This window comes from Neltuma alba, unplaced genomic scaffold (genome assembly GCF_004799145.2).
Source record: "Neltuma alba isolate B1F8T4 unplaced genomic scaffold, ASM479914v2 tig00011785_pilon, whole genome shotgun sequence".
Taxonomy (NCBI): Eukaryota; Viridiplantae; Streptophyta; class Magnoliopsida; order Fabales; family Fabaceae; genus Neltuma; species Neltuma alba.
In genome coordinates, this window is record NW_021636408.1 from 57,436 (window position 1) to 201,614 (window position 144,179).

Below are 144,179 nucleotides of genomic sequence, written 5' to 3' on the forward strand. Positions count from 1 at the left end.
AATTGCTGTATAGTATTACTTTTTCTTGATATTTTTCATGCATATATAATATATTGTTTATATGATCATCATGGATTAATTTCTCACAAATGATTTAAAAATGAACAAAAAATTACATGTAGTGAGCCTTTGCCATGGAGCCTTTAATATGTGTGCGTGTGCATGCAAAGGGTCAAAGTCAAAATGATAATACAGGCCACAGCAGCAATAATATTAATAGGCATTCAAAAAGCGCTAATAAAACGAGGGTGCATGGAGGAATAAGAAAATACTTGTTGGCAATGGTCTTATTCGTACAAATTCTCTTGTAAACAGAACATGGTTGGGTTTCACTTCTAATTTTATATTGTTAGCGTCTACTAGTATAATTTTTTTTCCAGAATAAACTTGTTGGCCGCTTCAAAATGAACTACTGATGTAGTGTTAAGAGGTGTTTAGTAATCCATAAAAACACTTAAAAAATTGTTTTTACACAAATCAGAAAAAAACTCTTCTCATATTTTTATCTGTATCATAAAATCACTTCTAAAAAACTAATCCAAACACTTTTTAAGCAGGATAGAGCGGTTCATATTGAAAAGAGATTTATTTTCAAAAAAAAAAAAACAGGCGGAAAATAAGTAATTGCCAGCAAGACCAATTTCTGACAATGGAATCTCATTTACGTTAAGACTTGTTTAGCATCAACCATACGAAACAATAATATATAATCATCATTTTATATTAAAATTGAGAGATATATAATTTAATATATGCTATTTTTTTTAATTATGTTTGTATCTAAGAGTATAAACACCATGTGCAGAATATTTTATATTTAGAAAAAAATTTTTTTAATTCCATACTCATTTTTATTTTATTTTTCGTAACATGACAAGCGTTAATTGGATCGTGCAAAAGGGAAATTCCTCTCTGCCTAAAAAGATAAGATTTTGAATTTTGAGGTGCACAGGAAGAAAATGGGATGAGAGAAAATTAGGAAAAAAAAATGTTATCACCGACTCTGTTGTGATGAACTAGAAATACAGAGGAAAGAAAAAGACTAAATATCTGAATAACTGAAATGTCCTTATATCTAAAAATATATCATACTTAAAATTAAAGTAAATACCAAATGAAAAATATTAGTATCAAAATAATTTAAAATAGAATTATTTAATAAAGGTATGTCACTATATTTTAAAAGAAAAATGTTATTTTCGAAGATCAAAAATAAAAAATGAATCATTTTTGAAATTAGATATAATAAAAAATAAAAGAAGTAGTTAACATAAACGTTAAAACTAAAGTATGAAAAATGAAAGATGGAGGGTATGGAGGGAAATTGAATTTTTCCCTTATTTTCTCTTCACATATGGAGAGGAAAGTTAGAGAGAAAACAGCATGGGTTTTACATTCTATTTTCTCTCCAACTTTCTTTCCTCTCATGTTTTATCCCCTATGCAAATGAGAAAAAACTCACTTGTCTTCTGTTTCTCTTCATTATTTTCTTTCTTCTCTCATTTTCTCTCAATCCAAAGGTAGGTTTAACGTTTAAACATCCCTCATATTGAATCATCGCAAAAATTGTAAGACATAAATTATTGGTTTGTTTTGATGATGCTTAATAATTAAGATCAAAGGTAGTAATATTTACCAATTATTATTGTTATTCCATGATGCATTTGTATTCAGTAATTTATTCTGCCAAAAGTAATAGTTCATCACTTGACTTCACTCTCCTCTTTTTTTTTTTTTTGAAATAAAGGCAAAATGACACTACCTCTTATCCTAATTATAAACCTCGTTTGTAGTTTACTAACAAGATTTTGAATTAGGACCAAAGGTAGTATTAAGTAAATAATAAATGGGTATTAAGTTAAAGAGTACTATAGCAGTAGAAGGACAGAATACAGAATCAAAAATAGAGGGGGGAAAAAAAAGTATCTAATAGCTCTGGACTTCGCTCACTTTGAAATGTGAAATCAAAAGTGGGTTTCACCCCGAAGGAATTACTTTTTCCTTTGTTTACGTTTGGAGGGATTTGAAGAGCGATATTTGTCAAAACAAACGCCTTCGATGTCTGGGAATTCTTATCCTAATCCTTAATAACGAAGTCTAATTAGTCAAAGTGAAAGGATATGCATGTAAGAAAGTAAATTGAAAAGAGAAATAATAAACAAATGATTTGGGATTTGGTTTCACACTTTTAAGTATAAAGTCCAATTCAGGTCCAAAAAACAAAGTATAAAGTCCAAAATTATGGTCTAAGATGACAGTCGGCTTATCAATTAAGACATTAGACTCACAAAGGTGAACTTTTTATATGTATTAAATATTATGAATTTAAATTAAATTATACTGAGATAACGCCTGATTAACATATTTTGAATTAAATTATTGACACGAGTTCACACCTAAATTTGTCAATTGTTATTTTAATGGAAGATGCAGTTTATTTTAAATACATATAATATTAATTTAACATAATTCACTGTAATTTATCAAGAGGAAAGGTATATTATTTTCTTCTTCTTCTTCTTTTTTTTTTGTCTGTTCAAATTTTCCGAGTCCAAATCTCTCAAAAAGCATGAAGAACAATAATTATGAATAAAGTACAATATGGTCTATGCCGCTTTAGTGCTATTAATTAAGGTTGGAGTTTGGTGTGCTTGAGGGATTAGGATAGCCTTCAATCATTCTTATCCTTTTAATCTTCACATATTTGCCATATATTCCCTTCACTTTTAATAGTTTAATTAGTAAATTAAGAAAATTAGTCAAATTAATTTTTTATTTAAAAAAATATTGATTTTCTTAAAATACCGTGTTAAATCATTTGTATTTAAAACTATCTTTGATACAAACTCAATAATAGTTGGGGGAAAGATAAATGTAAAAAATATAATGAATTAAGATCTTATATTTAGGATCAAGTTCAATTTTCAAATCATATCAAGCCACGTTGAAACAATCATGCCAACATATACATGCACACACATCAAGATTTATCTGCCCCCTGGTTATGTCTCAATTTTGAAAGTTTGACTTTGCAGAAGTCTTTAGCTTTCATCTCTAGTAATCAGTAATCAGTAGTATGATTTTTAAAAGAAAGAAAAAAGAAAAAAGAGTTCATCTTCATGGCTTGAGAATCTTGAAAATGGTATAGTTGTCACCAAATGGCATGTTCTCGGCCGCGAGAAATCTTTTACGACACTGCTACTTTTGCTCAGCATGGGGTCGAAGATGACAATGATCCTTTTGTGACAAACGGTGCTGTTAAAGCTCAATCATGTTCTCCACTATTGGACCTAAAGATGGTTAACTTAGCCCATTTGGTATGTTTTTTAATCAATTCCCCGTTTTCTGCATTTCGAGTTTGAAAAATTAATTAGACTACTTGTCATATGATCTAGGGATGAAAGAAGGGCCTCAATCTTTGACTTTTTTCTTTTTTGCCAGCCTCTATCTTTCCTTAATTCCACAAACTCAACCAAATAGTAAATAAGGAGGAAAATAGAATGACCAGATAACCAATGACGACGGGACAATAAAGAGGAGAACAGCAATTTCAGTTATAACTTTGTGAGAGAACAAGGCATCAATTAAGTTATTTACACGCCCGTTACATAGAGGGCAGGTTAAAAAGAACGAAACAAGCAAGGAATTTAATGAATCAACGAGGCTGCTGTAATTTTAAATGTCAGCCTCTGTATGATCGGTTTGCAAACCCAAGAAAAAGACCGAACATTATGTGAAATAATCAGAAGAATAGAAGCCGAAAGCCCTCACCACAACGCTAGACCATTCAGAGCTCCTGGGACTTGCGAATATATTCCAATAATGAAGTGGCCTTCCGTTTAGCCCTCTCAGTGCCACTGAGAGCAAGTTCAGTCAATGGCTTGACACCACCAAGAGTGCGTAAACAAGCAAGATTATTAGCATCTCTCTTACACAAGGAAAATAAAATGGCGGCTGAATTCTCTCTGTGTCGAGGCAGACCTGTGCTCAAAAGATCAATCAAAACAGGCATAGTGCCAGCGTTTACAATAGCAACCTTTGCCCCTTGGTGGCTGGCAAGAACTGACATTATTGTTAGGGCTTCATCGACCATTGACTTTCTGGAATCCGCAAGCATCTTCAACAATGCAGGGATGATCCCTGATCTAACGGCCCTACCCTTGTTCCCTTCACTGATGCATAGGTAGAATAATGCTGATGCTGCATCCTTCTTCCCTCTAGGGCTGCCATTTTGGAGCAATTCTATCAAAGGGGGGAAAGCTCCTGAGGAACCAATTATTATTTTGTTCTCATCCGGAAATGATAAGTTAAAAAGGGTTGCTGCAGCATTCTCTCTTGCTTCCATGCTTCCAACTCTAAGAACGTGCACAATTGATGGGATGGCACCCGCAAGCATTACAAGTCCCTTGTTGTTTTCATATATCGAGAGGTTGAGAATTGAAGTAACTGCATTCTCTTGTGTCAATACATCTTCTGACGTTAACAGGTTGACCAGAACCGGAATCGCTCCAGCTTCAGCAATTAGTATTCTATTGTCTGTGTTCCGCTTGGAAAGTGATCGGATTTCAGTGACCGCTGCTCTACAGTCCTCAATGGAATGGCTGGATAGCTTCAAGACCAGAGCCTCAATGGTGGCCAAGTCACCCGTAACATCTCTAAATGATCCATCACTCTGTTTTAGCTTGCCATGGGCTAGTCCTCTCGGCTGCTCAAAGTTGTTATCTAAGCACCACTGATTGATAAGGCTCCTCAAAACATAATTTGGTGTTAGGTTTAAATTTTCCAACTTCTGGCGAGTTTTAGGACAAGTTACATTTCCACAAGCTATCCATCTCTGTATGTAAGACCGCTCATATGTCTGCAGAATAAAATAGCTTGAGAGTCCAAGAACAAGTGTAAATACTGGATTGTGTTCTACATAGAATCTAAAAGGAACAATACCTGGCCTGTGGCCACAATAACAGGATCCTTCATTAATTCCAATGATATTGGGCAAAGAAAATCTTCTGGAATAACAATAGCTTCAGGTGTTTTAACTCCGGTTGGACCCTTCTTCTTGGAAGTAGCTTGACTTTCAGGATGAATCACATTTGATAAGGAAGCCTCCGAAGAGGCAGGGATGCTCCTCGCCCTTTCCAATTGAAGACTTGCTTGACATGTGCTGCATCTCTTCCCTCCATTGCTTTTAGGAATGTTGTCCAGTTTTAGTAAATACTCAGGGCAGCTGTTTTGCTTATGCAACTGATTCCTAGGTTTGCCATTACGTTCACTAACGTTTTCAGCCAGTTGCTGGGATATGTCATAAGATGACATGTTTGAGATTATAGATCCATATCTTTCAGTGGCTCGACTCAACTGTGTTCTTACCAACTCCACCTAGAAAAACATGCAATACAAAAATAATATTCAGTCAAAAGGAAATTTAAATAGTAAAAATACCAAAGTTACTCAAATTCTACCTGTTCTCTAACTTCCTCTGATATGTCCAAATGGTCATACGGTAATCTGCTCAAAAGTTTCTCCAATTTCCATGTCACACACTGAAATTGGAAGACAATAGTCTTTGCAGCTTCATCCTTAAACAAGGTATTAAAAATTTCAGCGGTGGACCCAGACATACTTTAAAAGGTTAGGAAAGGCAAAATTCTCTTAGATAAGAACATGCTCATATTGAGGAATAATATTTTGTAGACACTCAAATAGAATTATATATGAAATGTAAAGCACAGGTACCAGCTCCCGGCCATAACAAGCCAACATGGTGCTTTTCGCTTTCCCTACAGATGAGAACAAATAACGGCTCGATTGCACATATAATGCCCTTCAGGCTGACTTCTTAGTTGCGATGACAAATAATTGGTTTGATTTGGCCACAAAATCCAACCCATTTCATGGTATGCATAAACATCATTTTTTTTTCTTTTTTTGGGGTCTGAACCTTGTGATCGTATTTGGAGTCAAAAAATTGAAGTATAAATTTCTTTAATCATAAGAAACTGGCAACAAAAGTCAAGAAGCACAATAATGGTAGGGGGGAAATAACTTTGATTGTTGCAAGCAATTTTTAACTCTCTGAACTTGAGAACTAAATTACTCAAACAGAGCAAAATCGCATCAAATTTTGGGGTTTTGCTTGCACATTGATGTAGAATTACAAAGGAACACAAGCAACTAGGAAGTACATTGTCAGCTTAGATGAATTTTACGTTTGTAATCCTCGGCATCACGCTCAATTCATTTATATCAACCACGCAGGCGCTGGAAAATGGCAGAAAAGTATGACAGAAAGTTAAAAATAAAACTCACAGAAATGCAATTGGAATGGAAGTTACTTGCGCCGCATAGAAGGCGCTTAGCAGATTGAAGAGCAAACACCAGATCAGAGGACCAGGAAGAGGCAGATGCATTGGAAGAAGTGGAAGCATCCAACTCAGCAGAATTAACAGCCTTTAAATCCCTAATCTCCTCGAACAAATGGGAGAGAAGTGAGATCCGACGAACCAGATCAATGCAGTCCTTCTTGAACACAGCATTGGCAGCAATGGCGGAGGAGGAGGAGGAAGAACCACAGGCTGCCCCGCCGTACATTGCAGCGATATCATGAACCAGGCCTAGGAGTTCCGGCGTACGGTCTCCGTCGCCGGCGTCTCCGCCGGCCATAGTCACGTTCTCTTCGCCCTTCTCTCCTCTGTCAGAGAATGGTCTAGAGATCTCTGTAACAAAATGGACTGAGCATGTCGATAGACGCGCTATGGGAGTTAGAGATTGCAGTTTCTTGAATTTTTTATTACTTAAAAATTAATTTATCAAATTAGATAGTGCCATAATATGTTCGTTGTCTGGATTATGGAATCAGTTCATAAACTTCGCGACGCCATTAAGAAAAGTGATTTGTAATTACATAGTACAATTACTATGCTAAAATCTAATACTCCTCCCCTTCTATATATAAGATCTAATTATTGAGTTAATTTTAGTTCTAAATATAAAACATATTTTTTATATTTATGAATTTTTTTTAAATTACTTCTATAGATATTCCTGCAATCATAATCAAATATAAGAGAGGGAGGATATTAACAAAAATAATTATAATATTTTAGGAAAAGTATGCTATATTTCTTATAATTAACTAACTTAACTAATTTTTTTAATCTAATCAAATTAATTAAATAGATTTTATATTAATAACATGGAGAGTAGTATTTTCATATTAACTAAAAAGTCTTAATATTACACATGAATTTGTAATATCACATGAGTGTTTAGTATGGTATAATACATAGATATACTTTCTTCGGATGAGTTAATTGAAAAAAAAATTTTAATTTTAAATATGACATATTTTTATCCCAAATTTATATTTTTTTACAAAATTATTCCCCGCTATTTTTATCCCAAACATTCATGTCCCTATCCAATTACTTAGATAAATTCCAACATTTTGCCAAAAAGCATTCACCCATTTCTTCTTCTTTTTTCCTCCTAAAATATAGTTATCTTTCTATTAGAAGCAATCCTATTCCAAACATTATCGGGTATTAAATATAGACACCTCTCTTAATAAAAATTCAAACTTTGGCTTGCTATGTTATAAGTAACTTTCTCTATCTGCTAAATCTAACCCTCTTATTAATAGTATTAACCGTTTGATTAAAAAGGAGCCACTTAACAACGTTGGAGCTGGGTGTTCTCTCTTATAAAGTGTAATCTCCAAATCGGTAATTTTGTTACAAGAACAATAAAAGTTGGTGAATACTTCTTTTAATTTGATGTAAGAAGGTCAACGAGACACTTACAAGTTAATACAACGTAGTCTTTAAAAAATCTTTCTGTTTTTTTTTTTTTGGAAATTTGTTTGTTTCACCCACCCACCACAACTTGTTCTATGTTTCTTTATCTCATTCATGTTCTTGGTTTTTGAATTTTTCTCCCAAGCGATGTCTTTTATAACCCACCATCAAATACATTTGGATCCTTTTTCTATTTTTATTGATCTGATGGGCTTTAATCATTAATAATGCGAGGAATCAAATCTACAAAAGTTTGGATATGGAGGAGATTTTTGTCTTATAAAACATAAAATTAGGTGAGTTTCCTGAGTTGGCTTAAAAGCTATGCCAAATATCTCATCAAAGTGCTTGAATTGGCATTTTAAGTCTTAGAAGTCAATTTGCAGCCTTTCACCCCATGATGCCAAACAAGCATTAAGAGGTATTGTTTACCTATTGATATCACTATATAATAGTGTTATTTCTAAAAAAAAATTATATTTTCCATATGCTTTGCCACTATATTATGTATAAGTTATGAATTATATCTTAAATAGTAGTTAGGGTTTTAATAAGGACATCACATATTTGAATCTTATAGATAAAAAGAATACATCAGGAGAGTTATTCTTATTTCCAATATAATTGAAACCTACACTGCTCAAATTTCAAATCTAACCTATTAGTGTTGAATATAAGATAATTGTAGGATAAATTGATTATCTCTTTTTTTTCAAAAAAAAAATTAAAGAGGCAAGTAATAGTGGTCCTAAGTTACAAGCGGAATCGAATCCATGATCTTCCACTTATAAGAAATGGCCAATGTTTTGGGTAACCCTAAAAGTGCTTTTTAAAAGCACTTTTTCATCAATCGAGGCAAACTCCTTTACACATTTACTCCGTATACTGTAAAAGCACTTTTAAAACTATAATTTTGTTTCTACTCAAATATCCTAAGATTATCTCTGATCAGTGAATTTTGTCATCCAATTGCTTTATCTTCTTTATCTGCAGTGAAGCGGTGAGATCAATTGGGCTTCATGGACCGGCCCAGAAATAATATTAGTAACACATATCGGAGCCCAATACCAGGGAGTTGTTAGGCCCAAACTGGCTTAAGCACACACATGACACAATTAGAACGCCAGTATTTAAAATTTATTCATTATTTTTTAATGTTAAACAGACAAGAGTTGAAAAATCTTATAGTTATACCGCTGAATTAGGCAGATCAAAAAGAATTTATGGGACAATGATTAATTAAATAGTAATTGAATAACAACAAAAAATCGGAATAATATGTAAGTTTAGGGCAATTGTTTCTTTCAGGCCAAAAAAAAACTCAATTGTTTCTGCTTTGTAATACTCTTCTTTCGTTTTATTAGTTCATTGCCTATTAGGAGAGTAGGGAAGACAAGAAAAATAATAGTGCCTTCTATTTTAAATATAAGAGTTAAATAAAAAATTTATTTTAATCATAAATATAGAACTTCAATTTATTTTGTATCTCAAATTTATAATTTTTTTCTCCAAACATTTTTATTGATTATATGTTGTAAGATGTTTTAATAGGGATAACCAAAATGTTTATTATAGAAAGAAATGTATATTTAGAGAAACTGATATACATTTATTATAAATAAATAACTTAATTATTTTAGTATCTGCACACTAATTATCTCACTTTTATACTACTTTTGGTTATTAATATAAGAGTTTGTTGATTAATTTGAGTAGATTAAAAAAATTAGTTAAATTAGTTATTTGTAATAAATTGATGTTATCTTTCCTAAAATGTCTTTACTAAATAAGTGTATTAACTAGAACTATCATTACTATAAGAATTATATTGGGAAAAAAATGAATAAATATGAGAAGCAAAGTGAATTGAGATTTTATATTTAAAATCAAAATAAAAGTCAAATAAACTCTTATAATATCAAAGGTAGTATTAGAAATTAGTAGAAGGAGTATAATTTTTACCTAATGGATCGATTGATTATGGCTAGTGCATGAATCTGGGTTCTGAAGTAGTGGAAAATCAAATGTTGGGATTTTGGGAGTCTCATTCTCGAGGATGTTTGGATAAAAACCAAACTATGGTTTCAAAAGTGCTTTTATAGTTTACGAAGTAAATATGTAGAGGATTTTGTCTCGTTTTGCGGAAAAGTATTTCTGAGAAGCACTTTTCAAGGTTGCCAGTAACTTTTTTTTTTTTTTGGGACAAGCCACTAATAGTTGACTTGTTTACAATCTTCTATTTTCAGTTCAAAAAAGGAAGGAAAAGAGGAAACAGAAAAAGACAAACGCTATAGGAATTTAACTAAGACAAATTTAAAAAATTAGAGAAGTTAATTATTTGAAAACATGTATACTGATTTTTTTAAAAGAAAATATCAAGTTGTTTATATCTACTATGTCAAGTTCTTTAATCACATATAATTATATGTCCTATTTTTGTCACATGAGTTTATAATTTACTGATAATATTTTATAGATAAGACACAGGGCAATGTGTTATTAAAGAACTTGAGTCAAGTATTATCGTTTTTAAATACCCCTCATTTTAATAATTGATATTAGAGTATTATCAACATAACTTACACACACGTGTGTCATACTACCTCCATTTCTTTATAGAAGACCTTGTTAACTAATTTGAGAAGATTAAGAAAATAAAAAAAATTTAAAGTATTTATATTTATCTTTATTTTTCAAGCTAATTTGTTTAATTTATAAATTGATATATAATTTAATGATATACATAAGTATCTTAAAAAGATTATATAACATATGTTATAATTATGTAATTTTTTTAAACTTAATTAATGTTATTATCAAATTATTCAATTAGATTTTATATTAAGAGTTAGAAGTAGGATTAACTTTTACATAAAACCAAGCTAACCCATCATGATCGATCAGATTCTCAAATATACATAGTGCAAGCAGTACCCATGATCATCTGAGAAGAGCATGTTATTGTTTATTTCTGCAAATATATTTTGTATTCTAACGCTTGTTTGGGCAGCTTCCTCGATCAGTTTCCAAATATGAAATCTCACTAGAAAACTGGGTTTTGCAAATAAAAACAAAAGATGCTTTAAAAAAAATCAGGTTTTACAAATCAAAACTGAGTTTATTGGGGAAAATTGGTAACAAAAACACACACCAAATAAGTGGGGAAAAATGCATGGCGTATCATTCCTCCATATGTCCTTCACTTGATACCCAGAATATAAAAAAAAAAAAAATTTATTGAAAGTGAAAAATGAATTAATATATAATGCTCTAAATATTTTATGTGTTGAAAAAATGCTACTTCTACTGAATATGGACTAACAAATGTAGGTTTGTCTTCTTTTTTTTTCTCCTTTTCACTATTATCTTATTAAAAGTAATTTTGTTCAAGAAACTATCAGGCACTAAATATAAACACTTTTTATAAGGGATATTTAAAATTTAATTCGTCACATTATGAGAAACTATTTTTATCCAATTTTGGAATATAGGTTTGCCTTTATTGCATTTGATTGATCTTTTTCCCCTACTAAAGCAGATGTATTTTCTTATTAGAGATAATCTTATTCGAGACACTATTGAATACTAAATATAAATACTCTATTCAGTAAAAATTTGAATATTGGTTCGCTATGTAAAATCCAACCCCCACTAGTTACTACATTTGATTGATCAATTGTGTGTCGGCCAAACAAAGTCTTTGGGTAGCACAGCCCCCCGCAGACCACACACTATATCTTGAAGCCGAAAAGGTGGACCGCCTCCTCATTAAAATGACTACTCTGTTGTTCGCTTTCTCTTTAAATGCTTTTATTAATTCTTGGTAGAAAATAGAAATCACCTTAAAAATAAGCAAAGCAATAAATATTTTTCTTTTTTAAATTTATCAGGGCACTCCTCTTATATTTATAAGGAGAGATAAGATTCTTTGTTCTATTTATAAATTACGTCATTAATTTTTTTGTATAATGCGTAATTTTAATCTTTATTTATTATATACATATAGTTTTCATGACGTATAGTATATATTAAATAGAGATAAAATTTGAAAGTTGTTAAATTTTAAACAAAGTTAATGAGGTTTAAGTTTTGTTTCATAAAATATATTCAAAATGACTCATAAATAAGATCATATGAATAAATCATAATATATAAATTCTTCACATTTTTCAATAATTTTTTTTCACTTTTTCTGAAAATGGCGGCTATTTTGTTAGAATTCTAATTACCACTAGTATATTAAACCGCTTTTTTCCCTAATTAATTAATCAATAATAAATGTAATCGGAGTAATGAAATGTGGGAATCTAGTTCAAGAATACATGTATTCTTGTTAAACTTTAGGAAAGATTATATACAGGTCATAAATTAAAAAATTAAATTACAGAGAGGCCCTTAAGGAATTTAATTTTTTATGACTTTAATTTGTAAATAATATAACTCGAATTATAAAATGAAAGTTTGACTTATAAATATGCAAGTTTTTAACTTGTAAATTTAAATTTTTGTTGAGACTTCTCTATATTTAATTTTTTTTTTTCACTTGAGACTTATGAGCAAATTTTTTTAAATTTTATGTTAATCAAATATAATACTGGAAAACACTATATTTTACTATTATATTGTCATTTCTCATGCATTCTCTGTTTTACCAGTAGAACGTGCCTAAGTAATTTTTAATTTTTGTAGTGTTTATATCATTTTATCGAGTTAGGAAAAATAAAACAAGTTGACTTTTTTAATTAAAAAAAAAAGCGCTGACTTTTATGATCCCTTCAACTTGTATATTTCTTCTTTCAGCCTAATTCTAGTTATGTGTTGACCTTAATATTTCTTTCTCCATCAACTCAAAGGCCTCACTTCCCAAAACTTGGACATGATCAAATTATTTAGAGAAGATTGATTAAAAATAAAAAAAATTAAACGAAAATGAAGAAAGGTGAGTGGAAATTCGAGCTTACAAATTAACATTAAATTTTGCGGATTTGTTTGTAAGGATATAAAGCAATGATTAGAGCTATGATGGTGATTTGTATGAGTTGTTGTTGCCTTGTATGAAACCCTAAGTTAGAATTTGGGGATTTTAAGTGTTATAAGGTTTATCCAACCTTAGGCATATTGCCTAGTGCGGCGACTTGTATGTTTGCATATGAAAATAAAAAATAAAAAAAGGACGTTGTTCATTTTCGTTTGTATTTTTGTGATCCATCTTATTAACAATAATATTAAAGGTAAATTAATTGTAATTGTTCCACGTGATGCGCTGTGTAGAACTATTTATATGCCAATTAAAGTTAATGGGACAAATGAATCAAAAGGTGGGGAGCAAACTGTATTAATGATTAGTTAACTTTGTTAATTCATTTGAAAAAAATGAAGCATGATGCATAAAGACGCGTGTTATATTAAACTATAATTAAGCAGACAAATTGCCATTAATCTAGTTGAACATTGTCTATATGTTTTTTTGCCTGCGAATATTTTCTATATTTAAATAGTATCATAAAAGATATGACGAGGAAGTGTTAATTGACTCCCTCCAATATTAAATATATAAGTTACCATTACGTAGCTCGTATATTAATTAATTAAAGGTAGTTTAACTAATCAAATATATTTTTTCAGGCAAAAAAAAAAAGCTAATCAAATAACATCATATGTGTGTTAAAGCACAATTATTTTTTCATATATTATGTTTAATTATAATAAATTGTTTATCTTTCTTCATATTAAATTGAAATATTTATATTCTTAATGCGATGATAACAAATTGTACTAACGCCCGGTTAATATTATGGACCCATTTAGAATAACTTATAAGTAACTTTTTAATCGTACTTTATAAAATATGAGGTAAACACGTTAGAGTAGTTTTATCTTGACTTGTGTAAAAAGTGCTTATAAGTGTTTTTTTAACGTTATTCCAAACATGTCCTATGTAGATTTAAGGTAAAAGAAAAGAGATTATCTGATTCATAAAAGTCGAGAAGATCAGATGAGAGCAATTAATAGTGTACGTTTGCCTTTATTGCAACTAATTGATTAATTCCCGTACCAAATTAAGATAATATGTAAATATATTCATATATTATCGTAAAAATAATAGTAAAATAATATTACTTCAAACCTAGTAAGGGAAGAAATATATATATATATATATATATATAATCCAAATCAGTCAGCCCGTCTAATATCGACTAGTTTGACAAATCGACTTGGATTAGCTTTTAATATTATGAATAATGGATGTTTTAAGCATTTTTCATTCACGAATCATCAATAGTGTAACTTATATTTTGAATTCCATAAACAATTCACCAGGTTTATAATAAATGTTATTTATACAAGCTCCATTCGAAACAGATCAGATCTAATCCTGGTGCGGCAAGAGCCAGCTGCTTTGTATCATTTATTTCTCTGTAATGATATATATATATATATATATATTCATTACAAGTAAATTAATTACACACATATATTTTGAGAGTATTTGAAATAGAAGAAAGAATATAATAAATTTCACATCTTGCAATAGATAATTTATCCCACACAGTATATTGTGAAAAAGTAAAAATTAGAGTGTCTAAATAATTACAATACGTAGGTAAAAAACATTAGATTCCTCTTGTTATATTTATAAGGTAAAGAGTATTTTTTTTAATATAATTCATTTTATTAAATTTATTACATTAATGTACAGTTTCACTCTTAATTTATTATTCTGTTAGTTGTTATTTTCTTAAAAAATATATTATATATATTTGCCAGCATATATATATATATATATATATTAAGGACAGTACTTAAATCCAGTTTATTATATCCATCATATTGAGTTTTTCAATTACACATACTATATCTCCTATTTTTGAAATAGTAACATTTAATTGTTAATCCACATTAAACAAAAGGACACACGATCATGTGTAATTGAAAAACTTGATATAATAAATATAATAAATTTGATATAAGTATTTTTCAGTATGGATAATAATAAAAAATATTAAATTTTAAGATAGAATTAATAATATTTAAAACAGAGTAAAATGAGATTGATCTATATTTTGTCAAGCTTTTATACGTTCGGGAAATAAAATAAAAATGAAATAAAACTAACGGAAATGAATATTTCTAAAAAAATCATATAAAATATAAAATATATTACTCACTGCTAGTCACTACCATGTACTAAATAGAACCTTGAAATTCTTGTACCGAAGAAAAAAGAACCTTGAAATTCTCAAAATTAATTGTTGATTGGCATGACTTGTAGGTGAGAATGGAAGAATCCAACTACCCCACAAATTTTTGGCCAAAAAAAAAAAAAAAAGAAACTACCCCACGAATTGGCAAACCTATCAATCACTGTATATTATCCAGACCCCATGCCCCACACACGCACCCATATCCATTTAGCTAGTCCAACTTTCCTTACAAAGTAATTTAATTAACAGGGAAGGTACGTGCGGAGTCACTTTGATAATTATTCTCATTATAGGGTAATTATATTTGTGATTATCTTATTTAAGAGATTTCACTTTTACGGTTGATCCACGATCAGTTGCAACATTTCTATGTCATCTAATTAAATTGGACTTGTTACCACAAATTTTTTTTAAGAAAATCAAGATTATTAACGTGGATAGCATTATTTTTTTATCATTAATTTATCAGTTAATTATGGTGTGTACGAGACTTTTTTTTTATGTATTTATTTACGTCCCAATTTTTTTCTCTCTTTCATGAAGCAGCTATATACATAGAAAATTATCTATTGCAAAAAGATCTACACAATAAATCTCGTACATTGCAGGAGATATATTCATAGACACAGTTTTATTGTTATTTTTCTGAAAAGTATGCATATTTATATATATTAAATAGGTGTGAAGCTGAAAATTTGTTAAATTTTAAAATGGAGTATAAATTTTAAAATTTTTCTTGACTAATTAAAAACAAACAATTAATTGGGTAATAAAAGGGTATTTTAGTAATCGTTTTGACACATTTGGATGGAGTGCCCCTTGGGGTGCGTGCATCTTTGCTTCGTTCTAAAATAACTATTGGTTATAGACATAATGTATTCGGAAAAAAATTAAGTAGCTAGATTATAGATAAATAATGTCACGTCTTGAACACCACAACTAAAAATCACGTTTATTATATTTATACTTTATTGATTTCGATATATAACAAATGGTCAAAAATCCGTACTCCCTAAATAGTGCTACGTCATTCCTTTTTTAATATAAGAACTAGTTTGATTTTCAATTTGGTCATAAATATAAGACCTCACACTATTTTATCTCTTATATTTATCATTTTTTCTAAAAAGGTCATTTTAGTAATTGCACATATTAAATGTCTTATCAAATAGTAGTTACAGTCAATACATATGATTAGTAAGAGTATTTTTTGGAAAACAACACATATTTATTACGAACAACTAACTTAACTAATTTTTTTAGTTTACTCGAATTAGTCAATTAGCTCTTATATTAAGAACCGGATATAGTATATTAATATAAAGATATCCGACTTGTTGGATAATTGTTGGATTAAAAGCAGGAAAAGAAGAAGAAGAAGAAAGGGATGAATTTTGAATTGCACGTGAATAAAATATGAAAAGATGTTTGCAAAAGACAATTAAAAAAGGTGAAATCAATGCAACTTTGGTGAAACGATCGAAGAAGCCATGTGACACTATAGGTGGCAATACATGAATGATATTAACGTGCACAGCTTTTACAAGTAATATCATAAAATCATGAAAAACTGAGGCCACAAGAATTGGCAAAGAAAAAACAGAAGATAAGGATATTTTCGAGGAAATTAAAAATATCCATAACAAAAGTACTGGTTCGTATAAATATATGGACGAATAATAATGGTAATACATATAGATAGATAGATATCTCTGTCAACAGTTTATTATTAGGTGCGTGTTTAAGAGAGCCATCGGTATCACATGTTCTTAAGTTCTTTGGCCAACATAAGACATATAGCTAGGTTGTCACCTACCACTTGTAATCGTGTGAAACTACAAATCAACAATAACAGCGACACACACCAATCATTCTTCTTCTTCTAGTCCCCTTTGAATGTTCGATCCACATACACAAACACATTCTTCCTTCATTCCCAATATTTCCACCTGGAAATTAGTTAAATATGTTGTAATACAATAATACATCACTTTTATTTAGTTATGACATAAGCATGATGATGATCTCGTATATCATTTCAATGAAAATATGAGGCTTTGATTATCTCATGTCAATATCGAAGGAATTTTCTTTCTTATTGAAATCTGTATGTATCGGTCGCATTTCCTGTCCAAATTCAACTCAAATAAATATATCCAACAGAATTATCATTTTTATTAACAAATGTGAATGTGTTATATAATTTTATATGATCATACTCTCTTTCCCAATTGTCAAATCATCATATCAACATATATACCAGAGTTTGATTAGAAAAGGATAGCACCAGTTTCAGATTATTGTTTTCATCCTAATTATTATATACTCTCTCTTGTCCTGAATATGAGAGCTAGTTATGTGATTTATTTTAATCTAAATATAAAACTTTAATCTATTTTATTTTCTAATTTTATAATTTTTTTTTATCTCAAACCATTTATATTGATTGCACACCTTAAAGAACTTATCGCTAAAATATAATTTTAAATATAAGAGACAAGGTGGATTATAATATCACTCACCAAGTGTTAAAATCTGGTTTTCTCGGTACTAATTAAGTATGCTATATAAGAGCTGTTTCAGATTTGTTAGGGAAATATATTATCACCTCTAATTAATCTTCCACCGGCTGGATTAAAATACGTGTACACGTGTCCTAAAATTAGCAGTAACAGATCCAAGGATTAATATATCTTAGTTAAAAGTTAACACAAAATAATATAGCAATCATTATAAGAAAAAGGTCGGGGGAAAAAGTTATGGATGATGTTCATGTAATCATTTTTACATGATTAGCCCTAAATAATTATAAAATGAAATCAATCTCAGGGTTTGTATGGCCCAGAAGATCTCAGAATTCACTTTTTACATTTTCATACGAAACTTGATTATAAAAATACATATAGGGGCAAATTCAAGTACCAATACAGTGTTTGGATCTTTTAAGAAATATGAAGAAAGATTTCCTTTCCTACTAGTAGGAATCATTGATCCTGTCTTTTGTTACGACTTCAGACTTCAGAAAGAGAGAAGAATCCGAAAATATTACTCAAATTCAAGCTATGAATATCATATTATTATGTAGTTTAATTTCTGCAGTAAACATGAACAAGCACTTTAATATAATATAATATATCTTCATGATAACACAGAGTAAAATAAAATGCAAGCACTAGGAAACAAAAAATTGAGTTATTCATTATGGTAATCACTTTTACATGAATAACAGTAAATAATTATAAGTACAAGTATGTTTAAGATTCGGTGGAAACAATCTCAGGTTTTACTCAGAACTAAAATTTCCAAGCATATCCAGCACTCCATAAGCAGCAATTCTGCCTCTTATTACCAGTCCATATGAAGAACTTCCAACTTCTTACAGGACAAGAAGAATTCATTATCATCAGTTTCTCCTGCAATGTTATAAAAGCCTACCCCACTTGTTATACTTTGATTAGAGAAACCCGATAGCAAACACGTAAAACCTATACCGGATCTACCCGAATTCCATCGGATTAGCGAAGTTTCTGTACTTGGTGATGATAAATTTATTGATCACTGAAACAGAAGTAGGGTTGGAGAGCAGGATGCTAATTGCGTAGGCCTTGGTGACTTCGATTCATGATGATGAATCGGCTTTTGGTCGTCTTCATAAGCAGAACTAGCGGGTATGGTTGAAGGAATGTTGATTGTGAGATCAAGGTTTAGATCAGGCAAGCTAGAGGACTCATCTTCCAAGCCACTTGCAGCATCTGAAACTTGTTCATAATTATTAATGTCGCCACCACTACCACCAGTTTTAGGCTTATTTGTTGGCTTAATGTTGTTCTTCTTCTTCTTCTTGGCATCTTTGGGTAATTTCAAGCCTGATGATTCTGAGCTACCAGACGTTGTTTGATTTTGAAGAGAAGGAAATTTGTGACTCAGTCTGTGATTATTTGGGTCGATTCCCATGTTGATGAGCTTCCTTCTCAGGTGAGAGTTCCAGTAATTTTTCACTTCATTGTCTGTCCTTCCGGGTAATCTTCCAGCTATCAGAGACCAACTATACAGAAAACAACAAAATCACAACGTTAATAACCATTAATCAAAGCTTTTGATGCTTAAAAATCCATGCTTTTTGCATATCTAATATACTTGTAAGAGTGATTTAATCTATCAAGTTCAAATCGTAGGTAAAAGTATCCTTCTGGATAGTACAGAGAGAGATACATACTCAAATGGGAATAAATGATAGAGGAATTCATTAACTTGTTGTACTCAAAGGGACAATATACTAGGAAATTAAAGCATAATTTAGATATTAAGGTGCAATTTAAGGAGATAACATGCACAGTTAAAATTAATGCTCTTCATTTATCTTTTCTTTGCATGCCAATATCAAATGAAAATTCATACAGAATTACCAAGGACGGATTCAAGAAATAAAGAGATCGAGGTCTGAAGATTCAGTCTCCTCATAAATTATTTCTGGATCCGTCCTTGTATATATGCAAAGGAGATATTTTAGATTGTTTGATTACCACTTAACTCTATATATTATTTGCTTTTAATTTTCATAGCTCTCTGTTTTTCTTTTAAAGTGTAGTAAGGGTTATGCTATGAATTCTCACCGGTTGCCAAGCAGGGCATGAAGCTTGATGATGAGATCTTCCTCATCTTCAGCAAAGTTGCCTCTTTTAAGGTCTGGCCTTAGATAATTTATCCACCTCAGCCTGCAACTTTTGCCGCAGCGAAGTAAGCCTGACAAAAAAAAAACCAAAATGTTATTAAGCGTATATATCAATTATATGAACCCTTAATTTTTCAATTAATCAAAATATAACAACTTAAAACACACGGGGAGTCTTTCTTAACATAAGAAATTGACATACACAAAACCCCTCAAAACATAAATAGGGATTTCCACGATACCTAATCCCCTACGAATTGCAATTCCCTATAATTAAAACCCAGAAAGAGAAAGGGCTAAAAAAGAAAACCATATATTAAAATTTAAATTTGTCCGCTCCCTACAGCTTTTTGTGAAAATGAATGTGACACAATGAATATGCATATACTTTGCAGCAGCAACAGAACCAAATTCATCAAGGACATAGTCAATTTTCGTATACACATTCACAATACACACACACGCACACAGAGGTATAGCGGGGGTTGAAAAGGGAAGAAAAAAACCTGCAGCTTGAGGAAGAGTGCGCCAGCAACCCTCGCCATGTTTCTTGATGTAATCAATAAGCTTCTGGTCTTCTTGTTTAGACCAAGCTCCTTTGTTCATGTCTTGCTTATCACAGCAAGGCTTCCTCATGTTCCTAATCCTTCTGGTCTCCTCCTCTTTCCTCTCTCTGCAACTAGTGCTTTCTTCAAAAGGCCAAATCAAACCCTAGTTAGCGAGAACAACTATGGGAACAAGAGAAAGAGAGAGCCGGGGGGGGGGGGAGAGATCTTGAGAGTACAACACAGAAACGGTGGTGGTGGCCTGGTGGGGAGGGGGCGATAAAGGTGAAGGAGAGGGAGTGAATATTATATATTAGGGTTGTAATTGGGAAGAGAAAGGGGTTGACTTGGACTGGTGGTTTTGGCCATCTGTTACTGCATGTGTTGTTGACTGAATCTGCCTTCTACTCACCAAGAAATGAAGAGATGTGTTGTTTTGGAAATAAAAGTTGGTGGGCGTCGTTGGTTGGCTCAAGTTTGCCGGTTAAGTATCAGTCAATATCTCTCCCTCAATACTCCTACAACGTAACGCAGGCTTTATGGGATTCTTTGTCTGGAACCTCTGTACATGACCTCGTATTGAGTTTGAGTTCGATAATGCATAGTACACAAAAGGCACATCTAATATACAGCTCATTCTTTTCTTTTCTTTTCTTTTTCCTTGGGGATATTTGAATTCGATCTACAATATCTATTCTACAAATTATTTTTTCCTCTTAATATTTGAAAATTCGCGACATTTATTTTTCTTGTATTAAAAGAATTACCAGACTCATTTTAACCAAAAAAATATTTATTATCTATATAATATAATTAGTATGAAACACATTATATTAGCTTTAAATATTTTTTTAGTTTAAAATAAACTGAAATTATTATTTTAAGGCTAAATTATATATAATCCCTGAGTTAGCGGATGACTTAAATTTTAGGAAATAATAATATTAACATATAATTCAAATTTTAATATTTTATTTGGGCATGAACACGTTATACTTTGTTATTCAAATAACGAAATAATATCAAGTACACAAACTCTCACTACTACAACAAAAAAAACATTTAAGGGAAGACCAACATCTATGCCATTGACGTAAAATGTAGAGGATTTCACAGTGGTTTAAGAACCGCTGTGGTATGTGACTTTTCACTGTGGTTATGTAAATAACCACCGTGAAATTTTTTTTAAATTTTAGTTTACGTTTCACCCTACTGATCAGAATGAAACGGGAGAACAAAATCTTGAAAGAAGTCTCTCACCAGTTAAAAGCATTATAATGGAACAAATATAGATTCTTTCCCGCCGTAATAGCATCACTTAGCTTCACCTTTAGCCACTAGATCGAAACCACTAAGATTTAATAAAGATAAAATCAAAGACTCAGATCTGATAAAATCAAAGACTCAAATCTGCTAAAAACCAGATTTCTTTAAACTCATATTAAACATCATATTTTTAACCAAAGAAAATAATCATATGAAACCACAAAAACTATGAAATCCACGGAAAGAATGGAGGTGAACAACTCACAAATAAGAATGAAGAGGATGAGGCAATGGCGACGGTAACAACGAAAGCAACGGTGATGGAAGAATATGGCGGAAATAATAGAAGCAATGGATAAACGCCGAGAAATGTAAGAGGAGGGAGAAAATCGAGTGAGGATGGTATGGGGGACTATGAGCTCTAACTCTGAAAAGTGAAAATTATCACGCGATGGATTTTGAAATTCTGATAGACTTTTTACGGCGGTTATTTAAAAAACCACTGTTAAAAGTATTTTTTACAGAGGTTATTTAAAAGTACACTTATAATTACAGAAATACCACTGTCATATTTTTTTACAATGTTTTTTCTAATAACCGCCATAAATTAGCATCGTGAAAACTCTTTTTTGTAGTAGTGTCTCAAGTTTAGAGGGTTAATTATTAAATTTTAGGGTTAAGAAAGTAATTTGCACATAAAGCAAAGTTTAAGAGCGTTGCACATAGTTTAGCCAAATTTTAAACACAAAATATAAACGCACCACCTCTTTAACTAATTTACACGAGCTACGATTAAATGTAAAAGGCTGACAGAAAAGATTGATTAAATGTTAAAGTACCCTTAATTAAATACAAATACACAATAAATTCTAAACCAATCTTACTCATCTCTTTTTTTGCCTAAGTATAGGTATTTTCTTATTATGAAAACAATCATGTTCAAAGTATTATTAGGTACTAAACGTGGGTATCTCTCCTAACAAAAATTTGAATATTGGTTCGTCATGTTGTAAGGAACTAACTCTTTTTGTTAAACCTAAAATTCACAATCTTACCCATCTACCACAACCTTCACCATGATCAATCAATATCCAGGGAACTATTTTTAAAAAATATTAATTGCTTTATAGATTTTGCAAAATGACTTATGAATAAAAATATAAAAAAATAATAAACATGACTTATTGATATGAACTAATCGACAGATTATAATTGAAATATATTTTGAACAGTTATTAGGATGGAGAGATTAAAAGCATAGCATAAGGTGAAAAAATAGCATCATATCATCAAGTGTGTATATATACTATATTAAATGCAAGCAAGCATGATACTCCTAAAATATATCCATCGATTTCAAAACTTTACTAGAGATCATGGATCAGAACAAACTAGTGATAAATCGCCTTCTTCCTCTTCTTAACTTATAGAAAAAGACTTGTAACTTTACCATTGCCCTTTGCCCCACTTCTCGGCCTCAACTTTATCCTCTTTGTGAATTATGCAATAATTTTTTTTTTCGGTATCATGTACGAACTTCTAAAATATATCCATGAATGATGACAACATAAATTTCAAAAGTTCAACCAAATGATTGTGTTGCGTAAAAAGATTTGCTATCTTTTGCAAAAGGTTGATAGTTCGAATAACGTAACCTTATAGAGAGGGGGGAAATGCTAGAGAACTGCCCCGGTTAGTATCGTTTATATTTCAAATTGTGATTACAAAAGAAATAACATTATTATATATAAATCTAGTAATAGAAAACTACATAATATAATCTTTGATACTTTAAGTTTGCTCTCATTTTGATTTCGATTTTAGTCTATTAAGTTTCAAACAATATAATAAGTTTTGGTCCCTCAAAGGATAAACTGATTAATATTTTTATTGAATTATAAAAACTAATATTTTAAATAAAAAAACTTAAGGGACTCAAATCTATAGTTTGAAATTTGAGAAACTAAAACCAAAATAAGAGTAAATTTGAAGGAACAAAAATTATATCAAACCTAAATATATATTCTAAAATAACATATGAAATCTTCACTCTTCATCAACGTCCTTTTCTAGTTTTCTGTACGCTAATGAAAATCGGGGGAAGATCTCTGATAGAAAATTACATTTGTCTCGCGACGTAGTTGACCTTATCTGCAGGTGTATAACGTGGAGAAAAGTACCTTTACCAAAGGTGATCAATACTCTTATCCCTAATTACAAATTCCCTTCAGAGATTATTAGGATTCAATGATTCTTGATAAAGCTTAGGGTTATGATGTTAAAAATAATACTCAGGTCTTTAATATAAGACATCATTAACTAATTTGAATAGATTAAGATGTTAGTTAAATTAGTTAATATGATATGTTTTTTTTTCTAAGATACCCTAAGCATTTGTCTTCATTTCCTCCATCCCCCTCCTACTTTGTTATTATTGAGAGAATATTAATAGGTTCATTTGAGAAAAAATTGATAAACATATAAAATAGGTATTATATATAGGACCAATATAAATTTTTCAATTAGGTCCTACATTAAAAACCGGAGAAGTATTAATTACATCATATACCATGATGATGTCGATCTCACTTGCGTATCAAAATTTTAATATCCAAAATTAGTATTAGAATCCTCGTTCTGTATAAGTTTCTCAAATTAATTATATTCATACACACACACTGAGGATACTATATATGCAGATTCGTTTTATTAATTAGTTAATTTCCAAGAGAAATTGCAGACAGTCTATATATTTTCTAATAATAAGATCATTAATAATTATATATGAAATATAATGTATCCACATTGTGCCTTTAATTTAGTCTCTCTGTCCATCTAAAGTAGCAGGGATTGCCGGTTGAAAAAGAGTTTAAACAGTTTAATTGGTGGGATAATCAGTCACATGGTTCTGTGTTGACTGGTAGTTTTCTTGGCCATCCTCTTTCTCATAACCTGTATTCAATATCTAATAATCCAACTTAATTACAGGTTTGACCCCATCGCAAATACTAGTATATATAACACAAAAGCCACTAATTAATTTGCATGGTCCTAATGAAATATATCTGGACTCAAATTTTCATAGCAAGCTATAAGCTTTGTTATGAAAAAAATTTACTTTTTTTTTTTTTTAATTTGCAAGTACTAACTTCCCAGAGGACACGATTGGACTACCACTACGTAATCAGTTAGGTCAAGTAAATACTTGATATGCTTTAAGCAATAAGTTTAAGGGTTTAAATTTTGCGGATGGAAAACAATCACGTCAGAAATGTTATTTTCATTTAGATTCAGCAATGTTTAAATCTGCTAATCCATTAATATTAAATATCAGATAATGGCATTGTATTTAACCCAAAAAAAAAAAATCAGGCAATGGCATACAAAAATTAAAACATGTACGTATAATAACATAAATGGTGAGATCAGTGCAGAAGTTTGGTTGTTGAAAATGTATATTCAATATTCATTCAGTAACAACAACCATATCCAATAGTTCTTCTTCTTTCTTTTTTTTAATACGTATCGAAAGATATAATTAATTTTCAGAACCTCTTTACCAAAAAAAAGATCGTGGCTATTATTATAGAAATAAATTGCTAAAAAAGATTATATTTTTATTATATACATATATATTCTTTTTGGACAGTACAAAAGTTAAATTAGCAATGGTAAATTTTATGAAGTAAAAGAGAGCTGTGGTTAATTATGATTGGAATACATGACAAATTAAATAAATTCAGTTTTCGGCGTTTATGTGCAATTAGGATTCAACGGTACATGTTAGGGTTAACGGTAGAAGATGTTACGCACATAACCACATTTTTTTGGGATAATGTTCTTTCTATGTTGTTTCCTTTCTCTTGGACTGTTTCAATGTAAGCTATTTTTGTAACTCAATTACCATACGGAAAGAATGAATTACACCAAAATGTGAAGTGGATAGCCATGACCAACTTAGCAATTAAAAAAACTCTCTTGTAAGTAAGAAATTGTAGGTTTAATCTTTTTTATAGTTTCAGACCATTAATCTTTATCCCTCAAAATTAAAAAAAATGTTACAGCAGACACTATTGAATATTAATTAAAAAAATGTCCGGTAGATCCATACTTTTTAATTTCGTCCTCTTTCTTTGCCCTTCACCTCCCGGGCTTCATGCGGGTTTTTGTTGTTGGACCACGTCAGCACAGTTGTGTACGGTAGCAAAGGGGTTACATGTGTACAGGTGACAAATTAATATGACCAAAAGCTACCATTAGGGTTGGGTCTCGGGAAAATGACTTTCTTTATAATATAATAAATTAATGTTTAAATTCTTGTTAGAAAAACTGTTTACAACATCTAAAATACTATTTTCTCCAATAAAAAATACTCATGTTTACCAAAAAAAAAAAAAAAAGCTAAGCGAATAACACTGTGAATTAGGGGCGAATACCACGTTTCAGCGTTGACTGTTAGTTTTCCGGCTTATTATTCCCTTTTCTCGTATTTTTTCTATCCTAAATATAAAATTTATTTGAGAATTTTTTTATCCTGAATATAAAATCTCATTTTTCTCTTCTTCTCATATTAAACTTTTCTCATAATATTCTTGTCTGTTGGGATATTTTATATCCTAAATGTAAGCCTTTGATACAATTTATTATTTCTCATATTTAACATTTTTTAAATTAATTTATCTAACTTATAAACTCATAAATAATATAGTGTCAGAATTAATTTATTTAATTTTTTAATCTACTCAAATTAATTTAATAATTTTGCTTTAAAAATCAGAGGAGTACATATTAATTACAAATAATTGTTGTGAATACGAAAGTAATTTATGTGGATATTCATCTCCCATATCTTTCATCATACTTCTTGAAGCTTACGAACCACTATTATAACTTAAACTAGTAAAAATTATATATGCCACTTTGGTCCTTATTATTTATTATTTGTATGAGTTTTTTACATACCAAAAAGAGCATTAAATATATAAAATTTTTCATTTTTGCTTTTATTAAGGAGAACATTATATACTATTATATTTTCTCTCACACATTTCCTCCATTTTCACTTTTACTGTAGTTAATAGGGGTATAATTGAAAATGAATCATTAAGAAGAATACAAGTGATAAATAAAAAAGACCAAAATTTCTCTCTATAAATGACAAATAATGAAAACTAGAATGTTACACCGTTGTGACTTTTGTGGTTCTTATTCTCATAACATAAAATGTAAATTATGATCCATTATCCTACGGTAAAGTATAACGCGAGTTATTGGTTGCGGCCGTGGGAATCAGTACAATAATGAATGTTAAGTTTATTGGTATTAGTAACGCCGGTTGGTTGGCAAAAAAAAAAAAAAGTGACGTGGTTAAATGAAGTAAAATGGACTCAATTTTATAGCATAAGAATTTAAAATTCAAACCTTGTGGAGGACAAAAAATAAAAACTACTTTGACTGGATAATATAAAATCCTATCTTCAATTTTTTTTTGGTGAATAGTACAAGGCATTTAGCCTATCTTCAATTTTTAATATAAGAGTTAGTTAATTAATTTGAGTAGATTGAAAAAATTTGTTAAGTTAATTATTTGTATTAGCTAAGTAGGCATTGTTTTTTTTAGAATACCTTTACTAATTATGTGTATTAACTAGAACTACTATATGATAGAATCATTAACATGCGCAACTACTACAATAATTATTTTAAAAAATAGATAAATATAAGAGATAAAATGAATTAAGATCCTATATTTATGATTAAATTAAAAGTTAAACTAACTCTTATATTAAAAATTGGAGGTAGTATAAAATAATTTTAACGTCTTTTAGTTTCTTAGAAAAAAGATATTTTAATTTTAGGAGAATTACAATAAAGTGTTAAAAAAATAATTATAAAATAAGTTTTAAAAATTATAATTTTTTATTATAAAATTTATCATTACAAGTTTTTAAAATTATTATTGAGACTTTTTAATAATTATTTTTTAGGGTTTTTTTTTGGTAATTTTTTTTTTAATTTTAGGACATGAAGAACATGTTCACGTGGTGATTCAGTACGAAAGTTTGGTTATTAAAATATTCAACACTAGTGGCCAAAAAATGTACTTTTAACTTCAAGAGCGTTTTCAACATACATCAATCTCATTGGATATTGAGTCAATGTGTATAGCTTATAAATAAGCCACTTACAATAATTTTAAAATTTATTAACTTTTATTTAAAATTTAACAATTTTTTAATTTTATTTCTATTTAATATATATTATACCTCATATAAATAAAATCAATACAATAATAAATTAGAGATAAAATTTATATCTATATAAACAATTTTTCTCGGTGTCTTATTTTAAAAATATCTTCTATCTGTCTTATAAATAGGATTAGAGGAGTATCTGTTTAAATGATGTTTCAGTGATATACTTTCTTTATTTGATTTAAAGATTTAATTATTGTTTAGAACATATTTTTCAAAATAATCGTGCCTATTATACAATTAATCAACTGAAAGAGCATTTGTACTTTTACATATCCATTCTCATTATGTGGTTATTAAATTTGCAGCATTTTGTCTCAACATAGTATATAATTTGTTAGAGAGAGCACACTTAAAATTTAATATTAGTATTAGTTTATTTAGATGTAAATTTTATTAATAGTCATTTAATGTTATATCAATGTTTTAATATAATTGGGTAAACTTTTAGTTTGCACGAAGCAAACTCAAGTTGAAGACGTGTACTGTCAAAGTGTGAATATAAAATAAAGAGTCAAGAATTTATAGGGAACCATAGATACTATTTTAAATATATCGTGAAAAATAAGGCTTTTTTCTTTTGGATTTGATATTATAATTATAAATACTCAAAAAATGATAACCAGAGTTGACTCAAAAGGTGAAGAATTTAAAGGAGAATTCTGGGTGGGGCTGGTAAATCGTAAATCGGGGTTCGAATTCTTCCAAAAGCCAACTAGTAATGTCTCACTTGGTGGGGACATAAATTTTCAACTAGATGAAATTGCTTTCAATTCAAGATAATGTAACAATCCCCTATATTCAACTCTTGTTGGTATCTGATCTCCACTTCCCAATGTCTTCCTGCACCTCTTTAACAACAATGTCCTCAATAAATAAATAAATAAATACTTAAATCTTATTCTCTCCGTTCTTTATTATAAGAGACGAATAACCGAATTACGTTGATAAAAAAGCTGTTAAAATTAGTTAAGAACAATCAATGTGTAAAAAATATAATTTTTTTTCAAAAATACCCTCATTAATAAGGAGAGAGAGCATGAAAGAAAACAATTAAATTATTGAAAGAAAGAGAAGTAGGAGGGAGGGAGAGTGTGAGTTGGAGACAATAAATATGGGTAAAATAGGAAATCAACACAAAAAAATAAAGACAACTTTTAAGTGTATCTTATATATAGGAACATGCCATAAGCATCAAATGTCTCTTATAATAAGGAATGGAGGGAGTAGCAAGTTACTCTATGTCCATAAAAAGAAAGTTATTTTAAATAATTTTATGCTATACAAAATAAACATGTGAGAGAGATTTTATCTTATCAAACACAAAAATACTTTTAAAAAAATGTTTTTAGTACCATAATCTTTATTAAATTAGGATAAATGTGTGATTTTATTACTGATCTTATTTCCTATGCGAAATTTTATCCTTGATCTTGTTATATCCTTGATTTTTGTTTTTGGTGCAAATTTTTTCATGATTTTTTTGATGTAATTTTATCCATGATCATTGGATGAAAGGTAAAATTGCATTAAAAAACATTAGGGTAAAATTGTATTACTAACAAAATTAGGGATAAAATTATACTTAAGAAATAAGATGAATGTTAAGCATCTATCCCTACTTAACATGAACAAATAAAATTAGTTAGTTTAATTAGATTTATCTAACAAATCATTTTTCTTTAAGATTTATCCTTATTTAATTGTTGGCGTCTTATCTTTTGAATTTTAGATTTTTTCTCACATTTTATTTAACGAGAATGTAATTAAATTGCCTTATAAAATAGAAAAAATTGCTTCCAATTCAAGATAATACAATTCTTTATTGAATCGAACTTTTGTAAACATTCTCGGTCTCTAACAATAAAAAAAAAAAAAAGATCTTCAAAAAAATAATTATTATGAAATTATAATGACATGTGAACGGTTGTTATTTATTTGTTTATTATGACTAGAATCTTTTAATAATTACTCTTTTAGTCCTACTTATAAGGTAGAGAGAGAAGATTTTTTTTAGTCCTATTTATAAATCATTTTATTAAATTTCTAACATAAATATATTATTTTGTTATTTATTTACTATAGTATAGATAGTTATTCTTTTAAAAGGTGTATATATTAAACATGAATAAAATTAAAAAATTGTTATATTTTATAAAAAAATAATATAATTTAAAATTTTACTTGATTTGTATGAAATATGTTGAAAGTATTTTATATGTTGAAAGTGTTTTATAAATAAGATTTAAGGAGTGTGTTTTCTTTTATGTAATTATTGTCAAATACTCCCTCCGTTCCTTATTATAAGAGACAAATAACCGAAGTACGTTGATCAAAAAAACAGTTAAAATTAGTTAAGAACAATTAATGTGCAAAAAGTATCATTTTTTTCCAAAAATGCCCTCATTAATAAGGAGAGAGAGCATGAGGGAGAACAATTAAATTATTAAAAGAAAGAGAAGTGGGAAGGAGGGAGAGTGTGAGTTGGAGATAATAAATATGGGTAAAATAGTAAATCAACATAAAAAAGTAGAGACAACTTGTAAGTGTCTCTTATATATAGAAACATGCCATAAGCATCAAATGTCTCTTATAATAAGGAACGGAGGGAGTAATTAATTAAAAAATAGTGAAACCTAGGCTGTTAGCTAGGTTGGTGCGCATGGGTGTTGCATTTAGTGTTGTGAAAGGGACATGGCACGATATACAGAGAATGGCGGGAATCGCGTGGGCCCATGAAAAGGTCTGAGCATCTGAGTCATTCACAAGTCACAAGCCGAATGAAGGAAGCACCTTTGGATTTGGATAAACACGAAGAGAGACTGAGGAAGAAATAGATATGATTAATGACACCTCATCTACATGTACTCCTCCTGTCAACTTATTTACAAGAAAAAAAAAATAGTTATAAGGTATTGAGCACAATTTTTTATGTAAATATATAATTTTATTTTTCATTTATTATTATAACTTTATTTTCATAAGGTATAATATATATTAAATAAGTATAAAATTAAAAAGTTATTAAATTTTAAATAAGAGTTAATGAAATTTAAAGTTTTTTTTTTGTTTGTGTGAAATATGTTGAAAGTGATTTATAAACAGAACCAAAACAGTATGTATGTATAACTTTTTTATAAGTAGTTTTTAAATCATGATTTACAAAATATGAAACATATGAAGAAAGTTTAAGTGATGCTAAACAAACACTATCTCAATACTCCTATAGTCTTATTTATAAGATAGAGAGAAGATATTTTTTGATCCTATTTATAGGGAGTTGAGAGAAATTTTTTGCATCGATATACAATTTTACCCCTCATTTATTATTATATTAATTTTGTTTACATAAGATGTAATATATATTAAATAGGGATAAAATTAAAAAATTACTAATTTTTAAATGAGAGTTTAAAATTTTTCTCAAGTGTATAAAATATATTGAAAGTGCTTAGGATCAGAGGATTATCATCAACCCCTCCAATCACATCCTCGCACCCAACTTTTGGGTTTGGACTTTTTGCTGAGCTTGTGATTCTTGTGCCCCTCACCGGTCTGATTTGTGTGAATTGTAATTAATATCAGCACTTCATTAATTTCAAAAGTGATTTTTGAAATAAAAAAATCAGTTTGTGCTAAATACTCCTCATATCCTTAATATAGGACCCAATTCTTAAGTTGGTTTTAGTCCTAAATATAATATATATTTATCATATTTATTAATTTTCTCTAAATTACTCCTATGGATATTCCCTCAACCATAATCAAGTAGAAGAGGGAGAATGAGGTATTAAGAAAGATGATTATGGTGTTTTAGGAAAAATGTGTCACTTTTTTTATGATTAACTAATTTACCTAACTTCCTTAATCTAATCAAATTAGTTAAATGGGTCTTATATTAAGGATCGGATGAGTATAATTTTCGAATTACTTATTGAAATAGCTCTTCATTCTTCCTTTTGATGAAATAGCTCTTCATTCTTCCTTTTGAGATTAATTTTTTTATATTTTGTAGAAGATAGTCTTTTTTCTATTTATTTTAGCAACTTGTAAACTTTGTTGATTTTAATATATTATTCTTTGCATAAGAAATAATATATTATTTTTCCTTTTTTAAAAAAAAGAATTACTTATGAAAAAGAGTTTTTTAAGCCAAAAACTCGGGTTGAAGTTGAAACAAGTTTTTAACTTTATCTTTTTACACACTTGAAGTTTGAAGGTTTTCAAACTAGCTTCTCAATGTATCATTTAAAACACATTTTTATCAAACTGATCTTAAATAAAAAGCACATTGAAATATAAATCACACATACTGATTTACTTTTATCTTAATTTTAATTTGCAAAGCAAATTAATTGGGATAAGAATCCCTATTTCAAACGATAATCCCAACAAACTCTAGTTTAAGAACATGTTACATTTTATTCCTATGCCTTGTTTCAAACATTCACATGCCTCAGTCTTTCTCATAATTTGTTTTGCTCATCACATGAGTCGTTTTTACTAGTAATCCGGCTTAGATTTAATTTAAAACATTTAAATTAAGTTTTTTGCTTTATATTTTTGTATCAAGAAAAATTCGTTTAAGATAGTATAGTTAATTTTTTTTAGGTTTAATTAGTAGTACTAGATATTAGGTGGTTTATTAAAAATATGACATTATGAAAAATTAAAACGGTTAGGCTTAAATTTATCACATAAATCTGAAATTTTCAAATTGAATTTAAAATATGTATTGTCAATTGAAGGAATTCAATCTCAACCAAATAAAGTTAATAATATAATGTTGCTAAGAAATTTGTCACATGGGCGAAAGGAAGAGTGAAAAAGAAAAGACCACATATATTCCTTGTCTTTTTATAATTTATTTAAGGACTTGTTTGGTTAAGATAACAGAAAGGAAGCCTCTTTCCTCGCATCTAATCATTTCCCTAAAGTGTAACTTTCTATGATTCTCTTATAAGCTTAGCCATGTTTTTTGTATACTCCTCTGTTTGGTATTATGAGATTATTTTAACTAAATTATATGATTTAAGAAAGCAGTTAAAATTAGTTAAGATCAATTAATATGTAGCAAATATAATTTTTTCAAATGTACCCCTATATATAAATGAGTAAACGTGAGAGAGTAATAGTGAAATAAATGAAGAAAGAGAATATATTAAATTAGAGGTAAAATAGGTAATAATACATTAAATACTCAAACAAATTCAAAGATGATCTTATAAAAAGGAATAGATCCATTCAAAAAATTAGATCTTATAACAACAGAAGGATAAAGTATAATTTAAACACATATATACACACAAACATATAAACATGCCAAGTTCGAGTTCTGGATCTTATCCAAACTTAAAAAGTCTAACTAGAGCATCATTTGATCCCTTTAATTTTTTTGTTTAGAAAATGGAGAATCAACATATATAGGTGCCTTATATCAGCATCAAAGGAACCTTTTCATGTGCTAGAGAGTTTGTCAGATGATATCCTTAGGATACTATAAATTATTATTGTATGTTACTGTTTATTCTTATTCCTTTGCCGTGGTTTCCTTCTGTTTGATTCGTTTTCTTTTGTTTGGTTCATTATTGGGTTCCAATAAAAAGTCAAAAGTTGATTCCCAAACACACCACCATGTGACTATTAATCTTCTATCTTCCTAGCCCATAAGCTCACCAACTACAGTAATTGACTTTACTTAACCATATCTACCAACCATAATTGTGACCAATTAGGGCGCGTTTGATCAAAATGTGGTTCACATGCTCTAATTTAGCAATAAATAAGAAAGTTTATCTTAATTATTTGTATTCGTTTTGAAAAATTACCAAAAGCTGAAAAAAAAAATCAGTTCAATGAGAGTAATTTGGTTCAAGCGGTCGTCATAGTCAGAATTCAACTTTTATGTCTTGATTCTGTTTCTATTTCCTCCGTTTTAAACTCGTGACTCTAAAAGAACAAATCAAACCAGCTAATTACATGCCAAAAATAGTTAAAAAATTAGTAATATATCAACTTTTCAAACCTTTGAATTTCTAGATTTTTTTTTTGTTCTAAAAAAATTAAAATCTCCGCCTATCTTTGGTCTAGTTGGCCACCTAATCAGGTTAGAAATTTTGCCATCATCCGACCGCATTATGTGATGAATGTATAATTTTTTAAGCTCTCTAACCAAGCCTCTGACTGAAGAAAAACCTAACCCAAGTAATCTATACCATTGGATTAACTGAAAACAAATGTTTCCACTCTTGATTTAAAGGATATGTCAAATCTTAAAATAATTACGTCGGCCACAAGCGTATGGAATCGAATGTAAAAATCAAGATATATTATTAATAACTTATGAATAATACACAATTTATTATAAATCACATGCATTTGGATACCATAGAATTCAACAAATTTGTATCTCATTCTTTGCAAGCCATTTGAAATAATAGCATACATGGCGTCCTGCACTTGCTTAAGACGGATGACTTGTGTTGCTACTAATTTAACCTGGTCCCACTTTATATGTGTTTAGAATAACTTATAAATAATTTTTCCAATCGTAATTTATAAGTACAACTGTACAAGATAAGTATGTGAGAAAAATTTCATCTCCATTTAAGTAACACATGCTTATAAATACTTATAATCATGAGGGGTCCTATTTCTATCGTTCTTAAAGATGCTGGAGTCTTTCTTTCTTTGTTTTTTTTTATTAAAAAAAAGATACTTATTTGACTCTTGTTCTGATTTCTTGATTTCTTCATGTAGATATTCAGAATACTGAGCAGAAATCATATTATGTCAACATCTGCAAGAATGATTGCGATGCTTTGTTTTAATTGAATAGCCAGATTCCACTCCTGTTCCGATCTCTAATAATGAGTATGAAGTTTTTTTTGGGGGATGGCTACAAATATGATCCTTTAGGAACAATATTTCCTTTCATCCCATACTTGCTGTGGAATGAGGAAACCAAAAATCAGGACGGGTCGAGAAGACATGTAATGAACAGGGGAAAAAAAAAGAATGTGTATATATATAATCAATTAAACTTCAATTGTAACAACAACAAAAAAAAACTAAAATTGTTTAATCAAGCAAAAGTTCTTTCTCTTGAAAGAGAGTAAGCATTGACAGGCACAGACTTGCAGCGGATATTAGAAATTTTATCTCTTCTAAGAGAGAATGGATCAACCCCTGCCTTGTGAGCTGCAACTACTCAAATGGCTTCCCAATAGTTTGAGACCCGAAGCTGCAGGAGATGTAATTTCATTAACCAAACTAGTACAGAAGACATTCGCTAGTGCAACGAAAAGAGTCCGGATAGTGGTTTTAACTTGAATTTGAGGGCTTCTGTAAATTTATTTAATTGTTTATCTATCTATCTGTCTATGTTCACTTTTGTCTTCAAATACTCTCAGACTTTTCGATTTCCCCCTTATTGAGCAATTTGCTGGTACTAAAGGAGCACTTTAAAACATACGATTTCTTGGATATTCCAATACAAATGGAGTAGAGAATTCAAATCCGCTAAAAATACATGTAATTCTACATGAAATCCTCCAAAAGGAAAATTACTGCAATATCTGACCGATTTAGACCCCCTAAATGTAGCCTGTGAAGTGATTCTGAAATAAGAGAGACAGAAAAGGAAGTGGACACTTATTCTCTGTCTCTCTCGCCCACTTCAAAGACACTTTAACATCAGAGGATCAAAATTCGAGACAATATATTGCCACATCTTTAAATAAAGGTTATATAAAACATCTTCACTTAAGATTAGGCCAGGATGAGGTCCTAGATTAAGCAAATCTTCATTTCACTAGTGGGGACTAAGTGCGCAGTATCTAGTCAACTATACTCAGCCAAGTAATATAACAATCCAGCTAATTCTAAAACTCCTGAATAATGACATTTGCCTGACATTTCTGAACATTATGGGTTCTGTAGCTTCCTGCTACTAAATCCAAAATGCTCCAGGTCTTTGGAGAGGGAAAATCATCCATCTCGGATCATATATAGGAAGTTTGTAATTCATCCTTACTGGAAATAATTAATCAAATACAACATAAAAATGGTATTGGTCGCTGAAAATTATCTGAACCATCAACTTGTGTTTAGTACCTTAAAGGTTCCTATCTCATCTTCTAACAGAAGAAATCTAAATTCCAGGAAAATAGATTGCTTACCGCTTCAATACCAAGTTTATCTGGGGTATCATTCAGCACAGTTTCATTTTCTTCCACAGTGATTATAAGAGGCTGCAAGAATATTAAAAGCAATAATATTGTAAGGGACACTAGCATAATGGAAATTGCTCCCGACTAATATCTGGACTGCAGATAGGATAGCGTGATGGTCAGAAGAAAGCTAAAATGCCATAAAGGAAAATTGTTCTTGTTTATTCAAAACAGAAAATAAATATCTTGACGTAGGATAGTGTGCAAGTTAAAGGAAAGCCGAAATGCCATAAAGGATAACTATCATTCCCTATTCAAATCAGAAAATATGTATCTGCAGAAAAACGTTGTATGTTCGAATTCATACCTTGTTTTTTCCACTTCTGGCAAAAGCAAGAGCCCCATCCCGTCCACATGCATCTTTAGGAAGGATAACAGAATCCACATCGCTTGCCAATATGCAGCCTCTCTCCATGGATTCAGAGTTCTTCACCAAGTATTGTGGAGCCTTACTGAGGCCAGCAAGCACACACGGTAGGAATGTATATCCTAGCTATCTAACAAGAGCAAGTTACTTATCACTCAAGACAAATCACAAGTACTGTTACCCGTGCAAATGCAGAGGATAATGAACATCAAATGACCAATTGAAGTAACTCTTTAAGAAAAATTTATACAGAAAAATCCTGTCAACTAATAGAAAATTTCAATCAATTACTAAGATGAGCAAACTTTGACAATAACACTATATTTTCATCCTAACTAAACACTCTACATTGATGTGCCCATATTTCAGTCACTGACAAAATGATAAACAATATAGCTCTGTAAAAATGTTGAACTAGTTATGTGCTCCAGGTTATGCACCGTTTCAGCATCCTTGGTGGCACACTGCAAAAGCATTGTAGGTAATCTTCACTTGCCCGTTTAGGGGAGTAAATTTGATTTATAAATGCATTTAAAGAACTTTTCCTAGCTTTCTCATGGACTGCACATTATTTTATACCAGCTTTTGTTATAAATAAATGCTATTTTTCTAACTAACAGCTGGTCAGTGAGTAGTTAAGGGATACCATGGATAGTGCCGTATGGGATTAGCAAAGACTGTTGATGGAATAGAATCCCCTCCAGACCCCTCACAATCAAGCGTGCCGCTTGGTTATTCAGATAATGCCAAAGGTAATGGAATTAGAGTATTTGACGGCAACATCTTATTTCTCTAACTTTAATCTGGAAGCTAAACTGGCAGCTTCGTTTTATTTCCTTTCTAGGTGCATTTCTCATTTTATTTCTATAAACAAACTTTTTCCACACACCAAACACTGCCTAAGAGTTAACCAACCTACTTGGCAGCTGATTTTGGGCATAGAGACGGGCTAAGGGGAAAAGGAAGCTTGTGCACGTTGAAAAGTCCTAACAACCAGATGGCTAATAACTGCCTCAACACCGGCCAAATTGTCTATTCCCTGAAAATATCAAAATGACGAAAGGAAATGTGACTATGTGAGTAATTTCACAATGAAAGAGAGGCAACAAGGATTAAAAAAGAGAAAGAGAAGCAGTCAACCAGCGTCAAGAATTTCTTTTAGCCTAATACCACTTGCAGAACTGAGTAAATTATATCCACTGCCATTAGTACATTTCTATGTCCAGTAACGATTATTGCCATACCATTCCCAGCCAGTAGTAATCCACTTCTTCAATATCATCATCCGGAAAACTTCCAACAACAGCAATGGCATTCACTTGTGACTGGTTCACTAAAGTTTCTACAGCTCCAAGTAAGGAATCTGGCCGTTTAATCCTCCCTGTTGATTGACCATTTTCTGGATCAATCCACTTCTCTACCTGTAAAATTGGATCCAAGTGAAATTATTGCATTTGTATTGGAAGGACCACTTGGAAATCAGAACTAGCTATGCCAGGGCAATTTAAACTACTCAGATATCATCATGCTACATGCTAGGAGTAAGAACAATAGACATATTAAGATCAGTAGATTTGAGAAATTCTTTTAACGCACGTTCAACTAAAGACATGGATAAAATGTGCAGAATCTTGAACTAAATATAATACTTAGAATGCAAAAGAGTGCACACAGAAGACACAAAATATGCCAAAAGCTATGCAACCATATCCTGAAATGTTTTCATTTAGTGATGTCCATAGTGTTTCACACACCAAATCCAAGGCTTGACGTGCATCTGATCTGTTGTCTGGACAACTTTGAAAGATGCAGCCAGAAAGCTGTGCAATAGTTGCTTGTGAAATAAATTTATATACGGTCTCCAGACAGATGGCATTATACATAAATTTGATAACAATGGACGCCATGAGAATGTCCAGCACCAACAGAGCCATTAATTTTCATTGAGGTACCCATGGTTTATAGAACTTCTAGATTCCCTCTAAAGAGAGAAATAGCTGCCATAGTTGAAACTTAAATGCTTAATTGTCAAGCTGAGCATGGACCTTGTGCTGCATAATTTCCACACCATTAAGCAAATCAAGATACTAGGGTTCTGAATACCTTGAGTGGGGTGTCAGTGACAATATATTCTACAACATTCAATCCAAGGGAAGCCCTTTTAGTCCAATATATAATTCATATGAAGTATAAGAACAAAGAATAATAGTCCAACATATAATTCATATGAAGTACAAGAAAAATGGCATAAGGAAAAAACCACCACTAAAATTTTAACACCACATGACAAAGCTAATTAAGGCTACAGCACAATAAGACCACCATAGAGGCATACCCGGTTTTGATGAACAAGCTGTAATGCCCATAAGCCTTCTGCGAAGTGGTGTAGAGCATAACCTTCAACATATAATGTATTTGGCAGGGGCCAGTAGAGCATTGCTGCATTAAGAACCTGTAAATTCGATAGGTCATAGCTAACTACAATAATTTATATGAAAGAGGACAGATAAGAAGGCATACAAGAACATTAGTTGTCAAAATGCCAATAAAATTACGATATCAAATATCAAAGGGAAAAACTACAAAAACAGCAGCAGCAGCAACATCAACGATAATAACATCAATGTCAACTTTTCGCTTGCATTTGTTAGGCATCATGAGCTCAAGTCTCAATTTTTCACTTCCATTTCCTTGAGGTAAAGAGCCATAGTCTCAAATAAGAGTAAATTTTATGTTATACAATAACAATCTGCCTTAATTACTAATGAAATTACCAAATAATGTGAAACGACTGCCAAAAGAAAGCTAACATCGTACTAAGACAGATTAGTAAATATCAGTTTATTGGGTGTATTAGATAAGAAAGTGAGATACATTAGGGTGAGTGATAAGGCAATCAACAACGTTGGAGAGGGCACGCGCAACCGGCAAAGCGTCGCCCGCGAATCCACCGATAGCAGCTTTGGTCCCCGTTGGCACTATCATAACGCTGGTATGCTGCTTGCGCGTTTCCAAAGATGTGCTTGGTAAAACCATGCTTTCATAAGCATTTTTCTGTAAAATGAGACAAACTCATCTATATATTTATTTTGTAAATCACAAAATCACTTCTGAAATTATGGTTTAGTTTTTATCTATATTTTTTTTAGAAGCACTTTTTTGAAATCGAAAAAAACTTTCAATATTAATTTCATATACTGTAAAAACATTTATAAAACTATAGTTTTGATGTTATCCTAAGACTCTCAACTCTCTTTGGTTATGAATGAATGCTGAGAAAAAAAAAAGTTTTTCTTTTGAAGAAGAGGAGGGACCTTAAAGGACGAGTGGGTAGAGTAAGAGCAGAAAATGGTTGTCTCAAAGGGAGGAGACTTTCGGCTAAGTAATGGACTCCGGTGAGCGGCCGAGCCTGAGAGTACCTCCATCGACGAAGGCTAAGCTTTAGCTTTTGAGTTCGAAACTTTAGCTGAAAGCTCAGCTCTGAAGCATAGGGGCTGTTTGTATTCACAAAAGCACTTATAAAAGCACTTGGTGGTGTTGGGTTCCTGAAATACTCTTTTTTATTATTATTATAAATTAAGATAATTTTTTATATATTTATTTCATATACCAAAAATTACTTCTGAAAATGTAGTTTGGGTTTTTATTCCAAATATTTTATATAATGAATTATGAATCCCTCAATGGTTGGGCCAATAATTTTCTATTGTTTTTTCAGGGAAAATTACTACTATTTAACAAGAAATGAACCATAATTAAAAAATAGTTGTGATATGATATTTATTAATATTTGTAATTGCTATATAGATTATTATTCCGGTATTGATGATGAAAAAAAAGCAAAAAAAAAATCATTCCGCTTTTTATACAGCCTTGCTCCTGCTAGGGTAAAGGTGTTTAAGATTATTCTTAGACATTTTTAAATATTAATGACAAAGTGTTACCTAATCTCTCTGTAATATGCCTGGTTTGATTTTATTAATCTGGACCCACTAAATAATTAAAATTAATTCTCTAATTTTTTAATTATCTTATTACTCTAAGAAGCTTCCAGGAGAAATGTACTGGTTCTGTAGCTTCAGTATATTATTCTTGATAATATCTTAATACTCAAAAGTTGTAAGCTTAATAATTCAATTCTAAGGATGTGATTTACTCCCAAATGCCGTAAATGGGTTAAATGACGTATTTGGGCCCAGAACAAAAGATTTGCATCATTAAAATTAACTCGAATAAAACCAATAGTTGTGATATGATATTTATTAATATTTGTAATTGCTATATAGATTATTATTCCGGTATTGATGATGAAAAAAAAAAAGCAAAAAAAAAATCATTCCGCTTTTTATACAGCCTTGCTCCTGCTAGGGTAAAGGTGTTTAAGATTATTCTTAGACATTTTAAATATTAATGACAAAGTGTTACCCCTTTGTAATATGCCTGGTTTGATTTTAATTAATCTGGATCCACTAAATAATTAAAATTAATTCTCTAATTACTCTAAGAAGCTTCCAGGAGAAATGTATTGGTTCCGTAGCTTCAATATATTATTCTTGATAATATCTTGATACTCAAAAGTTGTAAGCTGAATAATTCAATTCTAAGGGTGTGTTTTTTACTCCCAAATGCTGTAAATGGGTTAAATGACGTATTTGGGCCCAGAACAAAAGATTTGCATCATTAAATTTAAACTAGAATAAAACCCAAATGTCCAAGTCTTCTCAAATGGTCCGGTCCAATCCATGCGGCCCAAAATTATCTGCAACAGGGAAAATACGGACCACTAGCCCAATAGGGGTTTAAAGAAAGAAAGGTTTTTATTATAAGATTCAAATAACTGATTCATAGATAACGAATAATTAATTAAAATTGGTTAAAAATAATAAATAAGTTAACCAAATAAGGCATTGCATTCCCCACCCCTTTCTTGATGTTGAAACTGATGGATCAACTTGTTTTAAAATGGTGTTGGTAGAAGTAAAAACCATTTTTTAAAAGTGTTTTTAAGGTATATAAAATAAATATATAAAAGAATTTATCTCAATTTACGAAAAAAATATTTTTTTTAAAGCACTTTTAGATTACCCCAAACACCCCTAGGTTATTTGAAATTGTCGAAATTAGAATCTACTCCCACGCTTTGGACTTGGGCACACGCATAGTTCGAACTTTTAAGCCAATTTCTCAGCGAGCTGTCGAAAAGTGCTTTTTTATCGTAACGTTTTTCTAAACGTTATTCTTAATATTCCTTTTATTTTTTGCCCTGTCGCACCGGACACCATTTTTCTTTCCTTGTTTTTTCTTTTTGCCTGAATGCATATACCGAAATATAACTTCATTGTCAAGAATTTGGTGCAGTGAAATTCCGCTAACTTCAAATTATATTATTATTATTTTTTCCAGCAACTTCAAATTATTATTAAATCATCAATGGTGCACTAAATATTAAGTATAAAGTCCTATATTAAAGATAGAAAATTAATGCACCTACCTATTCAGTTCACGGGTGTTAAACATGCAAATATTGTAGTTTTTATATATTTTTTACTATAATTCACACAACCATTATATTATATGTTCCATAAAAAAAATCCAAATTCCCAACATCACGTTTAAAAAATATTAATAAAATTTTTTTGGTATCATTAAGTTATAACCCTTTTATATTTAAAGATCGAATATTAGACTACCTACCAATTCAATACAATAACATTTTTTTTTTCTTATTATTACTACTAGAAAAAAAGTTCTTTCATAACTGTCGGAATTGACATTTGACATTAAAAGACCATTGATATAGACACAGAAAGTGTTAAAAGTCTGATCTTCTGGTATAAAAAAATGTTACTTCTAAGTTTTAACTCCAGTTGATGTCTCAAAAACTTGCATTTACTCGATGAAAATATGTACATAAATAGGGTCTGATCCTAGGGTGTAGGCTAGGTCAGATTTTTTTTTGGTCAAAGGCTAGGTCAGATTAAAAAGCAGAAAATCAATGCTAATAAAATCTAATAACAGCAGCCACTAATTAAGGAGAGATACAGGGGAAATTAAAATTAAAATTAAAATTAAAATTCGAAGATGGGCTTCGGCCCATATTGGCAACAACAAATGTTATGATGGCAATTTGAAAACAATATTTCTGACTTTCTGTATCTGCAGACCCTTCCTACTGGCAGTAGGCAATACATGCAGGTAAAGAAGAAAGTGATTGAATTAACACTTCAATTTGGACATGGAAATGTAATAGGCTAATAGCATAATTTTTTTGGGCAATAATAGCATAGATAGTTGACCATCAGAGACACGAGCCCAAAAAAATTATTTTATCACTATGTGAAACCTATAAGCCTACATAACCCCAAGATTATATATAATCTGAATTTCCTAGCTGGTTGCATGAGAAGATCAAGAGGTTGAATGGCTGACTTTTAGCTTATGTCACCATACTTTTTGCAACCCATTATTACACACTTTTCATATTTACCCTCTTCTTTTTCTGCCAACAAGTCTTCTCTCCTCTCTCTCCCCCCCCTTGAATTTTTTTTTTTTTTTTTATTTTGTGTGTTATAATTTATAAATGATCTCTTATTAAATGAGATTTTTGTTACATTTTTTGCTACCTTGATTTTTATTATTTTTATTATTTGTAATTTTTATATATTTATTTATTAAATATATCTAATTAAATATGTTTAAGTATTTACAGATTTTTTCTCAATAATATATTAATTCCTTTTATTTTTATGATTATAATATTTTTAAATTTATCAAATTATATATCTATAATATATTTTTTTAAAAGCTTATGTCTTTTTAATCATTTTACATCCAAACTTATTATTTTACTTTTCATTCAAACAAGTTTCAATTTGTTAAATTGACTTTTCTGCAAATGTCAATTCAAATATAAATCATATCATACTGACTGACTTTTGAAAGAGTCAGAGTATAAAAAAGTTTCTTCTACCACTGTTAATTCAAACACACCATAAGTCGTTTCTAAGTATCAGAAACACTGAAAACCATCCTCTTCAAGAAATCGCATGCAGTGACAAGTTCTCAATTTGCAACACCCCAATCACATTGCGAAAAGACAGCTGAAGGATGGTCGCCTTGTTGCTTAGTCCATTCTGACATTACGTAAGCAAAGGAATTATCATGACCTTCAGCAGGAATAGAGATAACAAATCAATGAGTTGTCCAACATTAGGCGCACTCATATGAAACTGCAGTTGTGAAGGAATATTTGAAAAGTTCATCCCAAGAGCTACAGTGTGGAAAGATTTTTCGCCAAACAATTAGTTAACAGGGGAAGACTTAACTATCATGTCGGTTCCCTAAACTTACTGGTTTGTTTCATTTTGTCTCTTCATTTTCAATTCATATCGTAGTCACCCCTTAACATTAAATGGTCCCTTCATTTCTTTCTAGTGTATCAAAATGATCCCTTGCTTGTTATGATGTTCCTAAATAGTCCTTGATGACGAATATGGTAAAAATTGAAAGTTGAAAGACCAGATTGAAACAAATAACAAATTAAGTGACCAACATAATAGTTAAGGCAAAATAATAAGGGTAGCATGACAAGGCATCCTAGAAATACTTTTTGACTCTGCCAACTATACAGAATTTGAGTTGCCGTAATACCCGTACAAAGGGAAACTAAATCAATATAACATTCAAAAGGAAAATATAAGAACGGTGCAGAACAATAAATCCCCTTGATTTTACTCATATATCAGATAATTCAGACCCTTGAATCTTTTTATTTTTCATAGAAAACTAATTTTATTAGAAAGAAGAGAGAGAAATACATAAACGGAGGACCTCCCAAGACAGAAAAGACTAGACAAACTTCAGTTCAAAAGAGTTTTCTAGTCCCATTGCAGTGGTCATCTAAGCTCTTCTCCCAATTTCTTGGCCACTAATTGAATACATAGAATTTTAATTTGTCAGTGACACACCCCTTTGGGAATCTGAAGACAGGGCCTATAATGTCTGAAGTTTTCATTCACACAGTAATGTCCAACAAGATGGAATGCTAAGGGAAACTGCTGAAGCATAAATGTGAGAGTTATCTGAAGATCTTGGGGCGAATGTTCAGGAATATGTACAATCAGTATCACATGGCTGACAATCATGCAATTGTGGCATTATTCCTAGGAGTCAACAGCTGGGAAGGAGTAATTGTATGAAGATATTTGAGATCATCAGGATCCTGTAAACAGAGTAGAGGGAAAAGTTCTTATTTTTTAAATTGATGGTCAGGGGAAGAAAAGAAACGAATAAATAAGCCCTCTCACAAAGACTGAGAATGTAAGTGAAGACCACTGGGAAGATGATGCCTTGTTTAATTTGATTCCTTAAACCAGTAAACCTTCCTTCTATTAGTGACAGTTCTACTAGGATGCCTACATAACGGTGCCATGGTATAGAAGGTTGAACATAAAAAGCACAGCAAAATTCTGATTCCCCTCATAAGATTTTTTTTCTCATCAGTATTGACTAGACGGATGCCATGCTATTTCAAAAAGGACACGTCCAGCATGATGATATTTAAGAAGCAATGTCAAAGAATTGCCAACTATCTTGAAGCTATTTCAAGGAAACTCATAGTTGATTCAGAATTAGATTCCCAAGCAAGAACAACTTATCTTCCCACAGATATAAAAGCAGCTAAACATTCTGTGGCATTCTGTTAAATGTTGAGTTGAGTTGAGTTGAGTTGATAGATGACAATTAACTCTGCATTGCAGAGCACGCCAATCAGAAGGTACATTGATCTCAACAAAATATAGCTCCAAAGTATCAAACAATTATTGTTTGACTTTAATAATATGATAATTTTATGGTATGCGGGCTACAAAGAGCCGATCCTTTTAAGTCTTAGCTCTTTTAATTAGGATTTCAAATTCATTCTATATAATTAGAATAATTATTTTCTTAATTTAAAAATATTTATGTATATTTCGCTTGAAATCTACCGATATGGCAAATCTGTATTTTTTTTTTAATCGCTTGAAATTCATCCATGTAGCAATAACGTTGACACACATATTCTCGAGCCATTGATTTCATTATACTCCCTCCGTCTTTTTTTATAAGCAACAACTACTATTTTCCTCTTATCTCTAAATATAAGCAACATTTGTAAGTTGTCTTAAATTTTTGTAACAGATTTCCTATTTTGTCCCCATTAATTACTTATTTTAATATTCAATATATTTGTTGTTTTATTTTCCAAACTATTATCTCTCTCTATTACACATTCTCTCTCTTTCATAATTTTCTTTATTATAATAATTTTCTTATTCTCTTTCTTATACTCTCTCCCCCCATAAATAAGGATTTTTTGGAAAAAAAAACTTTTAATTTTTATCTATTTATTGTTTTTAACTAACTTTTTTATTTATGCAATGGAGTCCTATGTTACTTGAAAAGGACGGAGGGAGCGTATCATTAAAACCCAATGCGGATGGACTATCGTTAGACCAGTAATTGTTCTCTTAATCAGTCCAGTTAAGACATTGGACGGGTTGACTAGGGGTGTGTTTGGATGAAACCAAACTGTGGTTTGGAAAAGTGATTCTGGAGAATAGATTCTGGAAAAAATAGATTCTGTGAAGAATAGATTTTGTAAAAAAGTGATTCTAAGAAGTGAGAGTGTTTGGATAGTTGTTATCAGAAGCACTTTTTATATATACAAATTACTAAAAAAAAGATATAAGTTAATATGATAATTACAGAAAAAATAGATTTTATGATATATTTTAATTTGAAGAAATAAAACTGTTAATAATATGTTTTTTACCAACATAATTAATAATACATAAGATAATATAATTAATAAATAATTAATGTCTATATATATTTATAAAATATAAGATTAAATATATTTATAAAAAATATGTTTATAAAAAAAATAACAAGATACATATCATATAGGCCCTCACACTCTCCCTTTTTTCTCCAAAAGCAAAAAAATTTTGCTTTTTCCAAAACCATGGTTTTGGAGTCAAAACCATGGTTTTGGTTTTTGGAGGCTGTTTGGGTAGCATTTTCCCCAAACCATGGTTTGGGGTGCTATCCAAACAGAGCCTAGATTGGATTTTATATTTTATTCATTTACCGTGAAGCAACATTGTTTTGAATTTTAAAAAAATAAATTTGCATTTTGGTAATTTTGTTTTGTTAGATTACGTTTGATTTATACATGCTTATGGATTAATGCCGTTTTATTTTTGTTGGAAAAACAGCCTTTTTATTTCGTATGTTAATAATGTTATAATTATTGAGATAAAAAAATAATGTTATAATTATCATGAAGGCTTTTAAAGTTTTTAGTCTTTCCATTTTATTTAGATAGATTTCTTCACTTGATAACTCATAATTGTAGAAAATATTACTTTTAATCCTAACATTTGTTTTTCAACTATTTTGATATTTTCACCAATTCTTTGGTACGAAGCCTAAGATGTCCTCATGGTAAATGATATTGGGAAATAAACATGATATCTAGTTTTGAAAACATAAGGGTACTCTCTAAGAAAATTTAAATTTTTGTTTCAAAAGAAAATGATAAAAGAAACGAGAAATAAAAAGATTAATATTGCAAATAAAATTCAATTTCCTAAAAACTTCTTTAGAGTATCGGTTTTGAAGTATTGACTCCAAGCCTAAAGGTACTGGATACGCATCAAATTTTTTTTCCAAAAAAAATTTTGAAAGTTCTAGGCCTAAAGCCCAAAAATGGAAAATTAAAATAAATCAATCCAAATGGGGATCATCAAAGTGGATATATATATATATATATAAACAATGTGAAGCGAAAAATAGGAAAAATCGATCGTTTATTTCTCCAAAGGCAGCCCACTCCTTCTGTTCCCCATTATTGTGTCACTCCTGGATGTACGCTAGCTCTCCAATCAAAGAAGATCTACGGTTTGCGAGGTAAGTCGATGTCCTCAAACCCAAAACCCTAACACTTCTCTTACTGTCCACCGATCATTCGGTCAACACCGCACTGGATCTTAGGTTTTTTTGCTTATAGCGGCTGTGGTCTGTGGGCTTACTTGATTTTGGTAGAGATTGTGTTGTTTTGTTTTCTTGTTTTATGCCACGGATCTTTTCTTTTCCTTTTTGTTTTTTTCCCGGGTACATATGTGTCCTTTTGTTTGCAATTTCATTTAAGCCTTTCCAGATTCATTCACAATAGTTCTGCTCTGTTGTTTTGCGGTGAGAAGTGATGGGTGAAGTTGAACTTCGTCGATTGAGTGAACACGGTACGCATCAAAATCATCTACTGATCCATGCAACTTTTTGAAATAACTTAGTGATGGGTATCCTGTGACAGACCTTCTTGCGTTGTGTTAAAGACGGATCTCCACGGATTTGAAGGAATTACGGGAGTGTCCTCCTGTTTCCATTAGTGTTGGTACGCTTTTTGTTTTTGTTTCTGTCCAGTATTCTTGTCTTTCTATAATACAAGCATGAACGTACGTTCTTCCCTTCTTATCTATAGCAAGATACTACTTGACTATTGTGTGGTTCTCATGTGGTATAGACCCTGGAACATACTAGGCCCCAACGAAGAGTTACTCCCCGAACAGATGCTTGCTGGGGAAGTGCTTCCCCTTTTGGAACTTCGTTATAATTAGTTCTTTATGATATCCCTTTCTCCAACTTCTTTCATTATATTGTTATCTTGACCTTCTTTTATTATGTTGTTATCATCTTCAGAACTTATGTTATGTTTCCTATATATATGTAGTTCTCTATGATAATAGATCCAGGTAAGCTTTCTAAGAGAGAACATATAGAAAGACAATATTATGGGAATGATCATTTTGGGCATTTTATTAGAACTTATGTAAACTTTCATGCATGATCATTTTGCTTTAGTGCAGTTAGAGCCACCTCATAGTTTTGTTTTCTTGGGCACAGCTGTAGCCACCTAGAAAATGCATCTACGAGAAGGAGCTATCTGCACCCTTATAAGACGTGTTTTGTTTCCTTCTCCGGCTAATATGAGACTTTATAATCCACCTTTTTAGGACCCAGCATCTTTGCTGGCATAACTACTCGACCCTGTCTCTGATACCAAATGTAACGTCCTCAGGTCTTGGAGTGTAGCTGTAGCCATGTTAGGGTGTCGCTCGTAAATATTATTTGCTTTGGTGCAACTGTAACCATCTCATGGTTTTGTTTCCTTGGATACAGTCATAGCCACCCAAAAAACGCATCTATAAGGCGTGTTTCGTTTCTCTCTTTAGTCGATTTGGGACTTTACAATCCACCTCTCCTAGGACCTAGGATTCTTACTAGCACACCGGCTCAACCCTGGCTCTGATACCAAATGTAACGTCTCCAGGTCTCGGAGTGCAGTTGTAGCCATCCCAGGGTATCACTTGTAGATATTATCCACTTTAGTGTAGTTGTAACCACCTCAAAATTTTGTTTCTTTGGATACAGTCATAGCTACCTCAAGATTTTATTTCTTTGGATGCAGTCGTGGTTATCTAGAAAATATATTTATGAGGGAGAGGTATCTGTACCCTTATAAGGTGTGTTTCGTTATCCTCTTTAGCCAATGTGGGACTTCATAGTCCATTCCCCTTAGAGCTTAGTGTTCTTGCTGGCATATCGACTCGACCATGGCTCTGATACCAAATATAGCATCCCTAGGTCCCGAAGTGCAGTCATAGCCACCTAGGGTGTCGCTTGTAGATATTGTCCGCTTTGATATAGTTGTAACCACCTCAATATTTTATTTCTCTAAGTGCAATCATAGCTACCCAGAAAACACATCTACGAGGAAAAAGTATTCATACCCTTATAATGTGTGCTTCGTTCCTCTCTAGACAGTATGAGACTTCACAATCCACCCCAAGATTTTATTTCTCTGGATGTAGTCGTGGTTATCTATAAAACATATTTATGAGGAAGAGGTATCTGTACTCTTATAAGGTGTGTTTCGTTACCCTCTTTAGCCAATGTGGGACTTCACAGTCCATTCCCCTTAGAGCCTAGTGTTCTTGCTGGCATATCGACTCGACCATGGCTCTGATACCAAATATAGCATCCGTAGGTCCCGAAGTGCAGTCATAGCCACTCAGGGTGTCGCTTGTAGATATTGTCCGCTTTGATATAGTTGTAACCACCTCAAGGTTTTATTTCTCTAAGTGCAATTATAGCTACCTAGAAAACACATCTACGAGGGAAAAGTATTCATACCCTTATAATGTGTGCTTCGTTCCTCTCTCTAGTCAGTATAAGACTTCACAATCCACCCCCTTAGGGCCCAGTTTCTTGCTAACACACTGACTCAAACATGACTCTGATACTAAATGTAGTGTTCCCAGGTCCCAGAGTGTAGCTGTAGCCACCTTAAGGTATCGCTTGTAGATATTGTTCATTTTGGTGTAGTCATAACCACTTCACGGTTTTGTTTCCTTAAGTGCAGCGGTAGCTACTCAGAAAACGTATCTACACAGGAGAGGAATTGACATTGTTATACCCACAACAAAATTCCAATCTAAATAGTTTGTTGCACCGTGTCAACTGTTACCCAAATATCTCAACAAATATAATGAAAGAGAGTTGACCATCGCATCTTTTTTTCCATGTAATTCTACTCACTTCAAGGGCGGACAATGTTAGATCCGTGTTAGTAGAGCCTATAGGTCATAATGGTCTTTACCCATCTAAAATAGGGCTTTGCGTAGGGAAGAAAGAGCCGAGAGCAGATGAAATTTGGGAAAAGGGGTGAGACTCAAGAGACAGGGAATAATGTTATGGGGCCCACTAGAAGACATGGTCAGCGAAATTGAAAGCTGTGCATGACGAGCTCTGATATGTGGAGGAATTCTTAAGGTTAAGGATACTTACAACAACTAAATCAATAATAGGTGCTTTTTAGAAAAATTTTTTTTAGCCGAACAATAATAGATATTACATCAATAATTAATAAATAACTGTCTAAATTAGTAAATTTTAGATGGAATTGCAATCAAGTCCAAAGGATGGGATTTAATTATCCTAAAATCCGTTAACAATTGAAGAGCATGCAACGACATGTTTCAGTATAGAAAATACAACTAGTTTCTGCTGCTCACTTGTTATTGGGATTTTAGGGTAATTAAATCCCTTTTTTGAAACCTAATTGCAATTCTCCTTAAATTTTAATAGTATAAAGCAATGTTTTAAAAGCCAGACCAGATTCAAACCGAAGAGGCTAATAGTATAAAGCAACTAGTTTGTGCTGCTCACTTGTCATTAGGACTTTAGGCTTTTAAAACAACTAGTTTATGTTGCTTACTTGTTATTGGGACTTTAGGATAATTAAATCTCTTCTTTGGAATCTAATTGCAATTCTCCCTAAATTTTAATAGTGTAAAGCTATATTTTAAAAGTCGGACCGGAACTCAAACCGAAGAAGTTAATGGGTCATAATTCAAATGATTAGATCAGTCATACTGTTCGGTTGGATGGATGATATAATAATTAAATTAAAAGTAACATTATGTACCCATAATAATATACATGTAAAAAATAAATTATTAAATTATTAAAACTTTTAAGAAAACTAAGTAGAAATAATATACTCCTCCGATCCTAATTATAAGACCCAATTGACTTATTTGAGGAGATTAAGGAAGTAAGTTAAGTTGGTTATTTATAATAAATAAGTGTTGTCATTCCTAAAATATCCTTGCTAATTAAGTATATTGGCTAAAACTATCATTATTAGAAGGATTATCTTGGAAAAAAATGCATAAATATAAGAGACAAAATGGATTGAGGTCTTATAATTAGGACCAAATAAAAAGTCAAATAGAGTCTTATAATAAGAATCGGAGGAGTGTATACATTTGGTATATGGAGTGGGGACATTAGCTGTAATTTTTGCTCAATATGAAAGTGGCAGAGTCTGAACTCGTCCAAAGCCTAAACGATTTCCATTTTTTATTTTAAAAAAATAGGTGTCAAGGTGAAAGTTGTTTAGGGCGTGAACAACTTTCTAAAAAATATAATATTATTCCGGTTTTTAATATAAAACTTATTTTATAATACAATTTGTACTATAAAATAGGTTTTATATTTAGAACCGGAGGAGTATATTACTAAATAGGTCCTATAATATTTAGGTATTTTTACTGTTCATAGTATATTAATAAAAACGTCCTTGGCGGGAGGAGGGTAGCCACAGGCGATATGAGGCATTGATGGCGTAGTCGCTTAGGGAGGGGATCGCTTGGCGGGGGGGGGGGGGGATGGAAGAATCACTTAGAGGGGGAAAGATAACTACAAGTGAGCTGAGGAGTTACTATTTTAAAATTTTTATTTCGATGGTACTTCTATGCCTTTCTGCCACTTGTAAACCCTCATATGAAAGCTATGAAACTTTCATATCTTTTGGGCCAAAAAAGGAAGGCATCCCAACCCGGGGAAAAGCAAGTTAATGGACCGGAGTTTCGTTCGTAGAAATAAGAACCAGATATTAGTGTGAATTATTGTATGAAGCCTTATAAATAAGTTACGTTTTTCATTTGTGTTCATAAAATGCATAGAAAAGTCAACGCATAAACAAATGTGTCCAGTTTCTTTAAACCTTGTTAAAGGTAGTCAGGTTTATAAACATCAATAAACAGTAGTCATTAAGTACAACTAGAAAATAAGTTCCATGAGTTGCACGGAGTGATAAAATTTAATAGTAATAAAGCATTAAAAATATATTAATTAGGATAACATAAAGATCAATATATAGAATTTCATTTTAAAAAAACAGAAACAGAAAAAAGGATGAATAATGTGGATACGCGACTGTTTAATTTGTAAGCATCTGGACAAGTAATAACAAGGGAGCATGCCACAAATTTTTTTTTGAAATTATTATATCTCAAATAAGAAATTTTTACAAAATTGTATTATTATTTGCAAGTTCAGTCTTGTCAAATCCTATTAAAGTATTATTACTAAACCTAATTTAAGATTGGATAATTTCAAACTTCTTTTATTAAAATTTTTCTTAATAACAACTGTAATATAAAGCTAATAAAACATATATAGAGGACTTTAAATGTGTGTGTATACATATAATAATAACAAGTCTTATCTCACTAAATAGAATCAATTATGGATATTTATATATACATAACCACAGAAAAAGCTCTTGCCATACAAAACGTACGCATTGTTCAGAGCAACAAAAGTGATTTAGTAACCATAGGAAACTAATAAAAACAAGAAAATTAAACCATCTTGCACTTATTATCTAATTTTCTTAATTTACAGAATTTTTTTAGAAATGTTAATCATAATCAGTAACAAAAACTCAGATTATTGACTTTCTATAATAATTTCAAGCTCCTTATGCTAGAGGTTAGTAACTTTAATTTATATGAACGGAAATATCTCCACTCGTTACTTTCTACCCTGATTTGATTATGCCAATGAGCTTTGGCTCAAATGGCATCACCCAACCCCATGTGGCTCAGGGGAAGTGTGTGTGGGTGTTGTGTTTGGGTGTGTGAGTAATCCCTCATATAGGGAGGGTTAGGATAGGTGAGTTTTAAGAAGAAAAAAAACCCTTATTTGATTTAAACTAAAGTATACATGTCATCCTTTAATTTTGTATAAGGTTTTAGTTTGATCATTTAACTTTAAAAAGTGTATGTTTAGTTCTTTAACTCTAAAATTGTTAGTTTTAATATAATTTTTTATAATAATTGTAATTATTTTAAAAATTAAACTTAATATGTTAGCATTTGAGAGTGTTTTCTCAACATTGAAGTTCTTAAAAATTATAAGTTTAGTTTTTAAAATGAAGGGACCAAATTGAAACCTTATATAAGAGGTTAAAAATTAAAACTATACTTTATCCTTTTTTTTTTTGGTTTCCCTCAATTGAATAAAAAACGTACATCCAGCCTCTTTGAATTTTCCAAATGACTAAGACTCATGAGATAATATTTCTGAGTTGCTTTCACATATAACCAACGGTAGATTGAGATGTAAAGGATGTCGTTTGAGTGAAATAATAACAACTAATAATTCTATAGATTGTTCAACTGGTTCCTATCAATCCCAACCATATGGAGAACTTAGAAGCCTCGCCAACGGCAAAACTTAATTTCGACAATTTTCTGTTGCAGTGAAATTCCACAAACATGAAATTATTAAGAGAGACCACTAGAAATTCGTAGCCGAATATTTTTGCAGTTAGAAATAAAAAACACCAAAATTTATTTATATAAAAAAGATTATAATATTGCCCCAACACAACAAAGGGCTTCGCATACATAGAACCCAGAGACCGGGAAGCTCCATTTATTTGCACCTTCGTAACTGCAATTTGCGATCATCCGGCCGCACTTTACAATTAAAAATTATTTTGGGACCTTATCATTTGAATCTAATAGTTTAGACATTTAAACATGGGTAAATGGATGATGAGCAAGATAGCTGATCTCTTTAATACTACCTTCAATTCTTAGTATAAAAGTAAGATAACTAATTTTTAAATATTAAGAAAATTAGTTAAGTTAATTATTTGAACTATATATATGTGGGTTCAAGCTTCAAATTTTGGTTTGACTAATGGGCTCATTTTAATCCATGTAAGCAAGGACAGTTGTTATCTAGTATCCACTTAAAAATAAAATAATTAAATTTATAACTTAGTTAAGAGTGTTCATAATAATAAGCATTAGTCATAAATGTAAATAATGGGAAAAATATTAAAATAATGTCTTAATTTAATTTTAAAAAAAATATATTAAAAAAAAAAAAGCTCTTTCGCCTCCCATCTAATTCTTGCGAATGTACAACGTGTGTTCGAAGGAAATAAGTCTGATAATATAAAAAAGAATAAAAAAATAAGGAAGATGAAGGACATGTGTGGAAAGAACATTATGAGAAGAAAAGGTACATCCCACGGATCAACATATCCAAAAAAATAGGGGAGATGAATGAAGAGGACATTTGTACAAAGAACGTTATGAGAAGGAAAAGTTGACATCCCACGGATCAACATATCCAAATAATAAAATGAATAGAGAGTGACAAAGGCTTTTCTTATATGCTCTGCTTTTCTAAAAGTGAAACTCGTTGTTGGCGACTTATTGTCCCTCCGAACCCAGTCACAGCGTGAAAGATGGGCTTTCGTAACTGCCGGAGGGCGGAGGCTTGTTTGAGGATTGAAATCTTGCGCAAACAAAGAAGCTTGGAAATAAAGTACTACTCCTCTGATATTTAATATAAGACCTATTTAACTAATTTGAATAGATTAATGAAGTTAGGTAAGTTAGTTAATTATAAGAAATCCGACACGTTTTTCCTAAAACACCATAATCGTTTTTCTTAATACCTTATCTCCCTCTTCTATCTAACTATGATTGAGGAAGTATCCATAGGGGTAATTTAGAGAAAATTGATAAATATGAGAAATGAGTCTTATATTTAGGACTAAAACTAACTCAACAATTATGTCTTATATTAAGGACCGGAGGAGTATTATGCATGATACTACTTCCCACCTTTAGTATAAAAGTTAGTTTAATATTTAATTTGATTCTAAATATAAGATCTCAATTTATTTGTCTCTTATATTTATCTATTTTTTTAAGATAGTTCTTGTAGTAATTACACATGTTAAATATTTTATCAAATAATAGTTTAAGCTAATACATATGATTAGCAAAAGTATTTTAAAAAAAACAACACGTATTTATTACAAATACTTAATTTAACTAATTTTTTTAATCTATTCAAATTTATCAACAAGCTCTTATATATATATATATATATATATATATATATATATATAAAATAGAATCGAAGGTAATATATTGACATGGAGGAAGATGACAAATCAGTGTCTGTATTTTCAACCCAACAAATCCACTTGCCGGGTGCATTACAGAAAAAAGTAAATTTACAGTAATTTTTTTTCTTTTTTACGTTGGAGACAATCTATTTAACGAAACAATAATTAACTATAGATATAAAACCACCAACTGATTTTGAGACATGATCAGATTGAAGGCCCAAAATCTATAAACATACACACTAATCCAACAATATCTGAAATGAATAAGGCATAAAACTTCAATCAGCAAGCCTACAAGAAGGTCAATATTAATTTTATATCACTTTATTTCTGTATTTTTATATATAAGTCACTTATACTCCATTTTCGTGTATTAAAGAGATATATATATATATATATATAAGTCACTTATAGTCTAATTTCGTGTATTAAAGAATACATTAAATTGATAAAATTATCTTAGAGTTTCATATACATATATGTGTTTATAGATATAGACTCTTTCATTTTCGGTTTTCATCATTATTAAATGGAAAGAAAAAATTACTGATGCTAGTTACTGTTTTAAAATACCATTTCCCAGCCCAACAAACTAGCAACTACGTACATTCCTTCACCCTCTCTTTGACATTCGTCAGATTTTTTTTACAATGTATAAACTATATTAATAATACTGTTTCAAAAAAATCATAATCATAATTATTTAAACCACTTGAACACAACAATTGTTGGCCAAAAAAAAAAACAACACAACAATTAACTATCATATAATCATAAAAATATATTTTTCTTTTGTAATAAAAAAATAATACTATTTGATAATAATAACAATATAATAATAGTAAGAGAGTGAATACGTTTTCCTACCAAACAAGACTTTGGTACCACTCATAGCACGAAACATTGTAGATATAATAGAGGGCTTCGCATAGAACGCAGAGATAACCAGAATACTCCATTTATTTTCACCTTTGTAAATATAATTTAAGATCATTTATCCACATGCGATTTACAATTGAAAATTGTTTTGGGACCTTATCATTTGAGTATAATGGTTTTTATATTTAAAAATAGCTAGATCAAGTAAACCCGACCTGCCAAATCGCATTCGCACTAGATTGCTGAGGAACGCAAATACAAAAACGTGCATTTAAGTTCTTTAAATTATCGAGAAGACTGACACGCTCTGAGGGGATATTTTGTCGCCCTATTCTTTTAACTAAATTACGTGTGGTTTAAGAAAATAATTAAAATGAATTAAAAACAATTAATATGTAACAAATATAATTTTTTTCTAAATATACCCCTATATATAAATTGGTAGATGTGAGAAAGTACTCCCTCCGTTCCTTATTATAAGAGACATTTGATACTTATGGCATATTCCTATATATAAGAGACACTTAAAAGTTGTCTCTACTTTTTTGTGTTGATTTCCTATTTTACCCATATTTATTATCTCCAACTCACACTCTCTCTTCCTCCCACTTCTCTTTCTTTTAATAATTTAATTGTTCTCTCTCATGCTCTCTCTCCTTATTAATGAGGGTATTTTTGGAAAAAAAATTATACTTTTTACACATTAATTGTTCTTAACTAATTTTAACTATTTTTTTGATCAACGTACTTCGGTTATTTGTCTCTTATAATAAGAAATGGAGGGAGTAATAGTGAGATAAATGAAGAAAGAGAATGTATTAAATGTATTAAACTAGGGGTAAAATAGGTAATAATGTATTAAATGTTTAAACAAACTCAAAAAGAATCTTATAAAAAGGGACAAACCTATTCAAAAAAATAGATCTTATAATAAGAAACGGAGGGAGTATATGAATAAAGGTGTACGTAGCAAGAGAAATACAAAAGAGGACATATAGAAAACAACAGAAAGCTAAGAGGAAGGATACATAGTAAGGTATTTTAATATATAACCTAATTGTTGAGTTGATTTACTTCTAAACATAAAACATATTTTTCATACTTATTAATTTTTTTTTAAATTATTCCTATTGATACTCTTTCAACTATAATCAAGTAGAAGAGATAGATGATATTAAGAAAGATGATTATAGTGTTTTAGAAAAAACATGTTATATTTCTTATAATTAATTAACTTATATAACTTTTTTAATCTAATCAAATTAGTTAAATAAGTTGTATATTTAGAAGTAAATCAATAGGGTCACAAGCTAATTAACCAAATGGCTCTCAGAGTTATTGCATTGTCTTCTCTTGTCTTTCTTCTCTCGCTCATCAGCTTCGCTGCAATGGCTACATCTGTAAGTAGTTGCTCTCTTGTGTTGATCCATGGTTAGTTTTAAGCTCTTATATATTCCTTCCACGTACTTGGTTCTCTGTGTGTGTTTTTATATGCATGCGTGCAGGCGAAGTGTGCGTACGTTGTACGAGTGAAGACGGGAGATGTCCAAGACGCATCAACAGACTCCACCATCAGCCTCAAATTAAACACATCTTCCGGCAATGGATTTTCCGTCGACAACCTCGAAGATTGGGGCATAATGGAACCCGGTCACAACTACTTCGAGCAGGACAAACTCGACGTTTTCAGCGGCACCGGCCCTTGCCTCGATCTTTGCGCCATCACCGTCATCTCCGATGGCAGAGGGACATACCCGGGTGGTACTTGGATTACGTGCAGATCAACGTCCTAGGATGTTACAAATCTACCAAGGTAGCCTTCCCGGTGAACCGGTGGCTGGATCCAACCGCAGGCTATAATCTCTACGCCAAAGTCAACTTATGCTCCAATTTCTTTCGTTTGAGGCCCATTCTCTCTTTTGTGTAACCATTCTTCATTAGTAACACCTTAATATGTTACCTCTCTCGTGGCTTATGTGTAATATATAAATAATAAATAGGCCCTAAGGTAGTACTCCTCCTATCCTTAATATAGGACTCAATTCTTGAGTTGGTTTTGATCCTAAATATAGGACTCATTTGTCATATTTATTAATTTTCTCTAAATTACCCTTATGGATACTCCCTCAACCATAATCAAGTAGAAGAAGGAGAGGGGGTATTAAGAAAGATGATTGTGGTATTTTAGGAAAAATGCATCACTTTTCTTATAATTAACTAATTTACCTAACTTCTTTAATCTAATCAAATTAATTAAATGGGTCTTATATTAAGGACCGGAGGAGTAATATGTATCGGCTTTTGTTGGTGTGTTGTGTTACGCAACGTTTTGTGATGTGTCTCATTTCAATCATAATCATAATGAGAAAAAATTAATCTGCATGTCCTTATAATTTCATCCAATCTTGAATTAGGTCTTTATATTTTGTTTTTCTTTCCATTTCATCTTTATTGTTTATTTTGTTAGTAGTGTTGGTCCTTCTGTCAAAAAACCCTAAAGCGCGGTTAATTTGAGTTACAGGGATGATGTGGCCTCACTACAAAAAAACAGACTTTAGGCGACGACTTTCGGCGGAGACGCGACGACTTTTTTTGTCGTCGCTGAAAGTTCAATGCTAAAACTAAGGCTTTCAGCGGCCACAAAAGTGTCGCCACTGAAAGTGTAATATAATAATATATATTTTATTTTACAATATTAATAAACAAATTCAATCTGGCTCAGCGGCAAGAAGATCGGACACGAAAGGAGGCGGTCATGAGTTCGAACCTTGAAGAAGACACATTTAAGATGAAAATATTTGGACGATGACGTGGCGAGAAGGAGTGATGTGGCAATGACGTGGAGGTGGCTAGTGATGATGTGGCCGCCGATGACAATGATGTGGCGGCCGACGGTGATGATGTGGCAGCCGGTGACGACGATGTGGCACCGGCGGTGATGATGTGGCGCCGGTGACGATGACATGGTGTTGGTAAGGCCAATTCTTATTAGGCATTACTTTCAGCAGCGACAAAAAAGTCGTGGCTGAAAACACTTTTGGCAGCAACATTTGTCGCTACTAAAAAGTCTTTTAGCGGCCACAAGAATGTCGGCGCCAAAAGTGTCTTTCAGCCGTGACAAATGTCACCACCGAAAGTGTTTTCAGCAGCGACAAAATGTTGCCGCTGAAACTTCTAAAAGTCACCGCTGAAAGTATCTTTCAGCGGCAACCTTTTTAGTTGTCACTGAAAGTTTTCAGCTACGGCTGCTACGGCAACGACTTTTCAACGGTGACTTGTCGCAGCTGAAAACTTTCAGCGGCGACAAAAAGTCAATTTTTTTGTAGTGCCTGAATAAAATCTTACTATGCATCATCATGTGATCTATGATATTTATAAGATTATTTCTCCAACTTTTCCCTCACAGTTTTATTACATATTCGTTCATGGTCAAAATGAATAAAGAAAATAGAAGGCTAGGATGCTGGAGCAGCCATGATATCCTGGACCTGCTTCATCAATGGCTCATAGACATTGAAACCAAAGCACTAGGTAATAAGGGGCTCTTCAAGAAGACTCTGTGACATTGATTGGGTTGGAAGGCCTCATTATGGCAAATCTTGCCATGTGCGTAATTGATGAGTTTCAGTAGTTCCGTCGCCCGAAACTGACCCCCAGCCCACAACGTCAGCAGGGACTTTTTTTTTTCTCCTTGGTAGAAGCAGGGACCTTTATATTTGAATTTTTCCCCCCTCCTCCTTTCTTAATTATTCATTAAAATCACATTATATCAGGACACCCTTGAAAAAATAATTTAGAGTAATAGATAAATCACAAAATATTTTAGAATTATTAAACATGGAAATATTTTTTCAGGTAAGTTCAGTGTCTTGAAGTATTTTATGATGTTATATCACACTATATTTTAAATTATTAGACATATTTTAAAAAATATTTTCGAATGTTAAATGAATCATAAAAATTTTAGAGTACTGAAAGTAACTGAAAAAATATTTTTTAAAACTAGATGAATCCTAACCAAAAATAATTCTAATACGTATATTTTTTTGTTATGACCAAGGGAAAAAAAGAGGAAAAAAGGCCCCTCACTACTCAAAACATTGTGATGCAACATCATAAAAACATCATAAAATATTTTAGGATATTAAACGCACCTGAAAAAATATTTCAAGATTTAGTATCCTAAAATATTTTATGTTTCATTCAACACTGTGAAATGTTTTTTCCGATGCATCCAGTATCTTAAAGTATTTTGTAATGCAAGATCACAAAATATTTAAGAATACTCTATGCACATGAAAAAATATTTTAAAATATAGTATTCTAAAGTATTTTGTGATTCTTTGAGTATCCCAATTATTTTTTAAAGTACGTTTAGTGTCTTAAAATATTTGGTGTGCAATATTACAAAATACTTTAAGACACGAGACACTTTTTAAAAAATATTTTAAGGTGTTTTATGAACTTTAACTCAAAAATAATTCTATTACAATGTGGTTTTTTTAATGATGTAATACAATGTAATTTTACTGAGTAAGAAAGGGAGAACAAAAAGAAAGAAAAAGCAAAAAAAAAAAAAAGAAGGTCCCTGCTTGGCACTCAAAATGCCAGCCCGTGCTCATGAGGTTGGTAAGCACGGATTGCAGACGCCAGGGCATAGCACAGCGACTGTTGCCTTGCCGTGCAAGGAGGCAAATGAAGAATTAAAGATTATAGATGTGTCCTTAGTCAGATTTTACTCAGATCACTTCATCCCTGTTAACTCAAATTAACAGGGTTTGTAAGGATTTTTTTTTTTGACAGAAGGACTAACACCACTAACAGAATAAACAATAAGGACGTAATAGGAAGGAGAAAAAACTATAAGAACCCGATTTAAGACTAGATAAAATTATAAGGAGCTGGAGATTAATTTTTCATTATTATTATTATTATTACTACTACTTCTTTCAGCTTATTTATAATTATAAATAGATGTCCCATTTCAATATCCACTTGACGCATCTCGTATAGACTCTTTCTTTTTTGGTTTTCATAATTAGTTTTGTATTGTTTAAAGGAAATTACAAAAATTGAAAAATAGCAACAACAAAAAAGGACGGCGTTTGGGGAGAGCGAGCAAATTATATAAATTAATTCGTTCTTTATTTTTGTAAGTAACATATATACTAACACGAAAAAAAAGAAAAAAAAACATATATACTAGCAAGATTGATGTACTAAGTCCTTTTAAACTCTAGCTATATGAACATTATTTATTATATACAATTCCACATGAATTACGTATCTCAAAAGTACACCACACACTAAGAGTCTGATGTAAATCTAAAAAAAAAAAAAATTATAAGTCACATGTGTATCTATATTAATTAGATTGATTGAATTAAATGGATTCATGAATGATAGTGAAGAGTAAACTCTCTAAGAGAAATGTGAAATTTTAATTTTTTTTAAAAAGTACTCACACAATCAAACATGAGTTCATTGTTCTAGTGGCAAAGTTAACTAAAAGAAGATGGACTGAAGGTACTTTAAAGATGGCCACAATCTTCAAACATGTGTGAAAATTTCATTCCCAAACAAGCTTTTGGAGGTTGCAAGCCTGACTATTCTTCCACAAGAATTAGAACATATAGTGGTAGTATCAGGAGACTCATCAAAGAACATGATGCGAATCCATCCTAATATTGAGAAATGCTTGTGTTCTTTATTTGAGATTGGACTTGCATGTTGAATGGAATCATCTCATAAAAGAATGAGTGCAACTGATGTCATCAAGGAGATAAATTCTATTAAAAGCTATTTTCCTTTATGGTGAGTACAACATCATCTAAGTACAATACTCTTGGTTCGATTTGATTTGCACACGTACTGATTTGATTTACTTATTGTATTTTATCTTATATTTAATGATTGCTGCATTTCATTTTTGGATTTATTGTTGTAAGTAACAGAATCTTATGTGATCAATTTCCTTCAAATGTTCGAATTGTGATTGGGATGAGTCTAACGTTGTGCTATAGTTTCCGCTTGTTTATTTTGTGGCCATATGTGATATGTGTGCATGTTTTGTATTACTAATTCTTCATGTTAGCTCCGTAAGTTTATATATGGGCAGACCATCATAAAGTCTGCTTTATTTGTACGCGGTTGAGACTTGAGAGCAAAGCTTCCTTTTTGTTAATCATCATATATATTCAAACATGAATAAAACCATTTACATTTATATGTGTCAAGTTTTTAATATTAAAGTGCGCAAAGGCATGCAAATTAATATTGTATATGTGAAAAGTGACACACGATTAATTTACTAAATTCGATTATAACATTTGAATTTACTAATGAAAGACGTAAATTATTGTCACATAGGTTGCATTTTACTTAAGCAGATCTATGTATAAATTGTGGGCCTCACTAAGGCCTAGATGATGCGGTATATCTCACACAAGTGAGATTCAATGAATGTTTCAGTTCCTCCTTCATTGTGTTAGTGTGTTGGGTTCAATAGCCTGGCCCAGCTCAACACTGTATTAGAGTTAGGTTGGGTATTAGAGTTAGGTTGGGTTCAGATTCAAGAAACCCGTTTAAATGGTCTAAGCTTCACTTTCTTTCTAATTCTTCACTCTAAACCCTAGCAAACAACTTCCAATAGGAGAAGAAAAATCAATCGAGAGTTTGCCATTCTCACACCCACTCTATCTTCATCCTTCCGACACCTAGGGGTCCTTTGTTATTCCTCATATGCTCAAAGGAATGGAGAATTACACTTTCTGGAGTTGCACGATGCAGATTGCGCTACTAGGGAAGCATAAGCTCATCTTTGTAGAGGAGATATGCTGAAAGGTTGATCAGGAAGAAAGACTGCGTGCTCAATAGGAGTGTTGCAATGTTGTAGTCTGATTGTAAGTAATTAACTCTGTATCCAAAGAACTCGCTAATAGAGTAATCTACTACCAAAGCGCATAGCAAGCTTGGTTGGATCTCAAGGAAAGATTCGACAGAAGGAGCGGTGCTCAGATTTTTGCACTTTATTGGGAAATTAGTTCCCTCGGAGAAGGCTCCTCCCCTATTTTGTTTTACTATTCTAAGCTTAAGAAACTCTAGGAGGAGCAGGCTTTGTTGGTTGTTATACCATCATGTAAATGTGAGGCATCGAAGGCTCATGATGAAGCCATTTAGGAACAAAAATTGCTTCAATTCTTGATGGGACTCAACGAATCTTTCACCTATGCCAGAAGCCAAATCCTGTTAATGTCTCCTCTTTCTACTATAAACAATGCCTATGTAGTGATAGTTCAAGATGAAGCTCAACAGGTGATAGCAAGTGCAGAGAGAAGCATCTCTGTAGAAGGTGTTGCCATGGCTGCTAGGGGCAGGGGTCATGGGAGATGAAGGGACATGGTGAAAATCTTCCTGAATATACTCACTACCATAAGAAAGGGCATGTCAAGGAGAATTGTTTCCAAATATCAGTTATCCCCCTAATTTCAAAGGGAAACAAGGGAAGCAGACTAAAAACTACAATCCAAGTGGAGATACAACAAATGAATCTGAGGCTTATGTAACCATCACACACACCTTTACTCAAGAACAATATGAAAGGATCCTGGAACTACCGTAAAAGGACTTAGAACCAACTACCACGTATTAATTGGTACAGGTTTGTATGATTCTACCTCTCAATATACATCTTGCACTAGTTGGATATTAGATTCAGGGGCCACAATGCACATGGTTGGAAATTTGAATTTGATAGATGAATACAAGATTTACAATGGACCCATTAAATCTATCAAAATTCCTAATGGTCAGTGTTTACCTGTGACACATATAGGAAACGTAACTAATGCTGACCATATTCAGTTCAATGATGTATTGTTTGCTCCTGAACTTAAATTTAATCTAATATTTGTGTCTTGAATAACCAAAGAAAATTATTGCATGGCTGCTTTCTTTCCTGATCTCTGTTTAATGCAGGGCCTTTGGGATATAGGAGGATAGGGATGATTGGTAGATTGATGGGAGGTTTACAAGTCTTAAAAATATAGAACAAACTTGCTACTATGAGTGTTCTTCAAAAATATGATAATCCTATTATTCAAAAGTCTAGTGGAAAATTTCGAAATACTAACATTGAGCTGTGGCATAAAAGGAACATGGTTTGCTTTGATTATATACAAATATTACAAGGCTCAAGAGTTTTATTCATCAAATTAGAATTACTGCATACCATATTGAAAACCTTGATGTGTGGGGCCCTTACAAGACACCCACACATCAAGGTTTTCAATATTTCATAACTATCGTTGATGATTTCTCATGTGGAACTTGGATTTTTCTGATACAACATAAAAGTGAGGCTGTGACACACATTAGAAACTTTATTTCTTATGTTTCTACCTAGTTCTCTGTTCATTTACAAAAGGTCAGAAGTGATTATAGCATAGAATTTATAAATCATGAAATAAAAACTTTGTTCCAAGATAAAGGGATTTTACATCAAACCAATTGTTCTTACACTCCTGAGCAAAATGATGTTGTTAAAAGGAAACATCGAACAATTATGCAGATTACTAGGAGTCTAATTTTGCAATCAGGAATACCAATAAAATACTGGGGGGAGTGTGTTAAACTAACTGTATATCTAATTAATAGAATTTTCTCTAAATGATTAGTTACAAAACTCCTTATGAAAGGATTTACAGCATGCAACCTTATTTGAATAATATAAGGACCTTTGGATGTTTAGCCTATGCTATCGATTTGAAGAATAATGATAAACTTCAACCTAGATATATTCCTTGCATTTTTCTTGATTATCCTGAAAATTAGAAAGGATTTTTATTCCTAGACTTGAAAGCTAAAACAATTTTTGTGAATAGGGATGTAAGCTTCGTTGAAACTAGATTCCCCTTCAAACATGTAAGAAGTTATGATCAAGGGGGAGATATTAAAACTTTTAAGAATATGTTTTGGTTTGAGAATGAAGACATACAAATTAAAAATAGCCACCATGGTGGAAAAGATGTTCAAACCTCCTCTGAGATCAATACCAAAAGAATCAAACAAAACCAAGATGAGCACTGAAGTTAATTGCCCTTAATTTGTCGCTTTGGGGTTACTCCAAAAATTAACCGAATTAATGTAATATAGTGCACAATCCGGGTCGTATTCACTTTGAGGAACCGAAAATGAAATTAAATCCTAGTAAATAAATGCAAGTAACCTAAACTATCAAAAAGGATTTTTGATTTGATAATTGCTAATTAAACACCATGAATTAAATTGAAATTAAAATACTTTTTTTTGTTTTTATATAAAAATGATTAAAATGAATGAAGATTAAAGAAATGAAAATGAAACACACAAATAAAAATGATAATAATCAATCTTCCAATTCAACAACGCAGGCAATCCTCACTCCAAAAGATACGAGAGTTAAAACAATGAATTTAGAATTATAATTAAGCTTTTAATCTAACAACCGAGCCACCTCGAATTGCCACCAAATATTTTCCTAAAATCCCAACTTACTAACTGCAACCAGAATAGTAAAATGGGATTAAGGATGCTAAAAACTAATGCTTAATTAGAACTTTTAAATCCAAAACAATAGAATTAAAGCTAGCAAGAGACAATATGATCCAAGATTTCAAGCCACCTCAAAAAATCACAATATATTAACTCCAAAATCAATACAAATGTCATAACCACAACATTATAATTGAAATTAAAGTTATAAACAGCCCAATGTCAAATGCTAAACAATAATCCAGTCACAATAATCTCCAAATGTAATCAGATTAAAAAATAAAAATTTTCTAATAATGAGAATAACTATTCTAAGACCTAGAATTGTTAAACAATTATTAGACAGGAAACTAAAGTAACTAAACTCCCCTTTGACGATCTGAGCTCCTGCCATTATTGTTGAATTAGAGAATTATGAAGCTAGCCATGGTTTGCCATAAAAAAATGCCATATTCAGAACTCTGCTACAAGATTCCATAGAAGAGACGTGACGGAACAGTGCAAGAGATGATGAAGGATAACGCTGTCCAACTCCCTGTTTTCTGCCTCTGCTCGTCGCTGGTTCTGTCATGTCGAGAACGGAACGAATAGAGAAGTTGACGATGATGGTCACGTCGCTGGTCCCTCACCTCTGTTTGTTGTCGTGCCTTATTCCTCTTTCTTTCTTTCTTCCTGCCGTCACTCCCTGTTCGTCTTTGCTCTGTTCACGCTGCCGTGCCTCTGTTTCTAGCTCTTTTCTTTTTTGCCGCCGCCAACTCACTTTGCCTCCGTCCCTTCAATATGAAGATGATGATGATTAATTGTATATTAGGTTGGGGGCAAAACGTTGTGTTTACTCCCCCTTTTATTATTATATATATTTTTAATTTATTTTTTTCTTCTTTTCTTTCTTTTCTTTTTTTTTTTATTTTCATTTTAATTTTTAAATGTTCTAAAAACCTGCAAACAAAATTCAAGGATAAGGTAGTATTAATTGTCCTCAAAAATCAAATAGTCACAATTAAATCAAAATATGACAATTTTGCCCCTATAAAATAATAATTTAAAATAAAATATATTTAATCAATTAACAATCAATTAAGGCCAAAAGGACTAATTAAGTTGACAAAATCCATATAAAAGATATCAAAATATATAAAAATAATTGAGTTTGTCAACTCCCCCACACTTAGCCTTTTGTACTCCTAGGCAAAACATCAATAAAGAAGAATCCAATAGAAAGACTCAATCTAAGCAAACATAAAACCAACTAAGCATGAATGTGCAATTAACTCCAGCAACTTTTATTCCTAATCAGTTAAAAATCATAGAATACTTTAGTGCAGAGAAATTAACACTTGAAACATAACAGGATAAAGGAAGAGAAACATAATAGAGCTCACATAGGGTACAAGTGTTTCACTCATCTCTCAGATGGGAAAAATTTCTCTTAATCCACCTAGATTAGCACCTACCATAAGCTTGTAGAGATTCTAATATCTCCACTATTAGCATACCTTAGATTTATGATCAAGGGGACTTGAAGGGTTGTAATGTCAAAACACAAGGCCAAATGAATGCAATGGACTAATAAGTGAAATGCATGAGTAATAAAATATCAACTCAAAGTGAGCTAAAGTATAATCATGAAACAACACCAATGTGCAGATTTTAACCTTTTGAGACAGAAATCCTTGCTCTTCAAACCACCATTGAATGCCTTATTTCAAATTTATTCTTTTATTGTAACTTATTTTCTTTTCTTTTTTTTTCTTCTATAACTTTCTTTCTTTGGCTTTTTCTAAACATTTTCTTCTCTTTATTTCCTTTTTCTATTTCCTTTTTTTTTCTTTTTTTTTCTTTGGCATCCAACCCAAGAAGGAAAAAACATAGAGATTAATGATGTACTTTTCAAAATGAAAAACCAAATGTAACTCATGCAAAACAATTGCTAAAAAGCATTGAATGGAATGAAAGTGAAGGCTTAAATGGGTGAACAAAGGTTAAATGAAGTGATTTGTGTTTGGTTAAAGGTTTAGAAATGAATGCCCCTATCATCTTCATAAACCTAGGTATTAAAGCAGCTTTGAAAAAGAATCTAGACAAGTTCTAGAGGTTAACCAAAACTAGGTGAAAATCACACAAGATGAGAAAGAATATATGGCTCAACAATCCTTCCATCAAGGCTTTCTCCAAGATGTTTCCTTTTTATGGGTCAAGCTATGAAACAAGGTTAATAACACTGCACCAAAGTCATTCTACTATACTAACCAACTAAGAACAGAGATCACTTAAATCAAATGCAATCAAACTTAGTCATGCATCCTTCACAAGCATTGTGCAAATGGATTTTAAAAGAAATACCCAAGGATTACAAAAGTCAAAAGTCAGCAACAGAGAAAACATCAACTCGCCCATATAGTAGTGCAGAACACTGAGGTGAATGAAAGCAAGAGGACATAGAAACCAACAACAAAATTCCCAATCAAGAATCACTCTCAAAGGTATCGAACTGCTGCGTGATCTGTAAAAACAACCACTTGAGAGTTTATTAGATATTGTCTAAACTTATCCAACCAAAAATAATAGCAAACAGTTTCTTCTTTGTGGTGGTGTAATTCACTTGAGCAGAATCAAGTGTCTTGGAGGTATATGCGATGACTCTAGATTATTTCTCCTCCCTCTGTCCAAGCATGGCACCTACTACAAAGTTAGAAGCATCACAAGACAACTCAAAATGTAAATTCCAGTTAGGTGCAGTGAAAATAGGAGGTGAAACAAGCATAGATTTCAAAGTGTCAAAAGCATGCCTACACTTGTCAGCAAATTTAAATTCAACATCTTTTTTCAACAAGGTAGAAAGAGGCAAAGCAACTTTACTAAAATCCTTAATAAAGCGCCGATAGAAATTTGCATGTCCTAAGAAAGACCTCAAGTCCTTTAAACAAGTAGGATAAGAAAGGGATGAAATAACTTCAATTTTGGCTTTATCAACCTCAATCCCTTTTTGACAGATGAGGTGACATAAGACTATTCTTCTATCAACTATGAAATGACACTTCTCAAAGTCTAAAACCAATTTCTTATCGATACACCTTTAAAAAGCTTGCTTTAGGCTATTCAAACACTCATCAAAACTTGCACTATAAACAGTGAAGTCATCGATAAAAACCTCTATGTTCTGCTCTAGAAGATCACTAAATATTGCCATCCTGCACCTTTGAAAAGTGCCTGGAGCGTTGCACAACCCAAATGGCATCCTTTGATAAGCAAAGGTACCAAAAGGGCATGTAAAAGTAGTTTTGTCCTGATCTTCAGGAGCAAGGCACTTGAAAATAGCCAGAAAAACCATCCAGAAAACAATAGTGAGACTTTCTTGAAATTCTCTCTAACATCTGATCTATAAAAGGTAATGGAAAGTGGTCCTTTCTTATGGTATCATTTAACTTCCTATAATCTATACACACTCTCAAATCATGCGATGCAATTCAGAAATCAAGCAATAAGACAAAGAAGAGAGCAATTATAGCAGCAATACTTAGGAAACAGGAGCAAATCCAAAGGTTTTTTTTTTCCAAAACAACTCAACTCAACAATAATCTCTCCCCCACACTTAAATTTTGCATTGTCCTCAATGCAAAATCCAAGGACAAGGTAATGACAAGAGAAAAAGAGGATCAACAAGGGAGTACACAAAAACAAGGTTACTTTTCTACTAGAATAGCTCCCCCACACTTATCCTCTTCAATAATTCAGTTAAGCACAGTTAATCAATGCAAAGTTAAGAGAAAATAAGTGAGGAAAGAGACAACCTTGTGCTTAAAGCGCCTTAGACTCTTAAAAGAGAAATTCTCATCAATAATGAGAAACATGAAGTTTAGCAAAAAGGATTGCTCTTGATGATTGCACTTTCTTGGTGGTTGCTTAAGGTCAATTGAAAGAGGTCCAAGAGCATATGGTGGAGTTTGGTGTTGAGGAGATCCCTTCCAATTATGTGCCTGCACAGAAAACAAGCTAGCAGCAGTACCAAATCTAACAATATAGACTTCAAGAGATTTCAAATAAAGTAAAGACATTTTATGATCTAGACTCTTCAAATAGCTACAGCATCCAAGAAAGTCAATGATACTCCCATCAGTAGGAGTCAAACAATCATTTAAAGTTTCAAAACACTTAGGTTCATGTGACGTGGAAACTAAAGAATCCAACTGACAGTTATTGGAGTACAGCACATCACTATCACATTCACAAGAGGTGGGAGGTAAAAGGGTGGAAGCAGAAGAAGATTCATGCAAATTGTGATCATACAATAAAATAGTACTATTTACACAACTAGCTAAGTTAGGAGGTAAGTCACAAGACAAAACTTGTTGGAAAGACTCATCTACATGCATAATTTTGTCAATCAAAATTTCAGAGTCTTTCTCAACAACACTAGAAGCTACTAACTCAAAGGAATTATCATGCATTTGGTTCTCAAGGCAATGATCATTCTCACATTTGTCATCAATAATTGTACTCAAACAAGATTTAGCAACCTTAATGTTCTCATACTTATCAATAACAACACTTCCAACACTAGGAAGAGAAACATGGTTGGCATGTAAATCATCACACAAAACAGCATCTTCATCTAAATCACTACCACTAAGAGCAACAGGTTGAGTATTAGCATGTTTAAAAACATGAGGGGATTCATAGACAATTTCTTCATCCACCTCATCATTACTCACATCATCAATAGCTTCAACAGGGATAGTAGTTATAGTATAAGGATCAATCTCCTCAAGAAGAGGATCAATATTACCTAATGTAAGGCACAATTCCTTATGGATTTGTAGATGCTCTTGCTTCATCTCAGCTTCTTGTATGAGTAAATCTGGGCATTTTGGCTCATCCTTCCCATTCTCATATTCAATTTGAGCTATATCACTCAAAATCTTCTCCAATGCACTCTTGCATTCTCCTAATTCTTCCTCTGATTCCTTTGAGAGTCCAGATATCTGTGCTTCTTCAAGTAATCCATGATAGTATGAATTTAAGCGGTCATAAGCTTCTCTTAAAAATCGTATCTGGTCCTTCTTAGGAATAGTAAGAAATGGGTTAGGTTCATTGAATTGAGGTTCATGAGATTGGGGGAGAGAATGGTACTTGGATTGGGACGAGGGTTGGTGGTAGTATTCATATGGAAAAGGAGGTGGTTCTTGGTGGCGTGCATATGGTAGAGATATATGATTAAAGTATGGTTGGTGAGGTTGGAGTGATGGGTTAGGTGATTGATGTGGAGGATGGTTCATTCCTAAAATACCCCTATGAATCCTATGTACATTTGATTTTTTTTTTCAACTTTGAAAATTTGTTTGACTTTACATGGTTTTCCAAATGCACTCTTTCTTTCTATCAATATAAGTATTATTCACTGGAAAAATTAAAAAAAAATTGGTTTAATTATATATGGGTTCAAGCTTCAAATTTTGGTTTGACTAAGGGCTCATTTTAATTCATGTAAACAAGGACAGTTGTTATCTAGTATCCACTTAAAAATAAAAATAATTAACTTTTAAATTTATAACTAAGTTAAGAGTGCTCATAATAATAAGAATTACTCATACATGTAAATAATGGGGAAAAATAATGTCTTACCTTAATTTAAAACAATAAACTTAAAAAAAAAAAAAAAGCTCTTCCGCCTCCCATCTAATTCTTGCAAGTGTACAACGTGTCTTCAAAGGAAATGTGTCTAATATAAAAAAGAATAAAAAAATAAGGAAGATGAAGAACATTGTTAGAAGAAAAGGCATAAAGTCCCACGGATCAACATATCCAAATAATAAAATGAATAAAGAGTGACAAAGGCTTTTCTTATATGCTCTGCTTTCCAAAAGTCTAAAAGTGGAACTCGTCGTTACTGAACCGTGTGAAAGCTCGGCTTTTGTAAGTACCGGAGGGCGGAGGGTTGTTTGAGAATTGAAATATTACGCAAACAAACAAGCTTGGAAATAAAGCATAAAGTACTGTTATAATACTACTTTCGAACTTTGATATAAGAGTTAGTTTGGTATTTATATTTAGGACCGGAGGAGTATTTAATTTGATCCTAAATATAAGATCTCAATTTTTTGTCTATTATATTTATCCATTTTTTAAGGTAGTTTTTGTAGTCATTGCACGTGTTAAATGTTTCATCAAATAATAATTCAAGTTAATATACATTATTAGCTAAAATATTTTTTAAAAATAACATATTTATTACAAATACTTAATTTAACTGATTTTTTAATCTATTCAAATTTATTAATTAGCTTATATATATATATTAAGAATCGAAGGTAATAAGTATCTATATTTTCAACCCAACAAATCCACTTGCCGGGTGCATTACAGAAAAAAATAAATTTACAGTAATTTTTTTACGTTGGAGACAATCTATTTAACGAAACAATAGTTAACAGTAGATATAAAACCACCAACTGATTTTGAGACAGGATCGGATTGGAGGCCCAAAATCTAAAAACAGACGCACTAATCCAACAATATCTGAAATAAATAAAACATAAAACTTCAACCAGCAAACCTACAAGACAGTCAATATTAATTTTATATCACCCTATTTCTATATTTTTATATATAAGTCACTTATACCCCATTTTCGCATGTTAAAGAAACATTAAATTGATAAAATTATCTTAGAGTCTCTCTCGTGTGTGTGTGTGTGTACATAGACTCTTTCATTTTCGGTTTTTTTTTTTTGACCAGCTTTCATTTTCGGTTTTCATCATTAGTAAATAGAAAGAAAAAATTACTGATGCTAGGTACTGTTTTAAAGTACCATTTCCCAGCCCACCAAACAAGCAACCACGTACATTCCTTTGCCTTTACTCTCTCTTCGACATTCTTGTCAGATTTTTTTACAATGTATAAACTATGTTGATAATACTGCTTCAAAAAAAATCATAACCATAATTATTTTAAACTATTTGAACACAACACTTATTGGGGAAAAAAAAAACAGCAGAACAATTAACTATTATGTCATCATAAAAATTTATTTTTCTTTTGTAATAAAAATAATACTATTTGCTGATAATAACAGTACAATAATAGCAAGAGATTGAATACATTTTCCTACCTAACAAGACTTTGGCATCACTCACAGAACGAAACATTGAAAATATAATACAGGGCTTCGTATCTAACCCAGAGACCAGGATAGTCCATTTATTTTCACACCTTTGTTGATACAATTTAAGATAATTTATCCACATGCCAGTTACAATTGAAAATTGTTTTGGGACCTTATCATTTGAGTTTAATAATGGGGCAAAAATCAATGTCTTAATTTAATTTCAAAAAATACAATAAAAAAAAAAGCTCTTTCGCCTCCCATCTAATTCTTGCAAGTCTATAAAGTGTCTTCGAATGAAATATTGGGAAATAAGTCTGATAATATAAAAAGAATAAAAATTAAGGAAGATGAAGTACATGTGGAGAAAGAACATTGTCAGAAGGAAAGGTATAACATCCCACGGATCAGCATATCCAAATAATAAAATGAGTAGAGAGTGAAAAAGGCTTTCTCATATGCTAATGCCCTCCTTTTCTAAGTGAAACTCGCTGTCATTGTCCCTCCAATCACCGTGTGAAAGATGGGCTTTTGTCTTACGACAAACAAACTAGCTTGTAAATAAAGTATGATATGGAGGAAGATGACAAGTACTAGATCCGGTCCTTAATATAAGATTTAATTAATTAATTTGAGTAAATTAAAGAGGTGAGGTCTGTTAAACTAGTTATTTATAATAACTAGAACTTTCTCCCTATGCGATGCATGGACTAGAATATTTGATTAAATTTTAAATTTCAAGAAATTATATTATCTAAGGTAGCTCAAGATTTACTTCTATAAGAAGTGTGATTTTTTATTCATTTAAATGAGATTTAAATTAGAGATTCGGAAATTAGGAGGAACATATAAAAATTTAAATTTATCTATTTATTTCTCTATTTAAGCCTCTAATTGACATACTATTTAATTACGATGCTTCTTAGTTAATTCAATATATTTAAATCTCAATTAAGATATTATTCAAATTCAAAATTAATTATTAATTTATGCATTTGAGCCTTCAATTGAAATCCCATTTAATAATGATGCTCCTCGCTCAGTTAATTCAATATACCCAAATTACAATTAAAATGTTATTCAAATCTTATTAATTGCATATATTCGGATGTCATAGTATCATACCTGACCTGTCTTTAAACAAATTGGGTATTACAAGTTTTCAAGACTATAGTTGATAGTTGATTGATTAGTACCTCTGGTTCTAAGAGGTTTTATAATTAGGACTAGAAGTAGTATTATTTATAATAATTAGGTACTGTTTTCTTTAGAATACTCTTGTTAATCATATGTATTAGTTAGAACTACAATTTGATGGAACCGTTAATATATACAACTACTACAAGGATTATTTTAAAAAATGAATAAATATGAAAAACAAAGTGGATTGGTGTATTATATTTAAGGCCAAATTGAATTTTAAGTAGTTTTTGCATTAAGGACGAGAGGAAGTACCTATGTACCAGACCCAATAAATCCGCTCGCGGAATGCATTTAATAATAATAGCAATAAATAATTTACAATAAAACAATTTATTCAACAAAACGACAAAATAATGCATACAAAATCACCAACTGATCCTAGTCAGGATCAAACTGGGGGGCACAAAATCTAGAAACATCAACACATTATATGCTAACATAAACACGCTACTTTAAGAGCATCTAAAAATAAAATATGAAGTTTCAACCGGTACTAGTAGGCCCTCAGAATTAATCTTATACCTTGGAGTCTCATATATATGCAAACATACATATATATGTTTTTCATCATTAGTACTTAGTAAATAGAAAGAAAGAAAAAAGTACACCGTTTGGAGGAGGGGGAGTGAAGGAAGGGTGAAATTCCCAGCCCACCAAACAAGCAACTACATTCCTTTACCCTTCACCCCCTCTTTGACATTATATATTGACATGCTATTAGACTTCTTACAATGTATAAACTATATTGATAACACTGCTTCAAAAAAATCATAAAAATCATAATCATTTTAAAGTACTTGAACACAATAGTTAACTATGATATCATCATAAAAATATATTTTGATTTTGTAATAAAAAATAACACTATCTGCTAATAATAACAATATAATAATAGTTAGAGAGTGAATACATTTTCCTACCAAACAAGACTTTGGCATCACTCATAGAACGAGACATTGAAAATATAATAGAGGGCTTCGCATCTAACCCAGAGACCAGAATACTCCATTTATTTTCACATCTTTGTTAATACTATCTCTGGTCTTTAAGATAAGATCTCGTTGACTTTTATTTCAGTCTTAAATATAAGACCCTAATTCACTTTATTTCTCATATTTATCTTTTTTTTTAAAGATAGTTCTTGTAATAATGATAGTTTTAGCTAATACATTTAATTAGCAAGGATATTTTAAAAAAGTTAATGCCTATTTATTACAAATAACTAATTTAACTAGTTTTCTTAATCTAGTCCTTATATTAAGAACCGGAAGTAGTATAATTTAAGATCATTTATTCCCATGCCATTTACAATTGAAAATTGTTTTGGGACCTTATCATTTGAGTTTAATGGTTTTTATATTTAAAGGTAGCTAAATAAAGTAAAGCCGACCTGCCAAATCGCATTTGCACTAGATTGCTGAGGAACGCAAATACAAAAACGTGCATTTAAGTTCTCTAAATTATCGAAAAGACTGACACGTACTAAGGTGATATTTTGTCGCCCTCTATATAAATAAAGGCGTACTTAGCAAAAGAAATACAAAAGAGGACATAGAGAAAAAGACAGAAAGCTAAGGGAGAATCCAAAGGGAAAGGATATATAGTATTATCATCAAAAGAAAAAAAGGAAGGAGATATAGTATATCATAACTACTTCTGTTCTTATTAGAGCTGTAGTATTTTATATATCCACATTTTCCCATCTCACTCAAGTCACTCTCTGGCTCCTTCTGGCTTTACCAGACGCGTGTATTTGACTTGGGCCCAATTCTTCGGGATCATTACAGTATGTGGCCCTATATAAAAGCATGCATTTGGGTTGTTTCAGCACCAATATCCATCGGTAGGGTCACAAACTAATTAACCAAATGGCTCTCAGAGTTATTGCATTGTCTTCTCTTGTCTTTCTTCTCTCACTTATCAGCCTCCCTGGAATGGCTAAATCTGTAAGTAATTAATTGCTCTCTTGCGTTGATCCATTTTTAGTTTCAGGCTTTTATATATTCCTTCTACGTACTTAGTTTTGTGTGTGTTTTTTTATATGCATGCATGCAGGAGAAGTGCACGTACGTTGTAAGAGTTAAGACGGGAGATGTGCAAGACGCATCAACGGACTCCACCATCAGCCTCAAGCTAAACACATCTTCCGGCAATGGCTTGTCCGTCGACAACCTCGAAGATTGGGGCATAATGGAACCCGGTCACAACTACTTCGAGAAGGGCAAACTCGACGTCTTCAGCGGCACCGGCCCTTGCCTCGATCTTTGCGCCATCACCGTCGTCTCCGATGGGAGAGGGACATACCCAGGGTGGTACTTGGATTACGTGGAGATCAACGTCGTAGGTGTTACAAATCTACCAAGGTAGCGTTACCGGTGAACCAGTGGCTGGATCCGACCGCAGGCTATAATCTCTATGCCAAAGTCAACTTATGCTCCAACGTCTTTCGTTTGAGGCCCATTCTCTCTTTTGTGTGACCCTTCTTCATTAGCAACACCTCAATATGTTACCTCTCTCGCGGCTTATATGTAATATATAAATAATAAATTGGCCCTGAGGTAGCAATATGTACCTGGCTTTTGTTGGTGTGTTGTGTGACGTAATGTTTTGTGATGTGTATCATTTCAATAATAGTAATAATAAGGAAAAAATAATCTGTTCGTCCTTATAATTTCATCCAATTTTAAACCAGGTCCTTATAATTTTTTCCCCTTTTCATTCCATCCTTATTGTTTACTCTGTTAGTGGTGTTAGTCCTTCTTCTGTCAAAAGAACCTTACAAGCGCCGTTAATCTGAGTTAACAGGAATGATGTGGCCACAACAAAATCTGACTAAGCACCATCATGTGATCTTCGTTTGCTTTCCCGCACGCGAAGCCAAAGGGCACTCTGTCATGGGGCAGTTTTAGGTGAAGGAACTGTTGAACTTCCAACCCGATTGATCTGACAAAGTCTCCAGCAAGACCCCTCGCTAACTTGTTTTTAGCTTAAAAAAATAGAGTCATATTTTGTGGAGCATTTGTCCCCGTTGGAGTAGACAGCCCCATCTTAGGTGCGAGCACCTGATTTAGTTGTTTGACCACTTAAAGCAGGATTTCTTAAGAGTTACTTTATTTCTCCAACTTTTCCCTTACAGTTTTATTTCATATTCGTTCGTGGTCAAAATGAACAAAGAACATAGGAGGCTAGGATGTTGGAGCAGCCAGGATATCCTAGTACCAATTTTTCCAAATACCATAGGCAATTGGTCCACCCAACTCACACTATTTGAGCTTGGAAATAATCAAATTTTTGGTACAATTTCCATCTCATTAGGAAACCTCATTAACCTAATGTCATTAGATTTGGGGGTGAATTATCTCATTGGCATTATCCCAATTACCTTTGGGAACTTCCAAAAAATGCAAGGTTATATTTGCTGGGAAACAAATTGTCTGCCGAAACTATTCATTTCATAGGTAACCTCACTCAATTATTTCACCTAGATTTGTCCTACAACATGTTACAAGGACAAATTCCTCCAAGTATATATTGGGAATTTTGAAAGTTTACAATATTTTCATATGTCACAAAACGATTTCAGTGGAGCCACACCAATCCAACTGTCTACTCCTCCATCTCTATCAAATTTATTAAACTCGTCACATATCTCTTTTAAAGGTGATATCCCTAATCAGATTGGAAACTTAAAAAAACTATTGGCCAATTAGATATCTCTCATAATCAATTGTCCCGAAAAATTCCTCAGACCATTGGAGATTGCCACAGCTTGGAGTATCTCGTTTTGCAAGAAATTTTCTTTCAAGAAATCATCCCCTCAGTTTTGGCTTCATTGAAAGGTCTAAGATATCTAGATTTGTCACAAAATAACTTGTTTGGATTAATTCCAAAAGGCCTGCAGGATATTGCTTCTTTAGAGTACCTAAATGTTTCCTTCAACAATCTTGAAGGGGAGGTACCAAGCAAAGGTGTATTTCGCAATGCAAGCGCAATATCACTTATAGGGAATAACAAGCTTTGTGGAGGCATCAAAATTGGAACTACCACCATGCCCTATCAAATTTTATGGACGAGGAAAACATCAAAACTTCAAGTTAATTGTATCAACATGTTGTGTGATTGCTTTTCTTCTTCTAGTATCTATTGTTGCTATTTATCATGGGAGGTAAAAAAGCAACAAATCCACTTGAAGTTCATCAACACATGACATATTTCCAAAGTATCGTATCAATGTTTGCATAATACTACAGACGGATTCTCTATCAGCAACTTGATAGAATCTGGGAGTTTTAGCTCTGTATATAAAGGAAGTTTTGAGTCTGATGAAGTTGTTGCAATAAAGGTCATTAACCTTCAAAAGAGGGGAGCTAATGAGAGTTTTGTTGATGAATGCAATGCACTTAGAAATACAAGGCATCGAAATTTGGTAAAACTTATATCATGTTGTTCTAGCATAGACTACAAGGGCCATGAATTCAAAGCTTTAGTTTATGAGTATATGGTGAATGGAAACTTGAAAAATTGGTTGCACCCCAATACAATATCGCATTGGTACATCTCTCTTGTTTTTATTGAGCGATATGTTTTCACTGCATATATAATGCTCATATTTAATTATGAGCTTAAGGTAGGCCTTTTAGTTCTCCAACAACGTCAATTATTCCATTTTCCTTTTGGGTTTTGAAGTGATTCTAAAATGTTATCAACAAATAAAGGTTTTTTTAGCTTGATTTGGTTAACACTGGCACCGCATCTGCTATGCATGTCGTTACCTTCATATTTATCAAAACAAACCATTTTCTTAAATCCAATTAATGCTTAATTGATACTGTTATTAAGTATTTCATAAAAAGAACAAGGCCTTAATTAGTTGAAATTAATATTTTTTGATAAGTTAGGTTTTGCATTATCTGTGTTTGATCTCTCACTACTTATTTTCAATAATTATATTAAATATTACTGGCATAAACATAATATACGAATACTGAAAATTTAAGAAAATGAGTACTGACAATATTACAGAAAAGTACTGAAAATATCAAAGTTGAATACTAAAAATATAAAAAATGAGTAGAAAAAATTAATTTAAACAAGTTTTAATTTCAATTAGGTGCCATGATTTTTTATCTTAATGTGAAAAAAAAATTCATACTCCTTCATTGTTATTAATAGTTTTAGAAAGTCTTTAATTAAATGTCATTTCCCCTTAATTTCCTCACCTAAATTTATTTTGCAGGTAATTATTGTGAAGCCACCATGGCGGTACTTGAAGTGTTGCGGCCACAGCGAAAGCTCACAAGTGTTTCTGCTTTCTGTTTAGGGAAAATTTCAACTAAGGACCACAGTTGGTAATTAATTTTAGACAGCCCTAAAAGATTCTGAAATTTTACTGAAGGACCCAAAGGCGAACTGAAATTAATTGCACAACCCATTTTATAGAAATGCCTGCAAAATATTATCTACTGAAAAGGAAGAAGAAAGAGAGAAAACTGTTTTTCTCAAAATTTTCATTTTGTTGAGCTGACTTGTTGAGCATAGTTGGGTTTTGATAGTTGAATAATATAGAAATAAGTGTTTAAAATGTATGGGTAAGTAGATAATGAGAGAGAAAAAATTTGATATCACTTTTAAGATTAGAGAGAGATTGTTATCTTCTTCTTTGAAGTTAATGAACATGAGGTGTTAGTGATTTTTAAAAAGTAAGTGAGAATGGGTGAACACTAACTATAATACGTTGTTGAAGGAACTTAGGGAGGGAGAACTGAAAGGAAAATGGGTGAATGCTAAAATGGGTGATATGAAAGCTAAATGTGCAGAGAAATGGTAACTTACAGTTGTGAAAATATGTATTCAGATTTTGAATTTGTAAATTGGAGTTGTGCAGGAAAATGGCAATTTAATGTTATGAAAACTAGTATTTCTGTTGTAAAACTGCAAATTCCTGTTATTAACGTATATTGTCTATTATTATTAAAGTTGATTGAAATTGATAGTTAAATGATGTGCAGAATGGATTATAAATGGCTATTGGCGGTAGGAAACAACTATTTTCAATAATTTCAATCAACTTTTAATAATAGTTGAGACACATGACATTCTTAGACCAGATTCCTTTCAATATGAAGAATACTCGTCACCTATCTTTCTATAACCATCATTGACTATTCGCCATCCTGGAAGGCCTAGAGTTAGAAAGATTGAATCACAATTTCAAGACAAGAAAATGTATCATTGTTCAAGATGTAGTGAAGGTGGTCACATGAGAAAAACTTGCAGTAACTCAAACCATGTGTGACTTCATTACTGACAATAGTTTTTTTTTGTTTAATATGCAGCTACTTTTGTACATGAATGAACCCCAATATGTATTTTTTTTTGGATAGGTTAGGAAAGTAGCCATGACAACCCATTTAGTATATTTTGTTGTGGGTTGTAATCTTTTTTGTAAAGTGAATTGAGAGTTGAAATATTTCATGACAGTATGTGATGACAAGCTATCCCAAGTACTGTGTTGAAATTGTCTGGTAACACTATAAATGTATGAAAGATGTTGCCCACTTGTGAATGGACGTATTTTTGTTGTTAATTAATGTGTTGATTTTGCAAATTATGTAATTCCTATTGTAAAGAACATATCATTTTAGCACATTTCCTAACTTCTGTTGCTAATTAAGTAAGTCCACTTGCGAGTACATGAGTTCCTATTCTAGGTTTCCCAACGCCTGTTGTAAAATGTCTAAACTCAGTTGTGAATACACTTGACAAACTCTAGTATGATGGTTCAATTATATTTCAAAAAATATTACTTACAAAAACACGAGCCCCTGTTGTAAACTTAGCAAATTCCCTAATTCCAATAGTCAATATTTGCACTCAAAGTATGAAATTTGTGGGAAAAAATATATTATCATTATTGGACATGTAATAAATACATAATATATAGTTCATTGCACTGACAATGAAATTGTGGGTTATCCTTATGCACAAAAATTGACACATTCTTTGCTAATATAAAAGACATCTTGAGCTGATAAACCCCTCTTTAATTTTCTCTTGGTTGTTTGTATCTTTACAAGTAGCAATAGTTGCCGATCGTGTATTTTTTGCATGAGTAATGAGCTATCACAACAAGTCTAACCTCAGGGAAGTAAGTTTTTCCTATTGCACAACATTAAGAACCATCAAACAAAGAACACAATAGAGTACAAGATTGAAATCTAAAAATAATGCATTGATAGATAAACACTTAATCAACTCATACTTCTGCAAAAATAGTTGTTTCCCATCACTAGTAGTCATTTATAATCTGTTACTACATATCATTCAACTATCAATTTTAATCAACTTTCAATAATAATAGACAGTATATGTTAACAACAAGAATTTGGGGTTTTACAACAGAAATATTGGTTTTTCATAACATTAAATTACCATTTTTCTGTACCATTCCAATTTGCAAATTTAAAATCCCAATACATATTTTCATAATTTCAAGTTACTATTTCTCTATACATTTAGCTTTTATATCACCTATTTCAGCATATTCACCCATTTTCCTTTCAGTTCTCCTTCCTTAAGTTCCTTCAACAATATATTACAGTCAGTATTCACCCACTCTCACTCATTTTTCAAAAATCACTAATACCTCATGTTTACTAACTTTAAAGAAGAAGAAGAAGATAACAATCTCTCTTAAACTTAAAAACGATATGATATTTTTTTTTCTCCCTCACTACCTACTTACCCATGTATTTAAATACATGTTTCTACATTATTCAACTATCATAATCCAACTATACTCAACAAGTCAGCTCAATAGAACGAAAATTTTGGGAAAAACAGTTTACTCACACACTAAGTTTTCTGTTTTCACTCTTTCTTCTTCCTTTTTAGCAAATAACATTTTGTAGGGCATTTCTGTAAAATAGGTTGTGCAATTAATTTCAATTTGTCCTTTGGGTCTTTTAGTGAAATTTTAGAATCCTTCAGTGAAATTTCAGGATTTTTGGGGGGTTGTTTGAAATTAATTGCCAATTGCGGTCTTTAGTTGAAATTGTCCCTTCCGTTTATTTTTCCCCCTCTCATTTTAAAGTTTGAATTGTGTCCTTTGTTATCATTTTCTTTCATGACTTTCTTATATTGCGCTTTTTTTTTTTTTTAGTTGTGGCATGTTTCGCCTTTTGAGTTTAATGAAATTCGAGAATGTGTTATTTAAGATTATATACACAGTTAAAGAAATGTGGTGGGCCCATTTATATATAAAAAAACAAGTGATAATTAGGTTACGTGCCCTTTATAAATATTTATTTGGACAACAAAGTTCAATTTAAATACTTTTTGAAAAATCTCAAAAAATACCTCTAGAATTTTAAAATTATAAATCAATCTTATTTACTACACTTAATAATAATAGATTTCATTTCAAGAGTCCAACGTGACTTGAGGATACTTCCTTCAACCTAAAAAAATTGACTACATTTTAAGAGTAAATGACAACATATTTTTGTAATAATTCCTGATTTGAGATTTTAAAATTTTAAAAACATTTTTTTAGATTTTCTCATAATTTTTTACTATCAAAAGAATAAATAACGATTATAAAAAGGCCATATATAATGCCCTTATGCCATATATATATATATATATATATATATATATATAAGATACCAGCGATTCAGCATTAACGAAAAGCCACATAATGCATGAGCTTGTTCAACATTTCTTACTCAAGTCTCGGACTCTATCCTATCGTCTAATCATGTCTTTATCTTTGTTTCTAATCAGATTTTTTTTGGAGAATTACAATCAAGTCTTAAAAAAAATTAATTTTAAGAAGTCTCAATAACAACTAAAACATCTTATAATAATAATTTTAAAGTAGAAAATAACAACTTCCAACTTGTTATTAGAATTTGCTCGCAGTTATTTTTTTAAACCGTCATTGTAATTCTCTCAATTTTTTTCCTTTAAGTGTCCCTATTAGTCTCAAAATTTCACTTGCATTTCCTTAACATTAAATAAAGAGCTCAAGTGTCAAATTATATAATAAATTTTATGTTAGACCAGAAAATTAAAATCTGCCTAAATGACTGATGAAATTACCAAATAATGTGAAACGACATCTCAGGAGGCCAAAAAAAAAAAATCGTACAAAAACGAGCGAGACAGATTACAAATATCACTTCATTGGGTTGAGGAGAAGAATCCTGTATGAGAAATAACTGAAAAAAAACAGTTAAATCAATTTATTTCATAATATTATGTATGGATGGAGTAATGCAGTTACACACAATAACTCATAAATAAAAGTGACAAATAGAAAATATAAATACTGCGTTACATATGCAAGTATAATGTACATGTCACATTGTATTACATAGACTTTTAATAAATTCAAGAAAATAAAATTAATCCAAAAGTCTCTATAATTTTACCTCATTTTTAATCAGGTCTCTGTAATTTGTTTGGACTTTTTATTAGGTCATTGTAGTTTAACCAATTTTTCTAGTCAGATCCCTGTAGATCTTTTTTTAATTATTAAGTCCTTATAATCTTACATTATTTTAACCATATTTTTTTATTTTTTTTTATTTTTATTAGTCAGCTAAAGGTACGTATTTGTGATTTGTATGAGATTAATTAACTTGTTCATCTGAGGTTTATTTGTGATTTATTCATAAAATGCTCTAAATGGGTTATACTTACAGCGACGTATTTGGGCCAAGAACGAAAGATTTACACATAGAAGTCCAACTAGAATTAAAAACCCAAATATCCCAATCTTCCCCAATTGTCGGGCCCAATCCCAATTGCCCAAATTTAAATGCAAGAGAGGAAATACGGATCAATGGGACTCGCAAAAGGACATGAGTTCATTGTGCTCGTGGCAAAGTGATTCCGATAACAGGTGAGTTTAGCCCCCCCTACTTTTAAAAAAAAACAAAAACAAAAACAAAAAGACTCTGAGGAAAGTAATACAAAATAATAACAGTAACAAATCATACCCAAAATTCAACGTTCTGGTTTCCCACAAGGTATATCCATTGTTTGATTTATGAAAAAATTGAGAAAAATATACTCCATTAAAAATTTTATTAATGAGAAAAAAGTGACAAATTTTTATATACAGAAAGTACCAATGCCCGTCCACCAAAAAAAAAAAAGAAAAGAAAGTACCAATACCCTGAAAATTTTATAATAGTACTCCGATTTGGGTCATTCTCATCCATAAAATTTTTACAGATGGATTTTCCCAATTTTTCCTTGATTTGTTTGTCTTCTTTGAATTTTTTAATATTTTGTTTTAGACAATAATACCTTCTGCAGTGTTTATTAATTACAATGCGCATAGACCCTCTAAGTCAAATCTGCTTTCTTTTCATGGACAGTTTCCAACCACTACCACTAGTTTGAGTTGGGACTTGCGTCTAAAAAGTCTTACATATAATTATTTTAGTGAAAAATGGGTCACATTCATCGTTATATTACTGAGTTGAGTGTAGGTACATGTTTATCTTCTCAAGGACAGTTGCCGGTTGAAATAATCACTATAGGTGTCAAATTGGTTCAAAGAATAATAGAAAATCTATTGTAATATAATACTAGTAGACTGATAATCACATAGCAAATTTTGGTATGACATCAACGAATCACGAACTAAAATTTATATTGTTATCTAGAAAAATTTAAAATAAATTTGAAATAATTTTTTAATTCTATCAAGGTTATAAATGGAGAATATAGATGTTCAAATATTAATTTATGGAGGGTATAGATATCCAGACATTACTTCGTATGAAAAATAAAACGGCTAGCCCGAGCTTAAGCTCATTTCTTTTAATGAGGTCTTGTATTCTAAAATCCCTCATTTTTAAAAGCCTTATCTAAGGATCCGTTTGGTCTGAAGGAAGTAGAAAAGAGGGGAGGAAAGGAAAAATTTTGATGAGCTTGATTTAAAAAATTGATGAAATAGGTTTTAAAAGCTTTCAATTATTTTTTATTGCTCTTTTAGTTTACATTTTTTTCTTTATTAAAATTTATAACCTGACTTTTTTGTTTTTTTTTTATATCGAGCACATCAAAAATTTTTCTTGCCTCCTTTTTCCTTTATTTCCCTCATACCAAATATAGGATAAAAAGGCCAAAAAAAAAAGGGGCTTATTCAAGCAACCAAGTGAACCGGTCCATATTGACGGGCGCCAATTGCCATCCTTATCTTCAGAGACTTCTTGGTCTCTTAATGCATGAATCAAGACTCTTCCAGTTTTCCTGTCCTTTTGTCCTCCAAGTATGCGTATGGTCCATTTAGAGGGGCGCGTTACAGGAAAAAAATGTTTAAATATCCTAAAAGTATACTTGAAATTTTTTTTTAGCTTTTATATATCCTAAAAATCATTTTTATAGCAGACCTGGCTCTTATCGGCTGTTAAATTTAACAATTAAATCATGCAGTTTGATCAATATTTTTAATGGTCAAACTTAACGACGAGTAATGGTCCAGAGCATAAATACTATGAAATAAAACTTTGGGCATATAAGAGTCAAAAAAAATTTCAAGCACTGCATTCTGTTTCATGAATGTTTTTGGACTATTTAAACACTTTATCCCAATAGATAATTGTGAAATTATGAGAATATTAAATATCTAACTGTTCCGAACATCATCAATAGATATTCCTTTCCACATTCTTTAATAAAATATAATATTAAAAAAAATAAATTAAAGAAGTATTAATATATACATTAAATATTAGTTTGTTTTACCTTTTTATTTTTATTCTTTATTTAACACTATAAAAAGAGGGCATCTACGTATAAAATTTGAAGGGTGATGTAGGAAATTTATATTTTCTATCGGGTATGTGAGAGGAAAATGTTAATATACCTGAAAATTTATATTAGAACTTATATTAAGAATATATAAAAGAGAGCTAAAAAGTTAAAACTTATATTTAGGGATGAAGAAAATATCAAAGGGCAACATATTACTAATGCACTGCTGATATTTGCACAAGATTGGCATCATTTTTTAAATGGATCAAGAAGGTTTTACCTAATAATCTGTAATCACGACACTTCATCCCATCCTTACCATTTTAGCAAGTCTCATTGTGACTATTGTATGAAAAGGCAAATATTTCTTTCGATCCAAATATGAGGTTTTCTTAACTAATTCCTAGAATAAAACAAATTAAATTATTTATGTAGAAAATTGTTGATACTTTAATTTTTCAACAAAAGTGTCCAATAGACCCATTGCTCAAAAGCTCATTAACCTAAAAGTTAAGAAACGTGTACAACTCATCAAAGAACACCTTACCTGGATTGTTTGTCCAGCAGAAAGTCATATTTATTCTCAAGTTTCCTCAGCGTTTCGAATTAAAAAAAATAAAAATCAAAATATATTAATGGGGTGGGTTTAAGGGAAGGTATTATTCCTTAGAATGTGGAGAATCAACATTTTGGTAGAAGAGGTGCGAACAATTATATTTCAAATGTGCCTCAGATCATTATTATCAAAATATCATCAATGTAATATAACGAACGAAATAAAAAAGTAATATATTGATGAAAATGTTTCGTTTAGTAATAAATAATAAATTATAAAAATATAATTATTATTGAGTAATAGCAACAAAAATGTAATAATATATCCTGAATTGTGTATATTATAAAACTGTTTTCCCTTCTCCTTCTAATAATGATAAAATAGAAATGCATATAATATTGATAGGTTAAATAATATTAGTCTTAAATAATACTCCCTCCGTTCCTTATTATAAGAGACATTTGATGCTTATGGCATGTTTCTATATATAAGAGACACTTAAAAGTTGTCTCTACTTTTTTATGTTGATTTCCTATTTTACCCATATTTATTGTCTCCAACTCACACTCTCTCTCCTTCCCACTTCTCTTTCTTTTAAAAATTTACCATTGTTCTCTCTCATGCTCTCTCTCCTTGTTAATGAGGGCATTTTTGGGGGGAAAATTATACTTTTTACACATTAATTGTTCTTAACTAATTTTAACTGTTTTTTTTATCAACGTAATTCTGTTATTCGTCTCTTATAATAAGGAACGGAGGGAGTAATAAGCAATAGCCAAACAAGGAATTGCCTTTTTCCACCCCTCTTTATCTTGATTCTGGATCAACTTGCTTCAAGTTCTTTGAATCTGTGAAAATGTAATAAATGAGTAATGAGATGTTATTGGGTTCCGTATAATATTATCGCGTTTGACGCTTTGTCCATATGCCACTCCGAAGTCCGGTGCTTATTTCTTGTAGAAGAATTGAGTGGTTGTTATCACAATAACTAGTAAGTGGAGTATTAATTATTTTTCAAAGATGGTCTTTATTTAACTTTTGATGCAAATTTTCTTTTGGCGTCTCGAGATGTAACTTATGACTTTAAATATGGAATCAGTTTATGATAAGAGCCTAGCTACTCTTTTAGTTCTATTTATAAGACAGTTCTAATATATTTCACACAAATTAAGAAAACTATTAAATTTTATTAACTCTTATTTAAAATTTAACAACTTTTTAACTTTATCCCTATTTAATATATATTATCCCACGAGAACAAAATCAACCCAATAATAAATAAAAGATAAAATTATATATTTATATAAAAAAAATTCTTTCTCTACCCGGTAAATAGAACCAAAATTTTCTCTCTTTCTCTCTGCAATCCGCCCTATAAATAGCTAGGACCGGAGGAGTAATGCAGTATTTCCACTCAAGTTGGCGTTCTTTGATTTCTACTCCCATGCTTTCGAGTTGATGCATTTTGATGTAACGTTGGCTAATGACTGTTGACGATAATACTTTGTTTCCACAAAAACACGATGAGCAGTTGCATCCTCCATTTAATGGCAAAAAATAGTAACACTGGGGGAAAAAGGTGTAGGGCTGAGAAAGTATTAACACATTTTTGAATATATTAAATTAACACCAAAGAGAAAAATTTGCACGACTTGAAGTAAACCTCATCTTTATATAAATGTCTACGCTTCGAGGCCAATGTCTCACCGAGCTCTCGAAGTAGCTAGCCTTCGTTTCTCAACCATGTGACTTCACTTGTTTCTTTTCTTCACTTTGATCTTCCTTCAATGTTACACAGCGCCTGGTTCATCATTGGGAAACGAAACTGATCACTTGTCCTTACTCAAATTCAAGGAACCAATATCCCAGGATCCATATTACATCTTAGATTCTTGGAATGCTTCAACACTTCTGCAACTGGCATGGAATCTCTTGCCGCCACAAGCATCAAAGAGTTACTCGATTGGTGTTGGAAGTCTATCAATTGTCTGGTGCTTTATCGCCTTTCACTGGCAATCTCTCCTTCCTTAGAGTTATGTCTATCTCCAATAACATTTTCCATGGAGAAATCCCACAAGAGTTGGGTCGCTTGTTCCGGTTGCAGGTACTTTATTTTGAAAATAATACGATGGCAGGAGAATTTCCTATAAATGTCACAAGTTGCTCTAACCTCTTGTACTTATCATTTTCGAATAATCATCTTGCCGGCAAAATACCAATGGAGATCGGCTCTCTTCGAAAGCTAGAAAAATTATATCTAGCTTTCAATAATTTCACAGGACAAATCCCAAGTTCCATGTGGAATCTTTCTTCTCTTAATCATCTTGCTCTCACATATAACAATTGGAGGGAGCATACCAAAAGAAATAGGCTATCTACGAAAGTTGACTTCATTCTTCCTAGGCGCAACAAGCTTTCTGGTCCAATCCTTCTTCTCTTTACAATATGTCATCTCTCACTAAAATTGTAGTTGCCTCAAATCAATTTAATGGCTCTCTCCCAACCAACATGTTCACCAACCTCCCTAATCTCCAATGGTTGGAACTAGGAGGAAATCAATTCTCAGGTCCTATCCCAACTTCCATTTTTAGTGCGACTACGCTTGTAAAGCTTTCCACGTCAAAAAATCATTTTACTGGGGAGGCTCCAAATCTTGGAAAGTTGCGTCAAGTTTCAATTCTGCAATTGGATAGTAATGATCTGGGAAGGAATTTAGCTACAGACATGGAGTTTCTAAATTTTCTGAGCAACTGCAGTAAATTAGAATTCCTAACAATAAACGACAATAACTTCGGGGCCATCTACCAAATACCATAGGTAATTTGTCCACCCAACTTAGATTACTCTTTCTGAAATAATCAGGTACCTGAGAAAATTCCTGAGCCAATAGGAAACCTCATTAACCTGACATTACTGCATATGGGATGAACTATTTCACTGGCATCATCCCAGGTACCTTTGCGAAGTTTCAGAAGATGCAGTTCTTATCTTTGTCCAGAAACAAATTATCTGGAGATATAACACATTTCATAGGTAATCTCACTCAATTATTTCATCTAGATTTGTCGTATAACATGTTAGAAGGACAAATTCCTCCAAGTATTGGGAGTTGTGAAAACTTACAGCACCTTAAACTGTCACAAAACAATTTTAGTGGAGTCATGCCAGTCCCAGATGTTTGCTCTTTCATCCTTATCAATTCTATTGGACTTGTCCCATAATACTTTCAGTGGTGATCTCCCTAATGATGTGGGAAAGTTAAAACATATTTATGCATTGGATGTCTCTTTAAAATCATTTGTCTGGAATATCCCTCACATGATTGGAGATTGTCAAAGCTTAGAGTATCTCCTTTTACAAGGGACCTTCTTTCAAGAAACAATCCCATTATCTTTGTCTTTATTAAAAGGTCTAAAATATTTAGACTTGTAACGAAATAATTTGTTTGGATCAACTCCAAAAGGCCTAAAAGATGTTGCTTTCTTGGAGCACCTAAATGTTTCCTTCAATATGCTTGATGGGAAGGTACCAAGCAAAGCTGTCTTTGGCAATGCAAGTGCAATATCACTTATGGGGAATAACAAACTTTGTGGAGGCATATCAAAGTTGGGGCTGCCCCCATGCCCTATCAAATTACTAGACAAGGAAAACATCAAAACTTCAAGTTGATCGTATCAATATGTTGTGTGATATCTAGTCTTCTTCTATTATCTTCATCTATTTATATCATGGGAGGAAAAGAAGCAAGAATCTTCTTCAAGTTCTTCAACAATCGACCTGATTTCACAATATCATTTCAAAGTTTGCATAATGCTACAGATGGATTCTCTGTCAACAACTTGATGATAGGATATGGGAGTTTTGGCTCTATATATAAGGGAACTTTTGAATCTCAAGAAGTTGTTGTGATAAAGGTCATCAACTTCAAATAAAGGAAGCCCACAAGAGTTTTGTTGTTGAATGTAATGCACTTAGAAATGCAAAGCATTGAAGTCTAGTAAAAATTATAACATGTTGCTCTAGCATAGATTACAAGGGCCATGAATTCAAGGCTCTAGTTTATGAATACATGGCAAATGGAAACTTGAAATTGGTTGCATCCTAGAATGGATAATTCAAATCATCCAAGAATTTTGCTTCTTCATCAAATAATAAGTATCCTTATTGATGTTGTGTCTGCATTAAACTATCTTCACTATGAATATGGGCAACCTCTAATTCATTGTGATTTGAAGCCAAATAATGTTCTTCTGGTGGAGATGTTGCTCATTTGAGTGATTTTGGATTGACAACATTACTTCCAATGATGAAGTCATCTCTAATGAACAAAGCAGCACAATTAGAATAAAGGGTACTATTGGCTATGTTCCTCCAGGTATCATTTGATATGTTTTTATGCAAGGTCATCTCAATCATTCAATTCATTATTCTTTTAAACTCAAGTTTTTCATTTTCAATGATCATTTATAAATTAAGAGAATTAATATGCTTTCAATATTTCAGAATATGGAATGGGTTCTAAGCTATCCGGACAAGGTGAAAGTTATAGCTTTGGAATTCTTGTGTTAGAGATGTTAACTAAAAGAACTACTAGAAAAAAGACTTTTAACGTCGCAAAATAACGGCGGTTAAGCAGAAAAACGACGTGGAAAAAAGGCAGTGGCATTTTTGTAAATAAGTTGAAGAGGCTTTTATTTTCCACTGCAGTTTTTAAGAGGTTTTATTTTCCACTGCGGTTTTTAAGAAACCGCCTGGAAAGTGTGTCACTTTACCTTCTCCGCTTCAATTTTCCGTCACTTTCTTTCTCATTTCATCAGTGCGCCGTGGTCCCCCTCTGCCCCACCACCGAAAAACTGCCATTACCAGCCATTCCCGCCACTACCCACCGTTTAAACTCCTCCATTGAGCTTGTGGTGCCTTGCCGCTCCGCCGTGGTTCGAACGCCCCTCATTTCGCATCATTCTTGCTCGGCCGTGGTCCCCTCTGTCCCACCACCGAAACCGGCATACCCCCACTATCCCCCGTTTAAACTCCTCCATTGAGCTTGTGGTGCGTTGCCGCCGTCCGCCGCCGTTCGAACGCCCTCATTTCGCATTTGAATCTTCTCTGCTCTGTGAGTATCCTCTTCTTTCATTCTTTTCAATTTTTCTTGGTTTGTTGAATGTTTTGGCCATGAAAATCTGTTATATATGAAATGGGTTTGTTAGTTTTACATTGTGGTTGGCTTGTATTGTTCATTTTGCATTTTTTATGTGGTTGAACCGTTGATTGGTGGGCATTGGATGTGAGAAAACCTTAATTCCTTCTTATATACTGTATAAGAAACATGTTTAAATGTTTGGAGTTGATTAGTTGTGAAGTTTTTAAATTTTTTTATAATTTTTTGATATTTATTTCGAATTTTTGGTAATTTTTTTGTAATAAATATAAGAATTTAGTAATAAATAATCTGTTTGTTATTTTGTGTTTTTTTTTCTTCGTTATGAATTTTGATTGATAGTAAAGTGTTGTTTAAATAATCTGTAGAACAATGGATCGTAGTTGGATGAAAGCTAAGAGAATTAGCAAGGAATATGAGGATGGGGTTGAAAAGTTTCTTGAGTTTGCTCAGAGAAATGCCCCTAGTAAAAGAGATGGATTGTACTATTGTCCTTGTGTCAAATGTTTAAACAATAGTCGACGGAGTATTTCTGAGATAAAAGAGCATCTTATCTGTGATGGGATAAATTTGAGGTATACAAATTGGATATGGCATGGAGAAATTAGAAAGACTACACTGTCTGCAAATGAGAAGGTTGTGAATGAAGACTTTGGTGATAGAATTTCGGATATGTTTCGTGATATAAGGTCTGAATCCTCTACACAGTTCTCTTCCACCTTTGAAACTTTGTGTAGTGATGCAGAGACACCTTTATACCCGGGGTGCAAAGATGATTACACAAGGTTGACAACCGTATTGAAACTGATGAATTTGAAGGCAAGAAATGGTTGGACCGATGCTAGTTTTACGGAATTGCTTGAATTGCTGAGTGATATTCTTCCCAAAGGGAATTCACTTCCGAAACGAATGTATGAGGCAAAAAAGATTTTGTGTCCGATGGGTTTGGAATATGAGAAGATACATGCGTGTCCTAATGACTGCATATTATTCAGAAATGATTATGAAGGGTTGAATAAGTGCCCTAAATGTGGGACTTCAAGATACAAAATGAAGAAAGATGATGGTGATTATAATGAGATGACCAAAGGTTCTCCTTTGAAGGTTCTGTGGTATCTTCCAATAATACCACGATTTAAGCGTCTATTTGCTAATGCCACAGATGCAAAGAACTTGAGATGGCATTTCGATGAGAAAATATGTGATGGAAAGCTTCGTCACCCGACAGATTCTCCTCAATGGAAAACAATAGATCAAAAATTTCCTCAATTTGGTGGCGAGCCAAGAAACCTTCGGCTAGGGCTTTGTACGGATGGAATTAACCCATATGGTAATCTTAGTAGCACACACAGTGCTTGGCCAGTGCTCCTCGTAATTTACAACTTGCCTCCTTGGTTATGTATGAAAAGAAAGTATATCATGCTATCTTTGATGATCTCGGGGCCAAAACAACCGGGAAACGATATCGATGTGTATTTGGCACCTTTGATTGAGGATCTGAAGAAATTATGGGAGGAAGGTGTTGATGTGTTTGATGCATATAAACAAGAGACCTTCAATTTACGTGCCATGATCTTCACCACGATAAATGACTTTCCAGCATATGGAAATTTGTCAGGATACAGTGTTAAGGGGCATAAAGCATGCCCGATATGCGAAGAAGGCACCCACTATATGCAACTTAAACATGGCAGGAAGACAGTATACCTTGGTCACAGAAGGTTTCTTAGTCGGTATCACCCTTACCGTAGATTGAAAAAGGCATTTAATGGCTCACAAGAATATGAAATGGCTCCAAGACCATTAACTGGAGAAGAAGTTTATCAGCGGGTGGAGGGAATTAATGTGGTCTTCGGTAAGAAGAAGAAGAAGAAGCTGAGTGAGAGAAATATATGGAAAAAAAGATCTGTCTTTTTTTATCTTCCATATTGGCAAAGTCTTGATGTGAGGCATATAGATGTGATGCATGTGGAGAAGAATGTATGTGAGAGCCTTGTTGGTACACTTTTGCATATAAGTGGAAAGACTAAAGATGGAATCAATACAAGACGAGACTTAGTCGAAATTGGAATAAGAAATGTCCTTCACCCACAAGAAAGAGATGGTAAGAGGGCTTATTTACATCCAGCTGCGCACACATTATCAAAAGAAGAGAAAAGAAGTTTCTGTGGTTTTGTCAATAGTATTAAGGTGCCACAAGGTTATTCTTCTAATTTAAGCAAACTTGTTTCAATGCAAGATTTGAAGATAACGGGAATGAAGTCTCATGATTGTCATGTGTTGATGCAACAATTACTTCCACTTGCTATTCGAGGCATTATGAAAACCGATGTGAGAAATACTATTACAAGACTTTGTATGTTTTTTAGTGCCATTTGCAGCAAAGTCATTGATCCTGCTGAGTTGGATGAATTAGAAAATGAAGGTTATGTGATCCTCTCTCAATTGGAAATGCATTTTCCTCCATCATTTTTGATATTATGGTCCACTTGATAGCTCATCTTGTGCGAGAGATAAGACTTTGTGGCCCTGTGTGTTTAAGATGGATGTACCCTTTTGAGAGATACATGAAAATCCTAAAAGGGTACTCTAAGAATCCTTATCGGCCTGAGGCATCAATTGTTGAGAGATATGTAGCTGAGGAGGCAGTTGAGTTTTGTAACGCATATCTTGATAGGGTAAAGGCAGTTGGTCTTCCTCAATCTCGACATGATCAGGGGAGAAGAAGCAAGGGAACACGGGGTGTCATAGTGAGGTCTATGTCAAGAGAAGTTGTAATGCAGGCACATCTATACATTTTAAACAACACGGATGAAGTTTTGCCTTACTTAAATGCTCACAAGAATATGCTGAGGAACTTGAATCCAAGAAAGAGTGATATGCAACTAGCTAATGAACATAATAAGTCATTTGCAGAGTGGTTCAAGCGAGAAGTGTTAAAAGATGGCAATCCTTCTGAGACAATACAGAGGCTAGCTGCAGGGCCTTCTTTTGAGGTTTTGTGTTGGGGTGGATATGATATAAATGGTTATTCTTTTTACACAAAAACCCAAGACGATAAGAGTACTATGCAAATAGTGGGGTGATGGTAGTAGCGGAAGCCATGCATTTTGCTAGTTCTAAAGACAGAAACCCAATGTTGGCGGCAATGTCCTATTATGGAATAATAGAAGAGATATGGGAGGTTAGTTATACCAAGTTTAAAGTTCCCGTCTTCAAATGTAAGTGGGTTAATAGTAATGCTGTGCAAGTGGATGAAGAATTTGGATTTGTTTCGGTCGATCTTGAGAGGTTTGGATATGGAGACGAGCCATTTATTTTGGCAAGTCAAGCAAAACAAGTGTTCTTCGTTCCCGATCTAGCAAAAAAGAAATTGTCTATCGTGCTTCAAGGTAAAAGGCAAGGAGTTGGTGGAGATGATGGTGACTTAGAGCTTAATCTTGATGAAACCCCGCCTTTCACAGCTACTCGACCTAAAGCAGTTGAATTAGATTTGGTAGATGATGACTATGCTGTTAGAGATGATCATTGTGAAGGAATTTGGGAGGATAATCGTTGTAAGCCTTAAATGAATTATTTGATTTTTTTTGCTAAATATACTTAATAATATAATGTTTTATATTAACTTGATATTTCTTATTCTTACATTTATTAATTCGTTGTTCTTTAAACAGGAAATGGACGGATCCGGTCAACAGGGTTCTGGTGACGACAGCTCTTTTACTAGCCGGAGAAAGGGTAGAGGGCCAACCCATATGAGGCATTTAGCTTTACGTGATGAGAGCACACAGCCTATGAGGATTAAGTGGAGTTTGATGATGATCTGAAGCCTATAGGAAAGGCTGGGGCTCAATTTACTAGTTATGTGGGTTATGTCGCACGCAGTAAGATTGGCATTGACATTCCTAGCTGGAAGAAGGTGGACAAAGATTTGAAGAAAACATTTGGGAGGATATATTGGTATATTGTGTTGTTTTCTCTACTTGTTTCAATTATAGTTGCTTATTTACTTTATAACTCTATGCTATTATTGTATTGCAGCTGACATTTGATATTTCTGCCACTGAACAAATGAGAGACCGTCTGTTTAAGCAACTTGATGAACGGTGGAGGGATTTTAAGGCCACGCTTACAAAACATTATATTCGTGGAAAAAGAAAGGGTGAGCATCCTAAGGAACGATATTCATTTATTAGTGACGAGGCATGGGAGAGTTTTGTGAAGCAACGTGAAGACCCTGCATTTCAGGTTTGGTTTCTTCAAACTTAATTTTTAATCAGGTCATATTTTATTTAACTAAACTAACTTTGTCAAATTTGTTTCATTGTCATAGGCATTGAGTCAGAAGAACAAACAAATATCTGAGCAGAATGTATACCCACATACCATGTCTCGTGCAGGGTATGGTGGGTTGGAAAGAAGTATGATGGAGGAACGGATGAAGAATGCACAGATGGCTGCTGCTTCAGATCCTACTGGCTACATTCCACCTATTGAGCGTCCTTCTCGCCAGAAAAATGGAAGGCGGCAAGGATTAAAAAGGGTCAATACATTACTCCACAGTTTGCTGCTGTTGCTGAGAGGATTGTAAGTAATATTTAAGAATTATGCTTCATTAATTGTTTTTTTCAATTATCTTAAAAGAATTTGTTGCTTTAATGATACAGGATACACTTGAGGAGCAATTATCTCAAGGTACATTCATCCCTCAGGCCACTGCTATTGGAAAGGCTGACCATCCCGGAAGAGTTAGAGGGACCCCTAAAGGGATTGGTATTAAAGAATTTTTTGGCTCTGCTTCACGAAGAAGCACTAGATCATCCTCCGCTAACATGGTATCTAAAGAGGAGCTCGACCAACGACTACAGGAAGAAACAGAGAGAGTTCGAGCTGAACTAAGTCAACAACACATGGCAGAGATGCAAAAGATACGTGACGAATTCGATGCCAAGTTTCAACAGACTCTGATGATGATGGGTACGAGCGGATTCCAGATGCCCCGAGTATCTGAACCTTCCCAGGTAATAATCACACATCTTTTTAAATCTTCTAAAGATTCATTTGATCCATTTAAACTTATTTAATGTTCCTTAACTAATTTCATATTATGTTTCAGGGTTCACCTGTGATAAAAAGCGGAAAGGGCAGTAATAATCAGACACAGCAATGACAGTGTCTGACCCTGACCCTGTCGAAGACAATGGGATGCCGTGTTCTCTCTATGTGGATTATGAAAATTCACCTGTTCATGTTGCTAGTGGTCGAGCATTCATGGGCACAACGATTCACGGCAACAAAATTCTGAGCAATCAAGCAAGGGTGACAGTGGAGAGAATTGTTTGGTCAGGGGGTACACCAGTGCCCAATCCTACTGATGAGGTTCGACTCTTGGCCCAAGCTAAAGGACATTTCATTTTGTGGCCAAAGAGACTTATTGCAAAGCCAATGGTGAAGAAGGAGGCAGCGAAGAAGGCCACAACGAGCGCATCATCAGATCCTGTACTCTTGCCTCTTCCTGGTGATGTTGCGCTTATGTATTCCAGTTTGGAGGTTCTTCATTCCATGGTGCCAAACATGGATAAGCCTATGACTTTCAAGATGCCGTTGGGAATTGTGGGTTCAGATATAACATACGACTTCACCATTAACAAGAGGGACCTTGTTCAGTTCCTCAACTTTGAGGAGCTTGATATAGTCTTCATGCAGCTCGCTATTTTGTAAGTTACAATATCATTTTCTTAATACATATTATACTTCATGCATGTCCTAATGTTTTTTACTTGAAAAACAGGCACTTTAATCAAATCTGTCGAAACGGAGGACTTGAAGGAACATATGGCTTTATGTGTCCTCAAAGGGTGCAGAAAGAATTTAATACTGTGGAAGCAAGGTCAATCTACATTATGACCAAAATGACTCAGACCAGAAAGCCAATATATTTTGCACCTTACATGGAAGGGTAAGTGTATTATTGTATTTGAGATATACAAGTTGTATGTGTCGGGTTATAATTAACATGGTTTGCCTTTTGCAGTTATCATTGGACTCTAATTGTTTGTGCCCCTTTTGACAACAAAGTTTACTGGTTCGATTCACTCTGTGGAAGTCCATCCGAAGAAACCAAAGATGTCATCGACATATTAGTTTTTATTTATATATTTATTACTTGTGAAGTTTATAAAAGCATGCTCTAATATCATTTTCTCTTATACTATTGATAGGGCTTTTCATACTTTTAATGTTGTGGCGATTAAACAAAATAGACAAGCACCAACATGGATTCTTCCAAAGGTATATGTTATTTTGAACTAACTTTTAAACATTTTTGGATGAATTAAAGTTAATGTTTACAATCAATAATGTCTAATATTCAATTTTATATCTTATTTTTTTAGTACCGTTGTCAACAAGGACATGTTGAGTGTGAATATTATGTCATCCGTTACATGAATGACATAATTGAGACAGGAACGGCTGAGAAATTAGACGAGATAAAGATGAGTTACGTTGCATGACGTTCTTCAATTCATTTCACATTTTTGACTAAGTTTACTATGTTATTTTTTATTAACAGATATTTCAAAATACTGCACCATATCTTATGGATGACATCAACTTGATGAGGGACACTTTGTCAACAATATTGGTACAAACTATTGAAATTTAGCTTTCAAATAGTTAGGTCATTTCTCAAAAAATTCATTGTTAGATGTTTTCTCTCGGTTCCCTCTTATATGTACATGTTCATGATTTCTATTGTACAGAGAAGTAGTTACTTCTATTTCAGAATTGTTGGTCCTAGCCAATACGTGTTCCTTGGTCTTAATTAACCCCTTAGTTCTATTGGCCGGTTTCCCTATTTTCGCATTGTGTAAAAGAAATTTCAATGCTGTATATATATTAACTAGCTAATTGATCTTGTTCTGCGTATTCTACACTGTCTACATTTATTTGGAACTGTAAACTGCAGGGTGGTAAAAATGAAAATCAAGCAGAATTTAAAAAAAAATTTTAACGGCGGTTATATTTATAACCGCCGTTAAAAATATTTTCCACGGCGGTTTAGAACCGCTGTGTTTTCTTTACCTTTCAACGTCGCCTTTATCAACTTTGCCTTCAAAACTGCCGTGAAAAGCCACTATTAACCGCTGTGAAAAACTTTTTTTCTGGTAGTGGTAAGACCCACTGAAGCTATGTTTAAAGATGGCTACAATCTTCAAACATATGTGAAAATTTTATTCCCAAACAAGCTTTTGGAGATTGTGAGCCCGACTATTCTTCCACGAGAGCTAGAACATATAGTGTTAGCATCAAGAGACTCATCAAAGAACATGATACAAATCCGTCCTAATATTGACAAATGCTTGCGTTCTTTATTTGAGATTGGACTTACATGTTTAATGGAATCACCTCATGAAAGAACGAGTGCAATTGAAGTCATCCGGGAGCTAAATTCCATCAAAAGCTATTTTCTTTTATGGTGAGTACAACGTCATCTAAATACAACACTCTTGGTTCGATTTGATTTGCACATGTACCAATTTGATTTACTTATTGTATTTAGCTTATATTTGATAATTGCTGCATTTCATTTTTGGATTAATGTTGCAGGAAACAGAATCGTGTCTGATCAATTTCCTTCAAATTTCGGAGTTGTGATTAGGATGAGCCTAACGTTGTAGTATACTTTCCGCATGTTTATTTTGTGGTCATATGTGATATGTGAGCATGTTTTGTATTACTTGGTCTCCACGTTGGCTCCGCTAGTTTATATATGGGCAGATCATCATATAGGGTGTGCTTTTGTGTTTGTTTATTTGTACGTGGTTGAGACTTGAGAGCAAAAACTTCCTTTTGTTGTTGTTGTTAATCATATATTCCAACATGATTAAAATCATTTACATTTATGTGTGTCAAGTTTTTAATATTAAAGTACGCAAAGACATGCATATTAATGTTTTATATGTGAAAAGTGACACGCGATTAAATTTAATAAATTCAATTATAACTTTTGAATTTATTACTAAACAAACACATAAATTATACTCTTCTGGTCTTTATTATAAGACCTATTTAACTATTTGATTAGATTAAGAAAGTCAGGTAAGTTAGTTAATTATAAAAAATATGATATATTTTTCTCAAACACCATAATCATCTTCTTTAATATTTTATTTCCCTCTTCTACTTGATTATGGTTGAGGGAGTATCCATAAAGGTAATTTAGGAAAAACTGATAAATATGAGAAATAGGTCTTATATTTAGAACTAAAATCAACTCAATAATTAGGTCTTATATTAAGGACTTCAGAGTTCAAAGCTAGTAAACCACATTTCAACTCAACGATATTTATGGTATCTATGGTACGTAAAAGAAAAATAGCCATAGGATAAAAATTAAGGAATTGAAGTGGCAACACATTTTTTTTTTTTTTAAGCAACACATTTTGATGAGTCCCTCAGACGGATATTGCTTTTTCCATCCCAGCGCCCTTTTCTTGTTAGTTAAAGTCAGTTAGATGTCTGGGTTCAATCTGCACTTTATATTATTTGATCATATTTATATTGGGCCTTCAACCCTTCAACTTGTTTGAGCCACTGGTGTTCTATTTGAAATAATTACCAGAATATAACAGCGACGAGTCATTATGTCTTTGCATTATTCATTATTACTGGTGTAATTTTCTATCATTTTTATTAGATATCACTATATCATTTGATTTGGTCATTACTTCTCTTTCTTTTTACCTAATTATGACCTTTTCGTAACCTCACATGCATGTATTATAAAAATTATTAAATAATAAACTAGAATCCTTAGCCAAATAGTGTACAAATGCATCCTCAACTGTAACATCTCACGAACTAAAACTTCCTTATGTGAACAAACTATAATTTCCTCTTTTTTCCATCTTATTTGAGCCTAATTTATTTAACCACCGCTATCTTGCTACTTCATTCTCTTCCGAGAATTTAAGTAATCTTAAACAAGTCTTAAAGTTGAGTAATTTATACTTGCCATATTTATAATGAACTGATCTGTTAATGTTTTAATTTATAGGAGTATTTTAATTTCGACGTTTATTGCGTATGATAATCCTTGTAGTATTATTTAATCAAGAATTGCGATCGCTCCAAAGAACATGTTAATCAAAACCTGTAGGTCAGAAGCATGCATCATCCTTATGTCCATGAATCTTGAAAATTTGGTTAATTTTACATAGGAAGTATAAAGGGAATAATGTTGAGCCTCTCTCCCTACATCTCTACTCTTATTATTATTATTATTTTATTTAATATATGGCCATGACAGATCTGTGTAAGAAAATAGTATTAGGTCAGATCAAAGATCAAGAGATTTCTTCACTCTATTGGTGGATCATTGAGAATCTCCATCTCTACTCTCGGCATATTAAGGGAGTGCCCAGCTGATATTGGCTTGAATCTACAGGTTTCAACATTGTTGGAGGGTGAACTAGGCTTTGTTGCTGGGTTTCCATTTTGTGTCGGACTCCGGCCCATGTTTTCCCCTCCGGAATGAACAGTAGAGACTAGAAAGTTACACATAGTGAAGGAGATTCATGGTATGCACTCAGAACTAACACTGGAAAAAAAAAAAAACTGCTGAATTATGCATTATGCAATGGCTTGACCGCATGGACATCACTTGTATAATAATTTGGGAACTATATGCATGCACTTGTTTCCAAGTGTGTCACTTTGCTTGAGCTAGACGTTTCCTGCCATGCTTATCCTGCCATTGAGGTGATATTGTTTCCATATATAAAATATCATGAGCGGTCGCGTTTAATTAATTCTCTTGGTTACGGTTCAAAATGGGGCTGCATGCATGCAGGACATGTGTTCAGACCACGTTATATGAGAACGAAAGGTTGGTGACATCCCCCGTTATCAACTTGTCCACATAATACTAAAATGAATTGGATCTAAAAGTGAAACTAAGTTATCACCACATATGTATATGTCGCCCTATGTTTATATAAAACCATAGAGAGGTTATTCCGGCGTTTCTCATCCTCATCGATCGGTCAGTACGTAGCGTCACAAATTAATAAAATGGCTCTCAGAGTTATTGGATTGTCTTGTCTTGTTTTTCTGGCTTCAATCGTAGGCTTCGCTGCAATGGCTAGATCTGTAAGTAATTGCTCTCACTTGTGTTCCGTTATTATTAGTTTCAAAGCTTTTATTCATTCTACTTAGCTGTGCATATGCATGTGTATATATGCAGCAGCAGTGCCAGTACATTGTGAGAGTTAAGACAGGAGATCGCAAAGATGCGGGAACGGACTCCGTCATCGGCCTCAAGTTAACGTCCTCTTCCGGCGATAGTTTTATGGTCAACAACCTCCAAAGTTGGGGCATAATGGCACCGGGTCACGACTACTTCGAGCGGGGCAACCTGGACGTCTTCAGCGGCACCGGCACTTGTCTCAGTGTTTGTGACATCACCGTCACATCCAACGGCGAAGGGAACAAGCCAGGGTGGTACTTAGATTTCGTCGACATCACCGTCAGTGGCGGCCTTTCTAGGAAAGTAGCGTTCCCGGTGAACCAGTGGCTGGCTCTGGACGAGTGGCCCCGTCACCTCTATGACACCGTCAACCTATGCGCCCGCGCCCCCGCTCCTTTAGTTTGAGGCCCACTCTTCTGTGTCACCATTCTCCATTACCATGATCTTAATATTACTTCTTAGGTTTATATAATATAATCATAACTTGTTACTTGAAAACAGGCCCTGTGGGAGTAACACACACATATATATATATGGCTTTTTGTTGGTGTGTTATGTGTTATGTAATGTTTATCCTGTGTATCATTTCGATATTAATAATAATTCCCCTCCACGGTGCAAATTTATCCACTTGCCCGGTACATATCCGTACATGTTTAGTTTTTCTTTTTGAGATGACAGCATGGTGGAAAATAATATTTCAAACAAATCGCAAGGAATCAGTAAGGTGGCATATCAGAATGTGTAATCAGTAAGGATATTTAGGAAAAGAATTATAAATTTAGGAAACAAAATCAATTGAGATCTTAAATATAAAATCAAGTTAAACACATTGTCTAGCTTTTATATTTAGAACCAGATGCAATATAACAAACTTGCGAAATGAAACTTCATATGTTTCCCATTGTACGTGACCGGTATTGGCTATGAGAACTTCACTATTCAGTAATTCTATTTTCTCATTAATCATTAACATTCATATTTGATATGCTGATTCTAAGTTATAAACGTTATTACTTGTTTTATGATTGTGTGTCACATAGGACCACCTGATGCCCAATCATGCAGCATACATGCGTAGGTGATTTTATGATTTTTGACTTTGAATTGAAGAATGAATATTAAAAATGCTTAACTAATTGGTTTTGAGGTTGAGGAGGCAACTGTTATTTTTGATCAACCTCCCTCAAGAATTTGTAAGTTCTTGTACATTGATTCTGTGGGTGTTTCATTCCCACGTGATATGATGATATAATCGGGCTTTGGCCCCGCATTATCCATCAAAAAAAAATTCCGACTAAATTTTTAGAATTTTAGTGTCTATTTTTGTATGTGTCTAATAATTTGCAGGAATTTTCTTTGTTTTCTCTTTTTTTTTTTGAGGGCTCGTATGTTTTATGTCTATGGCCATTTGATGTTTTCGTCATTTTTCAAATCTTGTCTGACTTTGTTACATGGTTTTCCAAATGCACTCTTTCCTTCCATTAATATAAGTATTGTTCGGTGGTTTTGGATTGTTTTAATAGAAATAAATGGGCTCGAACTTCAAATTTTGGTTTGACTAAGGACTCATTTTAATCCATGTAAACAAGGACGCTTGTTATCTAGTATTTACTTAAAAATAAAAATAATTAAATTTTAAATTTATAACTAAGTTAGGAGTAGTGTTCATAATTATAAGAATTAGGCATACATGTAAATAATGGGGGGAAAATCAATGTCTTAATTTAATTTCAAAAAATACAAATTTTTTTTTAAAAAAAAAGCTCTTTCGCCTCCCATCTAATTCTTGCGAGAGTATAAAGTGTCTTCGAATGAAATATTGGCAAATAAATCTGATAATATGAAAAAAGAATAAAAAATAAGGAAGATGAAGCACATGTGGAGAAAGAACATTATCAGAAGGACAGGTAAAACATCCCACTGATCGACATATCCAAATAATAAAATGAATAGAGTGAAAAAGGCTCTCTTATATGCTAATGCTCTCCTTTTCTAAGTGAAACTCCTTGTCGTTGTCCCTCCAATCACCGTGTGAAAGATGGGTTTTTGTCTTAGGACAAACAAACGAGCTTGGAAATAAAGCATGATATGGAGGAAGATGACGAGTACTATATCCGCTACTTAATATAAAAATTAGTTAATTAATTTGAATAAATTAAAAAGTTTTGTTAAGTTAGTTATTTATAATTAATTATTAGGTCCTGTCTTTCTTAGAATATTTTTGCTAATAATATGTATTAGTTAGAATTACAATTTAATAGAACCTTTAATATATACAACTACTATAAGAATTATTTTAAAAAAATAGATAAATATGACAGACAAAGTGGATTAGTGTCTTATATTTAAAGTCAAATTGAATGTTAAACTAGCTTTTATATTAAGGACCAAAGCTAATACCTATTCTTTTTTTTTTTTTGAATCAAAAGGCAAGTGAACTTGACTTACAAACAAAGGACGAAACCTAAAAACCGAATAAAAAACAAACCCAAAAGCCAAAAACGCTAAAACTAAAGAAGATCATTGGCTAAGAGTTCAAGACAATCAGGAGGAGGGTCTTGAAGCATTGTGGTTGAAAAGTTTGACTGGTGGGCCTTCTTGGCAATGAGCTCAGCGCATTTTAACGCTTCTCTATGTGAGAAGGATATCTCAAGATCCCAATTTGAGAAGATCAGCGACCTCGCTTCGTCGATCACATCACGTGCCGGGTGGAGGTTTCCACTACCATTCATCAAGAGTTGAAAGGCTTGGACTGAGTCTGTGAAAAGTTGGACTTTCTTAAATCTCAGTTGTTTGGCAACTTGAAGACCTATGCGAAAGGCTTGCAGTTCCGCAGTTGTGGATGGAAGAAAGCCTAGGTTCTGTTGGAATCCACACACCCAACTGCCCTGATTCTTCCTAATGACTCCACCGCAAGCTGCATTTCTCGTGCTGTCTACCGAACCATCAACATCAATTCGGATATATCCCTCCTTCGGTCTCGTCCACTTGCAGTCCTCCCTCTCAAGCACTTGGTATATTTTATGTCTATACCTGTTGTTTGCCATCTCCTCCATAAAGTAGTGGATGCCTTTGTTGACTACTTCACTTGCTTGATCGTGCGTTCCTTCCAAGGCCTTCCTACATTTGTTGTTCCAGGTGAGCCAACAGATGCTGCCAAAGATTTTGAGCCACTACCAACGAGCAAATATTCTTGTACTCGGATTATGTTTACTATTCCATCTAAGCCACCCTTATAAATCAGTTGGAAAAAACACAGAGACAAACATTGGTTCAATAAAATAAAGCCACACTCTCTTAGCTTCCTCACAGTCACGAAGTGTATGAATAATAGACTCCTCTCGTTGACACTCAAACAGGCAGTAAGGATTCTCGCTTACTCCTCTCTTGTATCTAAGAGCATTGGTAGGTATTCGCTCATGGAAAACTTGCCATATGAAGACTTTTGCTCTTTCAGAGATTCGCCAACGCCAGATACGGTGCCAGTGTGTTTCATTATGATTCTGTTGCTTGTCGAACATCATTTTATAGGCTGATTTTACACTGAAATTCCCATCTGGGGAGCTCCTCCAATAGAACCAGTCATGTTCCACCCCATTTGGAGGCTTAACCAGTTTAATTTTCTCCACAACCCAAATTGGCGGGAAGTTTCTTCACTTTATGATATCCCAGTCACCACTTGTTGTTACAAAACTCTTCACATTGTCGTCGGGATTGATCATGTGCATGTTCCTCTCAACATATTGGATGAGGGGCAGGTTTAAAGGGCACCACCGTTCTCCCCAAGCACTTGTCGACACTCTGTTACTTAGCTTACTTCCCACACCCTTGCAAAAGGAGTCCCACACTCTCACAATACTGTTCCAGACCGCTGATTGTTCTCTTTTTTTCTCAACCTTGAGAAAATAACACATATAACAAGTAAATCCGCTCTGGGAGTGCATTTAATAATAATGGTGATAAATAATTTAGAACAAAACAATTTATTTAACAAAACGACAAAATAATACATATAAAATCACCAACTAATCCTAGTCAGGATCAAACGGGGGGGCACAGAATCTAACATAAAATCTAATTTAAGAGCATCTAAAAATAAAACATGAAGTTTCAACCAGTACTAGTAGGCCCTCAGCATTAATCTTATGCCTTGAAGTCTCATATATATGCAAACATACATGCACACACACACATATGGTTTTCATCATTAGTAATTAGTAAATAAAAAGAAGGAAAAAAGGACACTGTTTGGAGGGGCGGGAGTGAGGGATGAGTGAAATTCCCAGCCCACCAAACAAGCAACAACATTCCTTTACCCTTCACCCCCTCTTTGACATTATATATTGGCACGCTAGATTTTTTACAATTTATAAACTACTACCTCCGGTCCTAATTATAAGAGCCAATTGACTAATTTTAGGAGATTAAGAAAGTAAGTTGAGTTAGTTATTTGTCCTAAATAGGTGTTGTCTTTCCTAAAATATCCTTACTAATCAAATGTATTGATTAGAACTATCATTGTTAGAAGGGCTGCTTTGGAAAAAAATGTATAAATATGAGAGATAAAGTGGATTGGGGTCTTATATTTAGGACCAAAATAAAAGTCAAACATGGTTTTATATTAAGGACTGGAGGTAGAATATTGATAACACTGCTTCAAAAAAATCATAAAAATCATAATTATTTTAAAGTACTTGAACACAACAGTTACCTATGATATCATCATAAAATATATTTTTCTTTTGTAATAAAAAATAACACTATTTGCTAATAATAACAATATAATAATAGTTAGAGAGTGAGTACATTTTCCTACCAAACAAGACTTTGGCATCACTCAAAGAACGAAACATTGAAAATATAATAGAGGGCTTCGCATCTAACCCAGAGACCAGAATACTCCATTTATTTTCACATCTTTGTTAATACTTACTCCGGTCTATAAGATGAGATCTCATTTGATTTTTATTTTGATCTTAAATGTAGAATCCCAATCCACTTTATTTCTTATATTTATCTTTTTTTTTTAAAGATAGTTCTTGTAATAATAGTAGTTCTAGCTAATATACTTGATTAGCCATGATATTTGAGAAAAGACAACACCTAGTTATTATAAATAACTGAGTTAACTATTTTTTTTTAATCTACTCAAATTAGTCAACCAGTTCTAATATTAAGAACTGGAGGTAGTATAATTTAAGATCATTTATCCACATGCCATTTACAATGGAAAATTGTTTTGGGACCTTATCATTTGAGTTTAATAGTTTTTATATTTAAAGATAGCTAAATAAAGTAAAGCCGACCTGCCAAATCGCATTCGCACTAGATTGCTGAGGAACGCAAATACAAAAACGGGCATTTAAGTTCTTAAAATTATCGAAAAGACGGACAAGTACTGAGGTGATATTTTCTTGCCCTATATATAAATAAAGGCTACATAGCAAAAGAAATACAAAAGAGAACATACAGAAAAGGACAGAAAGCTAAGGAAGAAGCCAAAGAGAAAGGATATATAGTATTATCATCAAAAGAAAAAAAAAGGAAGGAGATATGTTCTTATTATAACTGTAGTATTTTATACTTCCACACTTTCCATCTCACTCAAGTCCCTCTCTGGCTCCTTCCGGCTTTACCACGCGTGTACCTGACTTGGGCCCAATGCTTTGGGATCATTGCAGTTTGTGGCCCTGTATAAAGGCATGCACATAGGTTGTTTCAGCACCGATCCATCAGTAGGGTCACAAAGTAATCAACCAAATGGCTCTCAGAGTTATTGCATTGTCTTCTCTTGTCTTTCTTCTCTCACTCATCAGCTTCGCCGCAATGGCTATATCTGTAAGTAATTAATTGCTCTCTTGCGTTGATCCATTTTTAGTTTCAGGCTTTTATATATTCCTTTTACGTACTTAGTTTTGTGTGTGTTTTTTCATGTGCATGCATGCACGAGAAGTGCGTTGTAAGAGTCAAGACGGGAGATGTGCAGGACGCATCAACGGACTCCACCATCAGCCTCAAGGTAAACACATCTTCTGGCAATGGCTTTTCCGTCGACAACCTCGAAGATTGGGGCATAATGGAACCCGATCACAACTACTTCGACCAGGGCAAACTCTACGTCTTCAGCGGCACCGGCCCTTGCCTCGATCTCTGCGCCATCACCGTCGTCTCTGACGGGAGAGGGACATACCCAGGGTGGTACTCGGATTACGTGGAGATCAACGTCGTAGGATGTTACAAATCTACCAAGGTAGCCTTCCCTGAGAACCGGTGGCTGGATCAGACCGCAGGCTATAATCTCTATGCCAAGTCAACTTATGCTCCAACTTCTTTCGTTTGAGGCCCATTCTCTCTTTTGTGTGACCATACTTCAGTGACAACATTTTAATATGTTACCTCTCTCGCGGCCTATATGTAATATATAAATAATATATAGGCCCTGAGGTAGTAATATGTATCTGGCTTTTGTTGGTGTGTTGTGTGAAGTAATGTTTTGTGATGTGTCTCATTTCAATAATAATAATAAGGAAACGTCCTTATAATTTCATCCAATTTTAAACCAGGTCCTTATAGTTTTTTCTCCCTTTTCATTCCATCCTTATTGTTTACTCTGCTAGTGGTATTAGTCCTTCTGTCAAAAAAACCTTACAAGCGCCGTTAATCTGAGTTAACAGGGATGATGTGGCCTCAAGAAAATCTGACTAAGCACCATCATTTGATCTTCGTTTGCCACCCACACGCGAAGCCAAAGGGCACTGTATCATGGGTCAGTTTTCGGGGTGAAGGAACTGTTGAACTTCCAACCCGATTGATCTCACAAAGTCTCTTGCATGACCCCTCGCTACCCGACTGAGGTGTGAATACCTTATTTACTTACCTGACCCCTTAAAACAGGAGTTCTTAATAGTTACTCTATGGTGATTTATAAGATTATTTCTCCAACTCTTCCCTTACAGTTTTATTACATATTCGTTCATGGTCAAAATGAATAAAGAAAATAGGAGGCTAGGATGTTGGAGCAGCCATGATATCCTGGGCCTGCTTCATCAATCGTGCATAGGCATTGAAACCAAAGCACTAGGTAATAAGGTGCTCTTCAAGAAGACTACGTGAAATTGATTGGGTTGGAAGGCCTTGTTATGGCAAATCTTGCTATATACGTAATTGATGAGTTTCAGGAAACTAGTCTTGGTAATTATCATTTTCATAAGCATCCTAGACTCATCAGATTTTAATTATCTATATTTTATTTTAATGATTCGGATTTGATTTCTTTTTTACTTTTATATGTTCAAAATAATTATTTTAATATGTATAGAATCTAAAATAGTAATATCTTAATTATCATTCTTTCAAAAAATAGTTTTTTAGACAATGCTAGGTCAATAGATATATCTGTATTTTATCAAAAAACTATCTATTTAATAGCATAAATATCCAGTTTTGCCTGTTTTTACCTAAGTTCAAAGATTAATTTAAATTTCTTAAGCTTCAACCAATCAACAAATCATTTCAAATGGTGGCCAATCACAAAAGAAAGCATTAAATTCAAGATAAAAACAACATAACATTATCATTAACACTAAAGAGATAGTCAAAACAAATCTTAATCCATACAATAAATCAAAATAACCCTAGAATGACTACTCTAGCTGCATATGTTCAGCAAAGAGCCACAAACACAAAGATATTTCACAGCCATTACAGAAATAAAGGAGAAGAGGAGAAAAAAACCAAGGAAAAGGAAGAAAGAAACTTTAAATCTCTTGCAACTTCAAGCCCAATGTTCCCAAGCTTCAAAATCTCTAAATCCTAGCAGAGAACCTCTCCAAATACGCTCCCAAGTCGAAGTCTAGCCAAAAATCATGAGTTCCCCCTTTTATAAGCCATAAATTTTAAGTTACAAAGCAAAACACATAGTTGTGCAAGTACAGGTGACAAACTCAATTATTTTTATATATTTTGATATCTTTTATATGGTTTTTATCAACTTAATTAGTCTTTTTGGCCTTAATTGATTGTTAATGGATTTAATATATTTTATTTTGAATTATTATTTTATAGGGGCAAAATTGTCATATTTTGGTTTAATTGTGACTAATTGATTTTTGAGGACAATTAATGCTACCTTATCCTTGAATTTTGTTTGCAGGTTTTTGAAAGATTTAAAAATTAAAATTAAAATTAAAAAAAAAAAAGAGAAAAAAATATAATTAAAAAATAATTAAAAAAAGGGAGCAAAACGTTGCGTTTTGCTCCCCACCCACCTAATAACCCCTAATATCCAATAATTCATAAAGGACAATCGGGAGAAGCTGGAGGGCGGCGGGGGCAACACGCACGCGCGAAGACGCACACGCGAAGTAAGCAAGCGGCGGCGGAGGAAAAGGAAAAGAAAAGACGTAGAGAGAGAATTCAAAAAACGGAGGCAAGAGGCACGAATAGAAATAGAAAACCAGCGGCGTGAAGGAGAGGATTCAGCGTGAGCTTCCACAGCGAAATCACATCCCAGCATTCATCTTCTTTGTTCTTCATGGCTGAACCGAATTGGTTTGTTGGAGCTGTGGTTGTGATGGTTAAGAGTAGCTAAATCCTCCAATTCTCTAGAACAGTGTTTATGGCTTGAACTTGGAGCTTCAAAGGGGAGTTTCAACTCTTCTAATCTTTACTTCTTTCATTATAATTGTGATTTCTAGGTCTTAGAATGAATTTTATAATGTTTGAATGGGCTGTGATGATTTATATTTGTATTGAGATTGGTTGTGGTTGTTGGAATCTTTGATTAGCATTTAACATTATGCTGTGATTAGCTTTAATTTCTTTACATTGTACTGGGTCAGACTATGTTTTGAAATTATTGTGAACATTTAGTGGTAATTCAAGGTGGCTTGGTTATTGGACTAAAAATGTTAATTGCTTTTCTTTGATTTTCTTTTTGGCTAATTGTGCTGAAACAGTTTAATTGTGAATAATTAATATGCAAGATGGCTTGGTGTTGATTATTCTAATTAAACTGAGTCTAGGGGATGGCCCTTAGAGTCTTTTGAATTTAGTTAACTCCCAAATTAATTGAAGTAATGATAGCCTAAAGCATTGTACTAGAGAATTGCTCTTCCATTTGCTGTCACTTGTTAATTCACTTTGCTTATTTCATTCATATCCATTTTATAAACTAAAAATCCAAAAATTATTTACTCATTTTACATCCTTTTAAATTTTGCCAATTAGTTAGTTAAAAAGAAAATCAATCCCTTTTCAACTCAATTCTTTGTTTTTGATACTTAGTTGCTTAGGATTTCAAATAAAGGCTCCTCAAAGTGAAACGACCCGAGTTTTGTACTATATTGCATTACTTGGATTTATTTTTTATTGGGAACCCCAAGGCAAATGACAAAAGCTCTCATCAAATGGCGCCGTTGCCGGGGAGCCAAAAAAATTGGTTCCCAAGTAACTAAGTGTCAATCTTTGGTTGACTTGGTCCTTGAGCTTTTTAGTTTTTGCATGTAGTTAGGTTTAGCATCTTTAGGTAGTTTGCATTGGTTCATGGTTTTTCATTGCATTTCTTTCATTTGCATCAAAATTTTTCAAAAATACAACCAAATATCTTGATTTTTCTTTGTTTTGCATATAGATATAGACACCTGCATGCCTTTGCATCATAATGTTGGATCTACATCCAAAATTTGGTAAAAATATGAGTTTTCAAAAAATTCAGTTTGCTGGAACTAAAACTTTTTCGCCCAGAAAATTCTGAAAATTGGTATTCTAAAGATTTTGAGCATTTTAAGCAAGACTAATAGCTATGCTATTAGCCCTAGCAAATTTTTGCCAAATTCAAACGTTTTCCCTACTTTTTCTAATTTTCTTTCTTTTCTGGAATTTTTCCAGATTTTTCCGTTTGTGTGTTTTTGTTTTATTTTTCTGATTTTTCTAGTTTTTTAGGATTGTTTTGAGTTTCTTTAGATTGGCTCTTGTTAGGAATTGATTGTGTGACTCATGGCTTGGTTTAATAGCAATCATGATCTACCCGTGCACTCTCACTTTTTTGCAGGAAATAGTACATGGAATGAAGCACCTTCTAATTCAACATGTTCTCAAGAGATTGAAGAGTTGTTACAACAGTTGGACTCCTTCCAAGCTCAGCTAGAGTCTCAAATGCCTAACCACATCTATACCCATGATCCCTCTTGGATGAACCATCATCTACGTCAATCACCTCACCCATCACTCCCACCTCACCAATCATACTTCAATCATATATCTCCACCATATACATACCACCAAGAACCACCTCCTTTTCCATATGACTACTATCACCAACCCTCATCCCAATCCAAGTACCATTCTCTTTCCCAATATCATGAACATCAATTCAATGAACCTAACCCATTTCTTATTATTCCTAAGAAGGACCAGATACGATTTTTGAGAGAAGCTTATGACCGCTTAAATTTATACTATCATGGATTACTTGAAGAAGTACGGATATCTGGAATCTCAAAGGAATCAGAGGAAGAGTTAGGAGAATGTAAAAGTACATTGGAGAAGATTTTGAGTGATATAGCTCAAATTGAATCTAAGAATGGGAAGGATGAACCAAAGTGCCCAGATTTACTCATACAAGAAGCTGAGATGAAGCAAGAGCATCTACAAGCTTATAAGGACTTGTGCCCTACATCAGGTAATATTGATCCTCTTCTTGAGGAGATTGATCCTTATGCTATAACTACTATTCCTGTTGAAGTTATTGATGATGTGAGTGATATTGAGGTGGATGAAGAAATTGTCTGTGAATCCCCTCATGTTTCTGAACATGCTAATACTCATCTTGTTGCTCTTAGTGGTAGTGATTTGGATAAAGATGCTGCTTTGTGTGATGATTCACATGCCAACCATGTTTCTCTTCCTAGTGTTGAAAGTGCTGTTATTGATAAGTATGAGAACATTAAGGTTGCTAAATCTTGTTTGAGTGCAATTATTGATGACAAATGTGAGAATGATCATTGCCTTGAGAACCAAATGCATGATAATTCCTTTGAGTTAGTAGCTTCTAGTGTTGTTGAGAAAGACTCTGAAATTTTGATTGACAAAATTATGCATGTAGATGAGTCTTTCCAACAAGTTTTGTCTAGTGATTTGCCTCCTGATTTAGTTAGCTGTGTCAATAGTAGTATTCTGTGTGAATCTTCTTCTGCTTTCATGCTTTTACCTCCCACCTCTTGTGAATGTGATAGTGATGTGTTGTACTCCAATAATTGTCAGTTGGATTCTTCAGTTTCCACGTCACATGAACCTAAGTGTTTTGAAACTTTAAATGATTGTTTGACTCCTACTGATGGGAGTATCATTGACTTTCTTGGATGCTGTAGCTACTTGAAGAGCCTAGATCATAAAATGTCTTTACTTTATTTGAAATCTCTTGAAGTCTCTATTGCTAGATTTGGTACTGCTGCTGTCTTGTTTTCTGTGCAGGCACATAATTGGAAGGGATCTCCTCAACACCAAACTCCACCATATGCTCTTGGACCTCTTTCAATTGACCCTGAGCCACCACCAAGAAAGTGCAATCATCAAGAGCAATCCTTTTTGCTAAACTTCATGTTTCTCATTATTGATGAGAATTTCTCTTTTAAGAGTCTAAGGCGCTTTAAGCACAAGGCTGTCTCTTTCCTCACTTATTCTCTCTTAACTTTGCATTGATTAACTGTGCTTAACTGAATTATTGAAGAGGATAAGTGTGGGGGAGTTAGTCTAGTAGAAAAGTAACTTTGTTTTTGTTTACTCCCTTATTGATCCTCTTTTTCTCTTGTCATTACCTTGTCCTTTAATTTTGCATTGAGGACAATGCAAAATTTAAGTGTGGGGGAGGGATTGTTATTGAGTTGTTGAGCTTTCTCTTGGGAAAAAAAAATTCTGCCTTTGGATTTGCACCTGTTTCCTAAGTATTGCTGCTATAATTGCTCCTCTTCTTTGCTTTATTGGTTGATTTCTGAATTGCATCGCATGATTTGAGAGTGATTCTTGCTTGGGAATTTTGCTGCTAGTTTCTGTGTCCTCCTATTTTCATTCGTCTCAGTGTTTTGCACTGCTGTATGGGCTATTTGATGTTCTCTCTATTGCTGACTTGACTTTTGTAATCCTTGGGCATCTCTTTTAAAATCTTTTTGAACAATGCTTGTGAATATTGCACGGCTGAGTTTGATTGCATTTGATTTGAGTGATTTCTGTTCTTAGTTGATTAGCATAGTAGAATGCCTTTAGTGCAGTGTTATTAATCTTGTTTCATAGCTTGATCCATAAGAAAGAAACATCTTGGAGAAAGCCTTAATGGAAGGATTGTTGAGCCATATATTTTTTCTCATCTTGTGTGATTTTCACCTAGTTTTGGTTAACCTCTAGAACTTGTTTAGATTCTTTTTCAAAGCTGCATTAATACCTAGATTTGTGAAGATGATAGAGGCATTCATTTCTAAACCTTTACCCAAACACAAACCACTTCATTTAACCTTTGTTCACCCCTTTGAGCCTTCACTTTCATTCCATTCATTTTTTTTTCAAGCAAGTATTTTGCATGAGTTACATTTGGATTTTTTATTTTGAAAAGTACATCATTAAAGTCTATATCTTTGTCTTCTTGGGTTTGGATGCCAAAAAAAAAAAATAGAAAAAGGCAAGAAAGAGAAGAAAATGTTTAGAAAAAGCCAAAGAAAGAAAGTTATAAAAAAAAAAGGAGAGAAAATAAGTTGCAACAAAAAAATAAATTTCAAATAAGGCATTCCATGGTGGTTTGAAGAGCAAGGATTTCTGTCTCAAAAGGTTAAAATCTACACATTGGTATTGTTTCATGATTGTACATTAGCTCACTTTGAGTTGATACTTTATTACTCATGCATTTCACTTGTTAGTCCATTCATTCATTTGGCCTTGTTTTTCGACATTACAACCCTTCAAGTCCCCTTGATCATGAATCTAAGGTATGTTAGTGGTGGAGATATTAGAATCTCTACAAGCTTATGGTAGGTGCTAATCTAGGTGGATTGAGTGAAATTTTTCTCATTTGAGAGATGAGTGAAACATTTGTACCATATGTGAGCTCTATTATGTTTCTCTTCTTTTATCTTGTTATGTTTCTTGTGTTAATTTCTTTGCACTGAAGTATTCTATGACTGTTGATTAATTAAGAATAAAGGTTGATTAAGTTAATTGCACATTCATGCTTAGTTAGTTTTATGTTTGCTTGCATTGAGTGTCTTTATTGGATTCTTCTTTAATGATGTTTTGCCCAGGAGTGCAAAAGGCTAAGTGTGGGGGAGTTGACAAACTCAATTATTTTTATATATTTTGATATCTTTTATATGGGTTTTGTCAACTTAATTAGTCTTTTTGGCCTTAATTGATTGTTAATGGATTTAATATATTTTATTTTGAATTATTATTTTATAGGGGCAAAATTGTCATATTTTGGTTTAATTGTGACTAATTGATTTTTGAGGACAATTAATGCTACCTTATCCTTGAATTTTGTTTGCAGGTTTTTGAAAGATTTAAAAATTAAAATTAAAATTAAAAAAAAAAAAGAGAAAAAAATATAATTAAAAAATAATTAAAAAAAAGGGAGCAGCGTTTTGCTCCCCACCCACCTAATAACCCCTAATATCCAATAATTCATAAAGGACAATCGGGAGAAGCTGGAGGGCGGCGGGGGCAACACGCACGCGCGAAGACGCACACGCGAAGTAAGCAAGCGGCGGCGGAGGAAAAGGAAAAGAAAAGACGTAGAGAGAGAATTCAAAAAACGGAGGCAAGAGGCACGAATAGAAATAGAAAACCAGCGGCGTGAAGGAGAGGATTCAGCGTGAGCTTCCACAGCGAAATCACATCCCAGCATTCATCTTCTTTGTTCTTCATGGCTGAACCGAATTGGTTTGTTGGAGCTGTGGTTGTGATGGTTAAGAGTAGCTAAATCCTCCAATTCTCTAGAACAGTGTTTATGGCTTGAACTTGGAGCTTCAAAGGGGAGTTTCAACTCTTCTAATCTTTACTTCTTTCATTATAATTGTGATTTCTAGGTCTTAGAATGAATTTTATAATGTTTGAATGGGCTGTGATGATTTATATTTGTATTGAGATTGGTTGTGGTTGTTGGAATCTTTGATTAGCATTTAACATTATGCTGTGATTAGCTTTAATTTCTTTACATTGTACTGGGTCATACTATGTTTTGAAATTATTGTGAACATTTAATGGTAATTCAAGGTAGCTTGGTGCGTAGTGGCAGATGACACAAAGAGGAACTCCATAGAAGGGATCAAGCATCACGGTGGATTTATCTAAACATCACGGCACCTATTATAGAATGACAATTTCCTCAGAACATGCTAGGCACCGTGGCAGGTTTAGACAAGCATTGCGGTACCTTATAAGAGCATCTCTCCTCCTTTTCTATTTAAGACACCGCCGCGGATTGCTTCAGGTACCATGGCAGATTTAGACAGGCGTTGCGCGCCTTATGTAGCTCGTCTCTCCTCCTTTTCTGTTTGAGATGCCATAGCGGATTGTTTCAGACGCCGCAGAGGATGATGTGTTTTCAGCTCCTTGGCTTGGTTCTTCCATTCTGCTTGCTCTGCATCCTTGATCTTCCTCTAATCACCCAAAATAGATTAAATCTTTTTCCTTGTCATTCGTCTTCCAACTCTTACGATTTCTTACACCAAGAATCTTAAAAACATTGCACAAATAATCCCTAATTGTTAGTATAAATCAAAGTTTACTTTTTCAAATTATATTTTCTAACTTTAAGAAAATAACCCTACGTGACTAGCTTCCAAAATCCACAAAAGAGTGTTAAAACAAGTTGAATTGATAAGAATTTTGAGAAGTTATCACTGGGTTCAATCCATACTTTATATTACTTGATCATGTTTATATTGGGCCTTTGACCCTTCAAATTTTTTGGCCAATGATGTATTATTTGAAATAATTAGCAGAATATAATAGCCACGAGCCATTATGTCTTGCATTATCCATTGTTACTGGTGTAATTTTCTTCTCTGTTTATTAGATATCACTATATTATTTTATTTGGTCATTACTTCTCTTTCTTTTTACCAATTATGACTTTTTCTTAACTTTCACATGTATTATGAAAATTATTAAATAATAAACTGGAATGCTTAGCCAAATGCATTCTCAGCTATAGTATTTCTCCGATACTTAATGTAAAACCTAATTAACTAACTTGAGCAGATTAATGATATTAGTTTAAATTAGTTAATATTTAAATTAAAATACCCTAAGCATCTTCCTTAATTCTTCCCCTCCCTCTTTTACTTGATTATTGTTTGGGGAATATCAATATGGTTAATTTGAAAAAAAAAATTAATGAGAGTGTAAAATGGATTTTATATTTAGGACCAACATTAATTTCTCAATTAGATCCTATATTAATTAAGGACCGGAGGAGTATCTCACAAGCCAAAACTTTCCTATGCAACAAACTATAATTTCCTCTTTTTTTCATATATTATTGGAGCCTAATTTATTTGACCGGCGCTATCTTGTCACTTCATTCTCTTCTGAGACATTTTAAGTAATCTTAAACAACAATGGGCTTAAAGCTGAGTAATTTATACTTGCCATGTTTATAATGAAGTGATCTATTTATGTTTTAAAAGTATTTTGGGCGTTTACTACGTGTCATATTCTTGTATTTAATCAAGTTGTGCTCGTTCCAATGGATATGTTAATCTTTTTTTTTTTTGACCTTGAATGGATATGTTAATCTTGAAAATTTGAATGTAACTCTTAGGTCTCCCTTATATTGACCAAAACACCAAAGCAACGGAGCCACCAAAAAGCATACAACAGAAAATGCATGGAAATCGAACTAGCTTACTAAATAAATTGCCTTCGGCCATAATTATAAGATCTTGTTTGTAGATTACATACAAGGTTTTATAATTATGAACGGAGGTAATAGATCAGTTTATCAGAAGAGCCGCCACAGAAACCACTGAATTCAAACTATTATTAATGTTATTTTTATTTAATACATGGCCGTGACAGATCTGTGTAAGAAAATAGTATTAGGTCAGATCAAAGATCAAGAGATTTCTTGACTCTATTGGTGGATCATTGAGTCTACGTCTCCACTCTTGGCATATTAAGAGAGTGTATATAGCTGATATTATATTGGGCACATTTTTTTGGCTTCTAAGTACAGGTATCTTCCAATTGAAAACAATTCTGTTCAAAATACATTAAATATATGCACAACTCCTAGCAGGAATTTGAACCTTGATTTGTCATGTTGTAAGGGAGTAGTCCCTTTCGCTAAACCCAATCCTTAGTTGGTATATTGGGCACCTTGAATCTACATGTTTCAACATTGTTAATTGCAGGGTGAACTTGGCCTTGTTGCGGGGCTTTCTTTTTGTGTTGGATTCAGCCCATGATTTTCCCTCCGGAATGAAGAGTAGAGACTAGAAAATCACACACAATGAAAGAGATTCATTGTATGCACTGAGGACTGAACTCACATTCCGTTGCGCATGATAATTTGTGAACTATTTGCATACACTTGTTTCCTTGAGCCAGACGTTTCCTGCCATGCTTATCCTGACACTGAGGTGATATTTGGTTCGATATATATAACTTCATGGGCGGTCGTGTTTAATTAATTCTGTTGTTTATGGTTCGAAATGGGGCTGCATGCATGCAGGACATGCGTTCATCAGACCACGATATCAGAACGAAAGGTTGATGACATCCCACCTTATCAACTTGTCCACATAATAATAAAATGAATTGGCCTTATAAGTAAAACTAAGTAATCACCATCTATGTATATGTCACCTTATATTTGTATAAAAGCATAGAGAGGTTATTCCAGTGTTTCTCATCCTCATCGATCGATCAGTACGATCAGTACGTAGCATCACAAACTAAGAATGGCTCTTAGAGTTATTTCATTGTCTTGTCTTGTTTTTCTAGTCTCACTCATAAGCTTCGCTGCAATGGCTGCCTCCGTAAGTAATTGCTCTCTCTTGCGTATATTATTAGTTTCAAAGCTTTTATTCCTTCTACGTAGTTGTGTATATAAAGCAGCAATGCCAGTACACTGTGAGAATTAAGACAGGAGATCGCAAAGATGCAGGAACGGACTCCGTCATCGGCCTTAAGTTAATGTCTTCGTCCGGCAATAGTTTTACCGTCAACAACCTCCGAAGCTGGGGCATAATGGCACCGGGTCATGACTACTTCGAGCGGGGCAACCTGGACGTCTTCAGCGGCAGAGGCACTTGTCTCAGTGTTTGTGCCATCACCGTCACATCCAACGGCGAAGGGAACAAGCCAGGGTGGTACTTGGATTTCGTCGAAATCACTGTCAGTGGCGGCCTTTCTAGGAAGGTAGCGTTCCCGGTGAACCAGTGGCTGGCTCTGGACGAGTGGCCCCGTCATCTCTATGCCAACGTCAACCTATGCTCCCGCGCCGCTGCTTCTTGAGTCTGAGGCGTACTTCTCACTCTTCTGTGTCACCGTTCTTCATTACCCAAATCTTAATAGTACTTCTCACGTTTATATAATATAAAATAATCACAGCTTGCTGCTTGATCAGCCCCTGTGGGAGCACCATACACACACACACACACACACATATATATATATATGGATGGCTTCTGTTGATGTCTTGTGTGTTATGTAATATTTGTCAGGTGTCTCATTTCGATATCACTACCTCCAGTCAGGTCTAGCTAATTTGAAGAAATTAAATAAATTAATTTAAAGCATTATATTTATCGTTTTTTTTCTCCAGGCTAATTAACCCTGTCTATAAATTAATATATAATCTAATGATGTATGCACATAAATATTTTAAATATATCATGTAACATAAGCTATAAATAAGTAGTTCTTTTAGTATTCTTATTTTTTTAAAATTAATCAGTTGTTTTATATGTTAAAGATGGGAGGTATTGTCAAGGACGGGAGCAACAACATAATTGTAGCATTTTAATGATTTTATGTTTTCTTCAATTCGCGCATCTTGCTCTTTTTCTTCCTCATGCTCTGGACTCTTCATTCATCATATATCCTTAATATAAAAGTTAATTGACTAATTTGAGTAGATTAAGAAAATTAGTTTAATTAATTAATTATTTGTAACAGTAGTATATGGGTATTATCTTTCCTAAAATATTTTTGCTAATCAAGTATATTAGCTAGAATTACCATTATTATAAGGATTATTTTAAAAAAATAGATAAATATGAGAAAGGAAGTGGATTGGAATTTCATATTTAGGATCAAAATAAAAATTAAACAAGCTTTTATATTAATAATAGGAGGTAGTAGTACTACAATAATGAGCCTTCCAACCAAGATTGCCTTCCCGGAGAGTAACTGGATTTGTGGAGTCTGGCACCCTCGAGTTATGCTCCGGCCACTTCATTACTTTCTGGCCCACTCTTTCTTCTCTGCAGTGACAATTCTTCTTCATCTGCAACATCTCTTGCCGCTTATACGTAATATATATAAATAATAAATAGGCCCTGAGGGTGTCATCTGTATCTGGCTTTTGCTGGCGTGTTGTGATCGAAAGTGTTTGTCATGTGTCTCATTTCAGTAATCACTCGACGCAACCATGTTTCTATGTAAAGATATGCCTTGGAGTCCCGTATATAGGCACCTCCTTTTACGGTTTTCATCATTAGTTTTGTTTTGTTTAAGGAAATTACAAAAGTTGTAAAATAAGAATAGTAAATGATGGTGTTTGGGAAGAGCGAGCAGCAAATTACAAATATTTAGCTTAGTTTGTCCCTGTTTTAAAGTCGGACTACTTTAGTACTTAATATAAAAGTTAGTTTGATATTTAATTTGATTCTAAATATAAGAACTGTCTCAATCCATTTTATCGCCCATATTTCTTCATTTTTTTCTCAAAGTAGTCTTTTTAATAATTACACATGTTAAAAATTTCATCAAATGGTAGTTCTACCTAATACACATGATTAGTAAAGATATTTCAGAAAAGACAATACCTATTTATTATAAATAATTAAGGGTTAATACAAATTTTAGTCCCTCAAATTTGAGCCCAATTTGGTATTGGTCCCTGAAATTTAAAACGTGTGGTATTGGTCCCTGAAATTATGTCCGTTTCAGACCGTTGGTCCCTGACATCTTAGCACCGTTAAATTTTGCTGACGTGGCGTTAACACCGTTAAATTGATGAGTTGGCATATGACCTGGACATGATATTGGTCCCTCAAATTTAGGGTCATTTTGGTGTTGGTCCCTGAAATTTAAAACCGATGGTATTAGTCCCTCAAATTATATATGTTTCTAGCCTTTGGTCCCTGATAGCTTTAGGCCCTCCTCTTTTTATCTGTTCCTGTAGAACCCTCTGCTTTGTTGTTATCTGGTCTCAGTGGCTCTGGTGGCTTGCTGGTCGTGCCTGTCTTTTTGTTGGAGTTGCCAGTGAGGTTCTTGTTGCTTTTTCTCAAGCTTCTTACTCTAGTAATGGTCTTCTCTTTTTTCTTGGGAGGTTCATCATCGTCTGTACTAGAAGAAGATGGCTTCAATGGGAGTGATTTTGTATCTGAAGCCGGCTTCTTCTTCTCATGAACTATTAAGTCACCTTTTTGCCCAAAGGTAGCAGAAGAGGTAGAAGATTTAGCTGGGAATGCACTGCGTTTCCTCCACACTAATAGAGGAGTAGAAGCTCTGTGTTTTGACAAAAGTGAATCCCAGATTGCATAGATTCTCTTCGACCATAGCCTTCCATTGCTCATGCCACATCATCAAGTTTTAGTTGCCAAGTCAAATGCCATATCATAGGTTAACAAAGTTAGAGCCAACTCAGACAAATTTGACGACGTAAAGCTATCACGACCCAACGGCCAGAAACAGATATAATTTGAGGGACTAATACCATCTATTTTAAATTTCAGGGACCAATACCAAAATGGCCTCAAATTTGAGGGACCAATACCATGTCCAGGTCATATGCCAACTCATCGGTTAACGGTGTTAACGCCACGTCAGCAAAATTTAACGGTGCCAAGATGTCAGGGACTAACGGTCTGAAACGGACATAATTTCAGGGACCAATACTACACGTTTTAAATTTCAGGGACCAATACCAAATTGGGCCCAAATTTGAGGGACCAAAAGCAAAAGGTGACTTCACTTCAAGAACATCTTCAAGTGCTTTCGGAATCGATGAGATAACCATGCTTCGACGTTTCTCAATGTACATGAGTGGTATGTGAACTTGACTATTCAGTTGTTCTGTTTTCACGTTAATCATTAATATTATAATGATTATGCGTCACATATGGGGATGAAATTGGGCCAGGCTTTACCAAATAGGCCTAAGTCCGTCACAAGAGTCTAAAGTCTTAGGCCAGGTCTAAGCCCGCATTCAAACCTTTTTTGGGCTTATGCTCAAGCCTTCAAAAGACCTGATAAGCTTAAGAGTCTTTTTAAAAACTTTTATGTTTGTGGTCATTTGATGTTTTTGTCATTTTTCAAAATTTGTTTGACTTTAACTTGTTATATGGTTTTCCAAATGCAATCTTTCTTTCTATTAATGTAAGTGTTATTGGTTGGAAAATTAAAAAAATATGGTTCAATTTGGATTGTTAATAGAAATACATGGGTTCGAACTTCAAATTTTGGTTTGCCTAATAAGAGCTTATTCTTATAACTAAGTTAAGAGTGTTCATAATAATTAGTCATACATGTAAATAATGGGAAAAAAATAATATCTTCATTTAATTTTAAAAAAATTACAATAAAAAGCTCATTCGCCTCCAATCAAGTTCTTGCAAGTATCTTCCAGTGAAATATTGCGAGAAAGTCTGATAATATTAAAAAAGAATAAAAAAATAAGGAAGATGAAGGACATGAGTACAAAGAGCATTATTATCAGAAGGAAAGGTGTAACATCTCACTGATCAACAAATCCAAATAATAATAAATTTGATCATATTTTTGTATTAAATAAGAAATTTTATTATATTATTTTTATCTCTTAACCTACCCAATTGTTCACCGGGAAGCCTTCCTTGGTCTTTATTTTAGGTCTGGTGACGGTGATTTCCATGAATTCCAAGTGCCACTCTGGCCTGCTCCCTTGGCCGTCGATGAAGACGAAGACGGAGCAAGAGCTGAGGCAAACTCTCCCATTGCTTCTTGTTGAAGCAGTCGAATATCTGCAATGTGATGACGGAATCCGTTCTTGAATATAATCTTCGCCCCAGCTTGTCTGAACTTCGATGAGGCAAAGGCACTTGTCCTCCTGCTCCTTGCTTGCATGAAGTCCCATTTGGATCAATATCAATATCCTTCTTTATTCAGTATATGAGTGTGTATAAACATATTGTCATTTGATTTTATTTTCTCGAGATATTATAATTGTTTTTGAATAAAACAGTTTCCAATACTCTATTGTTCTATTCTAGAACTGTCTGTCTTCTAATGGAAAAAATAAAGTTATTGGTAAATATTTTTATGTTTAACAAAAATATATATCATTAAAAAAATTAATAAACTACAAAAGTTTGCCCAGAATAAATTATCTTTTAATAAAAAAGAGAGATTCGTTGATTTTTTTTTTTTTTTTGCGGATGAATCCCATTATTTCGTTTTCCAAATGAAGGAAAATATTATTTTTAAAACATGATATTTTAGTTTTTTTTAATGAAATTTCACAGGCCCTTCATTTATTTTTAAAACATATGCTTTAATACAATATTATAAAATATTCTTAAAATACTTTAATCCAACATATACTTTAATTCAATATATTATAAAATATTCTCAATCCAATAATTTTGATAAGTGCATATGCATAATTAAATCTATAAAAATTTAATACATACTTAATTTATTTTCATTAATTTTCTTTAAATTTAATTATCAAGATAATAAGACGCCTTTATACAAAATCTACCCGGATTGTTTAAATTTTGTAGGAAATATAATATAAATAAGAGAAAAATACGAAAGCAGACGAGGGCTCCCCATGATTTTGATGGGATGGGGTCATTAATTGTAATTTTTCTGAGAGGAACAGGAGAGGGAGAGAATATTAAAAAAAATGATTATGGTACTTTAAAAAAAAACATGTGATGTGTTTTATAATTAACTAAATTATCTAAATTTTTTAATTTAATAAAATTAATTAAATAAATTTTATATTAAAAACCTCACGATTAAATTAAGACGTACACACACCACAGACAAATGTACCAGGATTGTGGCTGTGAATCAACACAAATGTACCAGGATCGCGTTCTAGGAATTTTTGGGCCGGGTTGGACCCATCCCGAAATAAACAGTCCGGCCTCTGACTAAACATAGCTCTGTTTTTACACCTAGCGTATTCGTTTTCATGGAAAAGTGGCTCCATGCAGAACACGTGGTGGAAGACGACAAATCATGATTATCTATCTGTGATGACTGATGATCCACAGGCTCTACACTCACGGTTTCCTTAATTTCATTTATTTATTTATTTTTAATAGGAGCCCAATTCTAGTGCCACTGCAAAAATGCCAATTTACATCATCCTTTCTAGGTTGATTATAAAACATGATGTTTAGGAAGTAGCACCGCAGACATTTTTGTAAATTTTGCATTATTTTTTAGACCAGTTCCTTATATATATGTAAGATCCAAAAGATTTTATTGTTTCTTAATACTGCTGTCTATATGCCAGGTCTAAAGAATTGTAAAAATATTGAAAAAAAATAATATTTAAAATATATTTTTAAACTCCTATTCCTAATGATACCCCTTGTATGTGAATTGAATTCTATCGATCAGGCACTTCAAAAGCAAGCGGATTTATGGAGTCAAGATGTTTTTCGTAGAATAATTGTGATTTTAAACTAAGAACAAGTCAATTTTTTTAAATATATTTTTCACCTTGAATCAACTTAATCCATAGAAGTAATTAACTCAATAAGTTAGAAAATCCATAGAAGTAATTAACTCAATAAATTAGAAAAATTAACTTGTTCTCAACCAGTAACTTGCAGGAGTGAGTTGATAATTGAAAAAAGGTTAAAAAGGATGGTAAGAGTTATATCTTCTCTTACAGTAAAATAGAAATACATTTCCAAAAATAAGGTAAAATTTCAATAAAGAGGGCATATATCACCCAACATTTACTGCAAAAAGATTATAAAAAATTCATAAATTGAATAAAAAAAGCAGTTAAGTAACTATTATTTTTCAGTTTCTGTTGTAATAAAATAGCTGATATTATTTTGACAATAATAAAAATATAACAAATTAAATATGATACTAAGAGAATGACCACGATTCGCAACCAAACAAAACATGGGCTTCTTCATTGTTGTCAGTTGAGCCCCCATGAAATCTACATTTTGGCTCCTTCGAAGTTTCCACAGACAATGAGGATTAAGTCTGTGAACTGTATGCATACCCGTGTTATCAAGTTTGTCAGTTTATCTTTGAGCAACACGGCACCTTTCCTGCCATCCAAAAAAAAAACCACTTATTTTTTTAAAAACATTTAAGTTTCTCAAAAATCGAGCATAAACAACTTATTTCAATCAAAAAGACAAGTAGGTGACTTATAAAAATCTGTCAAAATTGCCTTTTTGTGATCAGATGAGCCCCATGAAATGTATATTTGGATTCTTCAAAGTGACGACAATGAGGATTAAGTCTCTGAACTGTATGGATACCCTTGTTATCAAGTTTGTCACTTTATCTTTGAGCAACACGGTACCTTTCCTGCCATCCAATTTTTTTTTTAATTTTTAAGTTTCTCAAAAAACCAGAATAAACAACTTATTTCAATCAATTTTATTTACAAATCAAAGATTACCATTCTTAACAATATTTTTTGGTTGCTTTCACGTATAATTAACGTGAAAATCGGGATGTAAAAGATGTTTGTTCAAGTGAAATAATAGAAACTATAATAATTCTATAGATTGTTCGTCCAAACGATATTTGGCGGTAACCGATAACTTGACCTCTAAGAAATTGTTTGGAGAGAATAAATGGTCTTTATTATAGGAAAAATTAGAATAGAGGACCTAAAGGAAATAATATTTACCGTGAAGGATCTTAAAAATCCTAATTACTTAGAAAGACCAGAAACTAAAATATAAATATACCAATGCTAAACTATACCCCTAATAAACTTTCTTATACTCACTCTAACCACATCTCAATTACTTGATAATAGGAGAGAAAACATTAAGATAAGGAAGGAAAGAAAATTATGGAGGAAAATGAGAGAGAAAGTGAATTTTTACTTATTTGAATGTAGAGTGGAAAAGTGAGAAGAAAAGGTTGAGGAGAAAATAAGGGGTAAGCCCAGCCACAATTTCTTTTTAACTTTTGTTCTTTATATAAAATGAGAAAATGAGACGAAAACTCTTTTTCTATTTCACCTTTGTCTTTCATTTTTATATTGTATTTTAAGCATTTATTGACAATGTTGGATGATGTATAATTTATTTATTTCTTTAATTATATATGATTTCAAAAAATTATCCACTTTTTATTTCTTTATATTTTTACATAAAAGGATATTTTGGTTATTTATATTTTTTTTCCTATCTCCTCTCATTCATTTAAACGGGAAGGGTGTTTCAATTTTTTTCTAATTTTTTCTCCTTCCATTTTTTTTTCTTAACTAACTTTTCTTCCTTCTTCCAAATGAAGAATAAAGACTTATTGGCAAGAGGCATGGATCTTTAAAGGTGATGTTCGTCGAGTGGTGATAGGACACTCTGAGAAAAAAGAAGTTTGGTTAAGCAAAACTCTTGAGCTCGGCTTTGCAAGACCTGAACCCTAGCAATGGCGATGAAGATGTGGATGGTGAGGTGAATAAAAATGAGGACGAAGCTTAAGAACTTTTCTGGGGATTTAAATATAGTGAGATATCATTGCATCTTCAATTGTAAGCATATATTATTCTAGACGTATGTTAATTTATTTTGTGTGTGTATTATAATCATTGAAAAATATACAATGGTCATATGTCAAGTGTTTTTTTGGGGCGCTATGATGAGTAAATAATAACACTTCTCCGGTCTTTACTATAGAATTTAACTGTTGAATTAATTTTGATTATAAATATAAGACTTATTTTTTATGTTTAGCAATTTTTTTCTAAATTATCTGATACTCAATTAACCATAATCAAGTAGGAGAAGGAAACAATATCAAGGAATGTGGTTATGATGTTTTAGGAAAAAACATATAATATTTTTTATAATTAACTAACTTACCTAATTTTTTTAATTTAGTTAAATTATTTAAATAAATTTTATATTAATGATCACACGATTAAATTTAAGATATACACACCGCGCAAATATGCACTGGGATCGTGGCAGCAGATAAACGTATTTCTGGTTTGCTTTTGTCTCGTTCTGGGATTTTTGGGGCCGGGTTGGACCAATCTTGACATAAACAGCCTTGCCTCTGACAACACATAGCTTTTTCTTTTTTTTGGGGATAAAACTACAAACGGCATATTCATTTTTAGAGAACATTTTTAAAAAAAAATACCTTGGCCAATTAGTAAGGAGTTGGTCTAGTCCAATTGATAAGGAATCAGTTCATAACCCACAATGTCAATTGTGTGTTTAAATTTCAGTACTGATGTGAGGACTTTATTAGTAATAATCTGTAAGTATCTCTGTAAGCATTGTCTGAGTTTGGAGGTATATTCTGACCGTGGTGAGTCCCTGGTACGCAACTCACTTAAATTTTTTTGTTGGAAAAAAGAAAGGGAAAGTAGCTCAATGCGGAACACGTGATGGAAGACAACAAATCATGATTATCTATCAGTGATGACTGATGATCCAAAAGCTCTACTCTCATTGGTTCCTTAATTTCATTTATTTATTTTGTTAATACGAGCCCAATTCTAGTGCCCCTGCGAAAATGGCAATTTACATCATCCTTGCTAGGTTGATTATAAAACATGATGTTTAGAAGGTATCACCGCTGACATAGACCAGCTCCTTATATGTAAGGTTCAAAAGATATTTTTTTAATACCGCTGTCTACATACCAAGTCTAAAGTATTATACGAAATGAAACTTGATTAGAAGAGTATTTTAGAGAAGATAAAATAAGATAGTATAAAGTTCGTTAATTTTTTTTAATTTACTTAAATTAATCAATTAATTCTTACATTAAAAACCGGATATAGCATAAGGTTAAGCCGACCAGCTGCCCACTCGCATTCACATTGGATTCCCGAGGAACCCAAATCTGAACACACCGTTGTTGCTGTCAACAAAGAATAAAGAGTGAAACGTACAGAGGTGATACTCTGTTACATATAAATAAAATCTTATGTCGTGTTTAACTCCCTTGGTCCAGTCTCTCCTCCTGACCAAGACATTTAATTTCTTTACGCTCGCATGTGAGGGCGTGACGACGACAATATTATAAAGGTTTTCCGAGTTCAGGGCACGTTTAATTGGCGGCTATATGGCTTTTTAGAGGTACCGTATGTTTGGCCATCTCAAGAGGGCTTAGCGGCATACAGAGTGAAGTGGGAACCAGGCTTGGTACTGATTGATGTGAAATGGGAAGGGACGGAAGAGAAGGAGGGATGCAGGGGTTCTTTATTCAATCAAATCACATGCTAAATGCTATTAAAAACGCTAGCTTTATTTATAGATATTAGGAAATAATGAATGATAATTTTCAAATTCAAATCTAAATCAAATATTAAGTGAGTCCTATAGATAAAAAGAATAAAGATACTTCTAAGATATCCTATTTTATTGAGATAATGCAAATATTAAAAAGTGAATAATTAAATAAATCCATATTCTGATAAATGAATATATATATATATATTCACATCCCTAATGTATAATCCTAGATATTTCATTAAACCTAATTGTTCTTTAAAGGTGTGTTTGGATGAAACCAAACCATGGTTTGGAGAATAGCTTTTGGAGAATAGATTATGGGAGAATAGATTCTGTAAAAAAATAATTCTGAGAAGTGAGAGTATTTGGATAGTTGTTATCAGAAACACTTTTTATATATACAAATTACTAAAAAAAGACATAAGTTAATATGATAATTACAGAAAAAATAGATTTTATGATATATTTTAATTTGAAGGAATAAAATTGTTAATAATATATTTTTTACCAACATAATTAATAATACATAAGATAATATAATTAATAAATAATTAATATGTATATATATTTATAAAATATAAGATTAAATATGTTTATAAAAAAATATGTTTATAAAAAAAATAACAAGATACATATCCTATAGACTCTCACACTCTCTCTTTTTTCTCCAAAAGCAAAAAATTTTTGCTTTTTCCAAAACCATGATTTTAGTTTTTGGGTGGGTGTTTGGGTGATTTATTCCCCAAACCATGCCTAAGTCATATCCCATCATCTATCCGCATATAATGACAAAATGATTACATAGAACACGGTCCACTTGCGTAGGTATGATTGTCACTAATGCGTTTTTGCGTAGGTATACATAAAAACTTGATGCTGATTTGATTTGCTCGGTGCTTATGACATTATATGGTAGCGTTTTCCTCCTATTCGCACACCTTGCACGCTTCTTCCCTCACCCTCGGGCTCCTCCTTGCTTCGCCAGACGCGTGTACTTGACATGGGCCCTCACCTAGAGATCTCCATTTGGGCCCAGTTCCTGTGCGATCATCTATGCGGCCCTATATAAAGGCATGCCTGTAGGTTGTTTCAGCATCATCGATCAGTAGAATAACTGGCGCCACGCGAAACTAATTAAACAAATGGCTCTCAGAGTTATTGCACTGTCTTGCGTTGTATTTCTAGTCTCACTCATAGGCTTCGCTGCTGCAATGGCCACAACTGTAAGTAATCGCTCTCTTTCTCTTATGTAGATCCATTACTATTATTGTAAGCTTTTCCTTCTACTTAGTTTTTTGTGTGCTTTTGTTCATGTGCATGCAAGCAGGAGGCGCCGTGCCAGTACTCTGTGAGCGTTCAGACAGGAGACTACGCTGGTGCAGGAACGGACTCCACCATTAGCCTCCAGTTAAAGTCCCAATCCGGCGCTAGTTTTCCCATCGCCAACCTCGTAGACTGGGGCTTAATGCAACCCGGTCATGTCTACTTCCAGAGGGGCAACCTTGACTTCTTCGGGGGCACGGGCAATTGCCTCCATGTTTGCGCCATGACCGTCACCTCCAGCGGCACAGGGTCCATGCCAAGGTGGTACTTGACTGAGGTCAACGTCACCGTCAGTGGCCCCGTGAAGGTGGACATATCGTTCCCAGTGAAAAGGTGGCTGGCTAAAGACGTACCACCCGGTTCGCTCTCTGCCACCGTCGACTCATGCTACCGCTTCTATCCTTTGAAGCCCGCTCTCTTGTCTGTGTGAGGGAGTAACAGTAACAGATATCTGGCTTTTGCTGGTCTGTTACGTTACGTTGTTGTGTCTTATGTAATGTTTGTTTGTCATATGCGTGTCGTCTCGATATTAATAATTGCTACCTCTCTCTCGGCTTATATGTAATTTATAGATAATAAATAGGCCTTGAGGTCGCAGTATGTATCTGGCTTCTGATGGTAAGCAGTGTCACGTTGTGTGTTGCCTAATAATATTTGTTTACTATAATTTTATACCTTGCCCTGGTGTCTCACATAAACTGTTTCTTTTTCAATTTTCATTATAAATAGTTTGTTTTGTTTAAGGAAACTGAAAAAATTGAATAATTAAAAGGGTAAAAGGACAACTTTTTTTCTTAAAATACAAAGAGTTACTGTATAAATTTGTCTTAAAAGCTTTGACTTAAGAATGCTAAGCAATCTTAAAATTTTTTAGATGCAAATTTATCTAAAAAATTTAAAATTGTAGTGATGTTGCCTCCTACTATTAAGAATACTACTTAATTTTTTTTAACGGTCAATATTAATTTTTTAAATATAATAAATAATATTATTATGATTTTAAATTTTTAGCTAATTTGAACCCAATAAAATTTTCAAGTAACTAATGTTTCTGAACAAAATCTTTCGAAAGTTCAAAACAAATTATACCTTAACTTTTTGTATTTTAAACGGCGGCCCAAGCAGGTCACCTTTGAGCTTGTAGGGGCAAGGTGGGACGAGCTTGTAGGGCGAGGTGGGGCAGGGCTGATCAATTATCTCCAATGAATTCAAGAGAGAATTATAAGAAAGTTCAAAAAAGTTATTAAAATTTTTTAATAATAACTTAACAATAAATTTAGAAATAAAAAATAATAACTTTTAAAATTTATTTTATAATTATTTTTTAAAAATTTTATTACAATTTTTTTTTCTAAATTTAATGAGACTGGACTGTTGGGTTCTTTGAATTGGCCCAAATATTTTACATTGGCCGCGTCCAATTACTTCGCTCCAAATATAATTTAGTACTTATTGCAAGACATTTGCTAGAAAAAACAATTTAATCCTTTTTATAAGACTCTACGACAATTTTAATCAGCATTAAATATTTTTTATATATATTCACAATTAATAGGGGTAGTAAGAGAATAAAAATTAATATGATGTTAAATTTTAGCGTAATTAATAAGAATAATATTAAAAATTACTTGAATTTTATGACAAATTTAATATATTTAACTATTTTAATCGATACATATTAATTAGTTAGCAGTCTCTTATAATAATATAATAGGATCAAAGGGAGTGTATTGGTTAGATAAATGGCGTTAAAAAAGACTTTTTTTTTTAAATATTGGCGTTAAAAGTTCATTTATGCACTAGTGTGCTTAAATAATGTTATCAAATCCATTGTCCAATCAAATTTATTTTCATATATAATTTTTATTATTAATGATGCTTTGTTATTGTGAAAATTTACCCACACAAATTTTTATTATTAAAAATTTATGTACTTTTGATTATAGGATTTGACATGATATGGATATAACGAAATATTGGTCAAGATTTATAAATGTGTGTGTATATATGTGTAAACATTTTGTGTTTTTGATTTTATGTCTTGAGATATTATAATTGTGTTTGAATAAAACAATTTCCAATACTCCATTTTTGCTTTTTTACATAACTGTCTGATATTTAATGAAAAAGAAAATGAAAGTTATCGTGGTAAATATTTTTAGAATAAATACTGCCAACAATCCAATCTTATTTCTGAGGTGTACTCATCACCTTCATCTTTTTAGTGATACGATGTTACCTATGATATGATCTTCTAAATTTGTTGCAATCTCATCCTTATTTTATTTATTTAAAATCACTTTTTTTCCTTTTACTCGTATTAAGAGTTAAAATTAATAATTTTGGTTGCATTTATCAAATCATTAACAATTTTCACACAGAGTAATCAAATTATAGTCACATCAAAAAAACTGAAAATGGGTGAGATTGCATCAAATTTAATAAATTATGGGTAAAATTATATTACTAAAAAAAGCTTAGGGTGTTTAGTGCACCTTTATGCATATTTTTAGGTTTAATAAATAAATAAATCGTTGAAATTTATTAATTAACTACAAAAGTTTGTCCAACATAAGTTATTTTCAAAAAAAGAATGCGGGAACTCATTGAACAATTACATATGTGATGGAAATAACTGACTGGAAAGGATCATAATTTCTGCTGAAACAAACAAGATAATGAAACTAAAGAGACATCATTACTGAAATGAAGAGATCATACTCATATTATTAAGATCTTTCTTATGATTAAGCATGAAGCTCAAAATTATGCAAACGGCAGCCATGAGCTCGCTCTGGCCGGAAACCCAAAACCTAGCCTGTTATTGTTCACTAGGAAGCCTTCTCTAGTACCCCTATTGTCTTTAATATAAGACCTAATTGTTAAGTTAATCTTAGTATTAAATATAAGACCTATTTATGAAATTTATTAATTCTTTCTAAATTACCCCTACTGATACTTGCTCAATCATAATCAAGTAGAACATGGAGAAAGGATATTAAGAAAGATGATTATGGTATTTTAGAAAAAACATGTTATATTTTTTATAATTAACTAACTTTCATAACTTTCTTAATCTAATCAAATTAACTAAATAGATCTTTTATTAAGAACCGGAAGAGTATTTATTTCAGGCCCACTAACGGTGATTTCCACGAATTCCAAATGCCACTCTAGCCTGCTCCCTCGCCCGTCAATGGAAATGAAGATGGAGCAACGGTTGAGACAGATGTTCCCGCTGCTGAAGAAGTTGAGATTGTTCCACTTGAAGTAGTTGCAGTCGGGTTCTATGGTGTAGCACCTAATTTGAGAGTTAATGCTGGTTTTATATGGAAGACTTATTTCATATTTTATGAATTTTTTCTCAAATTAATTCTATTGGTATTCCCTCAACAATAATTTAGTAGAAGATAGGGGAAATTAAGAAAGACGCATAGGGTATTTTAAAATATATATATCATATTAATTAATTTAATTAACATCCTCAGTCTATTCAAATTAGCTAATTAGATTAGTACTATATGCTTGCAAATATTGCAGTCCAATGTGGAAATGGGCAGCGCGGTCCGCATGATTAGAACATAACTAAACGAGGGAAGAGATGTGACACCCTCACAATAGACCCGAGGATTAAGAGAGATAATTAATAAGAGATCAAAGAAAATTATGAAAAGGAATAAACAGTAGGGTGAATTTCACGGACATTTATCATCAAACCATCATAACAAAGCCTAAAAACTAAATGAGATGCAAAATGTCATTTTTTTAGTCTTACGTACTACTACCTCCGGTCCTAATTATAAGACCCCATTGACTTATTTGAGGAGATTAAGAAAGTAAGTTAAGTTAGTTATTTGTAATAAATAAGTGTTATCATTCCTAAAATATCCTTACTAATTAAGTGTATTGGCTAGAACTATCATTATTAGAAGGACTATCTTGGAAAAAAAATGCATAAATATGATAGATAAAATGGATTGGGGTCTTATAATTAGGACCAAACAAAAAATCAAACGGGGTCTTATATTAAGGACCGGAGGTAGTATAAGGTATCAATATCCTTTTCTTTTTTATATTTATTATTTTTAGTCAAACTATCATTATTCCTGTATCATGTATCAATTATGTTGATAATATTCAGAAAGGTCATAAAATGATAATTATTTTAAAGGACTAGAACAAAATTAACTAGGTCGTGAGCTTGCATTTTGCATGAAAACTAACATTATAAGCCTCCTTTTTCATATTTTATTATTAGTGTGGTACTGCAGCTGCTTATAAATTTTATATTATAGATGCATTAAATAATTATTTTTCGTTGATTTTCGTTTTTGGATGTGAATCCCATTATTATTATTATTTTCAAATGAATGGAAGTATACATTTGGGTAGTTTTAACGTCTTAGTAGAGGCCAACATATAAGAGGTTGTGGGTAAAAGGAATTTTGGGTTCATTACCAATATTATTTAGTTTTGTTGAAATTTCACAGACCCTTCATTTATTTTTGGAACCTACACTTTAATCTAATATTATAAAATATTCTTAAAATATATTATAATGATATTTTTTTGCTAAATGTGCAGTCATAATTAATTATTGACGAGTTAACTCTATAAAAAATTAATAGATATTTAATTTATTTTAACTATTTTTTATTTAACTTTAATTACAAGATAATAAGTAGTCTTTTTGCAAAGGGAGAATCCCAATTAAATCCAGCCAAAATACTAAATCTAGATTTAGGACTACACTTTTAACAAATACCTAATTAGGCCATGAGACCTAATTAGAAATTTCTGAACATTGTTAAATAACCAAAATACATTTCTTTAATTTAAAAAAATTGATTATTTTACCTCTCCCAAGTGATCCTTCATCTCTTATGATTTTTTTTTCAGACCAAAAAATATATAAGTAAATTTACAATGTTTGAAATTTGTATATGTAACTTACAATCAACATAAGTAAATTTTAAATAAATATTTTTTATTTTTTAATTTAAGAAATGCTGGATCCAACCGAAAATGTAAATTATTACAATTTAATATTAAATATTTATTATAATTAAAATATTTTAAAATCTTAAAATAAATATTTACTACTGAAAAAGGAAAAAAATGTTTATTTAAAGGTTACTTATATTATAATCTGAAATTTTTTATGAAAAAATTTGGAATTTTTTTTTTTGAGTAAGGAAGGTTTTAGTTATATATACAAAATTTCAAATACTGCAAAATTATTTATGTTTTTTGTCTAAATATTGATAATAAGAAATGATGAACCACTTTAGATGGATAAAATAATTAATTTTATTTTTAATTAAAGAGGGACATTATGATCATTTAATAACATTTGGCAATACCTAATTTGGTCTTATGCCCTAATTAAGAATTTGTTAAAAGTGTAGTTCTCAATTTTAATTTAAGTATTTCGGCTCGAAAAATTGAGATTTTTCTTTTTGCAAACCTAAGGATGGTAATACAAACCAACCCGTGGGTTACGAGTTGGCCCATAATAGGCTGGGGTTAAATGGTTCGGGTTGAAAAAGACTTGTGTAATGACGACTTGGCTTTCAGTCAATTCTAACCCGGCATTATGGGTTAATGGGTTGGCCTGCTAACTCGTCAACTATTATTTTCTTTTAAAAAACATTTTTTTTATTTTTTAAATATTTTTTATACAATATAAAAATATATAATGAAATTTTTATTTTTTCTTCAAATACTTGATTAAAAACACCATATAAATGATATCGATATTTTTTAGATTTTTTAGATGGCCTATAAAATATAATAATAATTAATAAAATCAAAAATACAAAAAAATGCTAGTTAGCCCCCAGGTTGGCAGACTAACCCGCGACAGGTTGTGGGTTAGGCTGTGCGAGTTAAAAAATTTTATTTATTGGTGGGTTGACTTTTAACCAATTCTAATTTATTATTTTTGTTGGATTGGTAGGATTCAACTCATATTACTAGCTCTACTTGTATCTTTTTAATTTTGTAAGAAATATAATATAAATAAAAGGACAATTTGAATGATGACGTGGACACCACATGATTTTGAAGGGATAGAGTCATTAATCGTAATTTTCTCCAAAGATTAAAATTAGAAGGAAACCCAGCAGTAGACCGTGGACGCATGGGTGGAAGAGATAGGGTCTTTGATAGCAATTATCCCTAACCCCTTTAGATGGAGGGAAAATAGGAAAGGAAAAAAATTAGAAAGAAAAATGAGAAGAAAAGTGGTTCTTTTCCATCTCGATGGAGTAAGAAATAACGGGGAAAAAAAGCTGAGGAGAAAATAGAGAATGGGTTCAGCCCCGACTTCTTCCCAACTTTTCTTTTCATATATGAAAAGAAAATAGGCAGAAAATTTATTTTCTGTTTCTACATTCCATCTTTTATTTTATTATATTTTTATTATTTATTAATAATGTTGGGTAATTTTTTTATTTCTTTTAATTATATCTATTTCTAAAAAAATTTCACTTTTTATTGTTAAGCTTGGAAAATAACCTCTTTTTCTTTAAATTATTTGGTATTAAAATATAAGAACATAACAATATATTTTTATTAAATAATTTAATTTTAAATTATTTGCTAACCCTAATGTTAATATGTTTTTTTAATTTTGATACGTAATTTGGTTATAAACATGATATATTTTAACATAAAAGGGCATTTTAATTATTTAGACATTTGTTTATTCTTTTTCTTGTCTGTTTTTTCTCTTTCATGCAAATAGAAGGGGTGATGATTTCTTCCAACTTTTCTCCTCTCATTTTCGTTCCTCTTAATTAACTTTTCTTCCTTCCAATCGAAGTATATTGACTTATTGGCAAGAGGCATGGATCCTTAAAGGTGATTTTCTTTTCTTTTCTTCTGGTTTTTTTGCCAACAAAGGTGAATGGTGATGGCACACCTTCAGAAAAAAGACGAGTTTGGTTATGCAAAACTCTTGGGCCTGGCTTTGCAAGACCTGAACCCTGATAATGGCCACGAAGGCGGATGGGGAAGTGAATAAAAATAAGAACGAAGCTAAGAATATTTCTGGGGATCAAGTCTTTGTCGCCACCAGGTTGTCCCTATAACAGTTGCAGTCACCTTCCGCTGCCATGTCCCACCCACTAGTTCTTGCTCCGTGATCCATATCTTCCTCCTTGTTTCCATCACCTAAGGCATCGATTGGATCATTTTATTAAATAAATGCTTATAAATGCATTTTATGTGAGTTGAAACAAAATTTTTTTTATATGCTTACCTAAATTATGATTAAAAAATTAATTATAAGTCAATTCAAACAAATCCTAATACGTAAGTTTCAAGTGCTTTTTTTGGAGATAGGATGAGCAAATAATAATAAAATTTGAAATACACACGCTACCTACTTTTGATCCCTAATATAAGAGTAAGATAACAATTTTAATAATATTGAAGAAATTAGTTCAGTTGATTATTTGTTATAAATATGTATTGATCTCCCTAAATTATCCTCTTTAATTATGTGGATTAGATGATAGAAATTGGTGAGAACCCCTTAGAATTAAGAGCGATATTTTGGAAAAAGATGGAGCCAAATTTAACTCCAAACTATGTCTTTTATTAAGAACGTAAGGGAGATAGTACTATCTCTGATCCTTAATATGAGAATTAGTTAATTAATTTGAGTATATTAAGAAAATTAGTTAAATTAGTTATTTGTAATAAATACGTGTCTTTCTAAAAATATTTTATATTTCGCGGCTACAGTAATATATGTCTACGGAGATGGTGGGAGTGGATAGGACATACTTGGGTCCCGGTTTGCTTTTGTCTTGTCCTGAAATTTTTTGAGCCGGATTGAACCCGCCCTGAGACAAACAGCCCTGCCTCTGACTATTTTAGAAAATATACGCACAAAACAAAAAAGAAGTCGCCCCACGCGGAACGCGCGGTAGAAGACACCAAATCACGATTATCTATCCATGATGATGACTGATGATCCACAGGCTCTCCTTTTATTTATTTATTTTTAATGGGAGCCCAGTTCTAGTGCCGCTATAAAAATTGACAGTCTAAAGGATATTTTTTCTAGACCCACTGTCTATATAGCAGGTCTAAGAAATTGTAAAAATATTGAAAAAGATAATATTTAAAATAGCTTTTTAAAAAATATTTAAAGAGCTTTTACGTTGGGTTTTTAAAAATGATCGATCGGTAAAGTATCAAATACAATTTTTTTAAAAAAAAATTACAAGCGCTTTTACGGCTATTATACGGCCACATAGTGGGTGACTTTCCACGTTGGGTATTTCCCCCAAAAGCTTCAAGCGCAACTTTTCCTGGCTTCTTTTTGTTTGTTTGTTTTTTTTTTTGACCGGAACTTTTCTTTGCTTCTGTGGCCACTGCGTATCTCAACACCAGCCGTCTTCTCTAAGCTCATTGTCTTCTATGTGCTATCCAATTTTTAATCTCTAACTTTTAATTTGGAGCTATCCAATTTTTTTTAATTGGACTTTAATATCTTTCAATTGTTTATGAATTTTAATACTCCAGTTTAATTAATTTTTGTCAACTGGGCATAATTAGGTTCCAATTTTCAGGTCAAAGTGATTAAATCATGTGAATTTAATTGAATTTTAATTTAATGTGCATCCCCTATGATTTTATCCTTTGAAACATGTGATTCTGTGTTGTATGTGAATTGGCACGTTTAATTTATATCAATTGGGCACTTCAAAAGCTAGCGGATTTATTAAGTCAAAAATGTTCTTCGTAGAATAATTGTAATTTGAGACTAAGAACAAGTCAATTTTTATATTTTCACCTTAAAGGAACTTAATCCATAGGAGTCTTTAATTCAATAAATCCTCAGCCATTGACTTGCCGGAGTGAGTTGATAATTGACAAATAGTTAAAAAGGATGCTAAGAGTTTTTTTTTTTTTTGGTCAATGGATGCTAAGAGTTATATCTTCTCTTACAGTAAAATAGAAACATAATAATAAGGTAAACTTTCACTAAAAGGGGCATATATGACCCAATATTTACGCAAAAAGATCATAAAAAAATCATAAATTGAATTAGAAAAAGCAGTTAAGTACTAGAAAAAGGAGTAACTATTATGCTCTCATAAAAAATATTTTCAGTTTCTGTGATAAAGCGATAATAAAAATATAACAAAAGTCCATTTGCTATGAAGAAAATAGAGGGAAGGGAGGGGAAATTTAAATAAGACCGATTTAATAAATTAGAGAAGTTAGGTTAAAAGTATTTAATAATTTTTAGGAGAATTACAATGAAGTCTCAAAAAAAGAAAATAATTACAAAACAAATCCTAGAGATTATTTTCTATTCTAAAATATGTCGTTACAGGCTATTTGAGTTATTATTGAAACTTTTTATTAATTATTTTTCTTTCTTAGGGCCTCATTATAACTCTCTCATTATCTTTTTATACTTTTTTATCTTACATCTTTTTTTATCAAAATTTTATAATCTCATTTCTCTAATTTTTTTTTCAAATCAAGCTAATTAAAATCTTTTCTCCCTACTCCTCCAATTCCCTCTGGCAAACATAAGGTTAGAGAATTCGACCCCAAAAAAAAAAAAACATAAGGCAAGAGAATGACTAGGATTCGCAACGAAACAAAACATAGACTTCTTCACTGTCGTCAGGCGAGCCTCCCATGAAATAAATGTGTATTTGGCTTCTTCGAGGATGAGTCTGTGAACTGTATGCATATCATTGTTATCAAGTTTGTCACTTTATCTCTTAGCGACATTTTTTTCCTTCCATAACAAAAACATATTTTTAAAAAAAATAGTTTCTCAGAAAGCCAGCATAAACAACTTATCTCGATCAATTTTATTTACAAATTAAAAATGATTATTCTTAACAATATTTTTGAGTTGCTTTCACGTATAATTAACGTGAAAATTGGGATGTGAAAGATGTTTTTAAGTGAAATAATAGAAACTGATATTCTAATATTCCATCTATGAGAAACTAGACTGTACAAAGAAAAAAATCTTCCAAAATGAAAATATTTATACAAGGTTATTGGACCTCACAGGCCTAAGGCCCAACCCGGTAATTAAATAATCAGGTAAAATAAAGTTTAACTAACTAAAACAACATCTAAACTTAAACTATAATAATTCTATAGGTTGTTTGTCTAAACGATGTTCGGCCGCAACCAATAACTCGACCTCTAAGAAATGAATAAGTGATCCTTATTGTAAGTCATCAAGTGGGATACTGATAAGGGTAATTTTCCCACTTGATGACTTACAACAAGGACCACTTATTCTTTCTAAACAATTTCTTGGATGTCAGATGGAGTATTCTAAGTTGATGAAAGTTTAGTTACTGGGCATAAATCATGGATTATCTCCAGGTATTAATAAAAGAAACAAATGGAAAATTTTTGGTATATAAAATTAATTAATTAAATTGATTTCCCACTTGATGACTTACAATAAGGACCACTTATTCTTTCTAAACAATTTCTTGGATGTCAGATGGAGTATTCTAAGTTGATGAAAGTTTAGTTACTGGACATAAATCATGGATTATCTTCAGGTATTAATCAAAGAAACAGTTTGAAAATTTTTGGTATATAAAATTAATTAATTTAATTGATTATAAAGAATGCAATTAGATCAAGGAAAGCATTCGTAAATAACATATTTATTATTTATGGAGAACATAGAAGGTTAGAAAGCTTCCCATCATTTCCACCAATAACCCTTTTTCTTTAAATTATTTGGTATTAAAATATAATAACTTAACAATGTATCTTTATTAAGTAACTTAATTTTAAATTATTTGATGATGCTAATGTAAATATGATTTTTCCATTTTGATACTTAATTTGTTTTTAAACATGATATATTTTTACATAAAATAACATTCTAGTTATTTAGGTATCTGTTTTTTTTTTTTTGGTTGGTTTTCTCTCATCTATTCAAACATGAAGAGTGATAACTTTTTTTTTTCCAATTTTCTTTTTTCCTAACTTTATTTTCATCCCATACAAACGAAGCATAAAGGCTCATTGGCAAGAGGCATCGGTCTTTAAAGGTGTTTTTCATCGACCGATGAGGGTACTTTGAGGAAAAAGAAGTTTGGTTATGCAAAGGGTACTTTTACTCCTAATCTTATTTTTCAAATGTAAATTTACTCATGATTTTTTTAGTGATGAAATTTTACTTTCATAATTTTGCTCATAAAGAGTGAATTGCACGTAAAGATTATGATAAACTTGCACATAAAAATAAGACCAGAGATATATTTGGATCCTTATCCTTGAGCTTAGCTTTGCAAGACCTGATGGAGGTGGATGGTGGAATGAATAAAAAGTTAAGAATGAAGACGAAGCTGAGAATATTTCAGGGAATCAAGTCTTTGTGGCCACCAGGTTGTCCCTGTAATTACAGTAACTTTCCGCCGCCCTGTCCCACCCACCATTGGCGTAAGCGAACAGTGTTTTATTACTCGTTTTCAGACAACACAAACAAAAATGGAAGGTAGCTCCATGCGGAACGCGTGATGGAAGACGACGGATCATGATTAGCTGTAATGAAGGGAGCGCATTCCGTACTCAGCGTGGAGTGGTCGTCACACTTTGAGTTATCCATATCAATTTTGGATTATTCAATTTGAATTTGAGTTTTTTTTTATGTATTTGAATCAATCTTTTATTTTGATAGATATAGAATTTAATATAAAAATAATTTTATAACTAACACTTTTTAAAAAAATAAATTTATTAATAAGAAGAGTGCATATTAAAAATTTTAAATTTAAACAATTCATATCAGATTTTAAATGATTTAAATTACATTACAGTTGTGAGCACATCATTACGATGAATACTAAATCACAACCCGATGCGATGAGTGATGACCCACGGGCTCCACTCTCATCCTTTCCTCATTTTTTTGGCAGGAGCCCAATTCTCATGCTGGTACAAAAAAGCCAATTTACATCCTTCTTTCTAGATTTATTATAAAATATTATTAAAGTGCAAATTTGTCGTGAAAATTTTTACTTAGAAACATTGGGTTTCCGGTCTGTATCATTGAAAGTATAATATTTAAGATACTATCTCCAGTCCTTAATATAAGACCTTATTTGATTTTTATTTTGGTTCCAATAATAAGATCCCAATCTACTTTATCTCTCATATTTATTTATTTTTTTTCAAGGTAGTCCTCCTAATAATAGTAGTTCTAACCAATAAACTTGATTAGTAAGGATATTTTGGGAAAGACAATACCTATTTATTACAATAACTAACTTCACTTCTTTTCTTAATCTCTTCAAATTAGTCAATTAACTCTTATAATTAGGATCGGAAGTTGTATATTTTTAACCTGTTCACAATGATATACGTCTATAACATTTTTTTTATACTAAATATACGTCTATAACATGTCTTTTAGGCTAGGTGTTTGTACAATCGGTCAATAAAGTATTAAAAATAATTTTAAAAACAATATTTGCGAGAGCTTTTAGATTGGGTTTTTAAAACTTGGTTTATTGATTCACACCCACGTAATAAGTCATATATGGGTCAATATTAACTAGATTAATAACTGAATTAAATGAGTTTATGAATGATAATGAAGAGTAAACTCTCTAAGAGAAATGTGAAATTTTATCTTTTTTTAAAAATAGTCACACAATCAAACCCAACATTTTTTAGCATTGAAAATATGGAAAACAATTTTCTCCCTTTAAAAATTGTTAAAAGGAATAACTATTTCAGAATAAACAAAAATCCATAATAATCAAAGCTTAATTAAAATATACTACATCATATAGATATTCATCAATTGAAGGATTTTTTTGGACAAAAAGCAAAAACTCTCTAATGGAGTAGAAACAGGACAACAATCAAAACAATTAAAACTTCTTTGATATTTTCTCAATATAATGAGATGGTGAAAGACTAAAACAATTATTATCCCTAATAATCTTGATTCCTAGTATGACATATGCTTCTCCTATATCTTTCATGTCAAAATTTTTAGACAAAAATTTGTTTGTTTGATTTACTTCATTCAAATCAGTGCAAAAAATTAACATGTCATTTACATACAAACAAATCATGACATCTTTCCCATTATAAAACTTACTTTAGATACATTTGTCAGATTCATTGATTTTATATCCATTTGCTAAAACTACCTCATCATATTTTCTATGCCATTGCTTATGGGCTTGCTTAAGTCCATAAAGAGACTTAATTAACTTCCACACCTTGTGTTCTTGACCAAAAATCACAAATCCTTCTTATTGTGTCATATACACCTCTTCTTCCAACTCTTTATTAAGAAAAGTTATTTTAACATCTACTTGATGGATAACAAGATTGTATGTGGAAGCAAGTGCTATTAGCACTCTGATTGTGGAAATCCTTGCAACTAGTGCATGCCTATCAAAACAGTCTATTCCTTCCTTTTGTGTGAAACCCTTAGCAACCAACCTAACTTTAAACTTATCTATAGATCCATCTACTTTTAATTTCTTTTTGAAAATCCATTTACAACCAATAGGTTTAAAACCAGGCAGGAGGTCTACTAATTTTCAAGTTTTATTTCCCATCATTGAATCAATTTCATTTTGTCTAGCCTCTTTCCTAGAAGCTGCATCTTGAGACTTCATAGCCTCCTGAAATGTTTCAGGATCATTTTCTAAATTAAAACAAACAGATGAACAATTTTCAATTTCTTCCCTTGGCCGTTCAACAAGAAATATGAAGAAATCTGAACCATAAGTTTTTGCTTTTCTAGCCCTTTTACTTCTTCTAAGTTCTATTTCTTCTAAGTCATTGCCACTAGATACATTCTCCTCTTGATTTGCTTTCTCATTGGAATGAGAAACACCATTGGATTTAAGAATTGAGTTGAACCTTTCTTCTTGAAATATTGCATCCCTTGATTTAATGACTTTACTAATAGAGTATGAATCATTTGGTTCAATAACCAAGAATCGATAGGCCTCACTATTTTCAGCATATCCCAAAAGATACATTCAACTCCTTTTTCACCCAATTTCTTCCTTTTGGGTTCTAGAACTTTAAACTATTGCTCTGCATCTCCAAACTCTAAAATAATTGAGATTGGGTTTTCTTTTCTTTCATAATTCATATAGGGTTATCTTGTTCATTTTATTAGGAACTCTATTTAACATATGACATGCAGTTAGCAATGTTTCATCCCAATATCCATTAGACAAAACAGAGTAAGATAACATGACATTTACCATTTCAACTAAAACTTTATTTTTCTTTCAACTATACCATTTTGTTGTGGGAAATAAGGGGCAGTTACTTGATATATTATGCTAACAGACTCAAAATATTTTGGATCAAAATATTCCCCCTTCTATTAGTCCTTAAACATTTAACAACAGTTTCACATTGAAGTTGTATTTCAGTTTTAAAGATCTTAAATTTGTCCAAGACTTTATCCTTTGAATGCATCAAATAGACATAACAATATCTAGTGCAATTATCAATGAAAGTCACAAAATAATTTTTACCACCCAAAGTAGGCCAACCATGCAAATCATAA

At 32.3% G+C, this 144,179-nt stretch overlaps 9 protein-coding genes and 1 long non-coding RNA gene across 10 annotated transcripts; 6 read left to right on the forward strand and 4 right to left on the reverse strand.

Moving 5' to 3' along the window:
• Positions 1-3,530: 3,530 nt before the first annotated feature.
• On the reverse strand, positions 3,531-6,720 carry LOC114717978 (U-box domain-containing protein 11-like). The gene is made up of 4 exons (XM_028903225.1): positions 6,307-6,720; positions 5,460-5,576; positions 4,942-5,376; positions 3,531-4,858 (listed from the first exon to the last, which is right to left on the reverse strand). Exons 1-4 carry the CDS (start codon positions 6,658-6,660, stop codon positions 3,788-3,790), a joined length of 1,977 nt encoding a protein of 658 aa, XP_028759058.1. The 5' UTR covers positions 6,661-6,720; the 3' UTR covers positions 3,531-3,787.
• An 11,451-nt stretch (positions 6,721-18,171) lies between these two features.
• Positions 18,172-20,438, reverse strand: LOC114717985 (transcription factor MYB8). Its single transcript, XM_028903234.1, has 3 exons — positions 20,177-20,438; positions 19,612-19,741; positions 18,172-19,043 (listed from the first exon to the last, which is right to left on the reverse strand). The coding sequence occupies exons 1-3, from the start codon at positions 20,304-20,306 to the stop codon at positions 18,554-18,556; spliced, it is 750 nt and encodes a 249-aa protein (XP_028759067.1). The 5' UTR covers positions 20,307-20,438; the 3' UTR covers positions 18,172-18,553.
• Positions 20,439-34,858: 14,420 nt separating this feature from the next.
• LOC114717980 (uncharacterized) lies at positions 34,859-36,309 on the reverse strand. The gene is made up of 3 exons (XR_003737768.1): positions 36,274-36,309; positions 35,916-35,987; positions 34,859-34,978 (listed from the first exon to the last, which is right to left on the reverse strand). It is a non-coding gene; the product is annotated as an uncharacterized LOC114717980 (long non-coding RNA).
• Positions 36,310-37,282: 973 nt separating this feature from the next.
• Positions 37,283-39,369, reverse strand: LOC114717987 (uncharacterized lipoprotein syc1174_c-like). The gene is made up of 4 exons (XM_028903235.1): positions 39,208-39,369; positions 38,669-38,785; positions 37,578-37,754; positions 37,283-37,372 (listed from the first exon to the last, which is right to left on the reverse strand). The coding sequence occupies exons 1-4, from the start codon at positions 39,367-39,369 to the stop codon at positions 37,283-37,285; spliced, it is 546 nt and encodes a 181-aa protein (XP_028759068.1).
• A 17,997-nt stretch (positions 39,370-57,366) lies between these two features.
• LOC114717988 (PLAT domain-containing protein 1-like) lies at positions 57,367-63,436 on the forward strand. The gene is made up of 3 exons (XM_028903236.1): positions 57,367-57,444; positions 57,550-57,805; positions 63,333-63,436. Exons 1-3 carry the CDS (start codon positions 57,367-57,369, stop codon positions 63,434-63,436), a joined length of 438 nt encoding a protein of 145 aa, XP_028759069.1.
• A 12,312-nt stretch (positions 63,437-75,748) lies between these two features.
• Positions 75,749-76,247, forward strand: LOC114717989 (PLAT domain-containing protein 1-like). Its single transcript, XM_028903237.1, has 2 exons — positions 75,749-75,826; positions 75,936-76,247. Exons 1-2 carry the CDS (start codon positions 75,749-75,751, stop codon positions 76,245-76,247), a joined length of 390 nt encoding a protein of 129 aa, XP_028759070.1.
• Positions 76,248-101,443: 25,196 nt separating this feature from the next.
• On the forward strand, positions 101,444-102,023 carry LOC114717990 (PLAT domain-containing protein 3-like). Its single transcript, XM_028903239.1, has 2 exons — positions 101,444-101,521; positions 101,616-102,023. Exons 1-2 carry the CDS (start codon positions 101,444-101,446, stop codon positions 102,021-102,023), a joined length of 486 nt encoding a protein of 161 aa, XP_028759072.1.
• Positions 102,024-107,381: 5,358 nt separating this feature from the next.
• On the forward strand, positions 107,382-107,961 carry LOC114717991 (PLAT domain-containing protein 1-like). Its single transcript, XM_028903240.1, has 2 exons — positions 107,382-107,459; positions 107,575-107,961. The coding sequence occupies exons 1-2, from the start codon at positions 107,382-107,384 to the stop codon at positions 107,959-107,961; spliced, it is 465 nt and encodes a 154-aa protein (XP_028759073.1).
• A 10,675-nt stretch (positions 107,962-118,636) lies between these two features.
• Positions 118,637-119,126, forward strand: LOC114717992 (PLAT domain-containing protein 3-like). Its single transcript, XM_028903241.1, has 2 exons — positions 118,637-118,648; positions 118,728-119,126. Exons 1-2 carry the CDS (start codon positions 118,637-118,639, stop codon positions 119,124-119,126), a joined length of 411 nt encoding a protein of 136 aa, XP_028759074.1.
• Positions 119,127-129,432: 10,306 nt separating this feature from the next.
• On the forward strand, positions 129,433-130,043 carry LOC114717993 (PLAT domain-containing protein 3-like). Its single transcript, XM_028903242.1, has 2 exons — positions 129,433-129,513; positions 129,618-130,043. Exons 1-2 carry the CDS (start codon positions 129,433-129,435, stop codon positions 130,041-130,043), a joined length of 507 nt encoding a protein of 168 aa, XP_028759075.1.
• Positions 130,044-144,179: the final 14,136 nt, after the last annotated feature.

Coding starts and splice junctions, on each gene's coding strand:
- LOC114717978 (XM_028903225.1), bottom strand. CDS start 6,660: ATGGCCGGCGGAGACGCCGGCGACGGAGACCGTACGCCGGAACTCCTA. Junction 5,577..6,306: donor TCCATTCCAATTGCATTTCT/GTGAGTTTTATT, acceptor ACCTTGTTTAAG/GATGAAGCTGCAAAGACTAT. Junction 4,859..4,941: donor TTATTGTGGCCACAGGCCAG/GTATTGTTCCTT, acceptor TTTATTCTGCAG/ACATATGAGCGGTCTTACAT.
- LOC114717985 (XM_028903234.1), bottom strand. CDS start 20,306: ATGAGGAAGCCTTGCTGTGATAAGCAAGACATGAACAAAGGAGCTTGG. Junction 19,742..20,176: donor CACTCTTCCTCAAGCTGCAG/GTTTTTTTCTTC, acceptor TTTTTTTGTCAG/GCTTACTTCGCTGCGGCAAA. Junction 19,044..19,611: donor CATGCCCTGCTTGGCAACCG/GTGAGAATTCAT, acceptor TTTTCTGTATAG/TTGGTCTCTGATAGCTGGAA.
- LOC114717987 (XM_028903235.1), bottom strand. CDS start 39,369: ATGGTTTTACCAAGCACATCTTTGGAAACGCGCAAGCAGCATACCAGC. Junction 38,786..39,207: donor GCCTTATCACTCACCCTAAT/GTATCTCACTTT, acceptor TCGAATTTACAG/GTTCTTAATGCAGCAATGCT. Junction 37,755..38,668: donor AGCTTGTTCATCAAAACCGG/GTATGCCTCTAT, acceptor CCAATTTTACAG/GTAGAGAAGTGGATTGATCC.
- LOC114717988 (XM_028903236.1), top strand. CDS start 57,367: ATGGCTCTCAGAGTTATTGCATTGTCTTCTCTTGTCTTTCTTCTCTCG. Junction 57,445..57,549: donor TCGCTGCAATGGCTACATCT/GTAAGTAGTTGC, acceptor GCATGCGTGCAG/GCGAAGTGTGCGTACGTTGT. Junction 57,806..63,332: donor CAGAGGGACATACCCGGGTG/GTACTTGGATTA, acceptor ATGCCTATGTAG/TGATAGTTCAAGATGAAGCT.
- LOC114717989 (XM_028903237.1), top strand. CDS start 75,749: ATGGCTCTCAGAGTTATTGCATTGTCTTCTCTTGTCTTTCTTCTCTCA. Junction 75,827..75,935: donor TCCCTGGAATGGCTAAATCT/GTAAGTAATTAA, acceptor GCATGCATGCAG/GAGAAGTGCACGTACGTTGT.
- LOC114717990 (XM_028903239.1), top strand. CDS start 101,444: ATGGCTCTCAGAGTTATTGGATTGTCTTGTCTTGTTTTTCTGGCTTCA. Junction 101,522..101,615: donor TCGCTGCAATGGCTAGATCT/GTAAGTAATTGC, acceptor GTATATATGCAG/CAGCAGTGCCAGTACATTGT.
- LOC114717991 (XM_028903240.1), top strand. CDS start 107,382: ATGGCTCTCAGAGTTATTGCATTGTCTTCTCTTGTCTTTCTTCTCTCA. Junction 107,460..107,574: donor TCGCCGCAATGGCTATATCT/GTAAGTAATTAA, acceptor ATGCACGAGAAG/TGCGTTGTAAGAGTCAAGAC.
- LOC114717993 (XM_028903242.1), top strand. CDS start 129,433: ATGGCTCTCAGAGTTATTGCACTGTCTTGCGTTGTATTTCTAGTCTCA. Junction 129,514..129,617: donor CTGCTGCAATGGCCACAACT/GTAAGTAATCGC, acceptor GCATGCAAGCAG/GAGGCGCCGTGCCAGTACTC.